The 144,179-nt window shown below is 36.6% G+C and overlaps 6 protein-coding genes across 11 annotated transcripts; 1 reads left to right on the top strand and 5 right to left on the bottom strand.

Annotated features, from left to right (window-relative positions):
• Positions 1 to 25,796: 25,796 nt before the first annotated feature.
• On the bottom strand, positions 25,797 to 33,911 carry LOC128203714 (tumor necrosis factor receptor superfamily member 14-like). Of its 4 annotated transcripts, none has more exons than XM_052905238.1 (6): positions 33,655 to 33,911; positions 31,189 to 31,285; positions 30,266 to 30,775; positions 28,513 to 28,716; positions 28,082 to 28,234; positions 25,797 to 27,900 (listed from the first exon to the last, which is right to left on the bottom strand). In XM_052905238.1, the coding sequence occupies exons 3-6, from the start codon at positions 30,702 to 30,704 to the stop codon at positions 27,518 to 27,520; spliced, it is 1,179 nt and encodes a 392-aa protein (XP_052761198.1). In that variant the 5' UTR covers positions 30,705 to 30,775; positions 31,189 to 31,285; positions 33,655 to 33,911; the 3' UTR covers positions 25,797 to 27,517. The 4 variants fall into 4 exon arrangements, with proteins under 4 accessions (XP_052761198.1, XP_052761200.1, XP_052761197.1 ...); XM_052905240.1 differs by having other exon boundaries at positions 33,767 to 33,848; XM_052905237.1 differs by lacking the exon at positions 31,189 to 31,285.
• Positions 33,912 to 43,181: 9,270 nt separating this feature from the next.
• LOC128202912 (tumor necrosis factor receptor superfamily member 14-like) lies at positions 43,182 to 47,592 on the top strand. Its single transcript, XM_052904084.1, has 5 exons — positions 43,182 to 43,339; positions 44,373 to 44,942; positions 45,305 to 45,478; positions 45,766 to 45,954; positions 46,310 to 47,592. The coding sequence occupies exons 2-5, from the start codon at positions 44,492 to 44,494 to the stop codon at positions 46,624 to 46,626; spliced, it is 1,131 nt and encodes a 376-aa protein (XP_052760044.1). The 5' UTR covers positions 43,182 to 43,339; positions 44,373 to 44,491; the 3' UTR covers positions 46,627 to 47,592.
• Positions 47,593 to 50,257: 2,665 nt separating this feature from the next.
• Positions 50,258 to 59,288, bottom strand: LOC128245699 (tumor necrosis factor receptor superfamily member 14-like). 3 transcript variants are annotated; one of them, XM_052963922.1, is made up of 5 exons: positions 58,822 to 59,288; positions 56,934 to 57,472; positions 56,522 to 56,695; positions 56,059 to 56,259; positions 50,258 to 54,842 (listed from the first exon to the last, which is right to left on the bottom strand). In XM_052963922.1, the coding sequence occupies exons 2-5, from the start codon at positions 57,388 to 57,390 to the stop codon at positions 54,556 to 54,558; spliced, it is 1,119 nt and encodes a 372-aa protein (XP_052819882.1). In that variant the 5' UTR covers positions 57,391 to 57,472; positions 58,822 to 59,288; the 3' UTR covers positions 50,258 to 54,555. The 3 variants fall into 3 exon arrangements, with proteins under 3 accessions (XP_052819882.1, XP_052819884.1, XP_052819883.1); XM_052963924.1 differs by having other exon boundaries at positions 59,142 to 59,288; XM_052963923.1 differs by lacking the exon at positions 58,822 to 59,288 and adding an exon at positions 58,319 to 58,404.
• A 2,843-nt stretch (positions 59,289 to 62,131) lies between these two features.
• LOC128202890 (5'-3' exoribonuclease 1-like) lies at positions 62,132 to 104,812 on the bottom strand. Its single transcript, XM_052904060.1, has 40 exons — positions 104,625 to 104,812; positions 97,698 to 97,829; positions 97,137 to 97,237; positions 96,856 to 96,953; positions 95,863 to 95,972; positions 95,515 to 95,625; positions 95,083 to 95,177; positions 93,863 to 94,122; positions 93,030 to 93,097; positions 92,493 to 92,615; positions 92,103 to 92,226; positions 91,388 to 91,496; positions 90,729 to 90,818; positions 89,403 to 89,559; positions 87,954 to 88,073; positions 87,435 to 87,604; positions 84,883 to 85,009; positions 84,409 to 84,605; positions 84,009 to 84,137; positions 81,331 to 81,405; positions 80,923 to 81,010; positions 80,101 to 80,172; positions 78,540 to 78,674; positions 77,960 to 78,102; positions 77,310 to 77,438; positions 76,931 to 77,017; positions 76,432 to 76,567; positions 74,349 to 74,411; positions 73,700 to 73,902; positions 72,771 to 72,920; positions 72,437 to 72,552; positions 71,992 to 72,113; positions 69,041 to 69,196; positions 68,328 to 68,744; positions 67,543 to 67,913; positions 67,150 to 67,225; positions 65,684 to 65,800; positions 64,923 to 65,049; positions 64,176 to 64,447; positions 62,132 to 63,897 (listed from the first exon to the last, which is right to left on the bottom strand). The coding sequence occupies exons 1-40, from the start codon at positions 104,697 to 104,699 to the stop codon at positions 63,565 to 63,567; spliced, it is 5,784 nt and encodes a 1,927-aa protein (XP_052760020.1). The 5' UTR covers positions 104,700 to 104,812; the 3' UTR covers positions 62,132 to 63,564.
• Positions 104,813 to 111,003: 6,191 nt separating this feature from the next.
• On the bottom strand, positions 111,004 to 121,881 carry LOC128203485 (coadhesin-like). The gene is made up of 11 exons (XM_052904913.1): positions 121,812 to 121,881; positions 120,896 to 120,961; positions 117,713 to 117,928; positions 116,251 to 116,406; positions 115,726 to 115,878; positions 114,708 to 114,878; positions 113,943 to 114,113; positions 113,643 to 113,813; positions 113,089 to 113,276; positions 112,681 to 112,794; positions 111,004 to 111,142 (listed from the first exon to the last, which is right to left on the bottom strand). Exons 2-11 carry the CDS (start codon positions 120,951 to 120,953, stop codon positions 111,053 to 111,055), a joined length of 1,488 nt encoding a protein of 495 aa, XP_052760873.1. The 5' UTR covers positions 120,954 to 120,961; positions 121,812 to 121,881; the 3' UTR covers positions 111,004 to 111,052.
• A 2,905-nt stretch (positions 121,882 to 124,786) lies between these two features.
• On the bottom strand, positions 124,787 to 139,056 carry LOC128202835 (medium-chain acyl-CoA ligase ACSF2, mitochondrial-like). Its single transcript, XM_052903989.1, has 5 exons — positions 138,909 to 139,056; positions 127,784 to 127,867; positions 127,074 to 127,584; positions 125,764 to 125,971; positions 124,787 to 125,548 (listed from the first exon to the last, which is right to left on the bottom strand). Exons 1-5 carry the CDS (start codon positions 139,054 to 139,056, stop codon positions 124,787 to 124,789), a joined length of 1,713 nt encoding a protein of 570 aa, XP_052759949.1.
• Positions 139,057 to 144,179: the final 5,123 nt, after the last annotated feature.

Raw genomic sequence — 144,179 nt, 5'->3', positions numbered from 1 at the left:
ACCAACTTTTATCTCATAAACGATCATTATAGATAGAAGAAATAGTATAGATAAAACTTAAAAGTAACTGCTTAGGGTAACGTAGTTTAAAAGTCCGTTACTCACTTATGCCCCTCTCCATCAAAGCGTAAACATATCTCATTTTGTGGCGTTTTGCTTAAGCTTTAAGAAAATCGTAACCTTCAAAATTCCTCCTTGGGGCGAGCAGTGTCAATCGGCAGCTTTAAGGGCTACTATGTTTGTATTTATATTCTATCATTTCGTAAAACAAAACAAACAAAAACCAAGCAGTATATTTCAGCTACAAACTGCTTATTAGTCACTTAAAGAAAAGAACGTGGTTTTTTTTTTCTAAAGAGACTTGTGCGTTTAATACGAAATATTTAAATAACAAATATTATTTGAAATATTTAAAAAACATTGCATCACAAGCTCACAATATAAAGTGTGTATATTTTAAATATTGTGCAAACGTAAAACGAAATGTCGGCATAATTGTATAGTAATATACAGAATAAAAAAGGTATATCTATTAAATAGATATGTGAAAGAATGACGATACTGATGTATCTATGCAGCTACTGGCTTTGTAACGAAAGCAATGAAGGCGATATTATGCTTTACCAGTACACGGTCAAAATCTCACAAAATAAAATTAATATAGAATTCATTTTAATAGATTATTTTCTGGTGTTTATGATATTTGAAAACAGTGTCCTGCCTTCGTATAAAAAAAAACCTTTGGCTCCAATTCCTCGTATGCTCAATTAGATCCAAATGATTGATTTCTTCAAACTGAAGGTGAACATTGAAGCTTGGCTAGAATTTTCATAGGTTCAAGATATCTCCGCTGGTCCCTGGATGTTCGAGCCAACGGGCTTCGACTGTATATATTTTTTAGTGAAATAAGTATTTCTTCATAATAATCATTTATTAAGACGTACCCCGAATGCCTTATAATTGCTAAAATTTGACACTACCATTTCAAGAAATTTACACTGGTGTTTCAGTCGGTGGACGGACGTGGCTTGATTGGAGATGCGGCGACTGACCGGATCTACATCTCTTGGCGTGGCCACGTACAGTGGGTTCCCGAGGCAACTTATTCGTAAGTCGCTTTGAACTAGAATTATTCCGGAATGTTAATTTAAAATGACACACTTTTATCACCTTAAGCACTAGAAATAGAATATTTAATATGGAAATGTGTATAGAACGACAACGGGACAACATTTCGGCATTTGACAATTATGTGAATAATGCCATATCAATAGTGTGCAATACTATGTATGTATGTGGGACTTTGGCATGCGAACTAAAATCACTGATCTTACATGGAATTGGTTTTCTATTTCAGAGTTGTATGTAAAGTGAACATCAGATTCTATCCCTTCGACGAGCAAATATGCACGTTAACGTTTTACGTTTCCGGCGAGTCGGTAGACACACTAGAGCTGGATCATTACAAGAACGTTGACATGAGCGAATACGTTGAAAACCCAGCCTGGATTATCGTCGGTGTCAGTCGCACCCGTTACATCCGCGACAACAACTACAACATCGACATCGAGTTCCGGATGCAGCGAAGAGCTGACTTCACCATGTTTACCGTAGTGGCACCTCTTATGATGTTAGAGCTCCTCAATATCTGTGTATTTCTTGTTCCGTCCAACTCCGGTGAGAAGGGTTCGTTTTCCATCACGGTTTTCTTGGCCTATTCCGTCTACATTTCGATGTTGAGCGACACATTACCACACAATTCCGTTGAGGTTTCCTTATTCATTATGTTTATCATCGTCCTGCTCTGTCTCAGTGTTGTGTCCGTCTTTTACACAATCATTCAATCAAAACTTGAAAACGCTTTAGGTGAAAAGGAGTGTCCTCTTAACTGGTTCCGGCGCGCAGGTGGTCAGAACAAAGTAGTTCCTGTGGACCCTGAAAACCCTGTGAACACAGTTATATATACTTGGAGAAACTTCTTTCAACAGCTGGACACATTTCTGTTCGGATCTTTCCTCGTGACCATCACCTTGGTAACCGGGATCTTCTTTTCGATTCTTCTTCGAAATGTGACCTTTGACGACCCTGACCTTAATATGGAACCGGAAGCCACGACCAGGTCAATGCCTGTGCTCACCACTGCTGCTGCCTAATATTATTGATACATGGACTCCACAATTCCACAATGTCAACCTCCATTTGTTTTTTATATCCAAAAGGTTCGTGGAAACCTTACATATTAACACCAATTATGCAAATATTGAAAATTAAAAATGTATTACTCATGGAGAGAAGCTTTAAATTACATAATCAAAATTTATTGATATGTTCAAACTGACAATTGAAACCAGTTTAGCGGTGCACACTAATGGCGTTGTACGCAAGTTTATAAGTTTATTTGTACACTAAGCACATATATTCGAGTACGTGTGATAGAAGTTTTAATAAAGTATACTTCTTATAATATATCTTAATAAACAGGCAGTGGTAATTTATAAGTGAAATAGCAGGAGCACACATATCAAAATGTGAATTAACGCTTCAACAAATCCTTACAAATTTTACGACCTGTCGTTGGGGTTGGGGGGGGGGGGTATTTATAGTGTTGCATTATAAGAGCTACAAGTTTGAATAGTTGACAAAGCGTTTGTAACTTTTTTGCTTAATTTTTGCTTGCATAAGGGATTCGTATCATAGACAATTACTATTACTTTAATGAAGTTCTGGAATAAGTGCTGTTCGTTTTTGTAAAAAGGTACACTTGAATAGGTTATGAAATTCCTCTCCGACCTCACCAGAGTTATAAACATTAAACATTCAATCATAACGTTTTACATTACGCCCATCTAAGCTATGAAATTTGAATATAATTTGTATTTCATTTTTAAATTCCACTAGTTTATTAGTACAGAGTAAAGTGGCAACATATAAAAATTTTGGCCATATTTGTGTTCTGTTTTTAAAAAAAAAGTTGTATCGGAGATACAAATGGTAAATGAACTCTCGATCCATTCAAATTCGGTAAGTTTATATTTTCTCCATGATCAAAAGTCATAAAATACATAGATATGAATTTCGACGCCCCACTTGACATTTACAAATGAGTTCGGTGTCATTTTATTGTGATAATCTATTTTACCTCCACAACATGAATCACTTTGAAAGTCATGGGATAACTGTTGAAGTAAACGTCTTAGATTCTGCCTTGCTACTCAAAGTGTTCACATATTAGACAGACCGAAAGTTGCTATGCATATTGGCGGTTTTGCGATTTCAGAAGTTGTAATACGACTGCAAAATCGAATTGATGTAAATTTGTCTCAACCGGGAAAACAATTTATGTACATTTAAGTTTACCTTGAATGAATTCTTAGAAAATACATCATTGTACTTTATTTTGCATGTATCCTCATGTTTTTCAAAACTGTTATAAGTATATAACTGTTTGTTAGGTGACACGATATAAACCAGGTCGGGAGAGAGCGAAGATTGTGACCGAATATGGTTGCATGCGCCCCGTATATCCCATATCGGGTCACCTACTAAAACGTGACGTATTCATAACGATGACAGCTTGTTTACATTGATCAAGGCGCCAACACTTGTTGGTAATGTTTCATTTATTCATCGGTATCGGGAAGCCATTTTGGTACGATATAAAGGTTAGTGGCCCAATACGGAAAGGTATGGGGTCATCGCGTAACCAGGGCTTGGCCAATGGTGTTGAACAATCATGGTGGAGACGTGATAAAGAATAATAATCCCCGATTTGTTACGTTATATTATACGCAAGAGACGACCATATAATACTTATAGGGTTTATAAATAGACTATTATTAAAATACGTAAATCAAAAAGATGTTAACATCTCACTTGCCGGGGGCTGTTTTCTGTGTTTTTGCTGTGCTGTGCTGTGATTTGTTTTAAATTGAATATGCTGTTAAATGTTCTTGTGTGATTTGTTTATCATATTATTATTAATGGAATCAATCAACTTAGCGGTCAACATTATATTTTGTCCAAAGAGAAGGCATTGTTCTTCAAATTCAATTAATAATACATTACTTCAATAAATCATCAGTCAGCTGTTGTTTGTTGTAAGCAGGTTAAGCGAAAGTTATAAAGAGTAAGTGGGAGAGATTACACACTATTATGAAGACAACTTAAATTCGATTTTAAGTATACAAACACAAGCTAAATAGTTATTCGATTGAGTCGCAGTCAAAAACATTGTAAGTACGTACTAGCAACATAAATATCAATACCTAGCGAACTTAACATTTTATTAACAAATATTTTACAGTACAATTTCTCCAAAAACTCAAATCTTTTGAAATAGTATTATGTTTATTACTTATTTTTGTGATACAAGATCCACATACCCAAAGGTTTTGGAATCCTGCTCTTCATAGCATTTTTTATAGAATGTGCCTTAGAAACTTAAGAATATTTTGCCATGACCTTATTTCGGATTGTTTTTATATATATACTTAGCCGATTGTTTAGATCTTTGTTAAAGTTAACAAGATTTGAGGTAACTGTGTATTTGTTAATATAGCACATTATCAAATAGTTTATGTTTAAAAGTCAACAACGATGACCTTAATCACGTTGTTAACTTTAAAAAAGTTCTTCACAATCGGCCCATTGTTGGTTTGATGTGATTATATGTGATTATATATTGGTTAACTTTGAAGTCATTTTTCTCATTCACATTTTTTGCATTAGGTCATCCTCCTAATTGGTGTTCTGTGTGCTGGTAAGAATTTCCTGATGTTTTAGCCTGCAACACCTGGTTTATGACTTCATTAAACTTAGTTTCATGTTGTACTTCATGTTTGTCTCATGTTTACATACTTACCCGTTGTATGATTCATCCACATGAGTGTTATTATGTATTAAAGATTTTTTTAAACCTTGTCATGACTATTATGCAAGTGTTGCATCTAAAATCGGAGTACAACGAATACATCCAAAGATTGTCTTAAATAAAAAAAATGATCAGTCTGACTGTGATATAAAAATGGCAGATATTTATACGCTCGGTATTTTAAATGTTAAAGAACAAATGGAAAAGAAACTGATCAAACACCCTCTCCAATAGTTGTCTGTATTTGTCTTACATAATGCCTATTATTACGAAAATGATATTACAGAGTGTGGATTTAATTTTAGGTAACAGTTGGAGATATGCCAATACTATATAGGTATTTTGAAAACGTTATAAGCGAATAACAAGAAAGACGTATTCGAACACAAACACTGCATTCTTTAGCATACTTCCTCCAAAGAATAAAATTAAATATTTATAGAGATGAATCCAGGAAAATTGTTATTCAGATCGTTTTAGCGAACTTTTCCCACATATAAGGCATTGGTCTGAATTAAAACAAATACTTTGAATACAAGACTATATATTAAGAAGAAATATAAAAATTCATTATCTAAATTGCTATCATTTTAATGGATTGTGTGATTATTTTAAGGTTTGCTGATTTTTCTTATTGATGTTTTGCAATTTTGATAGTTATTAAATATATGTGTTTGCCGTGCTCAGAACTCATTTTAAATGTAACCGACGCTGAGACAATATACACCTTTTTAGATATCACCTATAATCGACCACAAAACGCCGAGGCAAGATATTTGTTATTCTCTTGATATACAATAAATAAACCTGTATTATCTGAACATGTATTACTATTATTATTATTTTAATGTTAAAACAGTTAAACAAAATTGTATTTAAATGGTTCAATGTATTTATTTTTCATGAATGACGTGTATTTTTGTTTCAATAAAAAAACTCATTTTCTGGATTTAAATGCTTTGATGTCTGCTTTTACCCTGAACATTGAAACGGGTTTAAAAGGCTGTTGGGCTCATAACATTTCGCAAAGCCGTTTCAAGTATAACAATATTATATTATGTGGTTAAAGCAAAAGAAATCCATTCTGCCAAACAAAACGGCAAACGAATGATCAGGAAACTGATTATATTTTTATTTACTTGCTTTATTATGAAAAAATGTTTCTGATGATAACGAATACCAATTGGATATTGACTACACGAGTAGTGACAAGTGGTCTCCTCCATCAAACAATGCGTATATAACACCCACTCGAGCCCCTGGCCGTTGGTATGAGCTGTGCGGGCCTGTTGTTCCTGTTACCCTGGTAATCAAGCTGCTTGCCCTTGGAACGTTATAACGGTACTGGGTCATGCACTTAGTTACAGAAGATGAAATGTCTGTTTTCGCACTAACTCATGTATTTGGGCTATATCTGCACATTTGTTAAATTGAACTGTAACAAACATATCGCAGGTGTACAACCGCGCATGCTGACCAAATTTCTGTGAAATCTTTTATGAGAGTAGGTGCAATACATTTGGAGCTACACGCGGCAAACTATTTTCGTCACGTGGCTCGATAGTACATCATATGACGGGTCAAACACAACTATGATATGACCCCAAGTAGTGTTTGAAAATCGGACACCATTTGCTATCGATAATTGAATCGAATCGGATCAAGCGTTTCGATTTGCTATCTTTCAATAAACAAAAGTTCATAACATCATTTTGAAAGACATTATTTGTGTAAGTGTACAAAATCCTTGACTACATCTAAAGAATTGTTGATGGACCAAAACATATTTATTTCAGAATTTTCATAAACTTTGCTACTGTATTTATCATGATCATCATTTAACACAACTTGATATTAAAGATTAGAATCAATATGTAACACTTCATCGATTTGGCTAGTGACGTAAGTTCTAGAAGATAATAGCTCTTGCTGAAGTATTTTTTGCCTATTTGTTTCATTTCTTTACGTAGTGTACTGTAAGATTCAAGGTTTACCTACTATTTACTTTACTCATTTTTATTCGCTTCCTTCGAACTTAGAATTTCTTGTGCAAACAGCGAAGTTACTACATGCTGTTTTCTGACGTCAACGTCGTCCACATAGTAAAAACCTTTGTTCAGGCCTTCGGTTAAATTAAATTTGTTTTGTTGTCGATTCAAAATTAGTTGGTTGATTTCTTTTATGAACATATATATTAAACTATGTTCTGAGAAAAAGCGTCTTGAAAACTTCATAGGTACTCCACATAAGCAAATATTAGAGAGACAAATACTTTCTATTCATCAAATCAATAACTGGTTGAACCAATATAGCTGTTATCAGGGGTTTGGAAATTCCATGATGAAGTTTAGATACTACTGGTTTAAATCTTTATTGAAGGCCTAATCGAGTTGATTTCAATTTGTGTACATCAGGCCAGTATCTGTATGCATTTGTCTTAATGTATGAGTTTTCTTTGTATCAAATCGGAATAATATTGTGTTGTTACTTACATCTTACATATGCCAATCAGGATATTCCTTGACTTAATATTAAGTTTTTTTTCTACAGAAGTTCATATGTCAAATAGCTAGTAGCAAAATCTTTTTCTGAAAGCAATATATTTACGTAAGCGATTAATCACTAAATTAGTCTGTGTTCAATAACAGTTTACAAGACTTATACTTTGTTTACAATAGGTACACACATGCAATTGTTTCATACGGTTTGAAATATTTTACACAGAATTTGTATCTTTTATATTGTTTTATTATAGTTTCATTCTGGGTTTTTTCCTCCCAGTTTGTACAATGATCCTTTCTATTATTAAAATAAATGATAACATATTTTTACCTAGGTAAGGAAGTTGAATAGCTTTATCGTATCTCTTATGAGCAATTCCTGTTGTTCCGGCTTTATTTATTCCAATCGGAACAGCAGGGCCATTATCCAACACATTTGAGAAAATTCAAAAAGCAATTGGGAAACTGTTTCAGTAACATAGGGTTCGGGCTGCACCCTTATCATTTCTGGTGTGCCAAGTCCTGTGGAGATGGGGCTGGGACTGGTAGGGGATCAGCTAACCACTTAGTTTAATGGACAGAGTACCATACAAAGTGCGTTGGATTAAAAGCCGAGATAGCTTAGTTGGCAGACCTTTACTAGTTCTTGTTCACGGCAAATCATGTTTCAAATAGAGGTCACTTTTCCTCCTACATAAGTCCATAAGTTGATAAGCCCATACATTAAACGTTCGTACGCAAAAGGTTTGTCCTAATCAATTAATCTTAATCTTAATTTCTTTGAGTAAATTGGGTTTTTTTTATAAAAAAAAACACAAAACAGTAACTGATGGATACTCAGTTGAACATTTTTTGTACAAATAAGCTTAAAATATGAAATATCAAGTCAAGTCTCTAAAGCTTTTCGGCAATGTATGCCAACCCTGTCACATTGTTCATTAATTCTTAACAAAAGACCTAGTTGGAATAATATTCTTTTCATTGTTCCAAGCTTTTTTCTCACTTTTCCACACATAATGAAACTTTAATGACTCCATAAAATGCAAACAAGTATAAATCCAGTGACTTTCAGTTTTATTGAGACGAATATGTCATTCAATTTTGTTTTAAGAATAAGACATGATATAACTGGCACATCTGTAAACAATCAAATACATTCAATTGTAAAATTGGGTAAAATTTAGGTTCCGCTCGCATTTTTATAACTTTGCAAAGCCCTTTTATGTAAATTGAGTAGCATGGGAGACTTCATAATAGTTGTAATGTTTAAAAGGCCTGTACACTAGATTGGCACCAAAAAAGAGTTTTTCTGTAACGAATCTGAGGACAATTATTTAATAAAATGCTTTACTCTTTAATATCATAATTGTCAAAATATACCAAAATGTAAACAAAATCGAGACGGAGACCGGCTTCGAACCGGTGTCGCCAAAATTGCAGTCAAGTGCTACGAAGGCTTACCCAAAACAGTTGGAATATTTAAGCTATATACCTAACTTGGTAACAACTGATAACATCGACTAGCCAATCACGCATAATGAACTAATTCTACTAGGTAGACATACCTAGTAATCTTTTTTAATGGGAAAATACGACAAAACTGCGGAAAATAAATTAATTGTAAACTTTGTGGTACTTCAGTTAGTAAGTTTCAATGGATTGTACACATCGATACCAAGTATAACTTGTTTTTTTTATTTGGAAACTAATAATAAATTCGGAGGCTGCATGCTTGAACAAAAACGCAAAAACGCTCATGACTGTCAATAATGTTTCGGTTCAGGGCTCACAATAGAAAAGAAATATTTCAATGCTTAAACACAATCCATATAAGCTAAGATAGTCTTGAATGTATTTATGCACTATGCTGTTTGAGGAGTTTTGTGCTGTTCTTCCATGTTTCGTGTTTGTGATTTTATGTTCTATGTCTTTGGCGTTTACCCAGTGCCAGTAAACCGGGTTTATGTTTAAACTTTTTGCTACTGAGCTTGTTTCTGTAGCTTCTCTACCAAGAAATAATCTGTGATCAATACTCGTTGGTAAATAATATCAAAACATCCCTTTTGATCATAACTCTGTGGCCTGGAAAATCACTGCCTTTGTTAAAGACGTAATAATAGGATACAGCATGCATGCTTGATATGCCTAAAACCAGATTTCAATCTGTTAAGATAAATTATCTAAAAGCATCAGCATACGTTTGTTCAAAGTATCTCCTTTGAATAATGTTTGGTCTTACATTTAATCTCGATTTAAAAATAAAGTTCAACAGTATTCTTTCCTTAAACACTGCGGCATGTATAACTAAATGTCTTATACCCAGCGCAATTTCTATGGGATAATTTTGCGTTAATGTTTAAAATAGATAAACGTGCACTGTATGATGGTGATTTAACCCTAGAAGTTTTAAGTAGTTTTAATTTTTTAGGTACTGTATTTAATTACACTGGAAATTCCATACTCAGTCAAAGCACTTTCATTGGTAAAGGATTAGAGGCATTTAAAAATTGTTAGAAAATATTAAACCTTTGTTTAAGCTGAGTACTGTGTGTTCGTTATTTGATGCCTTTGATGTTTATTAATTAAATTACGAATGTGAGATATGGGGATTTAGTAAGAACAAGGAACTAGAACCTACCATTTGAAATTCTGTACAACAGTGTTATATATCAAAACGTCAACATCTACACCAGCCGTGTATGGCGAGCTTGGGAGATACCCTTTGTATATTAATAGATGTGTTAAATACTAGAATCTAATAATATAATTGTACAAAAACAATACGATATTATGTTAGTTCACATTGCTCGAGAAAAGAAAGCAATTGGGCATCTAATGTTAAGAATTTATTAGACAAGGCAGGTTTCTCAGATATCTGGAATAACCCAATTAATTTTAACTGGAAAAAGGTCAAGTTATATTCACACAAAAGCTGTTAGATCAGCAGTTCAAGCAAGTATGGCTTAATTCATGATCAGCCCTGTTTTTATATGTACAAAGGGAAATGCATTTGTGTTCTCATTATATATGTACAAAGGTCCGAAAACTTACCGAATTAAGGCTATCATCGCACCCTTAAAACATTGAACCTGGTTTATACGGCAATGATAGAATTGATTATAATCTGATACTGTCTTATTTGTGGTTCTGGAGATCTAGAAGATGAGTATCATTTTGCATGTGTTTGTAAAATCTGCGAAACTATTTGGACAAAATATCTATATATATCTAAGTTGTATAAAGTTGTCTAGTGATCAACCATAATATGAATCAAAATAATCATGTAACAAGAACCATTATATGACACAGTACGTCTTAGAGTTAAATAATATGGACAAACAATTATAAGTGCTTATATAGCTATGATATATTCTCAGATAATACCTGACAAACCCCCAACGTTCACTTGATGCTTTATTATACAAACATATACCATGGACACTTCAAATGGTAGCACTCACTTGACCACTGAATCACTATATGCTAATGAGGTAGATACCAAGGCTCTTTGTCAACAATACATGGCGGTTGCCTGTTTCGTCCTAAAGAGGTGCATTCGTTCACAAACAAATAGAAAATACTGAATTGTTTTTAAATTTATCTTACTGTGTAATGTCCATACTATTTACATCTTAGTTCAACTATGAAAATTATTAGACCCGCGTTTATAGGGATACATGTTTGCAATTGTCAATGGGGAAGTGTATAAGGATAAATTTTAGCTATGAAAGAAGAAGATTTGTTAATGATATCAACTCTTATTCAACATTTTTTTTTTAAATTTGTCGTCAATAATCGTTTTGATGCGTGTAAAACTTCCAAAACGTCATATAAAATAAGCCTAATGTTTAAAACAGGAATTTAAAAAAAGTTATTCTCACTGTTTTTGTATTGACTGGTCGCCGGTCATACGAGTTCGTTATTTTAGAAATTTACATTTTCAGGCCGAAATGATATTTCGGCCGAATCGACCCGACACCAATAATTTTATCGGTGATAATGCAAGGTACCAGTCTAAATAATTTATGCATGCCGGAGACGACCGAGTAACTACGATCTAGAAAGTTGATTAAACCGTCATAGTTCGGCTATGTCTGTGTTTATTCGGAATGTTAACAATTGTATATATTGTCACATGACTTTATTGAGCCAATTGGGTATCGATATTTTTCACGTGGGTCAATAACTAGGAGACTAGGTCCAATCTGGAACACACCAGAGGCATAATGTTTGGTCTAATATTCATGAAACTTAATCAGAATGTTTCATAAGCATCAATAGTATATAAGTTATATTATTTATAAGTGAGTTGCATATAACAAATGCTTCTTTTATATATTTACAAACATTCATAACTTCCTTTTTATCACATGATACCAATAACTGATGGAATTTGAATACAGATGGATTAACATAGTGGAATCGTTTATAAGTTTTACGTAACTAAAATGGATAGATACATATGAGGTGATATTCATCCTCCATGTCCCTACTATTAGAACATAAACAATATCGTTCGTTACGAAGTATATCATTACGTGCATAACGTCCTGTTTGTATTCTTAACGGTAGTGCAGAAATTCTCAATCTAACAAAGTACAAACGTAAATTCTTTGGAACTAAATCTAAATATATTTCATAATCAGAGGAAGTTTTAAAAATTCTACACATATCCAAACAAGAATTGTTACTCATATTACCATACCATTCTTGTTTAAATGTATCTATAATTCTACATTTAAATTCGTTTATTAATACATTGACATGTACAATATGTGGGTTTTTGAATACATATGCAAAACCATAGTCATTTAACAATATTTAACCTTAGAAACCCAGTTAATACAACCCTTATTATAGTCATCAATGGTCTGTTTATACACGGACTTTATTACAATCTTATTACTGTTGTAAATCTTAAACCAGTCTCTAATAATTCTTACATATCTATTAATGTATAGAGGATATCTACCTAGTTATCCATACACTGTAGCATTACAAGTGTTTATTTTAACATGCAACAAACCCTTACAAAACTTGCATACATTATATTTCTTTTGACTTACTTAAACCCCAAATTTCACCGGCATAATTCAATATTGAGCCAAGAAAGGAATCAAGTAATTGACAACATAGTTTAGGTTTTAGGTCGTATTGATTGCATTTATATAATGACGTTTTTATAGCCTTAAGGGCCTTTCCAACTAAATGCTCTTGATTCAATGTAAAACTTCCAGTGTAATTTATCACAGTACCTAAATAATTAAAATTATCAACCACATCGATAGTATGGCCAATGCTCATTACGACGTAATCCACCCCGTTTACGAATAACCATTATTTTTTTATTTGATGTATTTACATTTAATCCCCATGCGTTGCAATACGAGTAAAGAGTGTTTAAATGGTTTTGGACTTCCTCGGGCGATTTCCCTAAAATTGCCATATCATCAACAAATAGCAACATAATCAATACAATATCATCAATACTTAAACAGGAAGTGATGCTATCCTGTATATATAGTTCTAAGTCCTCTAGAAAAAGAAAAAAAACGAATCGGGGACATTACCTCCCCCTGGCGCAGGCCAACGGCATAACTAAAGTATTCGGAGAAGGATGTTCATGATTTCACACAATAATTAATATTTTCATAAATATCTTTCACTATTTTAAATAGTTTACCTTTTATACCAGATTTATACAATTTAAGCCACGAATCATTGCGATAAACACTATCAAAACACTTCAGGAGGTCGACTTTAATAACATATAATAGTTCATTATCATTAATATATTTTTGCACAATAGACATTATAACATAAATGGCGTGATCGTTTGGCAACCTTTTCGAAATCCGAATTGTGCATCCGAAATAGTGGCATTAGCTTAACAAAATGACTCGATGCGCTTATTTAATATTGTTGTAAATTATTTTGAAAAACAATTAACAAGTGTAACTCCTCTGTAATTATTGGCATCATTAACAGAACCTTTTTTATGGAGAAAAATAATGACACCTTCTGTCCACTTTTTTGGAATAAAACACCGACTCTAAAATGCTATTAAATATATCCCAAAAGTGGCTTGTTTATATGTCAACGCATTTAATAAAGTACTCATTTTATATACAGTCGCTACCAGCCGATTTATCACTTTTTAAATGCTTTAATGCTCTACGAACTTCAATAATAGAAATAGGTTGGTCTTACTCTGGAAATGTTTTCATCAAGATCATGACTTGAACATGACTTTATTTGTATAAGCACTCTGTTTAACATATTATTTCTATAAAAACGTTACTTTTTATGTAAGGTTTTAACAGTAACGTAATTGAAACCATTTTACAAACTTTGATCTCACAAACGATCATTATAGATGTTAAAAATAGTATAGATAAAACTGAAAAGTAACTACTTATGGTAACGTAGTTTAAAAGTTCGTTACTCATTTATGCCCCCCTCCCTCAAAGCGTAAAATATCTCATTTTGTAGCGTTTTGCTTAAGCTTAAAGAAAATCGTAACCTTCAAAATTCCCCCTGGCAGCTTAAGGCCTAGTATGTTTGTAATTGTATTCTATCATTTCTTAAAACAAAACAAAAAACAAGCAATATATTTCAGCTAGAAACTGATTTTTAGTCACTTAACTAAAAGAACATTATAATGTGGTTTGTTTTTTCTAAAGAGACGTATACGTTTAATACGAAATATTTAATAAACTTTGCATCACAATCTCTCAATAAAAGTGTGTATATTATAATAATTGTGCAAACGTAAAACGAAATGTCGGCATAATTGTATAGTAATGTACAGAAAAAAGATATATCTGTGAAATAGATATGTGAATGGCGATACTGATGTATCTATGCAGCTACTGGCTATGAAGGCAATGGTTGATTTACCAGTACACGGTCAAAATCTCACAAAATAAAAAGGTCCGGGAACGTTTCTCAAATCTCTTAAATGAAAATTAATTCATATTTTATTTATTGTAATAGTTCCTTTACTTGTGTTTATGATATTTGAAAACAGGGTCCTGCCGTCGTATATAAAAAACTTTGGCTCGAATTCCTCGTACGCTCAATTAGATGCAAAGGATTGATTTCTTTAAACTGAAGGTAAACATTGAAGCTTGGCACGAATTATCCTAGGCTCAAGGTATCCCCGCTGGTCCCTGGATGTTCGAGCCAACGGGCTTCGACTGTATATGTTTTTGGTGAAATTAGTATTTCTTCATAATTATCATTTATTACGACGTGCCCCGAATGCCTTACAATTGCTCAAATTTAACACTATTTCAAGAAATTTGCACTGATGTTTCAGTCGGTGGACGGACGTGGCTTGATTGGAGATGCGGCGACAGACCGGATCTACATCTCTTGGCGAGGCCACGTACAGTGGGTTCCCGAGGCAACTTATTCGTAAGTCGCTTTGAACTAGAATTATTCCGGAATGTTTATTTAAGATAACACACTTTTATCACTTTAAGCACTACAAATAGAAAATTTCATATGGAAATGTGTATAGAACGACAACGGGACAACATTTCGGCATTTGACAATTATGTAAATAATGCCATATCAATAGTGTGCAATACATTGTATGTATGTGGGACTTTGGTATGCGAATTCGAATCACTGATCTTACATGGAATTGGTTTTCTATTTCAGAGTTGTATGTAAAGTGAACGTCAGATTCTATCCCTTCGACGAGCAAATATGCACGTTAACGTTTTACGTTTCCGGCGAGTCGGTAGACACACTGGAGTTGGAGCATTGCAAGAACGTTGACATGAGCGAATACGTTGAAAACCCAGCCTGGATTATCGTCGGCGTCAGTCGTACCCGTTATATCCGCGACAACAACTACAATATCGACATCGAGTTCCGGATGCAGCGAAGAGCTGACTTCACCATGTTTACCGTAGTGGCACCTCTTATAATGTTAGAGCTCCTCAATATCTGTGTATTTCTTGTTCCGTCTAACTCCGGTGAGAAGGGCTCGTTTTCCATCACGGTTTTCTTGGCCTATTCCGTCTACATTTCAATGTTCAGCGACACATTACCACACAATTCCGTTGAGGTTTCCTTATTCGTTATGTTTATCATCATCCTGCTCTGTCTCAGTGTTGTGTCCGTCTTTTACACAATCATTCAATCAAAACTTGAAAACGCTTTAGGTGAAAAGGAGTGTCCTCTTAACTGGTTTCGGCGCGCAGGTGGTCAGAACAAAATTGCTCCTGTGGACCCTGAAAACCCTGTCAACACAGTCATATATACTTGGAGAAACTTCTTTCAACAGCTGGACACATTTCTGTTCGGATCTTTCCTCGTGACCATCACCTTGGTAACCGGGATCTTCTTTTCGATTCTTCTTCGAAATGTGACCTTTGACGACCCTGACCTTAATATGGAACCGGAAGCCACGACCAGGTCAATGCCTGTGCTCACCACTGCTGCTGCCTAATATTATTGATACATGGACTCAAAAAGTGAATTAACGCTTCAACAAATCTTTACAAATTTTACGACCTGTCGTTGGGGTTGGGGGGGGGGGTTATTTATAGTGTTGCATTATAAGAGCTACAAGTTTGAATAGTTGACAAAGTGTTTGTAACTTTTTTTGTTTAGTTTTTGCTTGCATTAGGGATTCGTAACATAGACAATTACTATTACTATAATGATGTTCTGGAATAAGTGCTGCTCGTATTTGTTAAAAGGTACACTTGAATAGGTAATGAAATTCCTCTCCGACCTCACCAGAATTATAAACATTACACATCATAACGTTTTACATTAAGCCCATCTAAGCTATGAAATTGGAATATAATTTTAATTTCATTTTTAAATTCCACTAGTTTATTAGTACAGAGTAACGTGGCAACATAAAAAAATGTATTATTAATTTGTGCAGAAAAAAATGGCCATATTTGTGTTCTTTTTTGTAAAACAAGTTGTATCGGAGTTATAAATGGTAAATGAACTCTCGATCCATTCAAACTCAGAAAGTTTATATTTTGTCCATGATCAAAAGTCATAAAATACATATGTAAGATATGAATTTCGACGCCCCACTTGACATTTACAAATGAGTTCGGTGTCATTTTATTGTGATAATCTATTTTACCTCCACAACATGAAACATTTTGAAAGTCATGGGATAACTCTTGAAGTAAACGTCATAGATTCTGCCGTGCTACTCAAAGTGTTCACATATTAGACAGACCGATAGTTGCTATGCATTATGGCGGTTTGGCGATTTCATAAAGTTGTAACACGACTGCAAAATCGAATTGATGTAAATCTGTCTAAACCGGCAAACAATTTATGTTTGAAATGACTGTACGTATAGGTTTACCTTGAATTAATTCTTAGAAAATACATCATTGTTTTGCATGTATCCTCATGTTTTTCAAAACTGTTATAAGTATATAACTGTTTGTTAGGTGACACGATATAAACCAGGTTGGGAGAGAGCGAAGATTGTGACCGAATATGGTTCATGCGCCCCGTATATCTCATATCGGGTCACCTACTAAATTCGAGACGTATTCATCACGATGACAGCCTGTTTACATTGATGAAGACGTCAACACTTGTTGGTAATGTTTCATTTATTCATCGGTATCGGGAGGCCATTATGGAACGAGATAAAGGTTAGTGACCCAATACGGAAAGATATGGGGTCATTGCGTCATTGCCCTGGGCCAATTGTGTTGAATCATTCATGTTGGATACTTAAAAAACACTTATAATCCTTGATTTGTTACGTGATATTATACGCAAGAAACGGCAATATGGGGTATATAAAAAGAAAATTATTATAATTATAATACGTATAACAAAAAGGTGTTAACATCTCGCTTGCCGGGGGCTGTGTTGTGTTTTTGCTGTGCTGTGCTGTGCTGTGTTTTATTTTAAATTGAATTCGCTGTTGAATTTTCTTGTTTGATTTGTTTATCATATTATTATTAATGGAATCAATCAACTTAGCGGTCAACATTATATTATGTACAGTTTTCTTCAAATTCAATTAACAATACATTATTTCAATAAATCATCAGTCAACAGGTAAAGCGGAAGTAATAAAGTGTAAGTGGGAAAGTGTACACACAGTTGTAGACAACTAAATTTGATTTTTAGTATACATACACTTTGGTTTTGGGATAAAATAAATAGTTATGCGACAAAAAATTGTAAGTACATACTAGCAACATAAATGTCAATACTAGAGCGAACTAAACTTTCTATAAACAACTTTTAACAGAAAAAAATCTCAAATCACTAAACCAAATAGAGAAAAGATGACGGATTCGCTTAGGTGTATAACTAGCAAGCTAATAACATATGCCATGTTTTTAAAGAATGTGCCTAAGAAACTAAAGAATATTTTGTCATGACCTAGGTTATATTTAGTAGCAATATTTCTTGTACAATTCTATATAACCAGTATTTCGAATGATTTTATATATATATTTAGTCGATTGTTTAGAACTTTGTTAAAGTTAACAATATTTGAGGTAACTGTTTATTTGTTAATATAGTACATCATCAAACAGTTCATGTTTAAAAGCCAACAACGATGCCCTATATGTTAACTTTAAAAAGGTTCTAAACAATCGGCCCATTGTTTGGTTTGATTTGTTTATATATTGAATAATTTGGTAAGTTTTAATTTAATGTCATTTTTCTCATTTACATAATTTGCATTAGGTCATCCTCCAAATTGGTGTTTTGTGCTAGTACTTCCTGGTGTTCAGACTATAACACCTGGTTGATGACTTCATTCATTGAAGCTTAAGTCATGTTGTTTTCCGTGTTTGTCTCATGTTTACATACACTGTATGATTCATCCATAAGAATGTGATTATGATTTTTAGATGTATAGGTTTCCAGACATTGTCTGGACAGTGATCATCCAGACGCGGAGTACAACGAATCCGTCCAAAGAATGTCTTAACTTAAACTGCCTGATATTCGGACTATGATATAAAAATGTTAGATAAATATACGCTCGGTATGGAGAAGATAGCTAGGTATTTCGAATGATTTTTTCAAGAAAAGTTGGATAAGAAACTGATCAAACACCGTCACCAATATCTGTCGTATCTGCATTATAGTTCCATCATAACGAAAATTAAAACGAATATTACCTATTAGTGGATTTATGTTTTTATAATAGGAAAAAATAGATCATGAATGCATTCTTAATTTGTGCAGAAAACTTTTATTTAAATGTCTTCAAATTTATCAATCGATTTATTTCAATATTTACAAATATATATTTTGCAGGTTCATTTATTTGAACATAAAAAAGACCGACATTCTGATTAAGAATATGTCTTTTTTTTCTTTTATGGAGATATGCCAAGAATAAGTACTTTGAAGATGTCATAAGCGACAAACAAAACATATTCGAACACAAATACTGCATTGTTTCTTAATACTTCCTCCTAAAAAATCAAGTAGCAAAAAACACTTAGAACAACTTTTGAAAAACAACTTAAAGTTCATAATTTAAATTGCTATGATTTTAATGGACTGTGTGTTGAAATTAAGGTATGCTGTGTTTTCTTATTGATGTTTTTCAATTTTGATAGTTATCACATTATGTTTGCTGTGCTCAGAACTCCTTTTAATTCAACCGATGGTGAGACAATTCACACCGTTTCAGATATCACAAACAATTAAAATCTAAACGTCCTCTGATTCTTACCATTTTTACGGTTTCTAGTCATACTTTATGTTAATAATGAATATTTACTCTCTTAGTATAATGACAATTAACCTGTATTTTGCTGAACATAATACTTACCTTATAATAAATAATAATAAATAATAAATTATACAAAATGGCAAACATAACGGTTCAATGTATTTTATTTGTAATGAATGATTTGTTTTAATAAAAGAAGGATTTTCTGATTTAATTAATTTGATGTCTGCTTTTACCCTAGTCGTTGAAACGTGGTCGAGATGACTCTTTTGCTCATTACATTTCGCCAATTCTTTTTATCAAAACAATAGAACTCCAGTCTGACCAACTCAACGGTAAATCGGATGGACAGGAAACTGAATATGTTTATTAATTTACTTGTACTATCATGGAAATAGGATTTAGATAATAACGAAAAACAAATGCATGTTGACTAATTTTATAAGTGTTGTGAGCGGTATCCTCCATTAAACCATGTGTTTATAACTGTTGCTTTCTACGGTTATTCCAGGTTTAAAATTAGAATAAGTCCTATGCGAGAGTGGGTCAAAAATATGCCCAGGTTACCATATATAGCAGTTTAATAATTCAAACAACAAAAACACTGTTCTTCACTATCTCTATATTCAATCCTCCAACATTTACCAAGGTTAACATAATATCGGAGCGTCCTGAAAATATTAATATAAACAATCATAAGATAATGAATAATAACATGTTTATAAGTTTAGCTGTCCTTAATCGTAAACCGTCTAATATCCTATATGATTTAATCGTGTGCAGTGGCAGATTAAATTAAATGGCTAAACATATAAATCACATATATAATACAAATGATTACAACAACAGCAACAACAACAACAACACAGTACATCCTAAAACAAAACATCGACCTGAAACTTATTGATTTGTGGAATCAAACACTCCTACCCCCTCGTACTCCCATGGTGACTTCTTTTATCCATGCATGTTACCAACTGTAACCAAACTCATATTATATATATGTATATAAAAAGAGGCAAAAAGAATGTCATGGAACTACCATTTCGATTTAAATACAGCATATGCTTAAATCGTTTGCATACATAACAAAGTGCAGCTGAATAAAATAATGATTATTCCAATACGTTGTTATACCAAGACAAACACTAAAGACAAAAAAATCAAATCAAAACTATCCATCAGTATATTAGAGTCCAAGTGTAATGATCAAGTTTCCTAAAACAAAGTTAAACCACGGGTCTGTATAATTCAACTGTGCAAGAAAATCAATCAAGCTTCAGGTTCCCGCTTCTTTTACAAAGGCAAGGGAGAGTAATCTGATAAGCCAAATGTATTCTCTGCATACAGACTGACCTCTCTTAGACTGTAATTTCACTTGGCTGCATTACGCTCACTCAAACCCCAGGCGGAGGGTGAGAGCAGTGCGAGCCTGTTGTTCCTGTTACCCTGGTAATCAGGTTGCTGGCCCCTGCAACATAATATATGTACTGGATCCTGAACATTTTTGCTATGGTTATTGGTGATGCTGATATCGATGTTATTGTTGAACATGTTTGTATGGTTGTTGCTGTTGTTCTTGTTCTTATTCAATTTTTAAAGAATTGTATTGAATCTTAAATCGGAAAAATGTGAATGCAAAGAAGAAGCTATTTTAAAGTCAACCTGTCTTAGTTAAATTTTATATTAATGCTGTGTTCATGAACATCAAACTCACAACAAAATTTCTGAAAAGCAAATTACCTTAAGCTTTATAGTTATGTCTTTTTAGACATATACATTAAATTAATATCTAAACTCGGCCATTTGTTACAAATGTGTGTTGAACAGTTAAACAATAAAACATCCTTTAAAACAGATTGTATACTTGATTAGAACGGACTGTTGCCATGAAACGTCTAACGTTCTCTAGTCAAGTGTCAACGTCGAGTTCTCTATAACTGCGAGTACAACTACTAAATCGACATCGAGTTCCGAATCCAGCGTCGGGGTGACTTTACCACATTTACGTTTGTAGCTCCGCACATGCTATTAGCGTTCCTGAACATAAAAATATATGTTTTGTTGTTATCGTCCAACTCCCATGAGAAAGGCTCTCGCTCCCTACCACGACTTTCGTGGCCTTCTTCGTCTACATTTCAATAATGAGCGAAACGTCGCCACATAATTTCGTTGTGTTTATCATCGGCCTGCTCTGCCTCAGTTGCCTATCGGTTTTCTACACGATCATTCAGTTGAAGCTGGCAAACGCTTTCGGTAACAATGAGTGTTCACTTACCTGCTTATAGCGCACATGTGATCGTATCAAAGTAGTTCCTGTAGGCCCTACCGGTAACCTTGTGAAAACGTGCATGTAAACTTCTTCGAGAAGCTGGACACCTTTCTGCTTGGATATTTTCTGTTGACCATCAACTTGATAACCGGGATTTTCTTCTCAATTTTTCTACGACACGTGGATTTAAATCTTGACCTTGAATCTGGAACCGGAAGCTTCGAAAAGGTCCATGCCTATTGTCACCACTGCTGCAGCCTTAAATGACCGCGAACTGAATTCCACAATCAATGAGAACCTATACTTGCTTACACATGGTATCACATCAGTAGGCAGATTGTTCAGAAATGTGTTTAACAACGTAGTTTATTTCATCGTTGTTAACCTTCAAATCTTTACTAAATTAGAACTTTCATAGACGATCTTATGATCTGTTTTCTTCTAACGATATTTCAGAAAACTATTTAGAAAGAATGATAGTTTGTTTCTTATGAAATGTTTCAGGACGAATGAGAGCTTAAACGCACGAACACCATTCTTTTTGCAATTAAACCGGGTTTATGTTTAAACTTTTTGCTACTGAGCTTGTTTCTGTAGCTTTTCGCATACATATTAAACGCACGAACACCGTTGAACTGATATCGATATTCCGACGGAAAATAAATATTTACTGATGCATAAAATCGAAATTGAATATGGAAATATATGTTTATGATGTTTATCTGTATTGTTTTGCCTTTCATTTTGGAGCCACAAAACAAGAACACAGTAAGTTGTTTGTTGCCAGACATTTGTATGGTCGTTTCTTTAGATCAATTAGTGTTGTTTTTTCATCTCTATATGTCGATGGGTCATGTGTTATGTATTTGTCATGGTTCATCTGTCTTTATATGTGTATCATCAGGCATATCTACTTTCACTTTCATTTCCTTTTTCATCTATTTCCATTTTACTAATCTGTTTCTTACTTCATCGAGCAACCGTGCACTTTATATTAGACTTTAAAGGAGACAGACGTTTTTGTCTGGAACTTATATTTTGAGTAGCTATTTCTTGAGGCTAAAGTGCATGTATTTCATAGATTTATCATGTTATGTTTGTGTAATGTATAATTTGTATTATTAAGCACACAACATTAAACTTTGAAAGAAGCAGATGGGTTTTTTGTTGCATTCAACTAAATTGTGCGTGGCTATTTCTCTCAGAGTCAGCATTTCTGGGTTTGAACCCTTGCACCCCGAACACCGCGACGTATAAATTACCGAGACATAAAAATATTAATGTTCTTCATACTTTGCATGACACTGTTAACTTCGCTCATTTTGAATCAAACGCTAACATTGTGGTGCAATATCATTTGTCTTCACAAACTCAAGAATCAAATCTCTATATTACAAAAGTCAAGAGTCATTTTGCAGTGATAGTTTGTGTTGAAAGACCACAAATTGCTGATCAATAAATAAAGTCACGTATGCGATCACTCCTAACTGTGGTAGCTATGAATAAGAATGTGTCAAAATGCCTGAATCTCTTGACAAAGCGTATGCCGTTGAACCTAATATAAAGTGTATTGCAATGTTACACGTAAAAAATAAAACGTGTATCAACACACAAAAATCGCATATTTGAATTCAAATGAACCAAATAGTCTGTACAAATCACATTCAGATATAATGTTGAATATAATATTGTTATTAAATGCGGATGTTTCTGTTTCTTCTTTCTTACCGTAATCCGCGTATGGACACATCAAGAAACTAAGCCATGCAGTTAGTTATGTAGTCCAAATAAGTGTGCGTTTACGGATTCTTTAACGATTTTTGATATGGCAACTCCTTCACGTACGTGGGTATTCGGATAGGGATTCCGGGTTAAAGCATACTGCGTCTATAAAATATCATAAAAACAAGAAAAAATACCAGATAATGTTATTTTATATTCGTTTCATACACACAAAAAATCAATATCCAACGAATAACTGTGAGTTTGATATGTGTGTGTTTTTTGCATTCCATACTGTCATCTTACTGCGCTGTGTACTACAAAGACAACGTTTATTAAATGTTTAAAACCGTACTAGAACGATTATCTCAAAAATGCACATAATCACATGCGTTCAATGAGGGCAGCTTGGTGGCACAAACAGGTCTTACGTTGATTACAAACGGTAAACATGCGAGTTAAGCTGCCTGCATAGGTAATTTGTGTCGCAATATTTACAAACTGGACCAAGACCTAGATCGAATGACTGAAGTTGATGCAAATGTTTTTCTGGAAATTAGTGAATGCCAGGAGATATGCTGGTAAAAACAAACTGTGTTCAGGTTCAAACTTTAACGGGAAAGTGGTACGTGACACAAAGGTGATAACGGACGGATGGGGTAACTACTTCCGAGATTTAAATACGCCGTCGGTGACCCTTGACACCGATATCTCCTGGGAGCAGATAGTGAGTTCTGAAGTTCAAGCTACTCTTAGCTAACTGCAGTCCGATCCCAGTGGTGTAGTAACACCGGATACAGTACATGACGCTAGACCCTCGCTCCCGAGCGGTAAAGCGGCACGCGCGGACAAAATCCAGTATGAGCATTTAAAGATTTTATATCAACTATTACTGCTAACGTGTTTACATTGATGCTTGGGACTGGATGTATTACTTACTCGGTAAGGATGGAGTTATTATAACGTTTCATAAAGGTGGCAGAAAGCTCAAAGATAACCCGGACAATTTCAAGCAATTACGCTTTCATCCGCTATTTTTACACTATTTAAGCATATTCTTTTAGGGCGTTCTAAGGAGTGTTTAATGAAACATATTAACAAGCAGCAAGGAGGATTCCAAAAAGGTCTTGGATGTGGCATGACTTCCTTCATGTTCCGGAAATGCGTTGATTTTGCACGCGAACAATGGTCTAAAATCTATGTAGCGTTTATGGACTGCAGAAAGGCTTTCGACACTGTTTGGCACTCAGGAATCCAAACTGAGAAATGAGTGTGATCTAGACCTAACTGTTATTCAGCGATGACAAGCTGCGTACGTTACCACGGAGACATCATATTGGTTCTCAGTACGACCGTGATCCAGCCAGGGGGAGAGGTCATCGCCGATTATATATCTCCTTTATATCAATGAGATTATAAACTTACTAGAAACTAGTGGACAAGGCTTGTATATGTATGACATGAAACTTGGAACACCCACTGTGGCAGATGCATGGTACTCATTTCCTTTTCCGTTCATGGACATAATAAAATGCTTGACATTTGCGCAGACTAATCAAGACACTGGAGATATACTTACAATGCTAACAAATGCTGGATTATTGTATTTAACAAAAACCCGAACGTGCGCAGTGCACGAACCTTCAAACTGAATAATAAAATCATCAATGAGACAAAAAATTATACCCGCTTCGGAATTAAATGTGACGCATATCTTAGTATTTCTGAAACCATCGATGACGCGTGTGTTAAAATGTGTGGTACGTTTATAAGCATTTGCAACAGTGGTGTTCACCCAGGTACATTAAATTCATTGACGTCAAATACAATATACACTTCTGTTGTTATCCCGAAGTGTTTGTATCGCTGCGAGGTGTGGTCAAATATTTCACCCTCGGAGCTACTAAAGTTGGAAAAAGCGCACAGGTATTGTGTGAAGTATATGCAGTCTCAACCTAGAAGCAGCAGTACAGACTGGTCACTTTGTACAATAGGGATTGTTCCCATTGCAAATTTCATTGATGTGAGGAAGCTGATTGCTTTTGGACATTATGGACATTTGTGTCGGTTACCTAACAAATATCTTACTAAACAAGTATTTAACAGTAGGCTATGCAGATATATTGGCTATCATAACCATTCCAGGGGAACTATTCCAAAAACATATAGGGTATTGTCAAAATATGGGCTGCTGGATCTTCTAACTATTTACAGACTGTGACATTTCCACAAACGCGTACGTGGAAGGCGATTTTGGATGGATACATTAAAGCCCCAACATTTTAATGTCAACTTCAGAAACTTAATTGAACCTATTGACCGCCCTTTGTCCAAAGTGTTCTGACGGAGAAAACTGGGTTAACCCTTAATTTACGAAAACTGTCAATTTCCTTATTTCCAGATACAAGGTTACAAAAATGGCTTGAATCCAAAAAAACACACACTAATTGAAGATAAGTACTGCGCATATGACAGTAATTCATGGTGTCTATTTTCTTTATACGATAGTACGGGCTAATTAATAAATTGCGGGTGCATTTATAAGATTAACTGACTGTTTTAATAACACAAGTTCTACATGTACATACTAGGCACTGAAAATTGTTCTAATGACCATATATTCACTACTTATACAAAATATGCATCATTACTATTGACAGTTTACGTAATGCATTCTCATTTTGGTTAGTCATGAGATCAATAAATGTAACATACATGGTCTCAGTAATATTTATCAATGTATATTTTTCTAAGATCATTAATTTGGCAACATTTAATAACAAAATGGTACTCATCATCTAATTTATCGCATACATTACATTTTCTATCATTGTATGCAATACTAGTTTGCCTATACAATCTTACCCTATCTATTGCAAGATGATGAGAAGATGTGCGTAATCTACGTTATGCTATTCTATGCTTTGGAATGATAACGACATTTAAATATGTTTTTAAATCAATACAGAAGCTTATTTCGCGATAACATAAAGCTCTTGTGGAAATAAAATTATCTTTTAATCTTTGCTTTACTAAGTTTAAAAAACACTTGTTCATTTCCAACACCTTGAAAAAAAACATCATAAAATCCTGATGATATCTCACGTAAAAGACTTGCCTAAGTGTTCTTATTTGGAAACAATTCTATGTCATTTCTTAGTATTTCATATACAATGTACACATACTTATGTTCCTTCGATTTGATTAATTTAAACCAATAGTTAATGATAAAAATCTACCAAGAATTAACGGAACTCTACCAAGTATTCCATATACAAAATTATTTTGTGTGGATCTTTTTGACACCTAAAATGATTTTACAATACTGAGTATGAACACGTTCAATATAAGTTGCCGTGTAAAAACCCGAGACCTCACATCCATAATTTAAAATTGGCAATTCAAGCTTATCAAATAATTCTAATCTGTGTTTAATACTTGTAAAATTGTACAAGTATTTATTAATTTTAAAAATTGCTTTCCTTGACTGATCCGCAAGTGTTGTCTGGGTCTGATTAAATGAGCCACCGTAAGCAATACCTCAGTTGCTAAAGGCATTAACAATTTCTACAATTTCACCATTATATTTAAAATTTAGATTCCTTGGTTATAATCCTGATTTTCTAAAACCCATAACCGTTGTTTATTTTTCTTACATTTACTTTCATTTCCATTTATTGCTATACTCTAGTAAACTATCAGAACCTTTCTGCAAGCCATCTGGTGTTATAATAGAACAATATAATCTGCATATAATAGAAAACATATTTTAAACATATACAGCGCAATTCCTTCATAATAGCTATTTAGTAAAAGCATTTCTTTAAGTCATTTAGATATGACGAGAAAAGCAAAGGAGATAAACATTTACCCTGCCGCACTCCTAACATACAAGAACAATCATTGCTCAGAGTGTTGCTTAATTTAACTTTAGATTTGATACAATCATACATGTGTTATTTACATACAAAATTTACCTCTGACACTAAGTCTTGTTAATTTCTGCCAAAGATTTGGGTCTTACCACATAATCAAAAGCTTTGCTTAAATCTATAAAACCGCAACATAACTGTTTATTATTGTTAATCATAAGGGAAATGAGTCCATGAAGTGCAAAAACATTGTCAACAGTGCCAATCTTTTTTCCTAAAGCCACCCAATTATGTGCATAGATTGTGTTTATGCTCAACCATATTTAAAACAAGGATTAAAATGTGGGATTATAGAATGATGATGATAAATAATTGTTGACTAAACAATAAAGAAATAGCGCAATGGAGTTAATGTATGCTATGTCATCCACGTATGTTTACACTGGACAAGTTAAGATAGACCCAAGACGTAAGTTTAAATTTAAAAGTTTAAACCATCAAAATTATAAATCAGAAGTATACAAAAAACAAAAACATCAACAGTTATTTCATCATCAGTGTGTAAAGTCAATTGTTGTGAAATCTATCGTACAAAGGTTCATCTCCAGGAACAATTACATCATTGTTTTCCACGCAAATAGCTTTAATCAAAGAGTTAAGCTTTTCCCACTCGATCGTAACAATGTTTCTCACATTTTCACTGGACATTATTTGGTAGAGCGACCGGAGTGTTGGGCTTTCCACCCTATTTCGCCACGAAATTAGTGCCTGAAACACCTGTGTGTTTACACAAAGATTGTTATCATGCTGAATTCTGAAAATAGCTGCTTTGTCGAGGCCTAATGCAGTAGCCAACAGTTCCCAGCCATTGCCAATCGTTGCCGTTATCTTTAACAACTGTTCATCAGAGAGGTTCGTTGCAGGCCAAGGAACTTCTAAAATCTGTATGCCTGAAGCATTAAATAATTAAGTCAGAATTCTGTTGTTGTTGTTGGTGGTGGTGGTGGTGGCGGTAGTGATGATGATGATGATGATGATGATGATGATGATGATGATGATGATGATGATGTATTGGTATCGTTCAAGCATAAAGTAGCAGAACGTTCAACTAAATATTATATTTAAACTTACCAATATCATGCGATTCCATCTCAGTTGACTGTCCTGAAAACTGAGGGAGGGTTCTATGGCAGCATTTTTTCCTCAGACAAAAGGCTATTCCAAGGGCAATCCCTACGAATACAGCAAGCCCAACCACAACGCCAACTATCAGCCAAATATTAACTGCAATGCATATGTATTGACAAAGGTTATATATATACATATTTGTTTAGAACATAGAAATTTCTGTTTTTCCAATATAATCTGAATAATAATAAGAACAATGCTTGTTAGCCCATTGGAAATTATGATTCGTCTTTTTTCACATTTTATGTCATTGGATTAAGAAGAACTATTTCTGCATTCAGAAAAGGTCATCTGCCTTAGGTATAAAAGTGTTTATGATATTGAATAAACACAAGGAAACACTAATACTTGTTCTTTCTATCCTTCAATCTTACCCGTTTTAGACGGCGACTGTACACCATTGTCAGTACTGGAAACCGGTTTGCAAATAGAGTTGCTCGTTTGAAGACATGGTTGGTACCTGGTTTCCTTCTTCTCACATACTGTGCAATTTTTGCAAGCTTCCTTTGCCGAGGAAAAGTCGGAAAATGTGCTGCCGTTGACACAAGGAACACAAACTGTGTCCGAAAACATTGAGGCTGTCAATATAAATTAATCAAAATACACGTAAACCATTAGGTAATCACTTGTAATAACAACATAAAAACTATACGGTTGTTGTTGTTGTTTTTTAAATCAAAAACAGTTATCTCCCCTACATTAATTAACGGTTCAAGCGATATGTAGCGGATACGAACTATAGTCATATGACTTTTGACCTCTATGTGTGACCATGACCTTTAACCGAGCTGGTTGTTACATGTGTTATGCATGCCGTCTCAATATGGTTAACTTTGTTTTAAGTAATTTTCGAAAATCTTCAAGTGGTTCACGAGATATGGAGCAGACAAGAACTATAGTACTATAGTCATAAGAAATTCGACCTCTACGTGTGACCTTGACCTTGAACCGAGCTGGTTGTAGTATGCGCTCAGCACATCTTCTCATTACGATGAACATTTGTGTGCAGTTATTTGAAAAGTCTTCAAGAAGATCAGATATAGAAAGGATACGAAATAAAGTCAAATGGCCTTTGACCTCTTAATGTGACCTAAAACTTGAACCGAGCTGGTCGTAACATGTGCTCTAAATTTTTCAGAATAACATTTACGGCATGTTATTGCAAAATATTTCAAGCGGTTTAATAGATATCGAGCGGACAAAACATACAGTCATATTGACTTTTTCCTCTAACTATCACCTTGACCTTGAACCGAGCTGATTGTAACATACGCTCTGCACGTCGTCTTTATATGGTGAACATTTGTCGGTAGTTATTTTAAAATCCTTCCAGCGGTTAAAGAGACATGGAGCGTAGTAACATGACCTTTGACCTATAAATGTGACATCGACCTTGAACCGAGCAAGCTGTTACATGCGTTCTACATATCGTCCCAATATAGAAACATTTGTGGGTGGTGACTTAAAAATCTTCAAGCGGTTGAAGAGATATGGATCGATTTGGGTCGGACAGACAGACGGAAGAACAGACGGATGGACAATATAAGACCAGAAAAGACTCAACCAAAAACAATTAATCTCCCTAATAATGGGGGAAATAAAATAATTGATATTGTATAAGCCTGATAATAATAACTATTGTTTGCCAGTGAATTTTTCGATTCATTGAATGCATTGATAGCAACTTTAAGCCGCCCAAATCCGGTTAGTGAATTAAATTTTAAGTGCAACACCTAAAGCCAGTCGATCGACTGTCCACATCAAATAAAAGGGATTGCAGCCATCAGCGAATTGGCATATAGTTTGACGTTATCACCATGGATTTACTATTAAAGAAACCGTCCATTAAATCGAAGTTTTATATTATGCTCACAAGGACGACACAGTTACAAACAAAAATCTTTGAATTGCCGAAAACTGACTGTTCGAAACCGCTTTCTGGCGTTAAATTATGCACTGTCTCTGTGCTGCTCATTTAGATTGTGAACTTGATTTCATTAAATGATAGACTAGAAAGCTTTACTATGTTAATTTTCTAACAGTAGTATATACATAAGGTTATATATCATTTTCCATGATAGTATATTGAGTTCATTTACAATGATTTCATGAAATAATTGTACGCACCTAATTTCGCCACACCCTCCCCGACCGAGCATGTAGAAATGGTCCGACATTCGCCGTGCGCTCCAGGTTCCTTCCAATACCCTTGGACACAGGAACACACTATGTCAGATGTTGATGTGCACTTTTCACTAATGAATTGCCTTTGTTCATCATCTGGCCGATGATTACCGGGACATTCAGGCCGGCATGGAGTACACTTTCTGTCTGCATTATTGCACGGAGTGAACGTGTTTGGTTGACAAGGCAGGCATGTGAGGTTTGTATAGTTGATAGAACATTCTTGAACTAAATAGTGTCCAGGTGGGCATTTTCTGCATGTGTTACCCTCTTGTGTAGTGTAGAACGGATAGTTTTGTTCATCTGAGCACGCTTCTGTTTTTCCACTCACAATGATAATGGATATGAGGACGATGAAAATGTTTAAATTTTTATTGAACATACTAATTATGTTCTTTTATTCTGAACAGCCTGTTTAGTCCTTCGGCCACAGCAGCGTCAATTCACCATGATCTGTAAACGGAAAAATAGGATAATTATTAGGAAAGTTTAATATTAAGTTCGCCAATACAATGAAGCGTTGACACACTCCGTGCTTTTCGATATACATATTACACTGTTTTGTTAATACATGAATACAAACTAATAATAGTGGGGTCTAAAGTAAGAAAGCAGATTTCGTCGATGTAGTCACTTCATTTATCAAGTTTTAGATTTTATTCGTATATATATTCGTATAAAAGAATAAAAGAAGAAAGAAATATAAAAGAATAAAAAGCTGATTCTATTGAAGATGAATATAATGTAATTTACAATAATACAAAATTTACTACAGTACAGTATTTATATTTAATACATTACAATATTTGAGCAATGCCAACATTTGTTAAATGGTTACAGCCGACAGTATCTTGCTTTAAACACACCCAATGATTTGCCATGCTTAATTTCGTCATAAAAAATGCATTTTACAAGGGACTGCTCGTGTTTTCGGACCCAAAATTAGTTGACTCAGTTATGGATCTGAAAAAAAATATTTTACATTTATTTACTTATAATATTGATATTTCAGAAAGATAAAAACACAATTAAATATAAAAGAAGTTTTGGTTATAGTGGGGTGCGAGTCCACGCCGGTTAAAACAAGAACAATAGAAATCAGGCACTATAACCACTAGGCCTCAATGATACAATTACAATCAACTAACCACACAACAAAACAAGAGCCGTCGTAAGACAGGGCGCTCGACTACGCCGCTTTGACTTAGAAGTGAATACAATTTCGATGTAATATTACCAAGTTTGGTCTCTATATGTCAAACCTTACTAAAATTATTCGATACATACATTTTATGCTGCCCTCCCGCCCGCCCGAACAATGACGCAAGTCATTCAAATATCTTGATCTTCCATTATGAAAGTGTGGTTAAGAGTATACATATATGCTTTTCAAAAGAAATTAAAAATAAAAAAAATAAAAAATTCAAGGGCCATATTTTGTATTTAGGATTTAAATGGTGTTATGTTTCTTGTTGTAAGATGGTCATAAATAATTTTGAATTTTATTAAGTGCATTGAATGAACGGTATAGAAGTTTTTTTATTAAAATCCCAACTTGCCCTTAACTTTTACTTGCCTAAAACTTTAACCTAATTCAATCAGGATCCATAACTTGTATTGAGGATATGGAGTTATGTAACCTCATTGGGTGATGGTCCTGAACAATTCTGTGAAGTATTAAGTCAATTAAATGAAGGGTATAGAAGTTATTAATAAATATCCCAACCTGCCCTAAAAATTCAACCTAAGTTCCATGGTCAATCAGGGGCCATAATTTGCATAAAAGATAATATGGAGTTATCTAACCTCATTATGTGATGGCTCTGAACAACTGTGTGAAGTATTAAGTCAATTGAATGTATGGTATTGGAATTTTAAGTGAAAATCTTGCCCTAAAACTTTAACCTGCCCTAAAACTTTAACCGAAGTCAATCAGGGACCATTACTTGTATTAAGGATAATATGGAGTTATGTAACCTCATTGTTTGATGGTCCTGAACAACTGTGTGAAGTATTAAGACAATTGAACAAAGGCTATAGAAGTTATTAATAAATATCCCAACCTGCCCTAAAACTTTAACCTAAGTTCCATTGTCAATCATGGGCCATAATCTGTGTAAAGAATAATATGGAGTTATCTTACCTCATCATACGATGGCCCTGAACAACTGTGTGAAGCATTAAGTCAATTGGGTGAAGGGTATTAGACTTATAAGTGATAATCCCAACTTGCCCTAAAACTTTAACCGGACGCCGACGCCGACGCCAGGGCGAGTAGTATAGCCCTCCTTTTTCTTCGAATAGTCGAGCTAAAAACGCTAAACCCGTGGGTAACGGTATTGAAAATTATTGTATTCGACGACGATATTTAAGTAAATATCAACAATTCCTGAAGGGTTTTAGCTGTCAATATCTTACTTTAACACTCCTAGTTTACCACACTTTTGTAACACAAAAATGCATTTTACAAACCATGAGCGAGTCCCTTTAAAGGCGCAAGGTAAGGACCCAAAATACACTGAACGTGCAAACAAAACAGCTTATTCAGGTTTCCGCACAAATCTGTATCATGCTTGCAAGATATATTGAGGTTTAATATTAAAGTGACACTCTTTTTCAAAATCAATACATGCAGATGTATATAAAAACCATCAATTTTGTCCGAAAAACCTTTAACTACTTACTAAATAATGCATTTGTGGAAATTATTAATTACTGATAACAGTATTGTAACCGTGTATTTAATTGCAGAAAGCGCAAACATGTTAAGTGATTGATATATTAAATATTTACTGTGGTCTACTATAGTCTCATAAGGTTGAAATACTGTGTTTTATGTGCATTTCTTTGATATTTAACTCGGTTTCATTTATAAAAACCATTGTTTTCGATATTTATTCATATTTTTTGGAATATTAAAACATAATCAATAAGAGTGCTAAATCTGATCTGGGAATAAGATTGTATCTTTAATTTACGATTCCTCTTGCTAAAAGCGTTGAGTTTCGAATTCAAAATAACAACCGTGACCAACACTTAATTAGATCAAAATAATTTTGGCTAACATAGACCGGATTGTTTTTAAAACAAAATTCAGTGAGATTCCAAAACTGTGTTTTGCATAGTAAACAAACTACAGTTAATAAAGTAAACAATGAAAACAAATGTTGATATAAGTCAAATAAATTCTCGAACCACTTTCCGGCAATGTTGAATTACCATCACTAGATTATGATATAGTTTTTGTTTTAAAACGGATATTTTTACAAAGAAATATACTCTAAAAATTGTTTAGTCAAAGATACATTTACAAGAATAACAGGTTTACTTACGAACATGAATGTATGCGTAAGATCGTCCTAAAGGTAAAGCTGATAAAAAAAATTAACTTCTCATAGAGCCACCGGTAAAACATTCTTTTTTAAGTAAAAGTAAGCTGAGTACCCTTTTGATTCCATTATATTTATATGAATTGAATTCCTCACATTCCGCGATTTAAATTCAATGTTATTTTAACCACCTGTATTGAAGTAAATTGACAACGCATGCGGTTTTATACGAAAACAAGTTAATCATGTTACCTGCTTTTGAAATATCAGTGTAGTATAATGTGTAGTATTACGTCTTTATTTAAATTGTAATCACTCAGACAAGTTTACAATTGATAACTTTCGGTCCTGTTGTTTAATTTAAATGCGTACCGATTTGAACTGTTCGCATTTTAGCTATTCCATTTAATAAGAAAAACTAACTTTTTCATTACTGTTATTTAATTATCATACCACAAGAAGTATGGTAAAGTGGTTCATGGCTAATGCTCTTAATAGCACATTGTTCGCAAGTTATACTGATTGACCGCATAAAAGAGAAATGCAATACGAATGTTTTAAAACATTTTCAATTATGCTTCGTCGACAAAAGTGAATTATCTTCGGTGTCATATAAAACGCACTCCCTTAGTGCGTATTTTTTAATTTATTTTTTAAACTCATGTTTTTGTTTATACTTATAGCTACTGATTACGTTGCTTTTTATTGTATGTTATTGTATGTTTTCCGATGGTTTATAGAGGTTCACAAGTGAATTCAAATTTAAAATTGATAAGTTCACTGTTTTATCGTCTAAGCCCGATTTTAGGTCCGAAACGTGAACGTGCAGAGGCTGGGACACAATATAAACGACGCCATTTCCGAAATTGGTGTTACGTTCGCATACACTTGTGCGCGCATTTGATAAATCTACAATTCACTGTCATTTATATTGTAGGCTTATAATAAAAAATATTCGTGAAATATCGCTTTGGTGCTCACTCGGTGTAATATATGACGATCTGCAACTAAAACAAAAAATAATTCCCTATCTATATATTTGCTAACAAATTTTCTTTTTTACGTATAATTATCCAGTCCTAGCATGAATAAATTACTCATTTGCGTTGTTCAATCCGACAAATACCCGATCTTCGTAACAAAATACATGTATATCGGATGATATAATTCCTTAAACGTAGATGGCTTTTGAAAGCCATATGTGCTTAAGTGCAAATATATTTATAGCATCGAGAGGCGAAATTCGTCCAATGCATTTCAGGCTAAAAAATATATATCACTATATGTACTTGAATGTAGGGTCGTGAAACTTGTTTAAACATTTGGACGGGTTTCAAGCGCCGGTTAAATTCTTAGACCTTTGTTATTCCGTGTGTTATACCATACTTTTGTTGAAAAGTATATTATTAATTGATTCCAGTTTTATAACTTCAGCGTGTCTTTATTTCCAAATGTTTGATATATTGGGTGTGTTTATATCTATTAATTGAAATATGCAACTGTGTTTAAAGATGTTGATAAAAGCCGAACAAATTAAGACGTTGATGAAAGCCAAACAAAATAAGATGTTGATGATAGCCGACCAAATAAGATGTTGATGATAGCCGAACAAATTAAGATGTTGATGATAGCCGACCAAATAAGATGTTGATGATAGCCGAAAACATTAAGATGTTGATAATAGCCGAACAAATTAAGATGTTGATAATAGCCGAACAAGAAAATATGTTGATGATAGCCAAACGAGATTAGATGTTGATGAAAGCCAAACAAGATAAGATGTTGATGATAGCCGAACAAGATAAGATGTTGATGATAGCCAAACAAGATAAGATGTTGATGAAAGCCAAACAAGATAAGATGTTGATGATAGCCGAACAAGATAAGATGTTGATGATAGCCGAACAAGATAAGATGTTGATGATAGCCAAACAAGATAAGATGTTGATGATAGCCGAACAAGATAAGATGTTGATGATAGCCGAACAAGATAAGATGTTGATGATAGCCAAACAAGATAAGATGTTGATGATAGCCAAACAAGATAAGATGTTGATGATAGCAAAACAAGATAAGATGTTGATGATAGCCAAACAAGATAAGATGTAGTTGATAGCCAAACAAGACACTACAAAACAATATTGTCTTAATCTTACTGTTTTTATTGTTTCTTTGTATCCATTTTAGCAACCTGTATTATGTTTGGATTATTGAGAATAATTTGAAATTATAAGTAATAGGTCTGGGCTGAGTTGTCAGCCATTTTGAAGTTTTCTATTGGTTAACATATAATGCAAAAGGGAGCTGATGTTTGAAAAATATTTTATGGACCCTTGAACTTTGTTTGAGCTCGGAAGTTGGTATACCAAAGTCCAGCAACCTTTAGCGTTACCACTGTTTTTACAATAAATGTACTTTGGATAGCATATATTGTGTTACTGCATCAGGTATTTGTTAAGGAAAGGACAACAAAATGCATTTGTAAACATAAATTGGTTTGGTCTCTAAAAGCTAGTTCCCCACAGGTGCCAAATAACAATTAAAATTAAAAAGTCACGGCACAATATCTTACCAAATCCAGTTATGTTAGGCCTCCGGTTCCAATTGTATGTACCAGTCAATTGTTACCACGGCCCCCAGGACCGGGGAATAGCGGGGTAAAATCCCCACCAAATGCCCCCGCACCCCAGGGACTTTAGGTAAGCCCATCCCCCGCTATTTTTGACGCGAAAACGAAACCATCGCATTCACCCGGCACTGCGGGGGGGGGGGGGGGCACTTGGAAGGTAACAAGAGCTGCAACAGAGACAGCGCGCTCGACTACTCAGCCGCTTTTCAGTGTATGGATTAAAAAGTTTTGGCGAAACATGCATGGATCACTGTTAGATTAGATTTCAATGCAATACATGATGTGCTGAGAAATAAACATAAATGTAGTTATGTAGATACATGCAAAACTTTAACCAGATTTTTTAAGTCTAATAATAAAGGGCCATTATTTGCAATATACAGTTCTAACTTGGTTATTCAATTAGGTTGGATGGTTGAGTACCATTGTATAAAGTCTCAATGCAATACATCAAGTAGTCACTGAGATATTATCTTATGTGTGCTAACATGCTAGACCTTAACCAGAATTTCTAAGTCGCATAATAAAGGGGCAAAAATTATATAATATGAAAGATAGAGTTATCTTACTTGATTAAAGAAGAAGGTTAAATGGTTGGGAGCCTGTGTGTAAAGTTTCAATGCAATATATGATGTATTCGCTGAGGTATTGACTTAAAAGTTGTTACATGCAAAACCTTAACCAGAATTTATATGTCGAATAAAAATGGTCCATTATTTAAATTTAATGCAAACTAGAGTTATCTCACTTAGTTATTTATGTAGATTGGATGGTTGAGTACAATTGTTTAAAGTCTCAATGCAATACATCAAGAAGTTGCTGAGATATTAAGCTATGTGTGCTTACATGCAAAACCTTAACTAGAATTTCTAAGTAAAAAAATAAAGGCCCATTATTTGCATTATATTCAAAAAATATTATCTTACTTCATTAATTTAGTAGGTTAGATACTTGGGAATACATATCTAAATTTTCAATGTAATACATGATATATTTGCTGAGATATTGACTTAAATATGGTTACATGCAAAACCTTAACCAGAATTTCTAAGTCGAATAATAAAGCGCAATTATTTTGTATTAAATGCAAACTAGAGTTATCTTACTTAATTAATTAAGTAGGATGGATTGTTGAGTACCATCGTTTATAGTCTCAATGCAATATCTCAAGTAGTTGCTGAGATATTAACCTATGTGTGCTTACACGCAAAACCTTAACCAGAATTTCTAAGTCGAATAATAAAGAGCAATTATTTGCAGTAAATGCAAACTAGAATTATAAAACAAGTTGGTTGGATGTTTGAGTACCATTGTATCAAGTCTAAATGCATAACTTCAAGTAGTTGCTGAGATATTTACCTATGTGTGCTTGCATGCAAAACGTTAACCAGAATTTATATCATCAGAATGTTTGCATTAAATGCAAACTAGAGTTATCTTACTTGATTAATTAAGTAGGTTGGATGGTTGAATACTATTGTATAAAGTTTCAAATCAATACCTCAAGTAGTTGCTGAGATATTAACCTTTGTGTGGTTGCACGTAAAACCTTAATCAAGGTGTGACGCCGACGCCGACGCCGACGCTTGGGTGAGTAGTATAGCTCTCCTTATTCTTCGAATAGTCGATCTAAAACACGGCCAATTCCCCGGTGTTGTTTCACATAGTGTATAACTGTTTTTTCCCATAATATATCATTTATTATTCAATGACATTTTAAGGAAATATGCATTGTTTTATTGCCACTGCCACTGTAGAAAGCTTCAAATATATGTTTTTCGCAGAAAGTTTATTTTACTGCACACCATAGATCAGTATTTAGACCAATATGTCAGTTAAATTATATACATGAATATAGTGTTCTCATTCGTAAGCTGATTTTCGTGCCGACAAGTTCCCTCCATGTTGAATGTTTGAGAATGTTAGTGGAAGTTCTTAATTTAATATGAATAATAACTCAGAACCTCGGAGGAGTTCAGTCCCAGTGGCGGATCCAGGACTTTCTAAATGGGGAGGGGAGGGGGCACAACTTATTATAAACATATAAAAAAAATGGAATGCATTATTTTAATCATATAGTGACATGGAATTAACATTTGTTGTCACTGTCAATGATGTTTGGCAGATCAAATGAATTAAAAAGATAGCATTAACTGATATAAGATAAACCTTTTACAAAAATCATGCCGAGAAGAAGAATCGAACCGTGGTCGATGGATTTGTAAGCTTGGTCGTTTACCACTCGGCCATCTGAGATGCACGTATGTGAAGTAGAACAAATACTATATAAACCTACATGCAGTAACTTAGGTATACATGTATATTGATTGCACTGTATAAAATGTGACGCCGATTTATCATTATCGAATGTTTGGGCCCCGATGTCATTTTCAAGAGACTTTCGTGTCTCATACTAAATCAATAAAGATGTGCCCAAAAACATAACTTGCTGGCTAGCTGGGAGGGAGGCTACCGTGCCCCCCCCCCCCCGGTAGATTCGCCACTGAGTCCCTTAGAATAGAACGTGCTTTTTACGATTTATATATTGATTATCGTTGTACATTGGCTGGCAAAATGTCTTCCTAATATTTTCCTTTAAGTACATTCTTAGCTATCTTGAAAATGGATACACGTTAGTCATGCATTAACTGTTACAGATGAGCCATATCATTTCAAAATAAGCTACAGTATTTAAAAAATAAATGTACATGAACAGTCTTTGTTACATATCTACGTACAAAATAGTTAAACTTGTCAAAATGAGATCCAGTTATACAAGTAACAAGAAGTAATGTTGAAATACATTGTTTTGACTGCTGTTTTATTCCCATGGCAAATCCTTATATTAAACTGTATACAACATGAAACTATAAAACGAAACTTCGTCAAGTTTAAGATCAAAAACCCAAACAGCAATTATCATCTAAACTACCCGTATGTAGATTGTGCAATGCAATTCAAAATATAACACTTTAAATCACGCAGGTAAACATGCAAGGGCAAACAAAACCAATTGATAATTCATGTAAGGTAGCATTGGTTCATGGCCATGTAATGCATTACTCACAATTGAAACAGACTACTTATATTAATGGACCCTAACCACTTGGCTTTATTGGTACATGTTTATGTATTTAGAACTTCATGTTTGAATTATGTTTTTGAACATTATTATTTGGTATATAAGTGCAAACTTTCTCTTATCTTGAAAGGGGAGTAAACAATAAGTTTCTGTAAAACTTCTGTAAAACTTTCTCTGATTTCGAAAGGGAAGTAAACATTTAATTTTTGTATAAGTTTCATCAATGTTAGAACATTAAGGATTGTAGTCGGCTGCAAGATAGCCATGCTATAGTTCCCAGGTTTTCTTATGTTGTGCTTATACCACTGATCGAAGTGTGGCCCTTCTGGTGACGTGTATGTGGAGGCTTAATTGTAATCATGTTGGTGTGTTTGGTTTGCATGTTTAACATGGTACTCACACCAGTCACATAATAAACATACATGTATTACAAATCTCATGCAAACATGGCATTTTATAATTATATACCACGCATCCAAAGATTTTTTTTCGAGATTTCTATATGTAGTTAAATACATAATAGTAACAGCACTGTTTTATAATAGTAACAGCACTGTTTGTAATAGTAACAGCACTGTTTGTAATAGTAACAGCGCTGTTTTGTAATAGTAACATCACTGTTGTAGTAACAGCACTGTTTTATAATAGTGACATCACTGTTTGTAGTAGTAACAACACTGTTTTGTAGTAGTAACAGCACTGTTTGTAATAGTAACAGCACTGTTTGTAATAGTAACAACACTGTTTGTAATAGTAACAACACTGTTCGTAATAGTCACAGCACTGTTTGTAATAGTAACAGCACTGTTCGTAATAGTCACAGCACTGTTTGTAATAGTAACAACACTGTTTGTAATAGTAACAGCACTGTTTGTAATAGTAACAGCACTGTTTGTAATAGTAACAACACTGTTTGTAATAGTAACAGCACTGTTTGTAATAGTAACAACACTGTTTGTAATAGTAACAACACTGTTCGTTATAGTCACAGCACTGTTTGTAATAGTAACAGCACTGTTTGTAATAGTAACAGCACTGTTTGTAATAGTAACAGCACTGTTTGTAATAGTAACAGTACTGTTTTGTAATAGTAACAGCACTGTTTGTAATAGTAACAGCACTGTTTGTAATAGTAACAGCACTGTTTGTAATAGTAACAGCACTCTTTGTAATAGTAACAACACTGTTTGTAATAGTAACAGCACTGTTTGTAATAGTAACAACACTGTTTGTAATAGTAACAACACTGTTTGTAATAGTAACAACACTGTTCGTAATAGTCACAGCACTGTTTGTAATAGTAACAGCACTGTTTTGTAATAGTAACAGCACTGTTTGTAATAGTAACAGCACTGTTTTGTAATAGTAACTACACCCACAACAAGTGTTATTGAAATTATACATGGCTGCTTTGTGTGAGTTTATAATTTGAATCGCGAGGGTAAATGATTTGTAGCATGATAATAAAATTGAAGACACGATGAAAGCTATCGTGTTACGGGTGTAGGAGTATTGTTTGTACGGAATTTTAAAGTAAAGTCCGGAATACACGGTGTCGCACACTGTATGAGTCGACTATGACGCAATGTTTTAATATCTATAATTTGTCCAACGCTCACTTCGAAAGTCTCCAAGTAAAACAGCATACAAGTTTTAATTTGTTTTATTTGATTGTAACGATAATCAATAACAGTGATAACAATTCCTTTCACTAGTTTAAAATGTTAATATATATTTTTGTAATTTTGATAGGAAATCCTAACAGAGGTGTATCCTCGATGCTTGTCAAAAACAGAATGTATCATCAATATCTTTTGGTCAGTATGTAACACGTGACTTCATAAGGCTACAAATTAGTTAATATTACATAACTTTTATTCATGCTGGACCGCCGCATTAAGATATAAGACGTTTTGACAACAAAAGGCTCTTAAGGCGATAAGCATTAAAGATAGATTCCATAAAAATGTACTTGTACCGTGGTGGATAAATTACGAACAAAAGAACATTGTTAAATTAATATGCAAGGGACATTTACATGTTGCAAAATATATGTGTATTGCAATACAACAAAATTCAATGATTAAAATACTACAAGTAAATTATTGCAAATAATTGGCGTTGTAGCATAATTGTAATTTATCCGCATACTAGTTAACTGCATGGTTATATCGTTAAACGTCATTGACTAATACCCCTAAAGAAAATCCAAGAGAAAATTGTACTTGAGTAAGAACAATCAAAATTGAAATTGGAATCAAGTATAAATTATGCCCTCTAAGTATTTTTGTTTAAAATATTGACCAAATATTTATATCAGCATAATATATAAATAAACGTACTTTTAAAGAGTCAATAATATACAAATGTTGATTCATACTCGGGAATTGGTGCGGACTAAATTTGTCAAGAATTTATTACTGTTATTTATTACAATAAGAATACTGTTCATCAGCGGATTTAGTGGGGAGGGGGATGGGGCGCATCCCCTCCCCTAAAATCGTCCAAGTTTTTTTATTTCAATATAGGAGAAGAAAAGTAATAAAATACGCCCAAAATGCACCATTTCGGACTTGAAACTGATAAGATTGTCGAGGGGGAGTACCCCCAAACCCCTCTACCAGAACTTTAGACCAAATAGTTTTCGTTTCTGAGCCCCTAAGTTACGCCCCCTCCAACGTCGAATGTTGGACCCGCCCCTGCTGTTTTCATGTTATTTTAATGACTCCATTTGAGTCCTGAAGTGATGATAAGAAATCCATTTTAAACTTATAAATTAGCTGAATGTTTTGCCCGCTCAGTATACGGTAATATAATGACGAAGGTGTCCTTATGAGCAAGTGTACAATTATTCAGCCAGGGTCAGTAGAATTACATTCGGAAAAGAACAACACTGTCAACGCCCTTTTAGCACCGACTTGACCGGTATTTATAAAAGAGTCATTGTGACATATACATTGAATAAAACCGAATGCCCAGGATGATGGCGATGTACTGGGCGACTTTAAAAACCGCCACAAAGTAATAGTGAAAGGAAAATTTGTTAACCCATATTATATTGATAGCACGTAAGCAATCGGTATACACTTTTAACCTATTTAATAAGTAATACTTTAATATATGGAAAGCGAACGTTGGGATTCCATTTGGGATTCCTACTTAAGAAAAACATTACGTGTCACTGAGTTCTATTAAAAATACATGTATAAATGGCAACTTTGACACACTATTTTTCTAGTACTTCATAGGACATAGCGTAACCAATCAATATTAAATAAAAAGAACTCATTAGTGTACCAGTATGACAGTATCAAATGCCTGGTTTAAGATTTTGTGAGTCATTGTTGGTGGTGATTACAATTTATCAGTTAAAGTGTGCTTCATTAGTATTTTCATTCTTCAGCCGACAGAAGGCTACAAATAACTAAAAGTGTTATAATCCTTCGTACCTTTAAACCCTTTACAAAACAACTTAAAACAATTATGTTTGGAATAGAATCTCTCCATTACATTTCAATTAGTGTCTTTAATAATTAATAATAAAGAATACAGTCATAAACAAGTAAAGTAAATGTTGTCAGAATATTTCCGAAAATATCTTGATATAAAACTAAAGTTTATCGGTGGACCATTATGAAAAAGACCTATCCCTAGTCTGGTTCCCTGCTTACTGATATTTCATACAGATAACGATAGTGTTAGGGGAAGGAACTCCAGACTAACCTATCCCTAGGTATAATATCATGCCGAATTAATTAGGTAGCGCGTGTGATAGCTGACAAAATCAATCTAAAAATAAGTTAGTGTACTCGTATATGTTTATATAAATTGAATAGCTCATGTGTTTACCTGTCATTTCTGTACATACTGCAGTACTGATATAACCGTTTAAGGTAGATCATTTTTCTAATGACATGACGACAAAGGGCTATTATTTCTGTGAACTTGGATTTACTCTTGGTGGATGCAGGAAATAGGTAAAGCTTCTTTTACCGTATGAGAAGAAATTATTTTATTCATGTAGTAAATATTTATGAGGGTAACCAATAAACAAAACAGGAATGCGTTTTAATAATGCAGAAAGTTGATTTTTTAATAAGGCCAAAAAAAAATTGTTTGTTTAGGGTAACCTTCCTAAAATTTCTAGGTAGGGTAGGTCGGGATTTTTTTGATTTTTTTTTTCAAAATCTGTCGTAAGTTTAGAGTGTTTTCTTACACATGGCAGTCTTTCCTACATTACTGTCATTGCCTGACTTTGTTTTATCATATAAACAATAATTCTGATTAAAATATGCATTTATCCGCCCTTCGTAACTCTCTATTCGCTAACGAATATTTTTTGCTCATAAACGGAAAAAAATAGTTAGGGTCGGCGCATTTTTATAGGTAGGGTCGGGTTATCCGAAACAGACATATTTATTTTTTAGGCCTAATAATTAAAAACAAATATTTTTTGTTTATCGACTGATCTGTAGTTTTCAAGTATCATGAAATGTAATCTATCGTGTCTTAATAATGATGATTTAATGGACGGCTGATTTTAGTTGATTAACGCTTCAACTCTCACCTATGTAGGGTTTTCAAGGGATTCCATGACTCGTACTATGTTTATTCGCACCTTGGTAAAAAACAACAACATTGATTTGACTTGAATTGATTTAAACATATTGAAATTTGTTAGCGTTATGAGACTTTTCATTATATTTTTATGTGACATTTTATTGAATGATCATTGTTAAAATAAATAGTTTGATTTGGTCATATTCTTAACTTTGCGCAAACATCGTAACAAACATATTCTAGGGCGCAGTATCTAATAAGGTTTGTATGGTGAAATGGTCTGATTGTAGCATATTTTCTCAAGGAATCAAATAATTGTCACTGAGGCTATATAAGTTTAGTAAGCGTCAACCTAGCATCGTTTACCGCTAATAATTTAATACTACAACTGTATTCTGAACGTTCGCTGATATTTGTATTACAGTTAAACACGACATACCTTTTTTTCAGGCCTGTCCTCTTCACTATGAAACAACTTCCTAAACAGAAAAAGTGTTTGCTAGGCTTTCCAGATTAGTGTACGTGTCTGCCTTAGTCAAAAATTATAAATTGACAGCTAAGCAACAGCAATGAAATTTCAACGCAACACGGAAGCCATACTGCTTTCAGTATTACTGTTATATTACATAGCAGTGGCTTCTGGTTTCGAATGTCCACCGGAAGCCAAACAATTGTACTACAAGGTCGGTGAAAACAAAGAGTGCATGAAATGTTCACCTGGATATTATTGGCTCCACCACTGCATTTTTAACTTGACTAACGCAGTCTGCACGCCATGTCCGAAAGGCTCATATTCTCCATGCAACAATATTGCCCTTGCATGTGAACGCTGCGACACCCATTGTCCAGGGTTTAGCAATCAAGATGCGTATAAAGACAGGGAATATATCAGTGAAGCATGCACTGCCATCTCCAACATAAAATGTTCTTGTAGACAATCATATTACAAAGAATCCGGGGAAGATGGGATGTGTACGGAAAAACAACCATGCCCTCCTGGGAGTGGAGTGCTTCGACAAGGTACAGTGGAGTTTTGTGACAAAGTAATGATTAAGTACTGATATTCATGTAAATCACACATAACACTTTGTATCTAACAAAATCAAAAATATACTTTGGGCTGTGTAAATAAATTTGTACGCATGGGTCGTTTGGTTAGCTTCTCAATGTTAAGTTTGTTGGAGTGTATCTGGTTAATAATGAGATTAAACCATCGCTAAGTTTGTGAATCGGTCTAACAGCTCAATATGACAGTGTTTCAAACCTAATATATCTAATTATTTTCGAAAATTAAGCGCCAGAACGTTTTGATCTACAAATATTGGAAAACAGGTATAAAGTTGGTTAAAAAGAAATAAGACCCCACCACGTTCCTCTTTCAGCAACAGACAAGTCTCAGACTCAATGCCACGTATGCTCGGTCGGCAAAACGTTCTCAAATATCACATCACTCAGTGAACCATGTCAGAACTGTACCGTCTGTGCCCCGGAAGAACACATGCTTCAGGACTGTACCTTGTCGAGAGATCGAGTTTGTGGACAGGCATCAACAACAGGTTTGTGAGGAAATATTTTAAAGTTACGCTTATAGTTTCAGTGATCATTCTGCGATAGATTTTCAACCGTTTTGAGTAAAATGTGGAGGGCATAAGAAGTCAAGACGTACACGCACATGCTTTAATATAATTGTTTAGCCTTTCAGGGACTGAGACCGGTAGTCATTTAATTACACTCTTATCATGCGTCCTTGTCGCTGCAATACTTTTAAACATCCCACATTGGGTGTAGCGAATGTGGCTAATATTCATCAAAAGTGATATATGTCAACTCATCTCTTTTTCAGTTTCAGTTGATGCAAATTCGCCAAAAGGCGACTCTACAGTAACGATCGTGGCCATATTAGCTACTTCTGCTATTGTCATAGTAGCCATTATCGTTGGTATCCTAAGAACAAAATGCGGAAGTGGCTCATGGAGAAGATGCTTCGGTCATAGTCAGGCATTGCTTCGAATGAGATACACAAATATTGGTTGTAAGTTGTATCGTTTAAATCGAAACTTTCTTTATCGAATAGCCTTCAGTAAGTACTAAATAACTTTCTCAACTCCTTTTACTATCTATTATAAGCCTTATATGATTCAATTTGTTTTGATGTTTTTGTTTCATTACAATCAAACATTGTTATCTTTGCTTATTGACCGTAGAAAGGTTATTAACTGGCACCATTTAAGATTTATAATACATTTAAAAGTAAATGGGGCCAGGATGCTTATATTTTAAATCGTAATTATATTATCTGTACATTAACATCATCTTCCTTATAGGAGCAACACTTTTTACGAGAAATTTCGTATACGTTTCTAACTAAGAACATTTCATTTTATTAGGTAGATGGCCATCCAGGCGACCGACCAACAAGGAGTTAGGAACGATTGCCGATTGTTTCACTGGAGACTATCAGATACTTGCTACACAGCTGGAGGTTTCGCCGGAAAGGGTTTACCGGATACAGCGAGATCATAACCAAGACATTCATTCACAAGTGTTTGCCGTACTTTTGGACTGGGCCAATGCCACGGCAGCTCCTACTTTGGCAGATTTAGAGACTGAAATGCGGAACGTGGAGTCGCTGAAATTCAATTGGGTAAATGCCAATAAAAAGTTGAACGTCGAACAATACGACATTAGTAACGCTCAGTTATAAACAAGCAACTTACCTAACATGTCACAAAAAGAGAAACATTTATAAAACAAATCTTCATTCATATTGAATAGAAAAAAAATATACAGGAGAAATAAATTATTGTATTGACAGTAAAATGCTGGAATTTGTCGAGGATGTGAGATTTTAAAAATGTTAATAAAATGAGGGCACTTAAGAATTTAAACTATATCGCTCACCCGAGCACCCTAATAAAGTATGTTTATTTCTTCGTTTGTTTCTTGGGGAACTTCTTAGAGGAAGCGTATCAAATAATTATGTATTGACGTACATGGACCGCTCTTAGCACGTTAGCACGCTGTGTATAACCTAAAATATTTATAATTTTGTATTATGTGTACATCCCGAGGTATATAACAGTGTGATGTCGTATGTATATTCACTTGCATTATAGTTCAGTGTTACTTTGTCGGGCATTTGATGAGCATTAATTGGAGATGAATCGTAAGACAATTGCTATACCTTATTGTGATAAATCTTGACATTGTTGTTGTGCAGATGTCTTTGTGGTGCCTTTGTGGTATTTCTTTGTTAAATTGAGTTACAGTTGATCTGTATTTGTGGTGCCTTGAATGTATTCCTGAGTTCAGTAAATGTGATCTAGCTCCGTTTATTCTTTATTAGCAATGGACACGGTCCGGAATTATGCAGACATGACATGTTAACACTATAACAAATACTGGCACAATGATTTGTAGGCATGCCATTTATACATGTAAAATTGCAATCCTATAATCGTGTGGATATTCATTTTTGCTTTCTTCTATGTATTACTTTGTAGTACCTTGTATATGTAGCGTGTGCGGAGTGTAGCGAGCGGCTGTACACAATTCTATCAAAATTGTGGCAGAACTCTTTTATAAATATCATAAGATCGATAACTATGATCGAATTTTTTTTAAATGAATTATAAACTTAAACTTAAAAAATATACTGCTATGAAATGATCTCTGTGATTTAATAGAAGGCTAGGCTTTCTTGTATGAAACGCAACTTAACTGTTTTTGTTCAGTTGTGACTCTTCAAATTAGAGCACTCTAACCATTAGGAAATGTTGTATTGCTTCTTGGAAGGTTCCAAACGATCACTTTTCGGAACGTTATTTGAATAGCGGAAACATTTAGCTATTCGTGATAACATTAGGTCACTTTGTGGCACTATATGCAACACAACACATAATGTGGCTTCTTAAAACGTGACTTTATGCAGCAGTGTAAATCACGCGGGTGTTTCAATTACTTTACGACCTATCTTTGAGAAGAAGAAAAACGGAACAAAAACTGAAATGTGTTTACCTCATATTACGATTTAAACGTGACTAATGTTTTGTATTTGTAATTGTTCGTCTTCGCAGATATACAACCAAACTTATCGATAGGTTAATAATTAGAACATAACTGTCTACGTACGTGCATTAGTCAGGTGGCGACAAAGGGATCAGTGAACCACTGCTAAATGTACCTGTGCTCAAAACGAAATACGACACTTCTTCATTAAAACAATATTCTTTAAATCTTAAAGCATATGACGTTATGACTAAGCAAGTGTTGAAATCTTAAACAAAAACTTAATTTAGGAAAAGTTTAAATGCGTAAACCAGAAACTCCAAATTCCGAATATTAACAATAACTCGATTCATATTTCGATCTGACCAAGGCGATGTTTAAAACAACTTCTACCTCTCTTAAAGCTGTACTGTCACAGATTGAACGTTTTGACAACTTCTGTATTTTATTGCCTTTGAAAGAGCAATAATTGTTTTTATGAATACCGAGTTTAATTTGAAAGAACTGAGCATAAAACACGGTTTTTCTACCTTATGAGACTATAGAAGACCACAGTAAATCTTTTAGCATTCACCAATCATTTAAAAAATTTGCACACTCTGCTACTAAATACATGGTTACAAACTTGTAATCAGTAATAAATATTTTCCATTAAAACAAAATTTAGTAAAAAGTTAATGGCTTATTAGTTAAAATTGATGTTTGTTATACTTGTGTATGTCTTGATTTTGAATAAGGGTGTCACTTTAATATGTAAAGTATATCATTTCGCGACATATCCAGCATACTATCAATGCGAGTGTCTGGAGTTGAATCTGTCAGTTTTTTCAATGTCACTTAAGCATATCGATAAGATTGTATTTTAGTCAACATAACGTGGGAGTAGGATTGGTTAGTTGTCCCAGACATAATATACTCGACAAAATTAACCTGATCCTCTTGAAGATATCTTCGGACCATTTTGTACTGTCATTTCGATAAAATATGTTTAAAAAGTTGGTCATTTATATACAGAGGAAAATGTATGTTCCACGGTGTAATATCGTTATATATATTTTACCGGGTGGGCACAAGAAGATTCATTTCACGAGTGGCATAACCACGAGCGAAATAATCCCTTTTGGTCTTCACAAGGTGAATTATATTGCTATCTTACAATGAAACAAACTTTCTTCTTTTTATTGTATGCCTAAAACGCGCCGCAAGTAACGTCATTCAGGAAATGACGTCGTTGAAATTGTGTCCAAACTCTGTATGCGCTGACGTTTGATTTGGAACAGAAAGAACATAAAAGTGTTAATTAAACAAATCTCCTTGTTGAATAAGTTTAAACATCTGCCTTAGCTTTCCGTTCAACAGAAAAAAAAACTTCTCCATAACACGCGCAGGGATTTCAATGCTCCCAAATTCACTTTCTGATGACTGTATTGAACGTCTAACATTTCCCAACTCTCCTCAAATGGTCACTAGCTTTACCCTTAAGTGCTCTCCTAGTCCTTTATAAAAACTGATCCTCTGATAAATATTTGTCAATGAGCCAGGTTGTCTATTTCATTAAATACTAAACAAGTAACATATCCTTTGCTTGCTTTACGAAAGAATGCGGGCAATTTTTAAAGATGGTAAGAGTGTTTAATATTGTCGGCAGCTACCGGCATTAAATGTTCAGCTTCCTCTACAAAGTCTACCACATATTTCCTTAAATTTAATTGAATCCCCTGGATTTTTAACATTCAGCTGAACCGGTAATGCATGAAATCCTCTCAACAACTTCTCGTCATCATTTGTTTTACGACTATCATTTAAAATTGTATTTTTCTCTCCCTTTTTCCCTTCCTTTTTTCCAACAACTTTTGTGACTTTGAAACAGTGTATTTTTTTAATACAACTCATGTCAAGACTAATTCCAAGATTTCAAATGATAAGTAAAACAGTACAATACAATATGAATTCAAATTTAATTCATTAATTCGAACAATTTACAAGGGGCATACCTTTTTGTTTTCAAACGAGCACCCCTTTTCCTGAATAGTATTCATTAACGTTTAAATTCCAAACCCTTACTAATTTTATCAATAAAATAAAAATTTCAATGACCATCATATTCAATCTCCTATTTCATGGAGTCAATTAGCAGTTTCTCGTACACAAACAGTACAAGTCTACCTATTATGTAATTCAATTCCAATCAGTCACGAAACTTATACTTTAATCATCATCAAACCTTCAAGTAACTAATTTGATTTAACGTACACCAATCAATATAATAATCAATCAAATCACTTCATTCTAAAGTCTTAACAATGTTGTTTTTTTTTCATCAATTTCAATGCGTTCAGGTACATACATACCTATATATAGCATATACAGACAAAATATAACAACAAACATAAACTTTTTCATCGAAGCAATAATTTAATATGCGATCATTTAAGTGAACATAATACAAAAATGAATCCATATGACATTATATATAATATTCATATAAAAAGCGTAACACTCATGAACCATTTATAACAGGGAATATATCTTAAAGATTTTGAATTTTTATTGAGTTAAACCTTTGTACACAAACTTCATGCTTGAATGACTCATCAAAACCCGCAATCAAATTATCACTGGCCAAAATCACAACCGTAAACAAATATAGTTCAATATAAGTGTCATACCAAAAACTTAAGTACCAAGTAAAATTGATATTACAAAGTATATCTCATCCTATTGCAGAACAAACAAGTTTTGGGCAATGACCAATATATAAAGGTATAAATAACTATGACTTTACATATACAAACGTATTTATGTATTAGATAATTGCCAGGTTGAATATAATCAAACAGTGTGCAAACACTATGAACTGAAATAAGGTCACTTTACAGTGGCGTAGCTGCCGTTACGCACAATACGCCCGTGCGTACAATTAATCGCACAAGTCAGAAAATATTTGGGGGCCAAAAATGCAATAAAAACTGAAGGGTAAGGGGGGGGGGGGGTGAAACGTTCGCGGGTCGCCTTTTTTGAATATTTGAGACAATAAAATCTAACAAAATCCTATTATTCAGTAAGAGCCTCGTTTACCTTTAAGTTGAAGGAACGTCTGTTTTATCCATGCAGTATACAGGACCAGTTATACAAGTTATATACGCCTGGTGAGGAGTTTCCCTTATTGTCCAGTCATGAATGAATCGTCGATAAATACTAAATATATATATCCGAACGATGTTTACAAAGCGGCAAGTTTCAAAATGTCAAACGTCAACCTTGAACCTCCTCATCTTGACATGTTCAAAGATGATCTTCAAACAGTTGATAATGCTGATAAACTAAACATCTTCATAGCAAAATTGGAACATTTCTATGAGTTTTCCTTCCCAAGGAGGTACATTTTGTTTAGGTTATTTGTGAAGCATAATGAAATGTGTAGTGCCCCTAGCAAATGATGTTGGTGTGGAACCTTCTAAACCCCGACAGTTTGGGCAGCAGCAGAATCGGCCCAACGTTTCTAGGGACACACCATCGCAGTTTTGGAAGACTAACATGTATCTGCCATTCCTGGAACACCTTTTGGCCGCCTTTGATGTACGTCTTTTGCAGGGAAATGCTAGGTGCAATGCCCAGTATCTCATTCCTACACAGGTACACTAGATATTTTGTTAACGACTCGGTTTTAATCAGCTTCTATGCGAAGATACAACATTCTATTTCTTTGATGAAGTAATATACTAGTATTATATATATATAACATTCAAAAATACAGTGTCGTTTTTCTTCCTGTTTATACCTTGAATCGAAGGTTGATTTTGTGCAGGAAGATGCGAAATAAAAAACAACGACGGCAATTTACGTTTAAGTATACACATTTAAGTTAATATTTGGTGCGGATAATTTACCTAAAGTCTATTATCAGGTAAAGAACTTAACCGACGAGGTTGCCGCCGACATTTTCCGTGAAAACCAAGGAGACCTAACTTGTGACGCAGCAGAATTTTCACGGGAATGCATACGGTGGCGGCTCAAGTGGCAGCTGGAGCCAGCTGCAGCATATGATTTATTGGATAAATGCATAGCTGTAGCATCCAAAGACACATACCCAAGCATAAGAATGTGCATTTTAGTACTGCTGGTTATGCCCGTGTCGACCGCTACTGCGGAGCGGCCATTCTCAACGATGAGGAGGTTAAAAACTTATCTCCGATCAACAATGACAACAGAACGTTTGTCTGGTCTTGGACTGCTTTACGTTTACCGTGAACGGGAAATCAAAACGCAATGGGTAATAGACATCTTCGCCCCGAAGAAGGATCGACGTCTTGCATTACTGTTCAGGGTGTAATTTTAATGTTTAAATGAAACGTTCATATGCATTTTCGTTATTTAATTTCTATTTTTGAATTAGAGAATTTAGACATAGCATTTTTTAATTGAATATTCGTTGATAAAATGCTGATAATCCTGTACTAAGAAATTTATTTTGCTATATAGTATAATTCTGACCCATGATAAAACCGAGACCCCCCATAATGGCCATCTACCTATTTCATTTACAATAGTGCTTATTCGTCGAAACGGCCTAGCTACGCCCCTGCCTTATATCATTACACAATTAAGTTTATGAGCATTGCACAATTAAGTTTATAAATACACAACTTTTCTATTGAATTAATAGTATAATAAACTACAGCTACTGATCACTGAAAAACATCTGTGTGTATGAAGTTATTAATAAGATCGATCTACAAACTACACCTCAAATACAACTAACGGTCCGGCCCTGGGTTTTGTTTCTAAAAAGATCAGTCTCGTTACACATTTTGACGTCCATAAACCAATGGAATGTCCATAAAATTGGGCAGAAATTATTCGTCTGAAAATATTCAAAATCACAATTCCCCAACTGTCATGTCTGAATAAAAATACAAGAAAAACACACACACTAAATTGAATGAAAAATAAATACAACTGTATTTTTTTTACTATTCAGAATCTAAATGAGAATAGCTAATAGACATAATTTCTAACAAATGTGTGAAAACTATATGCAGTGTAAAATTGGTCAATGGTGATTGCAGTATAATCTGAGATCAATTAAAAATTCTTCAGATATGGCAGTATTTTGCCATGAAATATGATGTTCTTCTTGATAAATTAATAAGATATAGATAGAATCAGATAAAAAGTCTGTAAGAGCTTATACAAAAACAGTTTAGAGAAATATGAAATAATTCATCCCTTAAACCATAAAGTTAAGTGTAATCATGCAAGTGATATATTGTCTCCTTTACTAAGAATATCACAGTATACAGTATGACAACACAAAAGAGCAGCAAATCGTGATTACAGTACATACTGAATGTTACGATATTAACTTGATCACATTTTCATTACCATAACTGCAGTCACATAAATCTACCCACTCATTGGTAAACTTGTTATGATATTGATACTGCAACATTGAATATTCTTTGTCACTAGCACGTAAAAAATGTCTTAGTCACAATGATAAAATAGTATTAAAATTGTAAAAAGCATGTTTCGTTGTAAAAAAATGTCAGTTATATTATTCACTATAGCACCTCCTGGTGTAAAAAGCAGTTTAACTGTCTAAACATTTCCGAGAATAATCATATCACAACATGTAAATTACGGCAAAACGTCTCCTGGGGTTAAAACGTAACTGCCGTCCCGAAACGTCCATTGGAAGGCCAGGGAGCTCCAAATGCCCCGTGGACTCTTTATGTACACACGCCCTTAGGTACGATACGGTATAACTGTCCCCTGACAGCATGCGTGATGTAGTCATTATCCAATATAGGAATGAATATACTTGTCCAAAACCCAGAACAATAATGCTATAGTAGTCCAAATGATTTTAAAATCCAATGGTCCAAGATCACCCTTGTAAATATCACAGTTGTCACTGTATTTAGTGTTTATCCTCATGTCCCTCGTTGGGTGCAAAATGTTACTGGGCGCTAGTCTATCATAAATAACACAGGATAAGTCTGTTATTCGAGTTATTTAAATTATACACAAGGGAAAACGTGTGACCGTAAGCCCAGTGTGAGATACCAGGCTCTAACTAACTCACAATCTCTCAATCACACTTGTGTTGGTTAGTCTATGCCCAAATTCCCATACCCATACACATTATCGTTAAAAGTAAAAGATAAATCTTCATTGTTTGACAATTTGAAAAGTTGTGACAGCCTTATCACAATGTAAAAGTAAAGAAAGTAGTCCACATTAGACGATATCATGAACCATGAAATCTTAGTTTTAAGGTATCATCAAAATGATATAATGAATTACCGTGTTACGTTACTTTTCCATCTTTGCTGAAACAAGCTAGTGAATTCATTTTTGTCACTATCACATTGTGCAAACCATACCTTATTAAAACGAAACTTACACAGCATGTCTCTTAGAAGTATTGCCCATTTGTTGTTTTTCCTGTTCAAATGTAAATGTAAGTTGAGATTGTGACAAAAAATTGTATTCATAAGGTTGTATTCATATCATTATCGTGTTGATACCTTAAAACTTAGATTGCATGGTTGAGGAAATCGTGAATTTGAATTACTGACATTTACAGACCACAACACATAATATGAATGTCTTAATGATATTATGTAACCTTCAGTCTTCTATTTGCCTCTTTCCAATCGAACTTCACAGATCGCAAGTTTCGCATTATGTTTTCTAACTCTGCTAAAGATGCACCTACATTTTCATTAGTCCAGAGTTTTAGAACGCATAAGGCTTGTGAACTGAAGCTATTGTTATCTTGTTTTATCTGGAACACGTGTGAGTCACGAAGTTCGAGTTGTGTAGCAAGGATGTCATAGTCTCCAGCAAAACAATCGGCAATAATTCCCAACTCCCTGTCATTTGGACGCCTTGGTGGCCACCTGCCTGGTATTAGAAATTAATTTATATCATAATCATGTATAATGCGTTCAAAGAAATGAAATTTGATTAATCATATATCAACTATAGTTATGTGAAAGAAAATTGCAATGCTGATACATAATAATAATAATAATAATAATAATAATAATAATAATAATAATAATAATAATAATAATAATAATAATAATAGTAATAGTTACAAAATAATAACAATCAGTGAGTTTAACAATCTAACGTTCGGTTTCATTCAAATAGAGTGCGGTTTATTTTCCTCACTGGACACATTTTTTTCATTTGATTGCCAGCGTGGCCGTTGAAAAATCATCGCCTCATGCTTATAATGTTCTTACAGAAATTTGGAATAAAAGAGAGATTTCTATATTGCTGTATACGTAGCAAATCGCTCTAAAATTGATTATTAATAAATAATACAGGTCGATTCTGACGAAAGCTTATACCTTAAAGAAATTTGATTTTGAGTTTATTTGATCGGTAGACACCAGTACTGGTATTCGTGCATGAGACAGTTGTGATTGTTTAAATCGAACTCTTAGCCTACTCAGTGACACCTTAACCGCAATACATATACAGTAGATCTCATAAACACGCTTTATCTCTTGGTTGTATCAGAGTGTCAGTAAAACACTGTTTTTCACATGTCTCAGTAACAAACGTTCTATCTACAACACTTAAATGCATTGAAAATGGAAACGTATGGGACGATTTTATCGACAGTGTGAACATGCTAGTAGAACATTATAAAAACGAGGCGAAAGAAATGTGTGCCATTCTTGTGTTTTGCGATATCTTTTGCCCTGTGGTTTCATTTAAACGTCTAAATTTTGTAGATTTAACGACATTCTTTTATACTCATAATTTAGACCAAACCCTTCGCACAAGAAATGAGCTTAAGGTAATTGTGCCCAAAAGAATATAAATATGTATATAGTGCCAGATATTAATTATATATATGTTATTATCAGGCACAATATAGCTCCCTTTTTAGAAAATGATATCGTCTAAATTGTGAGTAAATGTCATATTTTAATATTTACCACAGTTTATTTTTTTTTAAAGATTCTTTTCTTTTTTCAATCAATACATATAATTAGTTAAAACTTTGCAAGGTAATACACAACAAAAGAATCCAAGCCATCTTAACATGAAAAGATCAATCGGACAAAATTACGACAGTTGAAAGATTTAAAATGCTCCTTACATTTATTGTTGGTGTGGCTTAGAATTGGCTGAGCTTTCTTCTTGCAGTACAATCTCTTCCAGATGCGTTTACCGCGTTCTGTTGTCCGGATAACATAAATTCCAATAATGACGGCCACGATAACAAATGCTAGTGTTAATGACACTGCTAAAGGCACAATGAAATCTTCTTTGGATTCATCGATCGCAGCAGTTGTATCACCTAAAAGTAAATACCTAATGTCATACCGCAACAAATCATAGTTTAGCCCAATGTATCACGCTAAAATGATGTAATGCAACGTGGTTTTAAAAATTGGACAGGAAATACAATAAAATGCTTATATAACTAATTATTATATCAAACATTTCCGATCAGCTAAATGCATTTTCGAATACGAGGGACATTCAATGTTATCATAATGTGAGGTATGCTTGGTTTTGACAGATAAAATTAATAAAGTTAATTTATATATATTAAGTACCGTTAATCGATGCATTTTTGCCACATACTCGGTCGTATTTAGGGTTACAGTCGTGGATTACGTGTTCGTCCGCTGCACACTTGGTGCATTCCTTGCATGCTTCCGTGAAAGACGATGTGTTCGAGAAAGTTAAACCAATTACACACGGTTGACACTCAGTCTGGGAATCAGTAGCTGAATTTGATATGAAACAATTGATAAAGCAGCGTTTTGTCGGGTTCATTAAAGTATTCTTTGCAAAATAACTTTTGAGGGGAATTTCGTTTGCCAGTCCATAATTGGTCTGTTTGTTTGCTACTTTATTACGTATTTGATGTGAATTGATTAAATTATAAATGATCTGTTGTCTGCTTACATACTATAACACTGTTATTTGGCGATAACCCTTTAAGTATGAGACAATAAGATTTACCATGAAAGACAACTCCTTGGCCGGGGTTGCATGGTATTTTCTGTAGACAAAGCCCTTCTGGTCCGGATTCTCGGTAAAAATCCGGTTTACAAGTACATTTAATGTTGGAGGTGGCAGTGCATGGTTCACTTATATATTCTCTGTCATAAAACGCTTCTTGGTTACTATGCCCCGGGCAATGGATGTCACAGGGTTCACATGTAAGGGCAATATTGTAGCATGGCGAGTATGAGCCATTTTTACATGGTGCACAGTGGGCCGATTCACCATTATCGTCACAGTCCTGAATCCAATAGTGCCCCTGTGGGCACTTTTTACAAAATCTGTCATCAGTGGTCTGGTAGTAAGGATGATAAGCTTCCTCTAGACAGTTGTTTGTCAAAGCAGATACAACATAAACTGTGCACAATATGTGTTGGAAACATGCAATTAGCTTGCAGTATTTCCTGAAGCGCATTTCAGCTGTTTCAGATGATGCTTGAAAACGTTCCTACCAGGAGGTTTCTCAAGCAAGTCTCTTTCTTATCACGAGGCAAATTCTGAAAAACAACAAACAATGTATGACGACCTATATACAACTTGCATTGACCGTGATGGGAATTATTCTTACACTGATAAACAGATAATGATAAACTGATAAATGTTCGGAACAATTATAGATTTAACGATTGACCTTTTTAAACTAGTCCATATTATTTAGGCCACCAAACATTCAAATTCAAAGAGAATATAATAATGGTGTGTGTGCGTTGGTGTGCGTGTGTGTCTTTATTTTTTTCTTTAGTTACTCAGTTTGATCTAATCTGTGTGTCTTTGTTCACATCCTTATTAAAGCTGCACTCTTACAGATTGCCAGTTAAGGTCTTTTTATTTTTATGTCCTAAAAACAGCTGATTTTTGGCATCAATACCTTCAATATGGACATAATAAGAACATATCTCAATGGTATGGAAAAATGCTGAAAATTTCACTTTTCTTCAAGCTTTAATAACGCTTTCAACCATTAAACATCCATTTTTGAACGGAAAAATGATTACTGCAATCTACTCTTTGTCAGCAGTTCTCCGGTCATTTACGCAAAATTTAGCTACTTCCAATACAAAAAATGTCAAAATAATCAGTTTGCGAGAGTGCAGCTTTTAAACTACTTTTCCACTTTCGCTTCCTATAAATAAAACATTACATGTCATGGGATTCCAAAAAAAGAAGAAAACCAGTTGTTTGTTAGGTTAAAAATAAAACTATGAGATTTGCAAATATTAGCTAAACAGCTACGTCGACAAACAAAGTTTTAGTATAAAAGTGGATAAGTGTTATCCTTAACTTAATCCACTTTATAATATAAAAATATAGTATTACACTAAATAATAAAATATTTTGTTTACCAAATTTCATCATTTTATCTTTGTATTCGTTAGTCACCCGACAAAGGTATTCAACGCCCATCCCGTATTACCATTGACAATGTCAAATATAAACAGTGTTAATATGCATACGATGAAGGTGTTATAAATATTATTCAAATTTATTGCGTAATAACAGAAAAATGGGTTATTGTAATCATTTCCTGTCCAAAATGCTGCATTTTGGGCGTGTTTTATTACTCGTTTTCTCCATTATTGAAATAAAAGGTAAACTTGGATGGTGCGCTTGTGTAGTCTAGTATATTTTTGAGTACATGACAAATCTGATAATCAACCTGATTGCTCCAGTAAGTTATGGCCATTTCATGATCAGTCCTTTGGTTTAAACAATACTTATTCATATATGGTCATATTACAATAGGAAAAACGATCGTAGAGATAGCTGAGTTACAATCAAAACTTCTCTCCATTTTCGAACTGACTTTGTATTTTGAAACACGGCCCCACTTAATCGAAAGTCTTACCTTACTAACTTAATGTCTTCTTAAGTATGTGTAGTGCCACTTGATAATGTCCATTCAAACACAAAATGAGCCACGGAATGGTAATATTCCAGTGTATTAACGTAAATTTTCCATCAACAAGATAATTTTCTGACAGGTTATTTTGATCTTTGTTTCAAATTTCAACATTTAAACTCAGTTAATCCTTAATTATCATATTCGTTTGAATATAATTATAGTTATATTCTATGTATATATCATTTGTTATTTTCATGAAAGTTTATAAATCAGAACGTATTTCAGGTTTGTAAAGTTTAAATATGATATTGATTATGTTAAACCTGTTTCAATTGTCCTTATACACATTTTTCAACTCGATAAAATCCATAAGCTTTGATTTTGTTGCCGTTTTACAGATTGAATTGTGTTTTTTTAATGATATTTGGTTTATTAACTTGGCATTCATAACTTCATAGAGTAGAACTACTTCGAGCGTCCATAACATATTCATTCGGAACGCCTCGGTCATTTGACAACTACGTTGTTTTCGATAAAAATGAGGAGTTCTGGATGTGAAATATAATATACAAATGTAATTTAATTTGATAGAAACGCGTATATGATAAATATATGATATGTCACGGGTCGTCACATTATACACAATGAGTTCAGCAAATTTGTTATTAAAATAAAAAAAAACCTTTGGCGATCGACAGTAAGCCTTTTGCGAACTTGCTTAAATATAGAGTTATCTTCTTTATAGATTTAAAGTATGCTTGCGTTCCTAAGAAATTCAATCGCAGACAGGGCAAATGATGAATAACTGAAAAAAAACCGTTAAAGTGACTCGCTCATGTTTTTGGACCACACAAATGTCCCGGTAATGCATCTGAAATCACTTATTTTATCATTATTTAACTCTACCATATCGAAATTGCAGAAAACATTCAATTTTAGCATAACAAATCCACACCGGAAAAGTCAAGAAACAAGCCCACACGACCATCGGGACTTGAACAAAATTGGTGGATATGTTGACATGTTAAGCATACATTGATAACATCAAGTGATCATGTTAATTAACCAATCACGCAACACCACAGCCGTAATTAATTCGTGGTCTTCAAATACGCTATTTGAGCAGATATTAATATTTCCTGAAGGGTTCCTGCATTTGGTATTTTTACTTCAAAACTCCTTATGATTTGCAACACTTTATTTCGTGATAAAAACGTGCATTTTACAAACCATGAGCGAGCTACTTTAACATCACACATCATACGAAGATTTATGGCTTATGTATGTTTGTTATTGTCCGTCGCTGCAGATATTCCCATTAACTTCCTTGTTGAAAGGTTACAAATTAGAACCAAACTAGGTATGTGTTATAATCCGGGATGACTGAGATGACGATGAAGTGATCAATTTACGAGTGCTTAATATACCCGTGTTCAAAGCGAGAGGACAATTACTCATTAAACGGTAATATTTTTAAATGTTTGTTTTTCAATCTTAAAAAATATGACAGAAGGATTAATCAAGTGCTGAAATCTCAAACAATAACTTGTTATAGGAAACAGTCTCAAACAGACATCAAATACTCCAAAATTCTTATGTAAAGACACAATTATTTCACAATTGCATCAAAACAAGGCTATGTTTAAAACACCTTAAACCTAGCTTAATAAGTATAGTTTTTCGCGACATATCATGCAAAGAATCAATGAGAGTGTCTGGATTTGAGATTGTACAAACCCCTATTGTGTGTATCAAATCCCCTTATTTTGCAGCTTTTAACAATTCTCAGTTCTAAAGACCTTTCTACATCTGTTGTAGGCTCAACTTGACCTGATATTCCGGACCACTATTATCTAGAATACTTTGTAGGTGTAGTAGGTCTTGAATATATCTTTCTACCAGTTATTTCGATAAATCACTTGTTTAAAAAATTGTCAGTTGATGCAACACAGCACAGTTGGTAGCGGAGAAGTATCGAAATGGAAACAATCGTTGTACCATGCTTGTGGTAGCCCCTTAAACATATGTCACAAGAAGCAGTTTAATTTTGTCTTTTGTTTATACGAAGTTCTAATGGCACGACCTTTGGCTTATAATCACGCATTTAAACAAATGTGTATCTTTTTACGATCTAGCGGACATGTACAGTACATGTCCCTTTATTTCCAAAGTACTGTGAGTGTTTGGTCTTGATTCAACATCTGGACAAAATATACGTATTCCTTAAAGTTCAGCTTAAACTCAGCTACCGATAATAAACCATTATACTTTTAAATTGACGATCAGACGGAGGCAACCATCGCTAAATTTGTCACGGAAGTGACCGGTAATGCACGATCGCTCCCGGAAACTGATATATTTCCGTAACAAGAGCCGTTGTAAGACAGCGCGCTCGACTACGCCGCTTTGACTTAGAAGTGAATACAATAACGATGTAATATTGCCAAGTTTGGTCTCTTTATGTCAAACCTAACTAAAACTAGTCGATACATAAGGTGACTTTGATGCTGCCCTCCTACCATCCCGCCCAAACAATGACGCAAGTCATTCAATGACTTGATTTCCCATGATGAAAATGTTGTTAAGAATATACAAATATGCCTTTCAAAAGAAACTTAAAAAATCGAGGGCCATAATTTGTATTTTGGGTTAAAATGGTATTATGTTTCTTGTTGTAAGATGGTCGTAAATAATTTTGAATTTCATTAAGTGCATTGAACGAACGGTATAGAAGTTTTTTTTATTAAAATCCCAACTTGCCCTTAACTTTTACTTGCCTAAAACTTTAACCTAGGTCAATCAGGGGCCATAACTTGAATTTAAGGATATGGAGTTATGTAACCTCATAGGCTGATGGTACTGAACAATTGTGTGAAGTATGTGTAAGTCAATTGAATGAAGGGTATAGAAGTTATTAATAAATATCCCAACCAGCCCTAAAACTTTAACCGAAGGTCCATAGTCAATAAGGGGCCATAATTTGTATTAAAGATAATATGGGGTTATCTAAGCTCATTATGTGATGGCTCTTAACAAAAGTGTGAAGTATTAAGTCAATTGAATGAATGGTATTGGAGTTTTAAGTGAAAATCCCAACTTGCCCTAAAACTTTAACCAGACGCCGATGCCGACGCTGGGGCGAGTAGTATAGCCCACCTATTCTTCGAATAGTCGAGCTAAAAAACGTATAATCTTCATAAACATGCATTTCTGTCAAGCAAACGATCCAGTTTAAACCGTCAAGTGGCTAAGATATTTTGGGCATTAGCAAAGTTGTGCAAACGGAAAAAACAAGCTCACAAGGAGAAAAAAGTAAACTCAAATCAACAGTTTAATGATTTCGCAAAGGTTATAAAACAGTCAAATGGACATAAAACTATCCACAAAATTTACTCAAAAAGGCTAGCCAACTCAATGGCTGTGTCTTAAACAACCTATAAAAGCGAAACTTTGTACGCAGTCAAAACATTGTATTTAACCTAACTGCGTTGTACAATGGAAATTCTCCATTCAAAAATAAGATATTAATTTGTATGAAAATTCATTAGAAGTACCCAAACATGTATTACTCTAACCAATACTGCCAAGAATTCCTCATCAATAAACAAATAAACCGATTTACAAATACTAGATGAATACATGAAGCACAATTATTAGACGCACTATAAAACAATTATAAGACGCCTAGAAACACACTTACAATGTACTTGCACCTTAGCCATGCAACTGGCTAAACATGGCCATATAAGGATTGATCGCATTTTTACTTGCGTTCATGGTGTATGAACGCAGTAGGGCACCCGAGCAAATTTCAGAAAGGCCACTTGCACTTCTTGGTAATATGCTCGCTTGCTCTTCTGTGTTCTTACAGCATAAACACACGAAAAAATGCGACCACTTCTTTACAATTTTAATTATTATTCGCTATGATTTAAGATTAGCCGTATCTCCTGCAATGGAGTATTTGTTCTAAAAGAAATGATACCGAAAATATACATGTGTATAAAAGAGTATCTGATGTTTGTAGCGTCGAATATCAATGGTTAAATGATATCGCGCTTATCCAATCGGAGCGCAACATTAAAATAATGACGTCATGAACGTCAAATTTCATCTTTATAAAGGACAAGGCAAATGGAAAAATATTGTCATATTAGGCATGCTTATAAAGTCAGTTATGCTTTTAACATAGCTTTTAAGTTTTTTGTTCAAAACAAAGGTTAAAAACACTATATGATAATGGCACAAACAGACACAAATGCTTTGAGGATAACTTTTTTTTCTACAATTTAAAAAAAACAACAACATAAAACCTATCAAAATATTTGTGCAAAAAGGATTAAAAAAACACAACTTTATTTATGAACAAATCAATGTGATTAGAATTAGGGCTATTACTTTTAAGCGCACTTCCATCCTGAGGAAGGCACTTTCAGATAGGACGGTCACAAGTTTATTTAGTTAGTAGCAAGCAAAAAACGAACATGAACCTCCCCAATAAAATTACTTTATTCGCCTTCATGGGGTGGGGTTTATGTTAAACTGGAATAGGCGTAAACATAAAAGATGAATATGTGAACAGGCAGTGTGCTTTTCACTCCATGTTATGAGTTTTTTAAAAAAAACTGAGCTCCTTCTTAGTTGTATTCATAAAGTATTTTCTACTAGTGACAAAAATAGCACTTCTGGATCGGACTAAGTAAATGATAAGTCTTGATATATGTAATTTCCTGAATTGTGTGACAATCATTGCATATTGCCAAAGTTAGCAGCTAATCTCCTTTTAGGCTTTTTTGAAGAGCTTCCAGTTGTTCTAGGTGGAGTTGTCTTATCTTTGGGAGTTTTAGGTGAAGATTTCGGACCTCCTTTTGAAGAGTCAACTTTCCCATGAGCTGAACCACCTGCTAAACCTTGGCTTACATTTTCAGATGTTGAAACAGACACTTTTGAATCTTTATTTGAAGAGTTAAGTACATTTGGTTTATCTTCCTTTGCTATTTTTTCCTCCTCCAATTTGGAAGAGCTCTCATCTGATGCAGAACCCTTCCTGCTTTTCTGTGGTGTCTGTTTACGGGTGACCTGTAAAATCATAATACAGTTTGAATGAAAGTCTAAACCCTTGTACATTACTGAAAAATATCTTTCATAGTTATGCAAAGAGAAAAAAGACATGTTCAGACCAACAGCTGCTTGTAATTGATAAATAATTGACTGGACTGTTAACAGTTAAATGACATTTCCAAATTCACATTTAATCAAAGTGAATTTCTCAAAAAATCTAAGAAAAATCATGCTGTAGTTACACAGTGAGTTTCTTACTCAGTGTGAAAAAGAACATGCTATGTTAGTGTGAATACCTGCAAAGGAACAAACGGGGTAACTACACTGGTTGGTTTAGTTTTCCCTGGCTGATTCTGACTGGTTGATGCACCTGCCAATGGCTTGTCAGATCTCGAGAAATCCTCTGTTTGATTGGCTGAGCCAGAGTGAGACTGATTTTGTGAGAAAGGAGGCTGCTGATTGGTTGCAGGATATCCTTGCTGGTTCCCAGGTTTCCCCCTGTTTTGCTGCTGGTACCACTGACCAGGGTGGTGACCTGGATGCGGGGGTCCTTGACCTTGGAAAAACCCTGAAGGTCATCATACCAGTGTGTTAGATTTGCATTCTCAAAATGTTACTCACTTCAGTCACATGATAATCAAACTTGCATTACAAATCTCATGCATAAAGACATTTTATAATTATACAGTATATGTACTACACATCCAAAGTAATTTTTATAAGGATTTTTGTATGCAGTTTACTAATAATTTATTTGCACTAACTGCACTTCTCTGCCTACTTGTTAACTTTCTGATATTGGAGTTGATGTACTTCAAAAAAAACAACAAAATTAATACTCTTCAAAATGGTAAAGTAGTCATCATTAAAAATCTCAAAACCAAAAGCTACGCAATTTTTTTGTTTTGTTTTTGTACCTGTACCCCTTTAACACAGATGCTCAACAGTAAACCAAACGAAACTAGAGTCTTTCCCTTGATTAGAAACGCTTTAAAATCTAGCAAAGCTCCAACAAACATGGCTGTGTATGCCCCTAAACATACCTGGAGGGTTGCTGACAGGGCTGAAAGCTGAGTTGGGAGAGGGGAACTGGCGTCCTGGGGGTCGGGCACCAGGGGGAAGAAATCCTGACATCATCTGGTATGAGGCCATTTGCTGCATGCTGCCTCGCTGCAGGGGAAAATTACAAGGATGTCAGGCCATGAATGCTGTTGTTACCATGAGAGTCAATTCTTGTACACAATTCACCAAAGAGAAGACACCATTTAAAATCGGTTATACATAATAAAATCCTGTTTCTTCCTTAATAAATAAATACAAACATAGTTTTTTTATAATGGACAGATTTTTTTGATTTTTTCAAATCAATGATTTGTTTTTCTCTTATGTATTTCATAACTAGAGCTGTCTCAGCAGTAACCCCAGTAACCCTTTAACCCCTAGCACTGCCTGGACACAGGAGATGGAAATTATTTCTCTTACAAGGAGCTCTGTCAAAAATTGTTAATTAGTAACCATAGTTGTACCTGACCTGTATTTTATGCTGTTAAACATATGTAACAAAAAAAGAAAACCTGGCAACCATTCCATGAGTAATCATCAAGACAAAACCAACAGACTGATCAATGGACCTATAATATATATATTCCCATGAACTTTATAATTTGTTGGGGTTATAACTATGATTTAATAATTAAATTGTCTAATAACATCTCTTTGTTTTGAGCTGTATCACTCATTGTATTCAATATTATATTCAGTAATATATTTATAGACATGACATCATATCTATTTATAGCCGTACCAGCTGCAGTAAGGCCACACTGGCTGCAGACTCTGCGGCCTCCTCTTTGGTTTTACACAGGGCTCCCTGGAATCTCGCGCCATTGAAGAGGGTTACTACACAGAAGTAAACACCATTCTGAAAGATAACATGCAAATTATATAAATTTTACATTTAGTTTCTAAACATGATATTTTTAAGGCAAACTGTCACCAGACAAACTAGCATGTGACAATAAGTAGATGCCATTTATACCGCCAGATAGTGAAACAATCAGCATGCCAAGAAAATATGATAAGCAACTTAGTATGATATAATACCAAAATGAAAGTGCCGAGCAGTCACCACAAGAGGCATAAATCAACTATTGCCAAGGTCATTGTTGCGGGCCTCACTCTATATGTATTGTTTAGGTGGTGTATGAAGTTTATTTGAATATCTGGCAAAGGTTCTGAGATCTAGCCAAGGTCTGTAGTAGTAAGAATTTAAGTACATCACTCCTATAACCTTATTGACAAAAACTGTACAAGGGTTTTCCGGAAAGTTTTGAGACTGTGTTTATATTTCAGAATGTTTTTAATATAAATCAACAAACAATCAACAGCTGTGTACATGACTATTTATTTTCCTTATAAAAAATTATATTTATCTCATAATAAGGAAGGAAATGGTTGTCAAGACAAACCCATCCAGCGTTTCACGGAGCACTGTCAAATTTACGTTTTCTGAAAATTGTTCACAATTCCTTCTACTGCGTCTGAATAATAGACTCAAAAACCTCATGTCAAAACATATGACAACACTATGATGTCAGCTGCATCAATGCACATATTATTGACGCCATCTAACTGTAGAACTGTTTGCAACGTTCAACGGAAGTAGAGAGGTAGTTTGAAGATGTCGGAAAGAAATTCCAATGTTGACGTCACCCACGGAGCATCGCGCTATATTCAAACACTGTGATCACAGCGGGGGATGACTCATACAAATACTTATGCATTTTCTAACAAGGGATAAATCAAAGCTAACATGTTCAAGGGCTTTGGTATTCCGCTGGCATGGACGTTTCAGTGAGGGCATGGAAATGTGTGCGATTAAAAGGGGAGCGGCAGAACGTCAGTCGTGAATGAAAGTTGCGTAATTCAGTGCGAGACAGGTTACAAGAAGACTGGCGGAAGACAGTGAGGGAAATTGGCGCAATGAGACAACGAAGTGCTCCGTGGCTTGTAACCTGTCCTTTTTGTTATGTTTGTTGTATACGTTCACTTGTTAGTATATCATTGAAACTTGGATTTGTTTATATTAGATACAATTGTCAGTTGATAAATTTTAAATTCATGCTGTGAGTGGTATGTTTTTTATAAGTGCAGTCTCAAAACTTTCAGTACAAAACCGCGTAAAACCAGCTTATTACATACAGTATGGCAACATCTTTATTTTTCTACCCTATTAGAGACTAGTTATAGTTGCCTGTCCTCTCAACTGACCTTTGGTATGTAGTCGTACATGGGCAGTCCCATCTGCAGAGACTGGCAGAATGTCATCAGCTCCATTACTGGGTTCCTGAATAATAAGGTTATCATTTTCAACTAATTTAACAACTAATAACTTAATGGAGAATTATGGTCAATATCAGTAGCTAATATCCATATACATAATATATGTTTATATATGTGTACTAGAAACAACACTGCACTGACAAGTACATGTACTTTTATTTTGATAAATGAAAAAATGTGAAGCTTATTTTAGTTTAACTCACTAAATTCACAAGAAATTAAGTGGGTTGATTAGATTTTTTTTTTCAATTTGTTGCAGTTTCTAAGTGTTGCCTTTAACTGCAGGCATCATTTGTTTGTATTACCCACACTCTCTCTCACCTATTGCCACCCCTGGGCGGGGGATTGAGCAGAACCGGCCTGTTGTTTCTGTTTCCCTGGTAACCCTGCTGCTGGATCCCTGCATCCTGCTGTCTGGGCTGGGCCCTGCCCCTACCCTTCCTCTGCTGTTGTTGGTGTTGCTGCTGCTGATATTGGTTTTGTTGTTGCTGTTGGTATGATTGCTGTTGTTGATGTTCTGCTCCCGGTGCCTGATGTTTGGCCACATCAAACAGTTCCTGCACAGAGAGTTGTCTCCCATAGCTGCTCTTCCCAGCATTCCCTCCCTCCCCTCCAGGGGGCGTGGCCTCATCACTTTCTGTCTTGGGTGACTCAGCGATATGTAGCAACTTCTTGATGGCCATAGATCCATCCTATCAATGTAAGGAGTTAAATTGTTAAAATTACTATATCAAAATTCAAAAAATCAATTACCTTACATAACTGTTATAAATTCAATTAGGTATGTGTTTGTGTACATTGTTATAATCAGAAAATATCATATTAATTTAAAGCTACACCATTTGTGTCTTATTCACTTACGAGATAGATTTTGAGTTTTAACTTTATTAATTTTTAAAACAATTGTGAAGAAAGTTTATAATACATTTAGTTTATACTTTGTCACTCTCATTGGCACCATGTTATATGAGAGTGGTCTTTAGTTATGGGGAACATCAGAGAAGCTGGAGGGAACCCACTTGTCCTGCTTGTTGACCACCAACCAAACACACAACTAAATCAATTTTATTCTTTTTCAATGTAAAACTGTTACTATTTAATATTACCTCGTCTTTAGCTTCCACATCCTGCTTTTCCTCCGATACATGAACTTCTTCAAGTGACTTAAACATGGCAGAGAACTCATCATTTGACACCACCCTGCTAGCCGGAGGCCGAGGTTTTGTTGCTTTATCCTTAGGAGGCTCCTCTATATTCTCTAAGTCCCCAACACTGACAGGCCTATCGCTCCTGCTGGCCTGAGAGAAAAGGGACTGTACATCTATTTTTGTCCCCGGTTCTGGAGATTGACCTCCCATGTTTTGAGGGACAGGGGAAGGAACTGTGGGGAGGACGGCAGCAGCATGTGAGAGTGATGTCCCTTGTTTATCTGTTTCTGAGCCCTCTGGTGGCATAGAGGACTGAAGCTGTTTCCACATGCTCTCAAATTCTGTGTTGGCTGCAGAGTTGTTCTGGCTTTGTCTCTGAAAAAACACAACAACAACAACTCGTTACAACAATTGTGAAACAAAAGTGTCTTATTCCTTTTCACCAATATTATATTTTTGTAAAATGCAAGCATTATTAATTCAATAAATTGTTATGAACAAGTCAAACTGTTATGAAATGCATAAAAGAAATGAAGTCGTGTCATAGCTAGATTTGTTTTTTTCTTCGTTTGGCTATTTTTAAAATTATTCAACTAAATTTCATTACATACCATGTTTAAGTCTTCATTAAACAGGAGGAATTAACAAATATAAAATAAATCATTTCCTACCTGTGTATTGGCTGCCTGAGTCTGCCTGACCCCCTGTACACCTCCACCATGACCACCACCCTGTGCCCCACCCTGGGAGAGACGGGGAGTAACAAACTTGGGGGAGACATTACCACCGTTAAACACACCGCTCTGGTGGGCTTTGCTATCACGGGTCTGAAAATGATATATGGGGAGATGAAAATACAATCATTAAATGTCATGACAACAATGTCTCATAATTTTATAAAATGCTTCATCTATGCTTTTGTGTCCTTACTTTCAATGCATGTTACCAATAACAAACAAGAGATGTTTGTCAAACATTATGCCCCCCCCCCCCCTGAGCGCCATGTTGTCAGGATTATATGGACAATTGAAATATGCATGGACCAAAATGACAGCTGATTTGTTGCTGTTTTAAGATTATGACCATTAAAGTGTGAGGATAAAGTGTGTTATGACCGTCATGACCTTTGACTCTATGAACTCAAAATCCAGAGTCATCAGCTCGTCACCAGAAACCAAAATGTCAAGTTTGAGGGCCATGGGTGCAGGCATTGTCAAGTTATCACAAGACAAGTTTTTTTCGTTCAAGGTCACTGTGACCTTGACCTTTGACCCGATGACCCCTTAAATCATAAGGGGTCATCTACAAGTCAGATGCAACTCCAAGTCAAGTTTGAAGGCCATGGGTTCAGGCATTGTTGAGTTATCACTCGGACAACCTTTTAACATTCAAGATCACTGTGACCTTGACCTTTGGCTCTATGAATCCTAAAATCAATAAGGGTGATCTACTGGTCAGGCTTAACATCCATGTCAAGTTTAATGATCATAGGTTCAGGCATTGTTGAGATATCAGTGGGGGAAGATTTGTTAACTTTTTTGTGTTAAAGGTTACTGTGACATTGACCTTTGCCTGATGACCCCCAAAGTCGATAAGGGTCATCTACTGGGCAGGCCCAACCTTCATGTCAAGTTTGATGACCAAAGGTCCAAGAAAGGTCGAGTTTGCTTTCAAGGTCACTGTGACCTTGACCTTTGACCCCTAAAATCAATAGGGGTCATCTACTGGTCAGGCCCAACCTCCATGTCAAGTTTGATGACCATAGGTCCAAGAATTGTCGAGTTTGCTTTCAAGGTCACTGTGACCTTGACCTTTGACCCCTAAAATCAATAGGGGTCATCTACTGGTCAGGCCCAACCTCCATGTCAAGTTTGATGACCAAAGGTCCAAGAAAGGTCGAGTTTGCTTTCAAGGTCACTGTGACCTTGACCTTTGACCCCTAAAATCAATAGGGGTCATCTACTGGTCAGGCCCAACCTCCATGTCAAGTTTGATGACCATAGGTCCAAGAATTGTCGAGTTTGCTTTCAAGGTCACTGTGACCTTGACCTTTGACCCCTAAAATCAATAGGGGTCATCTACTGGTCAGGCCCAACCTCCATGTCAAGTTTGAGGGCCATGGGTGCAGGCATTGTTGAGTTCTCACTTGGACAACCTTTTATCATTCAAGGTCACTGTGACCTTGACCTTTGGCCCAATGACCCCTAAAATTAATAGGGACAATCTCCTGGCCAGGCTCAACCTCCATATCAAGTTTGAGGGCCGTGGGTGCAGCCATTGTCAAGTTATCACTCGGATAACCTTTTACCATTCCAGGTCACTGTGACCTTGACCTTTGGCCCAATGACCCCTTTAATCAATAGGGACCATCTTCTGGCCAGGCCCAACCTCCAAGTCAAGTTTGAGGGCCATGGGTGCAGGCATTGTCAACTTATCACTCGGACAACCTTTTATCATTCCAGGTCACTGTGACCTTGACCTTTGGCCAGATGATCCCCAAAAACCATAGGGGTCATCTCCCGGTCAGGCCAATTCTCCAAGTCAAGTTTGAGGGCCAAGGGTGCAGGCATTTTTGAGTTTTCAATCGGACAACCTTTTACCATTCAAGGTCACTGTGACCTTGACCTTTGGCCCAATGACCCCCCAAAACAATAGGGGTCATCTACTGGTCAGGCCCAACCTCCAAGTCAAGTTTGAGGGCCATGGGTGCAGGCATTGTTGAGTTATCACTCGAACAACCTTTTACCATTCAAGGTCACTGTGACCTTGACCTTTGACCCATTGAGCCCAAAAACAATAGGGGTAAGCTACTGGTCAGGCCCAACCTCCAAGTCAAGTTTGAGGGCCATGGGTGCAGGCATTTTCACGTTATCACTCGGACAACCTTTTACCATTCAAGGTCACTGTGACCTTGACCTTTGGCCTGATGACCCCCAAAAACAATAGGGGTCATCTACTGGTCAGGCCCAACCTCCATGTCAAGTTTGAGGGCCATGGGTGCAGGCATTGTTGAGTTATCACTCGGACAAGCTTTAAAATTATTTTACCATTAAAGGTCACTGTGACCTTGACCTTTGACCTGATGACCCCCAAAATCAATAGGGGTCATCTACTGGTCAGGCCCAACCTTCATGTGAAGTTTGATGACCATACGTCCAGGAATTGTTCAGTTATCACTCGGACAAGCTTTGGTCTACCGACGGACCGACCGACCGACCGACCGACATACCGACATGCCTGTGCAAAGCAATATACCCCTCTTCTTCGAAGGGGGGGCATAATAATTATTTAAACCAATGCATTCATGCCTCTGTAGGCTGTCAGTCAGTCCGGTTTGTTTTGTGTCTCGGATGAAACTTACCCAATTTAAATTTTATTTCTCTCAAACTGCAACCAAATGTATAGCAGCATGGGAAGGTGTTTTGCACATAGCATTTATGCTCTGACATTGAAAGTCAAGGTAACACTTCAATAAGAGATCAGTTAATACCTATACTGACATGGCTAATTCAGGGGGATTAAACATGGTCCTGAGACAACTATTGTTTAGGATGTTTTTACTTTTGCAGCTTAATCTTCCTTAAACTTTACGTTTAATTCTCTGCCCCTGTCATTCACTCACCTCAAGCAGTCGTCCATACTGCTGCCCTTGTTGCTGCCCCTGTTGCTGGTGGTAACCACCCCGGTTCTGACGGTCATATTCTGTGTTGCTGGTCTGGTGACCACGTTGACCGCTGTTGTTACCTGAAAACAATAGTGCAAACAATTGAGGAAAAGTTACTGTCAGAACTATGTCATGTTATTAACTGCCTTTCATTTGTTAAGTCAAAAATATTCTAGTTTTCAGGGTATTGACTTTAGATTGCTTTCAATACAATCACTCTGATGAAATCAGCCAATTGCATGCGATAAAGTTTAAACTATGACAGGCAAACAGAATTTCAGGACATTTTCTGTATGCATGCAACGCAAAGCAAATGGCAGGATATTACACATTTAAAGAAATATATTACAAATATAACTCCTGTTAACGTGTTTGTGTCTCTTTTCTGTGTTCAATGCCATACCTGCCCTGTTGTCATGGTAACCCTGGTTTCTCTGGTGACCTTGACCCTGATTGCACCTGTTGACCCCAGACTTCCCGCCCCAGGCATCAGTATATGTAAAATCACTACTAACATTCCTGAAATGATAAAAGAGTTGTAAATGTAAGTGATTATTTCAGGTCCCCAAAAAAAGAACATTTCATACACTTAATCTGCCAATTGTCCAAAATGAATTTGTACAATACAGTTTAATGTTCTGTTCTAGATGGGAAACCATTTCCTTTAAATCTACAGGAGCAAGTGTTGGAAAAGAGCCATTATTGAACTGAAACAACTGTGAAACAAAATAACCTACCTGGCCTGGTTCTGTCGGTGAGTCTGTCCCTGCATCTGTTCAGCTGGCATCTTTACCCCTGTGGACGGCCGCGCCCCATTTTTCCTCTCCCCGTGAGTCAGGTTGAGCAGTGCTGAGGGAGGCATACGGTAGCCTCTACTTGTTGAGTTCCTATGAGATGGTGAAATTATGCAACACTTTAGTCGAGGTTTCAACCAGGGTAGGGTGGCCTTTTTACAATAATTGTGTTGGCCTTATGGAAAAGACAAATACAACATGGCCATCGTTAAGAAAAATGTATGTTCTATGACAGGTTACTTACCCTTCAAGATGTTTCTTAAAACTGATGGCAAAAGAGTTGCTTGTAGACAAAAATAATAAAATTTCAATTCAAGGGAGAGTGGATTTGTGTCAAGAACTTTCAAAATATTTCAATAACTTGAGTAGTTATCAGACCTTTGACCTTCACCTTGAAGGTAGGGGGCTAGAATGTGTGCTCTGCAAGACAGTTGATATGTTGAACATTTGTGACAACTTTGCAATCATTTCATGAGATGAGTTATGAAACGGCAAAGAGGGGATGTTCCATCTCTGAAAGTCTACAAGCGTTCTGCCTGGCTAGTTCTCCATAATGAGAATTATTTGGACAAATCAATCTCATAATCAATTTGCTTGACATTAATATAAAGGATTGTGTGATTAATTTCTTGAGGTACGTACACATTATCATTTCGGCTATTACACATATAATACTAACAAAGAATCGTTTGTAAACATGTGAAACCACACCTTGCATGTCACTAGAAAAACTACTCATCACAGATGACCGCATATAAAACATTGTATCAAGTTTCAGGTTAATATTTTTTTATATTTTTATTGCCTAGATGAAATCTACGCATGAAGAAACTCCTTCAAAACCAGTACATGCACTAAAAGCAACGCCCTACCTGATACTGATTCCCCCAGCGAAGTCCTCATCAAAGATGACCTCATACACCGTGTTGACCTCCACCTCTGCTGGGTGGATGCCCACGATCGTGCCACGGAGACCAAACGGCACGGAGAAACCCTGCCGCGTGTTCACCACTCGGTCAAACAGCTGGTACTCCGTGCTAGAGTCAGGGATCAGGGAGCCGCTAGTTACTATTGGCTGAAAGCGTAATGAATGGACTTGAATAGTAAATTAAATGCAATGGGGAAGACATATAATTAAGGACTGTCAAATTTAGTACTTTGAAACTGCATAATTTAAGCTTAGGTATGGTATCATAAATGGCTTTTTAAACCATTGTGTTGCTTAAACCTGAATCTTGACTTACTTATCTGATGGATTAACCTGAATCTTGACTTACTTATCTGATGGATTAACCTGAATCTTGACATACTTATCTGATGGATTAACCTGAATCTTGACTTACTTATCTGATGGATTAACCTGAATCTTGACATACTTATCTGATGGATTAACCTGAATCTTGGCATACTTATCTGATGGATTAACCTAAATCTTGACATACTTATCTGATGGATAACAGTATTATCTTGTCATATCATTGCCAATCAATTTAAGGAGCCCAAGCCTTAGAGGCCACTCACCCTATACAGCAGATGGGGCTTAACCTGCATCTTCACTCTCTTTTGCCTCTTCTTATTCACCTCCTACAAACACAGATTAAAATTAGTTTAAGCCACAGTTTGTGCATAATATCATCAAACACACTCTTTCAATATTTGACACTTAATGCTTTAAAATGTTTTAGATTGACAAAAATCAAGCTACATCAAACAGTAAATATATATGAATATTTTGACTACTAGGTTAAACACCAAGCGTTGTCACTTTTATTATTAACGTAAACAAGAAGTGCTGAAGGACATCGGGCTTGACTATATGCTGCTATGTCTTAGAAATGAATACAATACTGATGCAAAAGCATGAACAAAATAATAATTGAAAATTAAACAAAATTGCCGCAATGCTACGAAACCAGATATTATTGATTAACTGAAGAACTAAAGCCTTCATTGTAAGAGTCAGAGTTACAATGGCTTTTCTATTATAGTAACAGTGGCCTTGACCTTGCCCATAGGGGCCCTAAAAGCCATTCCAATGAAGTCCTCCATAATCTCTTCCTACATGTACATACCAGTTATGATGGCAATATTTCAACTTTAACTAAAGTTATTCAATACCAATCTAGTTCTAGTAACAGTGACCTTGACCCTGGGAGCCCCAAATGTAATCCACAGAAAGGTCTCCTTGAACTCTTCCTATATACAAAGTTGGTAGCAATATGTCAACCTTAAGTTACTGTATTCAGAACCAACCATTTTTCTAATTTTACTAACAGTGACCTTGACCAAGACTCTCAGGGCCCCAAACATAATTCCATTAAAGGTCTCAATAAACTCTTCATATATACCAACTTTGGTTGCAATATGATAAACCTAACTAAAATTATTTTATACCAAAGGTGAAATTGACACCCCCTCCTGTAGGCCCACCTGAACAACAACATATGTCATTCGCATAACTGGGTTTAACTTTGAGGCTGCTGTGATAAGTACAAAGGCCATTGAATGAACAATATTTGAAATCTGAGTTAAAACTCCCCAAAAAATTTAACCAAATTTTTTTAGTTGATCAAGGGTCAAAATTTGTATTAGGGATAATATGGAGTTATGCCACATAATTGTGTGATGGCTGTTAACAACTGTATGAAGTATTAAGTCAATTGAATAAACTCTATAGAGAAATCCCAAATTGCCCTCAAACTTGAATCAGACACAATGTGCCCTAAAACTTTTACCTAAGTTCCTATTAAAGTCAAACAGGGGTCATAATTTATATTTAGGATAATATGGAGTTATCAAATCCGATTTTGTGACTGTTGTTTTTTCTCACAGTCAAACAAGGGCATAGCTCTACAATCATTAAAGCATGAGTGATTGGCCTTGCTACACATATGTGCATTGTCTCTTGTAACATGTGTACCAATTCTCATATGAATATTTTGGTTTAAGGTTTTTGCATGGCACTTAAAACAACAACAGCAATCCTTTAATAATATATAGACTTTTTTCTAAGATTCCTTTTCTCACAGATTAATTGTTTTGTTAACTTTTTATTTTTTGTCTTGGAATGCCAATTTTTCCTAAAAGTAAATATGCTGAAAAATAGATCAAATAGCAGTTTTTGATATTGGATATGAAAATGGATATATTTACAGTCATCGAAATTAGACTTATGGATTAACAAGCCTGTATTCTAATACTATTGGTTGGCATCAATTTTTTGAACAAGCCCTACTATATAAAATTCAGAATTTGAGCAAGCCCGAAAGACATTTTTCCAGTGTAGGGCTTGCAGGCTTGTGTAAATTTCGACCACTGTATTTATGGCTAAAAGCTTAACAAATACTTTAGGAACAATTAGTTTTTCTGCAGTTTTCCAAACAATTGAACCTGTTCTTTTGTAAATCATTAATTATATGACTGAGTTGAAGGTATGGAAACCGAAATCAGCTGATTCTGAGACAAAAACTATAAAGAAATTGTCAAAATTGTCAATCTGTGAGAAGGCAGCTTGAAGCCTACCCACATTTTGCAGTAGTGACTAATTAACAGAATATTAACAAATCAGCCAGTAACTTCAGTCACTGAATTTATCAACACCTACCACAGTCTTGTCCGTCTCCTCAAGTAAAGCTTTTATAACTCCCTCAGCCATGATGTCAGCTCCTGCCTTCTGGGTTTTCACATTTGTACACTCCAGACCCTTGACATATTCCTGGACATTCTTAAGCTTGTATCCACTGTAACATGATATATGAACATTATTCACTGTCAAACTCTGTTGGCTTCAACTAGTGAAAATACCATGAGGCTCAGCCAATTCAAGCCAAGTGGATGCTTACATTCAGTGGAAAGAAATCAGTCCTTTACATTCAGTTTGAGCCAACTAGGAAATCCAGTCAATACTGTAATATTATATATCAACATTATCCAGTGTTACATGTACATAAGAAACTAACATAATGAATTAACATGCTTGATGTCAGCTCCGGGCTTCCGTGGCTTGTTCACTCCAGTCCCTTGACAAATTCTTGGATATTTTTAGCATTATCTATGCTGTAATGCATTAACAATGTAAATATATGTCATAACTAGTGACATACCTGCTCTCTGGAATCACTTCATTCTCGTAGAACATATCGTTGTGTTTCCGATCAGATTTAGAGATGATGTCAAACATGTCAGGAAACCTGAAAAAAACAGGAATCTGAATGTGATTTATGCTCAACTGTTTCAACTGAATTTTAATGTCAATAATCTGCTAGGTTGTATATTTATATGTCTAAAAATGACTCTCCATAAATGGAGGTAATAAAGATAAATATAATACATCATATACTGTTGCCTAACTTCACCCTTTCTTTCTGCAGACCCTTTGTATAAAACTTTGATAAGTTGTCCACAGGTTTTAAACGTGGCTCCTGGTGTCCAATAATTAAACCCATCACCAAGTTCTTTGCAGTTTGTCTTAAACCAACTTACTTTTTCATATAATCCCTGAGGGTGTCTACACACTTGAAGGAGTAAGCCCATTGTCCGTCCTGCAGCCTCGTGTACCCTGGCACCTCCTCTTGCCTCTTCGTAAACTTCAGGTTCAAACCAACATTCACCCTGCATGTAGAAAAATCAGATTGGGATACTGAACAGTCTTTCCTAGCCTTATTACTGTGTCATATATTGACTGCCAGGCTTGTGATCTTAGATTGTCCAGTTAATGCAGTGGTTAGTGCATTTCTAACCGAGGTGCCCAACGTTTGACTTTCAGTTTAACTCTCAGCCAGGGCGTATATGAGTTTTGTTTGTCGCTTGACAAGTGGGTTTTCAAAGGGTACTCCTGTTTCCCCAACAAAAACAAGACCACACTATCATGCCACACATAGATGGAAAGAAAATAATTTAATGCAAATTAATGTAATTCTTTAACAATGGTAAAAAAATGAACAGTTTTAAAAATATGATGGTAGATTGATATTTAATCTAATATAATAGTAGAAAACATGGTCTTACATAAAGAAAAGAACAGTGAAATAATACTGGTATATTTCACTCTGAGGAATGGACCTTTAGCCAGTACAAATAAGTGTAATATAAACAGTTTTACTGTATAGTAGTAACAAATAGTCATTATATACCTGTGAGGGTTCATTTGTTCCTTGGCAACCTCCTCGCAGCCCGCGGTAACAAAGATGGTCCCTGTAAGTCGGGACAACAGGTGACTGCTGATTCCCAGTTTCTGAGCCCCCACAAACGCAGGGACATACTGGATGTCAAAGTCCTTTATAGGGAGAAAAATATAGATAACAATCAGGAACAAACGTAACAATAACATCGATGAATTATGTAGATGGTCATATAACTTGGAGGCTTGGAGGTGCAAGCAGCTACTGATTCTCAGCCTTGTGGCCACCACCAAACCAGGGATATATTAGACATTACTGTCCTTTAAAGCGAAAATTCAGTAGCAAAAAATTTCCATTAATACAAATTGAGGCACTCTCTCTGTGTTTTCGTGGCATAAAATTGAATTCTGTGTTGCATAAAGAGAAATCAGACAAACCCAGGCATGTTTACAAACTGGTGTTCCTACATATTGTTGAAGATATCAGCTACGCTTGGCTCCTCTAAATAAAGGGATTGATTCTTACATCTGTTCCCTTTATCTGTGAGTCCACTTCACATGAATACAAGATACAACATTGTGAATGACCGTACCTTCATGTTGTTAACAATATGTGCCAGGCTGGGCTCCTCCAGGATCGAGAGGTTGATTCTCACACGCCCGCTCTGCATGTCAGTGTCCAACACCTCCCCCTGACAGCCGTAGTGGGGCCAGCCCAACATGAACACCTGCACGTAAAATCAAGGATCCAATTTCAAAAATAATATAAATAACTTTTGCATAAATTCATACAAATTATGCTTGAATAACGCAAGACATGTCATGCAAGACAATTTACAAGAGTAACTACTGGTTTCTATGCCACAAGTTAAAATCTCTTGGCTCTGATTGGAAATATGAGGTCATTTGACCACAACATTTTACTCTGCTCAATTATTGGAAGTATCAAACTTATGGCTGAGCAGTGAAATATAGCATTGGGTCCCTTAATAAACTACAGTTTTCAACCAAATAAAATGACTATGATTTCTTTTTCAGCTTAGCCATGTCCAAGATATTTTCCAGGGTGGTAAAGTAACAAATGTATGATTCATTCAAATGATAATGCTTACAAGTTATGTACGGTTAACGACGTCTTATAATGCTTACAAGTTATGGATATTTAATGAGGTCTTATAATGCTATCATGTTATGGATGTTAAACAACGTCTATTAATGCTATCATGTTATGGATGTTCTACAACGTCTTATAATGTTTAACAACGTCTTATAATGCTGTCATGTTATGGATGTTCAACAACATCTTATAATGTTTAACAACATCTTATAATGCTATCATGTTATGGCTGTTTAACAACGTCTTATATCGCTATCATGTTATGGCTGTTTAACAACGTCTTATAACGCAATCATGTTATGGCTGTTTAACAACGCCTTATAACGCTATCATGTTATGGCTGTTTAACAACGCCTTATAACGCTATCATGTTATGGCTGTTTAACAACGCCTTATAACGCTATCATGTTATGGCTGTTTAACAACGCCTTATAACGCTATCATGTTATGGCTGTTTAACAACGCCTTATAACGCTATCATGTTATGGCTGTTTAACAACGCCTTATAACGCTATCATGTTATGGCTGTTTAACAACGCCTTATAACGCTATCATGTTATGGCTGTTTAACAACGCCTTATATCGCTATCATGGGCTGTTTAACAACGCCTTATATCGCTATCATGTTATGGCTGTTTAACAACGCCTTATATCGCTATCATGTTATGGCTGTTTAACAACGCCTTATATCGCTATCATGTTATGGCTGTTTAACAACGCCTTATATCGCTATCATGTTATGGCTGTTTAACAACGCCTTATAATGCTATCATGTTATGGCTGTTTAACAACGTCTTATATTGTTATCATGTTATGGCTGTTTAACAACGTCTTATATTGCTATCATGTTATTGGCTGTTTAACAACGTCTTATAATGCTTTCATGTTATGGCTGTTTAACAACGTCTTATATTGCTATCATGTTATGGCTGTTTAACAACGTCTTATATTGCTATCATGTTATGGCTGTTTAACAACGTCTTATAATGCTTTCATGTTATAACTCTTACAATATGCCACATCTAACTATTCCATACCTCAGCCTTCTCTGGCATGTACTCTGACAGAGTGGTAAACTGGCAGAAGCCGGGCTCATGTACTGCTATGTCCTGCAAACAAACAGCAAAACCATATCAATGGGAAAAACATGTTATGAAATACTACACATTTCCGATGTTCATATAATATGCCATTTTCAGGCATGTACTCAGAGAGAGATTTGAGTACCAGCAGAAACCAGGCCAACGTACAGCTTGTCCCAAACTGAGGCATAAAATCACTTAAAATTGTTAAGTAACTGTTCAGTTAGTCTAGACAACTGAAGCATTTCCCACAGCCCATTAGCACTGTGTCATTAACAGGATCTTCATTACTACATAGAACAACACATGACTCTGCAAGCTAGCTCGTGGGAACAATTTCATTACAGGTTTGGATCACAGGTTAGAATGTCATGGTTTTCTAATTGATTTACGCCATAGCATTCAAGTAAATTGAACTTTAACAAAAATTGAAAACAATTACAGATATGCCATTACAACAGACTTAAGATTTATGGAAGAGGCCCAGGAGTGTATCAACACTTGAAAATACCAAGTCACAAATGACTTCCTGCGTGTACAGATGTCTGTAACCAAAACTGTTTAGGTGCACACAAAGCATTACCACAAAGACTTATATTATCATTAAGGGTATCAATCAAGAGCAGAGCATCCATGGTGCACTTGTTCAGAATTCCCTACCTTAACAGTTGCCTGTACCCTGGTTGGGCCCACACACAACAAGAAAGGCTTATCTAATCAATAAGGGTATCTACCGAGAGCAGAGTATCCAAGGTGCACATGTTTAGAATTCCCTACCTTAACAGTTGCCTGGAGAGCAAAGGCGACAGGATTGACCCCAAACTGTTTCTCCATGGTGATTCGTCCATGGGAACCAAGAATGTACCTGGAACATTTAGTACAACTTAATACACTCCATGTATAACAGTATATGTTGTGAACATACATGTATAAATACTTATGTGAATAACTACAGAAACAAGCCCAGTAGCCAAAAGTTAAAACATAAACCCCTTTAATGGCACTTGGTAAACGCCAAAGACATAGAACACAAAACAAAAAATCAACATCATCATACTACAAGAAAACCTCGGCATAATTTGCTCATCTCACAGCATAATGACAATAATAATGACTCAGTGTCTGCAGCCAACTTCCATATGAAATATTTAACACCTTGGCACAAGCCGTAAATGAAAGACTTACTTTCTGCCTGTCATAGGCAGGGCCCGTAGCAATATGTGAGTCTGTCCGACAACCACACCCAGTCGATCACGGTACCTGCAAAAAGATCAACATACACATATCATACCATGTACCATACAGATCTCGGTCTTTTCATGTTCACATTCAACTGCTGTCAACATACACAACATACACATATCATACCATACCAGTCCCTGACATTCATGTTAAACTATTGTCCAAATGCAACTATAAAACAAGAGCTATCACTGGATGTTTTCAATTCTACCAAAACAAAACCTTCATGTAATAAGAAGAATCACTGGGAGTGATGTATGCTCCTTCAATGCCTTATTTTGGTGAGAAACAGCAATTAATTGCATGGTCTTTCTATTAACAGAGTCAATATGGGTATAAAGTTTGAATTCAATATGGACAAGTTGAAAAATGTGTGGATGGACTGGATAATGTGATTACTTCACAACCCACACCACTACATTGTTTTGGTGAGGGTATAATAATAACATCAAGATCTCTTTTGTTTCTAATGTTCTACCTTAGACCACATGCTCTCCATTTCTTGCCTCATTTAATGCCAACTAGAGCTGTCACAGGAGTGACGAATACCCCCAAATGCCGCCTGGACACAGGAATGGCAAACCATTCCTATGAAGAGGCCATAACTCCAAGGTTACTGCACATTGCATCTTCTTTTATCATGCATGTATTGTTTGTCCGGAAACCGTTTTTCTATTTTCGTAACAGTGCACAAAAACCTTTACTCCACTGGCCCCATTTTCAATCACAAGCATTGTCTTCACAGAGGCTGCCTATACAGCAAGTTTCATCACAATATCTCATGCCCAATTAAAGTTATGAAGCAGAAACCATTTTTCTATTTTAAGTAACAGTGACCTTGACCTTGGCCCCACCAGCCCCAATATCGAACTTGACCTGTATCTTCTGATGTTACACCTGTGTACCAAAAAATGTTCAAATCTGTCAAGCCTTTCATGAGTTATTGTCCGGAAACCATTTTTCTATTTTTAGTAACAGTGACCTTGACCCCACCAGCCCCAATATCGAACTTGATCTGTATCTTCTGATGTTACACCTGTGTACCAAAAATTGTTCAAATCCGTTTAGTCTTTCATGAGTTATCGTCCGGAAACCGTTTTTCTATTTTTGGTAACAGTGACCTTGACCTTGGCCCCACCAGCCCCAATATCGAACTTGACCTGTATCTTCTGATGTTACACCTGTGTACCAAAAATTTTTCAAATCTGTCAAGCCTTTCATGAGTTATCGTCCGGAAACCATTTTTCTATTTTTAGTAACAGTGACCTTGACCCCACCAGCCCCAATATTGAACTTGATCTGTATCTTCTGATGTTACACCTGTGTACCAAAATTTTTTCAAATCTGTCAAGCCTTTCATGAGTTATCGTCCGGAAACCATTTTTCTATTTTTACTAACAGTGACCTTGACCCCACCAGCCCCAATATCGAACTTGATCTGTATCTTCTGATGTTACACCTGTGTACCAAAAATTGTTCAAATCCGTTTAGCCTTTCATGAGTTATCGTCCAGAAACCGTTTTTCTTTTTTTAGTAACATTGACCTTGACCTTGGCCCCACCAGCCCCAATATCGAACTTGACCTGTATCTTCTGATGTTACACCTGTGTACCAAAAAAATTTCAAATCTGTCAAGCCTTTCATGTGTTATCGTCCGGAAACCGTTTTTCTATTCTTAGTAACAGTGACCTTGACCTTGGCCCCACCGGCCCCAATATCGAACTTGACCTGTATCTTCTGATGTTACACCTGTGTACCAAATTTTTTTCAAATCTGTCAAGCCTTTCATGAGTTATCGTCCGGAAACCATTTTTCTATTTTTAGTAACAATGACCTTGACCTTGGCCCCACCAGCCCCAATATCGAACTTGACCTGTATCTTCTGATGTAACACCTGTGTACCAAAAAATTTTCAAATCTGTCAAGCCTTTCATGAGTTATCGTCCGGAAACCATTTTTCTATTTTAAGTAACAGTGACCTTGACCCCACCAGCCCCAATATCGAACTTGACCTGTATCTTCTGATGTTACACCTGTGTACCAAAAAATTTTCAAATCTGTCAAGCCTTTCATGAGTTATTGTCCGGTAACCATTTTTCTATTTTTAGTAACAGTGACCTTGACCTTGGCCCCACCAGCCTCAATATCGAACTTAACCTGTATCTTCTGATGTTACACCTGTGTACCAAAATTTTTTCAAATCTGTCAAGCCTTACATGAGTTATCGTCCGGAAACCGTTTTTCTATTTTTAGTAACAGTGACCTTGACCTTGGCCCCACCAGCCCCAATATCGAACTTGACCTGTATCTTCTGATGTTACACCTGTGTACCAAAAATTTTTCAAATCTGTCAAGCCTTTCATGAGTTATCGTCCGGAAACCATGAAAACCGACAGACCGACCGACCGACAGACAGACCGACCGACCGACCGACAAGCTCACTCCTATATACCCCCTCAAACTTCGTTTGTGGGAATATAATTAAGAACACCGCAAGCTGCAAATAAAGCTCATCCAATTTTAAGTCAGCCAAAAGACATTATAATGGCCGCTTGTGTGTGTAACTACAGATAATGACTGAGTTTCCATATCCTATCTCCCCTGTTAAAAACTCCACCCACCTGTCAGCTATGGTGTCTCTCTCCTTATACCAGATGTTAGTCATGTTCTCATCGGAGGTGTGTTGGCGTATTGTAGGTTTTCTCTGAAGGTCTTTACTTCCCTTTGTGCCATCATCTACTTGGCTGAAGCTAGAAAAGTGTTCAGAAAGATTACAAAGTCCTGATTGCTCTCCAGACACATTTCTTTGACCGGGGTCATCCACTGGCCGGTAAATCTCTTCAATGGTTTAACAGTTATAAGTAAATATATCAATGGTTTGGAGTCGTGGCAATTCTTACTAAATATACAAATATTCTCCCTTACTTTAATGATATCTAATATTAAATGGTCAATTGAAAGAAATATAATACATTTCAGACATGTCTACTATGGACCACAGTATTTTGGTCAACACTGTACCTGTATTTGTCGTCACAGACGGCCACAACTTTAGCCTCATACAGGTGCGGCCAGCTGACATAGACCTCACAACCCAGATATTCCTGGGCAATCTGGTCAATCGACGGCATTGATTCTGAGGCCTCGATATGTAACATCGTGTTGAATCCTCGGCTGTTGGCTTGGAACACTTTCACACCTTCTTTGCTCAACTTGGCCTGCAAGAAACATTTGTCATAAGAATATGACATATAAACAACCATTTAAACAAGAGGGTCAAGATGGCCCTATATCACTTACCTGATCTGACAAAGGGTTCTAAAGATATTGATAAGACAACATACTGGATGACTTCAGCTGCAGGTAAATCTATATAAAGCCCTGTTTTTTGAACAACTAATAAAAACGTGAACAATTTGTAATTGTCTAAAATGATACCTGAAGAGCCATAGCTGTCAATTCTCTTACAGTGACGTATTTTGAAGACATACTTACCCTATGAGGTATATGTCTAAGTGTTGGGAATCCTGGGAAGAACACGTCCAGTCTGGCCCCGGGCAGTATGCCCATCCTGAGCCGGGCAGGGTGAATATGGTGGTCAGCTTGCTGCACCTTGGTCAACCTGGAAACATTGCAGAAAAGATACTGCATATCAGCTATGTAAAACACATGTACAAGATAGTGCAAGGTGGCTATGTTGCAATATACAAGACAATGCTACCTGGCTATGTAACAATGTATAAGACAATGCTAACTGGCTATGTTACAATGTATAAGACAATGCTTATTGGCTATGTAACAATGTATAAGGCAATGCTAACTGGTTATGTTACGATGTACAAGACAATGTTAACTGGCTATGTTACAATGTACAAGACAATGCTTACTGGCTTTGTTACACTGTACAAGAAAATGCTTACTGGCTTTGTTACAATGAACAAGACAATGCTTACTGGCTTTGTTACAATGTACAAGACAATGCTTACTGGCTTTGTTACAATGAACAAGACAATGCTTACTGGCTTTGTTACAATGAACAAGACAATGCTTACTGGCTATATTACAATGTACAAGACAATGCTAACTATTACAACGTACAAGGTCGGCTACAGTTCACCAAAGCCTGATTAATGCATGGCTACAGACACTCAGGACTGACTAATGAATGGCAACAGAACACCGAGGACTGATTAATAAATGGCAACAGAACACTAAAACTGACTTATGAATGGCAACAGAACACTGAGGACTGACTTATGAATGGCAACAGAACACCCAGGACTGACTAATGAATGGCAACAGAACACCCAGGACTGACTTATGAATGGCAACAGAACACTGAAGACTGACTAATGAATGGCAACAGAAGACCCAGGACCGACTAATGAATGGCAACAGAACACCCAGGATTTACAATGAATAGCAACAGAACACCAAGGATTTACAATGAATGGCAACAGAACACCCAGGATTTACAATGAATGGCAACAGAAAACTGAGGACTGACTAATGAATGGCAACAGAACACCCAGGACTGACAATGAATGGCAACAGAACACCCAGGACTGACAATGAATGGCAACAGAACACCGAGGACTGACTTAAAAATGGCTACAGAACACCCAGGACTGACTAATGAATGACTACAGAACACCCAAGACTGACTAATAAATGGCTACAGAACACCCAGGACTGACTAATGAATGGCTACAGAAGACCCAGGACTGACTAATAAATGGCTACAGAACACCCAGGACTGACTAATAAATGGCTACAGAACACCCAGGACTGACTAATGAATGGCTACAGAAGACCCAGGACTGACTAATAAATGGCTACAGAACACCCAGGACTAACTAATAAATGGCTACAGAACACCCAGGACTGACTAATAAATGGCTACAGAACACCCAGGACTGACTAATGAATGGCAACAGAAGACCCAGGACTGACTAATGAATGGCTACAGAACACCCAGGACTGACTAATGAATGGCTACAGAACACCCAGGACTGACAATGAATGGCTACAGAACACCCAGGACTGACAATGAATGGCTATAGAACACCCAGGACTGACAATGAATGGCAACAGAACACCCAGGACTGACAATGAATGGCAACAGAACACCCAGGACTGACTAATGAATGGCTACAGAACACCCAGGACTGACTAATGAATGGCTACAGAACACCCAGGACTGACAATGAATGGCTACAGAACACCCAGGACTGACAATGAATGGCTATAGAACACCCAGGATTGACAATGAATGGCAACAGAACACCCAGGACTGACTAATGAATGGCTACAGAACACCCAGGACTGACAATGAATGGCAACAGAACACCCAGGACTGACAATGAATGGCAACAGAAGACCCAGGACTGACTAATGAATGGCAACAGAACACCCAGGACTGACTAATGAATGGCTACAGAACACCCAGGACTGAAAATGAATGGCAACAGAACACCCAGGACTGACAATGAATGGCTATAGAACACCCAGGACTGAATAATGAATGGCTACAGAACACCAAGGACTGACAATGAATGGCAACAGAACACCCAGGATTGACAATGAATCGCTACAGAACACCCAGGACTGACTAATGAATGGCAACAGAACACCCAGGACTGACAATGAATGGCAACAGAACACCCAGGACTGACAATGAATGGCAAAAGAACACCTAGGACTGACAATGAATGGCTATAGAACACCCAGGACTGACAATGAATGGCAACAGAACACCCAGGATTGACAATGAATGGCAACAGAACTCCGAGGACTGACTAATGAATGGCTACAGAACACCCAGGACTGACAATGAATGGCAACAGAACACCCAGGATTGACAATGAATGGCAACAGAACACCCAGGACTGACTAATAAATGGCTACAGAACACCCAGAAATGACTTATGAATGGCTAAAGAACACCCAGAACTAATTAATGAATGGCTACAGAACACCCAGAAATATCTACACCCCAACTAATAATGAATCCATGAAAAATACACAATACAAATGGATGTAGTTACCTGGCGTGGTTGACAGCTATATCAGGAAATGCTTCTGGCAGTATGGAGGGATAGGGATCTCCGGGCTCCTCTACATATTCATACAGCAGATGTGGCCCATGACTGTTACGGGCCTTTTCATCTGGGGTCAGCAGGTGACACACGGACCGTATTGCTTCCAACAGTCGGCTCTGTGAAAAAAAATCTCAATTTAATGAAAACTACAAACCAGACATTAATCCACCTTAAATGTAGTTGTTAAGTGTTCAGTGCCTAGAAAAAGCCCCGAGGCCAGCCTCATTTAAGTTTCTCAGTTGTAGTTTAAAAAAAGGAAGAAAAGAACATAACAGATGTCAACAAATAAAAAACCTTTCTTCCTACACTTGGTTTTCAACTTTAATACTGGATATTTAGAAAAATAAAATATGATACTTAGGACATTTCATTACTAATAAAGAATAAAACTAATAAAAACAGGCCCCAGCATGTGATCTATATCATTTCCTAGGAACAAAGGAACAATGTTTAAATGCCACAAACCTCATCGATGAAGGGTATAAGCACAACAGCCTCCCAGTCCTGTTGTTTACCATTCAGATCTGTCTCAAAGTCCAGCGGATAGAACTCAATCACTGGTGATGTGGCGTTAGTCATCAAGTTCTGAAATGGCATACAAACAATACATTCTCTTGTTAAAGTTGTAAACCTGAATGTTAAAAATCAAATATAAGCAATGGCAATCCTTTTTCTAAGATAATCGTTGGGTCTTAGTCTACAAGTATCTAAAATGCTTCTGAATACAATCAGATTGAGTTTCATGCAGGACTTGATACACATATTATATTGAACATGTCTACCAAACTTCATTATTATACTTGATATTATTATTTCATTAGCAATTTATCTTTTTAATGATAATGAAAACAAAGATACAAAAGTAATAACTTCATTTTCATGTATTTATGAAATTGCTAAAAGTATTAAAACGGCTGTAGCGCTACAAGCATGATTTTACTATTTTTTACAATTCTGTTCACAGGCCCAAAACTGAAGCTATAAATAACTGTCATTACCTAAGAATAGAATTTCTCCCACCTTAGATAAGTAGGTCCAATAATTTAACCATGCTAGAAAATCTTATCTTGCCCACGGGTGAAGATAAAATTCCCCTATGGAACTCCTTTTAAATGGTCACCACATTTTAATTACCTCCCTTGTTGAAGACTGTCGTCTGTAGCATCATGGATACCTTGTCTTGCGGCAATATATAGAATGCTAATTAATTATTTCTCGCTTCCAATGCCACCATAAAAGTTTTCATGCACCTTTCAAGAAATAATGTTTCACTCTCCTTAGAACTATATAAAAACCGATTTGACTATTATCTGAATCATTTCGCGCATATCCATGACAAACACGAATTATCGCATATCCATACAAAATTATTTTCACTAAGCACAAAAGAGTTCCAGCAAAAAATATGTTTTTACTTAATTTTGCTAAACTGATGTGGGAGAAAAAGCATCTACCATAGCCGCTCGTGTATGTTTTGCGGAAACTCGGTTAACCTCGTTTCCGCAAAACACCCTACGCTCGGGTTGGAATGAACCTATCTTACACTCTCAGCCATGGAAGATACTTATAATGTAAATTGATGAATTCTAAATACAATTATCTAGTTTCATAACAGTAAATAATAAACTTTTATGACTAGAAACTATGATTGTTTTCATCTCTCATGCATATTGCTAGTGTAAAGTTCATTAAATGGAACCCATTATTTGCTGAGAACATTTTGACTATTCGTTGTAAGTAAGTCAACACATTTCCATTATTTGCGTATTTATGTCAAAAAGTATATCTGACAATACCTGATTTTAATTTGCAGTACTAAAGCCAGTAGTCCTGCTGCCTACAGCCTTATAAAATAGACAGGAAAAAATAAAATCAATTTCAATTTCATGAAAGTAAACTTCATTAAACACAGACCTGGTAAGGTACAGGCAACAGTTCCTTGCTAGCTGCAGGTAACACGGCCATCAGCTGCTCAAAAGGCATGAAGGGTGTTCCAATGTCAAAGGTCAAATCCATGTTCACAAAGTCCTTCACATCGCTCATGTAGGGCGCGTAGTGGTGCGGGTAAAACCTACATTGAAACAGATATTCAGAACCATTTTCTCATAAAATAACATAATAAAATCATATAAGCGCCATGATGGTCGTTCCAAGGTGAAACGTTAAATCCATGTGTGCACAAATATTTAACATCACTCACATAGGACATAAAGTGGTAGGTGTAAAACCTAGATGTCAACACATATCAAACAGCTTTTATTGTAGCTCCCACGGATCTGACTTTCACACCCAAAGTCAGACCAATTTCCAAAGCCAAATATAAGATGTTTGTCTTAGTTGGACTAAAAAATCCCAATCCAAACCATGTTTCTAAAATTTTCCAATAAAACCAAGCCCCCCCACCCCCCCACTCCCCCGAAAAAACAACAAAACAGCAAGAATATCACTGGAAATTCCAGAAACTTGGTGCAAGCGATAACATTTCTTCCAAAAGAAGTAAATTTAAAACTCAAATGTTCACAATTTGTCTGGGGTCTTTTTCCCAAAAAGGCCAGAAAAAGCACTGTCCAATATGTATTATTATAAAATCATGCAATCAAAAGATATCAGCAGCATCATTCACACTGCTTGCGTACATCATGAAGTGTGAGGGGGGAAACCTAGGACCTTGAAACATCTTCCAAGTTGTGAGACTACAAAGCCATTTATATTCCTATTAAAAGTCATTGTAACTGGATATGAAATTCAAAGAAGCATTCAGTGGTTTTTTGGGCCTTTTTGAGGATAAAATTCCGACCATTCCACTCCTGAAGAAGTATATATATTTCCCCTGCCCAGGTAAAAGAATACTCCTTAAAAAAGTGTGTTTTTCTAGGAGCATTGACCTCTTTACATTTAGCATTGTAGCAATATAGTGCCATTCATGAATATTACCATAGGTTTGTAGAATAAAAGTTGAGCATTATATGGATCATGTTAGTATAATTATTTCCCTTTTTGTCAAAACGACACCATTTTTCTATAATCAAAGGGCCATTCCCTTCGAAGTCAAAAAAACAGTGGCACTATGATGCATTAGATTATAGGACATCAACTAAAAGCACTGATCCCTACAGTACAATTCGCGATAAATTACTTTTAGATTACCGGTACTCAAGTCTTACTCGAACATGTGCATGCAATGAGAGTCTTATTTCAAAGAAAATACTACAAAAAAAAACAAGATACAAAGTTGCTTACCAGCTCCAAGATTGGACCCCTTGATAGTAGTAGAGCAGGATCCACTGTATTCCCCTCACATAGCCTTCAGCCTGGTCACGCAGTACCTCACTGGAAAATACACAACAATATAATACAATACAACATCAGCAAGGCATATTTATGGGAATAGGATCCATGATATACCATGTGTACTTCATTGGAAAATACACAACAACATAGTTGTTCAGCATGGAAACAAGTAAGAAAGGAAATATCTGTAAGCCTTAAACTTATAGATAGAGATTGATATGTATGAATACTAGCCACTGTATTTCCCTCACATAACCTTCAGACTGGACATGCATTACTCCACTGGAAAATACACACACATTTACCAGTTCAAAAAGGTAATATAGCAAGTGATGTCAATAAAATGTTAAGGTGTTAATACATAATGAAAACAAAGGTTTGAGAGCAGGACCCACTTTATTCCCTCTCCGTAAGGTCCTCCTCCATTGCGTATGCCTTTTAAACATTAATATCATATGTTACCCAAATCAAGCTTTCTCATCTCCCCTTATACCTACAGCATGACTCTCTCATACCCAAGTTTCATCTAGTAATAGTGGCGTTTGGGGTGCCGGGATATAAAACCATCTCCCTTCCACCCCCCCCCCCCCACATCTCCTTATACTTACGGCGTGACCGTCTCATACTCCAGTTTGGTCATGTAATAGTGGCGTTTGTGGTGCCGGAATTCATCATCCAAGGTGTCCTCCTCTGAGTAATCTTCAGTGTCTTGGTCTTCTGGAAAACCATGTACATGTACAAGGATTGTTCAGGGACTTTTTTTAGGAAGTCTGGATGTATAGTTGCCATGACAACAAAAGTATTATTGACTTTGATGAAATCTGTCGAATGAATTTTTTTACATGCATTTGCAATGCATCTAAACACAAGCAACAAGAACTGATACAATCAAATAGATCAACGGACTTGCTTAGTATTATTTATATTTCAAGCCTTAAAAGTATTTTAAAAATAGAAATAACAATAATTTTCTTTCAAAGGCATTTTAAATTGATGGGTACCATCCTATTTGTTTACTGTAATAATTTAGTGCAGAAAGATCTACACATGCACACCAGGCTACAGTGATGTGGAATGTAACAACAAAAAATTATATCCAATATCCGTATTTTCAGTTTAAATTATGCAATATTTAAATGAAAATTTAATGGGTATCATATGTGTGTGTTGTCACTGGCAACATGTCTACCAAATAGAATTCAAATACCTTCAATGATGTTTTGAGTTTTTGCCAAGATGATATTTTTGCTCAAAGAAACAATAACGCAGTATCATAATTTTCTTTTTCAAAAAAGGGCCAAGTTTAGTTCCTAACAAACATACCTGAATAATCATCGAGCCTTGGTATGAGTTCGGTTCCCAGCTCCTCATCCTCCACTTCCTCCCCATTCAAAGTGTCCAGTAGGGCAAACTGGTTCCCTGCATGAAGACGTTCAACAGACTTTTGCTGCAATATGAAAATTTCAATGGAAACCCATTTTAGCTAAATTGTAACAAGAAAAGTTCCTTATACTCACCAATTTAACTGAGGACCTGGCACTCTTTCCCCTCAGGCACGATTAATTGCAATATTTTCTAATAAATAAAAGTTATTGGCATATCTATTTTCAACCTGAGCTGGAGGTCATCTAACACAACACATCTTAAATTTTCATTGTCACTAAGAAGCTTGAACCCTTTCAAGCTCCTGTTATGTTCATGATTATTGTGTACCTGGTTTTTGCCAAGTTTCCTGGCCGCTGATAAAACCTCGGACTGCTCGGCACTGGCCCCTGCTTTCTTCCCTTGAAACCACTTCAAATCTCCAGCTTGTTCGGAAAATGTTTCAAAGTCAAACTGAAATAAACCAATTTGAAGGAGAAGTCAAATCTCAAGTATATAAAAAAATTAAGATATAAAGCCCTTGGTCAGTGTATAACCAAAAGTCAATAAATAGAACTGATCTGATGGTCATTCATCAGCAGATAGAGCTCTCTCATGTCAAAAAGAACAACTTAATAATCATTATTAATAACAATATTACATGTTATCATTGCATTTTTCGTTTTACTGAAATATCCATTTTATATTAATAATTTAAATAGAAGGACTTTGTTTCTTTATTCTGTAATAAAATACCAGTATTGTTTAAACACCAAGGTCAAGTCAAGAAACTTTTGATTGCCCTGTAACATTATATAACAAGAAACCACAGGTGTTGAAACTTACCTCCCTCAAAGCTATCAGGCACTACAGGGGTATAAAACTCACCTTTGACAACTCTTTCAGGTATTTTTCAAACCTCTCAAGGTTCAAGTTGCCTCCGTTGTTTATATAACCTGAAAAAGTTAAATCATGTGCTACCAACATAATGTAAGTATGTACTAGCCATAAGTATCCTACATGTTATAACACTTACACCATGTCAGAAAGCATTTCATTTGTCTTCCTATACTCATTTATTCCAAGTCATATCAGAACGTTAGACAGTAGGCAGAGCTCTTACCATGCAATAAGAAGCATGCAAATACATTACGATGTTATTCAATTATATGCATGGTAATTATTGAACACTGTCCATGAAAATATTGCACAAAAAAAGTTACTACATCTACTCTGCTCACAAGTTATACCACTTGCGCGTCACACTCATGTACAGTAAGTATTTGCAGTAACTACTCATTCAAATGTATGAAAAACAATTGGTTAACATTTCAAAAAGGTTCTAAAGATTCTTGAAGTTTATGCATTGCATTTTACTCTTACACTCAAAAAAGCAATGAAAAATTATCGTCAATTGTTTCCAGCATTCCTTTACAAAGTCATATATAGGATATACATGCCTAAAAGTACAAAAATAGTTTAAAAGCTTTATTAACGTTCTGGGGCCTATTTCTATTAAGATTTTTGTACGTCTAAGTCTAATTTTAAAATCTTATTTCCATTTATTTGATACAATTTTTGGTGAAAAAACACTAGCCAAAATAAAAAATAAACACAAAGTTAATGAAATAAACAAAAACTTCTGACCAATTATTGTTCATTGCAGTTACTAAAAGCATCAATGAAACAGACCCCTGGATGATACTCTGACACCATCTTACCGCCACATTCCGGTAAAACTGCGATGTATGTCCTCCATAGGAGGGGTAGGGCATCGTGGTTAATGTGGAGGTTGGGAAGATGGGGTATGAAATCGTTCCCGACCAGGAAGCCCATCAGAACCCAATCGTCTATCACATTCTCAAGGTTGTACTCAAAGTCTTTCAACCGGCCTTTGAGGTCGGAGAATTCAAAGTCGAGATACTCGCGAAACAGGGATAGATGCAGGAGGTGAAAGGTAGTCTCCTCTGGTGTCTGAGGTCTGAAACAGGAAGAATAGAAATTGTCAATATGATTGAGAAACAAGAGAAAGTTTCAGCCCGGACACCAGTTATTGAAGGAAAGAAGGATGGACGGACGGTGCGGTTTTAATATGCCCACCTTCAGAGGCATAAAAAGGTATTAGACGTAAGCTGGTATGAACTGAATCCAGCTCGAGGGGTGAAAGCGAAAAGGTTCTATCTACTTCTTTATTTAATGTCACTTAGAACCTTTTCGCATTCACCCCTCGAGCTATAAGTCTGTTTAATTGGAGCATAGACATGAGGACTTGTGTCCTTTTTGTAAGGCAGAGGGAATATTTTCAGTGGACCTCTTTAGTGAGATGTAGAACTGGGAAATTGATACTACTAGACAACTTATTCCCTCTATGGCGAAGATTTATGGATGGTTATTCTACAGACTTCACACTTTACATAAACATGTTTGATCCAAATGTCAAATATCATCCGGGGTAGAGAAATAAACTCACTGGCTTAAACTGTATCTGTCTTTCCATTATTTTTAAGATGCACTATTACTCCCAAATAAGATTTAACACATTCAATACAATTGTTTAAATATACCAAAAAGGATGAGCAAATGTTGAAAATAGTGGTGCTTATAAAGGATACCAAGTTTAATTTGAAAGAAATATGCAGGAAACACGGTATTGCTACCTTATGAGACAATAATAGATCGCAGTAAATCTTTTAGCATTCACCAATCATTTAATATTTTTGCATTTTCAGCTATTAAATACATGGTTATAATATTGTTATTAGTAATTAATATTTTCCATAAATTCATTATTTAGTAAGTTGTTGAAGGTTTATCTCTCAAAGTTTATGTTTTTTTAAACATGTATATGTATTTATTTTTAATGAGTGTCATTTAATAGTACTTTTAGTTGTATTTGATACCTGTGTGCAGGGTGGGTAAGTAAGCAGTTGTAACACTTTACCTTTTGGAAGATCTTTGCTTGCTCTTGCCTCCAAACCGGACCTCCTCTCTCAGCAGGGAAAAATGGGGCTCATGTGTCGCCAGGCCTAACATCATCTGAAAAAACAATACAGTGTAATATACACCCAGGTAGTGCGACTGGTTCATTGCCAGGCCTGACATCATCTGAAAAAACAAAACAGTGTAATATACACCCAGGTAGTGCGACTGGTTCATTGCCAGGCCTGACATCATCTGAAAAAACAATACAGTGTAATATACACCCAGGTAGTGCGACTGGTTCATTGCCAGGCCTGACATCATCTAATAAACAATACAGTGTAATATTCACTAGATAAAGGAACTATTGTGTTGCCAGGCCTATTGTCATCTGAAAAAAAAATAGTGTGTGGGCTCGTGTGGCGCCAAAGTTAACAAAGACTATGGTACTCACGAGATCAGCATCAAGCCCGTACAGGCAGTGTCGGGTGTTGGGGTCGTAGTTGGGATCAGCTCTCTCCGCCCGGATAAAGTCCATGATCTTGTGTTCACCCTCACCAGGCGTCTGAAAGTGAATTCCATTATAACTATATGACTGATTTATATGTTAACTCAAATCTAAGGTGGTAAAAGATTAAGTATCTAACTGTAAACGAGGGTATTATTTCATCAAGGGTCACACAATATTACCCATATACATCATTTTAACATAATTTGGCAATTCAACGCTCTGCCTTCTCAAGTATTTACTTATAATATACAATTCTTGCCTGAAATAAACTACCAGAAAGCTCCAGCCTACCTCATGCCCAGACAGATAGACCCGCACACCCTTCCACAGCGGATCTTGGCTCACTTTCTTCACAACAAAGTATTTCAGCTGCTCCTGAAGTCGAACCATGAACGGTGTACCTGCAGATAAGAGGGAAATTATTAGTTCCATCATCATAACAAGGAAAGAAACATTGTTATACATGTCTTTTATGACAAAAGCACCAAATAGGTAAACAAAGAATTGTCTGCCTGTAGTCTCAATTTTTAATTTCCAAATTACATGATACATACTTCAAAACATAATACAACAGGATTGAACTATGATTATTGAGCTATACATGTATATGTTTGAAATGAAAATATCACTATGCTTCTGAAAGAAGGACACAGTAGCCGGTGTCCCTATTCACTAACGTCTTGGGTCAGAGTTTGAGACTCAGAAAAACAAGTTCTAAAATGTAATAAATCATCTTGTAGTTACTGTTCAAACAAAATGAAGATTTGATGTTTTGAGTCTTAAATCTCAAACTCAGCCACAAGATGTTAGTGCATACGGAACACGGTCAGTCCTCGCAGAATGGCTTAAATTTTATTATATCTATTATTGTGTTAAATAGCATTGAAGTTGGAAACATGCCTGACTAATGTGTCTAAAATTTAAATTCATGGACAAGCTCAGAAAACATATTAGTATTCATGTTTATGGGCCCCATACATTTATACAAGATGTGATACAGCTTGAGTCGATGCTAGAAAGTACCTAACACCACAATGGACAATGTTATGTTTGTTTTCATGCAATAAGTATCATGAGGAAAATTTCAATAATATTTCAAATTATCATACACACACTTTGAATTGCTTGATAAGATGGACAATATGGTACAAAACAGTGTCTCACATTTGTGCTCATGGTAAATAATTAGAACACCTTGGGTAGTTGGTCCAGTATCTATTACATAACCGTCTATATTGTACTTGGTACGTTATGGGATTGACTCCACAAACTATCATGGCCTACCTGGGGTGATGCAGTTAGAATCAAAGCGTTTCTCTGTTGGCAAGACCTCTCCCTTTTCCCGTGCACGTCTCTCAAGTTCCTCAGCTTCCCGCGCAGACCTGATATAATACATGGACAGCTTGGGGTTATTTCAACATTAAACATGTAGCTTATATTAGCATGACCTTGAAATCATCTATGAGCTGTTGTAATACGCTTTATTAAAATTTCAGTTTTAAACATTGATACTTCATATATGCTTAATTATTAATATGTATGATTATGGATATATCCCGTCTTACCTAAATCTGCGTCCCCGTTGCTGGTTCATCTTGGCCCTCGGAGCAACACCGTCCACCGCCATGAAAAACACCTTCTGTGGCTTAATCATCCGGAACAGGAACTAGAAGACACCAGTATAAGTGTGAACCAGTCAAATTTAAAAGAAATGGACACTTAGTCAAAAATAAAAATGCTGTCAGTACAATTGCCCACATTGCTGTAATGTTTGACAATGTAGATAGATACTAGTGGCTAAAATCTCCAAACAATCACATTCAGATAACGTCCCTGCTCTAAATGCAATGACTTAAATACCTCTTTTCTTCTTTTTTTCGTTCTTAAAAGGGGCAATACCAAACGGAGTTATGGGTCTTGCTCTATATGTGCATTTTGTCTTGGCACCATGTACACATGTACAATAGGTTAAATCTGAATATTTTTAATGGTTTTTTTAGTAATATTGAAGGTAAAAATTGGCTCACCCATGACCCTGACAACTAAACCAACAGCAAATTTATCAAAACAACTCAACCTTTATCCTTTGAAAAACACTAGTTAGCTAATAAAAATCAAACACTTACCTCAAGGTAGTACATGATGTCAGAGAAGATTTTCTCCTCAGTGATGCGGAAGTGAGGGTTGTCATCCTCAGGGTGGGAGCAAACGTGAACGATGCCATTCATATCCAGATACAGATTGTCAAACTCAGGAATCTGAAGTGAAGTTCATAGACATTTTTGTACAAAACATGTATGAAAGGCATAACATGGCAACACCATGAGTTGGGATAAGGTAACACTTTAGTTAAATTTTCATTTTTAAATGACTGCACACATTGTTCAGAAATGCATAATAAATGGCAATTAAACGATGATTCCTTTTATTCACTCCAGAAACTCCCAAAAAAGGTACTGCTTTCTTGTAAAGTCATCTTGCATTCAAAGCAAAACAAAAGCCTGTTATCACGTATTTGAAAGTTTTTCACTCAAATATATTGAAGTTAAAACTATTTGAAAAAAGCATTCTCCCTTCAACAGAATACTTATGGAGTATGGACTGGGTACCAACGTGTTGTGTAATTTACTTAAAAGTGGAATATTCCAATAATTGGTACCCGGCTAATTTGCCAAACAAAATAGGAAATACATGGGTCCATCATTCTGGTGACGCAGTTTTATGTTGCGCAAAAATGAGCTGTAGAAGTCATTTCTGAGCTATTTCTTTTGTAAAAACATTTATTCGCATATTGATGGATCAGAGGAAGGAAAGTTTATAATTGTTGTGTTGTTGTGAAGATAAATGAATTCTGGATTAGTAGATAACTGTTTTTATTTGTCAAAATTCAGTGTTCTTTTTTTAACATTTGGACATTCATTATGATCCCCTTTACGCTACAGGAACACTGATTCATACCAATGTAAAATATACTATTTGACTGTAACTCCAAAATAACACTTAATTGTTTAATAAGCAAACAAAAGTTACACATAAATAAGTAACCAATACCTTTTACTTAAATTACATAAGTTTTCCAGCGTTTTTTGATGCACTGATACCGAATTTTGTTTGAATTTCGCATACAATGTATATAACATTCCAGTATTGATGACCTGGCATCAGATTCAAGGTTTATTGCCAAATCAGCAAATGCATTTGATCTGTACAAAGACAAAGGTTGTGAGTGGCCTAAATTTCGGTACAGGCAATATTCTATACTCCTTAATTAACAAAATGTTACTTTTTCAAGCAATTTTTATATTAAATCTAAATACACATTTTAATAATAAAACTTATCAGAATAGAAATTTTAGAGTCTAATATAAAAATATTTAGATGTTGTTATACAAGTTTGGTGTATGGTTTAAAAATAAAATCATTCCTATAACTACAGACATACAGATATGTGTGTATGATGTATAAACCACTCCATTGTATTAAGAATGGAATAAACAGGATCTCACTCTGGTGTGCATGTCACATCATGAAATGAACATTTATTCAGAGTGTATTATTATTTTGTGATTTTCTTAGATATTTCCGATATAACTTAGCATTGGTGTTAAGTCAAAGTCAAGTGAAATATTCCAATTAGTATGTTATTAGTGACAGAATAAGTACCATATCATTTCCTGCATATAAAGTACGAGCTTTCATGTTTCATAATACAACTTCAAGGGGCTGGTGCTTTTCATTATCCCAAACTCTACATCTAACAGTACACTTCAGTTTATACATGTATTAAAGCAAAACATTGGAGATAATCATATATTGTTGAACATGTTTTGAATAATTGATTCATTACTTCCATTTGCTTTTTGTATCAAATTTTGCTCTTCAGAGATAAAAACGGGGGAAAAGAAATTAATTTTAGTTTTCTCAAAATAGTGTAAGATTCATATAAAGCATAGCCTGTCTAAAGAACAAACTGATACAGAATTAAAGGTATCTAAACCTAAGGCAGAAGAGTCTGCTTGCCCTAATTATCGGATTAATTTTTGTTGTCGCACCAGCAGATGCACTTGATTTATAACATTGAAAAATTGATTATCATGCAGGCCGCATGGGCACTGCTTACATCATTTTAAGAAAATATTTTAGAAAAAAAAATCGTTGTCGCCATAAATTCGCCAAATTTGAAAAGTTGTTGCCACATTTGCAATTTTATCGTAAATGGCGACAATGGTGATTGCCAGCGGGAACCCTGAAAGATGTTTAAAGCAATCAGGACTTGTAATTTGCTGAGTAACATTTAAATTTTATGTAAGTTCTTATATATGTGCTATAAAAGTTCATTAAATAAAATAAGTCATTCATATTTGTAATTTATGTAGCAGTACACTTTGTCATTTCATTTTAATGAATGACCCAAGGGTGTGCCATACACTTTAATAGATTGCATATGGTTGCAAAATACACTTCAAATAAAAAAGTTATCTGTAGCTCTGTAATTAGCTACAATATTGAAAATGCATTGTGTGGTTTATGCAATTTCATACATGTAATCATTGCATTAGTTGTTTAGTTTGAAGGTTGTTATAAAACAATTATTGATTACTATTTCTCTGATCCAATGGTATTTTCTAACCAGCCGAGACACATGGTAAACACGGTAGTTGGTTAACCAGCCTAGAGTAAAATGAGATCATATGGTATTTGACTGAACGTTTACATGCAATACAGTCTGCAGTCGACATATATGATACATTTCAATACATGTGTTAATAAGATAAACTTATGTTTGTGTTTTTTTGGATTGCAGTTGATGGGACTAACATTAGACGAAATAAATAACCATTTATAATTGCGGATAAATTAATGTAACGGTTAATGAAATGCGTATTGAAACCTGCCATATATATATATATTTAGCCTGTTTATATGCAAAGCCCATTCATAACAAGAGCTGTCACAGTATGTGACGAATGCCCCCGAATGTGACATTGACCTACAAACAAGGTCAGTACATGAAAAGTGGATCTTGCCTTAACGTGTCAAATACATATGGCAAGTTATTTTAAATTGCCTCTGAACATAAAAAAATACCACCCATACTTGACAACCTACACTGTTATGTCCTTATATTCAGAATTCCCTTGTGAATAAACACTTAGTGTATCTTTCACCTTAGAGGTAGGGACATGGGTCTTGCACACAACACGTCGTCTTCGTATACATGTAGCAAGTGATTTAAAAATCAGTCCATACAAGGGAAAGTTACAGCCCTGACACGACAACCTATACTCTATGTCCTTATATGCAGCACACCATTGTGAATAAACACTAAGTGTGACCTTGACCTTTGAGGCAGGGACACGGGTCTTGCACGAAACACGTCGTCTTGGTATGTGGAACACATGTGGCAAGTTATTTTAAAATATGTCCATACAAGGGAAAGTTACAGCCCGGACACGACAACCTATACTCTACGTCCTTATATGCAGCACTCCATTGTGAATAAACACTATGTGTGACCTTGATCTTTGAGGAAGGGACACGAATCTTGCACGCGACACGTCGTCTTGGTATGTGGAACACATGTGGCAAGTTATTTTAAAATCTGTCCATACAAGAGAAAATTACAGCCCGGACACGACAACCTATACTCTATGTCCTTATATGCAGCACTCCATGGTGAATAAACACTAAGTGTGACCTTGACCTTTGAGGTAGGGACACAGGTTTTGCACGCGACACGTCATCTTGGTATGTGGAACACATTTGGTAAGTTATTTTAAAATATGTCCGTACAAGGGAAAGTTACAGCCCTGACACGACAACCTATACTCTATGTCATTATATGCAGCACACCATTGTGAATAAACACTAAGTGTGACCTTGACCTTTGAGGCAGGGACACGGGTCTTGCACGAAACACGTCGTCTTGGTATGTGAAACACATGTGGCAAGTTATTTTAAAATCTGTCCATACAAGAGAAAGTTACAGCCCGGACACGACAACCTATACTCTATGTCCTTATATGCAGCACTCCATTGTGAATAAACACTAAGTGTGACCTTGACCTTTAAGGTAGGGACACGGGTCTTGCACGCGACACGTCGTCTTGGTATGTGGAACATATGTGGCAAGTTATTTTAAAATCTGTCCATACAAGGGAAAGTTACAGCCCGGACACGACAACCTATACTCTATGTCCTTATATGCAGCACTCCATTGTGAATAACCACTAAGTGTGACCTTGACCTTTGAGGTAGGGACACGAGTCTTGCACGCCACACGTCGTCTTGGTATGTGGAAAACATGTGGCAAGTTATTTTAAAATATGTCCATACAAGGGAAAGTTACAGAGCCGGATGGACGGTGCGATTTTAATATGCCCACCTTCGGGGGCATAATAAAAAAGTATAATATGCGATGCTTAACAAGGCCAACAGATCCCTTTAGAGAAAAGCATGCTCAACCGTGAAGGGGTCGACAACTAGTCTTTATATATACATATTCTCCATCCACACGGAAATCAGGTTATTTATTTATTTATTATGCCAATTTGCATATAACCAAGTACACCAACATACTACGAACACACTTCAGCCTACAGCGAAACGTTACACTACTTTCCCTTCCGAGAACACTTGTCCTGAGTCTTGGCCTGGGAAACTCGTGGGTAAGGCGACTCCGGTCTGGCAGTTGTCTTCATCCCATCACTGCCACCATTTGTAACGTGCGATGCCGAACAAGGCCAACAAATCCCTTCAGAGAAATGCATGCTCAACCCTGAAGGGGTCGACTGGTCTTTATATACACATATTCTCTATCAACATGGAGATCTGGTTATGCCAATTTGCATATAACCAAGTACACCAACATACTACGAACGCACTTCCGCTGTAGTCCGCCTATGGCGGAATGTTATCACAGTAAGATTCATTTAGGAAATGGAAAAAATAACACAGCAAACAATATCCAAAATATTTGTAATTGTATAACCAGTACATAGAAGTTTTCATCATAACTGGGTTGCCCGAAGCCCGGTACAAGTAAATACTGTTTTGGGCAAGTCAAAATTGCTGGAGATGGTTGCCTGAACGGGCAAGTGCATTTTTACGAAATGTAGATCCCTCTGTTTCCATAATTTCTTCAGCAACAATTCACAAATCCTGATTGAACGTTATTATTATATTAAAATATTGGCTTTCCTATATTTACGCATGAATTGGTTATTTTGGGCAAGTAAAACTGTTTTTGGGGCAAGTGGTTTTCTTATATTACTTGCCCAAAAGGACAAGTGCTGAAAAAAAATTAAGGCAAAGACTGCATAGTCAGCAAAATGTGTCTCCCATGGTCTATTACATGTTTGGACCGATTACAAGCATCTGCCATTAGAACATCTCTGCCAATCAGAAGATATTGATTGTTGGGAGCAGGACTAAGTGAACCGCTTCCCAAGTGTACCATTTCAGGACTAAGTGAACCACTTCCAGGGTTTTTTCTGCCCATTTTGGGAAAAAGACTCTAGACATTTTGGGAAATTTTGCGTCATGAAAAAGCTGTCTAGTCTCCTGCGAATTCGGAAATGATTTAATATTAGTTTATTTTCCCTTTAAAAGACACAAAAAATATCAATCCTTGGGGTGTAAATATCTATTGCAATAAATCATGACAGATAATATTTCATACTGATCTCTGAATGTAATGAAAATCAATGATTTCCGAGTTCAATTATCAAAAAAACTTTACATCACAGGAGGATGTTGAAAATGATTTTTTTTTTATTGGGATTTTTTTTCTGAAAATTGGGGAAAATATCTTATATTTTGCTTTGGGAATGGGTCCGATAGTCGGACCTGTGGGTAATATAGAAAAAGCCCTGACTTCCCAAGTGTACCATTTCAGGACCAAGTGAACCACATAATGTTCATCGTAGCAAAACAAAGCAGATGGTCGCTTTAATATGATGGTTGAGATCCTGTCACTTTTATTGGGAGTGTCTGGGTGATGTTTGAATGACAAACCAGGTTCGTGTATTACAATTTACTGACTTAGCTGTTTAGGATCAAAAACAGTAAAAAAAATGGGTTGAGTATAAAAGACTGGACCAACCAAACCAATTCCGGACCAACAGCAATTTCCGGACCGGTCTGGAAATCATTTGGAAGTCTTCAGAATTTCGACTGGGTATAAAAGACTGGCAGGACCGCACTGTTTCCGTACCAAATCATAATAATAACAACAAAAAGCAATTAACAAATATAACAGCTTATAACATATTAGTATTAAATATATAATGCACAAGTTAAAAATAATACTTGATAATGTTCGGATAGACACCGTGTGAATAATATACTCATTAAAAAAACATAAAACAGAGAAAGGTTCATCAAACATACCTCAAATTAATCGGGAACCAATAAAAACAAACCTTCTGCTAGAATAAATGTACAAGTCAAACAATAAGCAATAACACTTTTGATGCAAATTACTTTGCCATAATTCGCTGGAACCACTCAGTTAAAATTGGTTATTCTCGTTTGAATTTGTGTCTTTTATACATCATCAAATGTTTATCTGAAACCCATTTTTGATCATTTGTAAATAGTTAACATTAAATGGACAACTGCAGTGATTTAACTGTTGCAAAACGTTAAAACATTTCGTTTACAAATTGTATTGAAATTATAAATGCATTTCACAATAAATTTTCATATTTTAATTTACCTTCCATATCAGACAGTCTTTTATACCCAACTTCTTTTCCGATTCTATACAGACACTTCTATTGATTTCCGTTGGTCAGGCATTGGTCTGGTCCGGCCAGTCTTTTATACCCAACCAAAAAAATTAACAATTTTCAGACTGATTTTTAACCATTTTCTATTCCTGAAATCAGTCCGGCCTGGTCAAAATCATTATATTTCGGCAATTTGTTGGTTAATCGAAGCCATGGTCACAACGCATTTTGTGTCAATATTGCAGTATTGAATAATGACGCCATAAGCCCATAGAAAAGGTAAAAGATGACCAAAACAAGTAAAATATGACCAAACCTCACCTGAAATTCTTTTACAACTTCTGACAGACACGGAAATCTCTCCGATATCCATCGGTAAAATTTTGGAACTCCCATTTTCCTTTTAGATCATTAACTTGGGTCTGTACAATTCACGTACGAAGGAAAAAATACGATGCAAGTTTCTATTTTCGTTGTGCAAGATTGAAAACTATATCAGTGAAAAACACTACACCGAACCTTTACATAGGCTACACACAACTGATACTAGTGCGATGCTAAAGCCCGGAATCCGGTATCGTCCGGTATACAGTATCATTTTCAGATACCGGATCATATTGACACCAAAATTGGGTGATAACGGGTAATCATCAGATGCTAATTAAGGATCAAAATTCGACTTTTTGCATTATATTGGGGTATGGTATGCAATGGGGCTGTTAAAATTTGTGGAGTCCGAAGGCATAATTTTGATCAGCGCCATTGCATACCATACCCCCAATAAAATGCAAAATGTCGAATTTTAATACTTATATTTACATTTATTTTCATGTACATTTCTGCTTAAATATATAGATTATTCAAGAGCATTTTCTCTATTTTTTTTTCTTTCTCTCGTTGTTCTCAGCCGTGGGTAAATTAATTAGAACAGCTACAGTAACCTTACTCTAAAAAAAATGAATGCGCCGAAAAAATAGTTCCTTATTCATGGGTTTAATTTCTTTATTTTCAAGGAAAAGTATATTTTAGCAACGTATTATAACTTTATAACAGCTAGAAAAACAACAACAACTGGAGTTATGAAAACTAAAAGAAGAAAACAACAAACATATCGCCACCTACAAAGTTCTCAGAACCTGACCAGGCTGGAACCATTTTTGCCATTTAGGGGACGCTATACCCTACAAGATGCACTCGTCGGGGTGTCTGGGATGTTATTTGGTAACCGGTTTCTAACGCGTCAAAGTATGCCCATATTCGCGACATTTCGTACTTTAAACGCGCTCCCATATAGCTCGTAAGGGGGATGGGAGTAATCTCGAAGATATCTCCGGAACCAAAAATGATAGGAGGTTGGTACTGGTATTGAAATTTAGGTCTCTTAATTCCCTGCGTCATTGCGTCACCGTTTTCATTCGCATACAATGCTATTTTATACGCTAAAATGCCGCAAAAATGCCTTAATATGGGGTAGGCAATCTCGAAGATATCTCAGCATCCCTGCACCTGACTAGGCTGGGACCAATTTTGCCATTTAGGGGGCGCTATACCCTACAAGATGCACTCATCGGGGTGTTCGGGATGTTATTTGGTCACCAGTTTCTAGCGCGTCAAAGTACAAGTTGTGTCAGTACCACTTGGCAGATATCATTTCGTGATGAAATATTGAGTTATCTTTACTATTTGTTTAAAAAAAACCCAACTCACTTTGGTTTTCCTTCCCCCAACCATACAATTTCAAGGCACATAAATATAAACACTATTTTGTGCCAGTTTATTGAAACATATATGGTATATCATTGACCGGCTAGGCACGAATGTGTAAGAGGACCGCGTCGTTAACAAATTTCATGCAGCTAGTTGGTCGTTGGAACCAATATAGAACAGAACATCACTGACGAGAAATAATACGTGCTCATATAATATGTAAGGCGATCGACGAAACAATTTAGGAACGAAAGAAATTTAGTATTTAAGAACACAATATGTTATATTGTAACGAATACATTAATTTGATTTTAAGGAAAATGAATGTTAATTAAACCTTGAGATGTCAATACTTGATTATACTTGCTTTTTTATTATTTCATTAGCTGTATATACAAATACAGAGAGGTTTTTAACTATGTTAACATTCTTTGACATGAAAAGCTTAATGGTTTTAAATATGCGTGGATTTCTACAATAATTTCTGGGCAGGTATCTTTGTCCAGTTTCGAAATACAAATTACATTCAAAAAGGAAGTGAAACTCATCTTCTAAAATGTTGAATGATGCACAAGTCCTATCCACAAGTCAATAACTGTATTATTCCATCTCCCAGTTTCCATGATTCTAAGCCTATGCGAGGATAATCTGAATTTGCTGATAGCATTCGTTTACCTTTCAATATATATATATATATATATATATATATATATATATATATATATATATATATATATGATAACACATTTTAACATCCTCGGCACCCCAACGTATCATATCTTATATCATCTGGGGTGCCGAGGATGCATTTTAAATACAATTGGGAATTATTTTGGAAAATATTCTGATACAATAAGGCCCTAAAACTCATTAAGTCTACCATGAACAATTTTGACAAAGTTATCTGTCTTTGTTTAAAATGTATAAAAAATTAAGGGACTTAGTGATAACCAAACATGATAGAATCCCAATGAACGTAGAACAAAGTTTACTTGTTTAGCCCAGTTATGTTTTACAGGACTAATTTCAATATATTCTAACATACGTTTATATGCATGTATTGTGTTCCGGCGAACAAATTTCTTTAAACCGTACTTAATCATATCTAATGTACTTAACGTCGTAAGATCTACTCTTCCCGTCTCTGATAGGATAAAGTCGTTTTGTGTACAAGTTTTTACTGAAAGCATATTTTTGATAAATTGGGTATGTATTCGTTCTATATATATTCTTTTCATGGAGCCCCATACTTTAAACCCATACACCAAAACTGGCTTAATATCTTTTAAACAGTTCAATTTTATGATCAGGAGTAATACTGGATTTTTTTTTGAATATTGTATTGTTCACTTTGAGCTTGACCAGCTAGTGGTTTGTGGCCTGCATAAAAGATCCTCACTCAAAACCTGTATGTAAAACTTGAAATCAGTGCAAACTTGCATATACACACATCATAGTCACTGCAACCTGGCATATATACACACACAACATAGTCAGTACAATAGTGCATAAATACACAGCAAATTCAGTACAGACTTGCATATACACACATCATAGGCAGTGCAAGCTGGCATATAAACACATCATAGGCTGTGCAAGCTGGCATATATACACACACAACATAGTCAGTGCAATAGTGCATAAATACACAGCAAATTCCGTGCAGACTTGCATATACACACATCATAGGCTGTGCAATCTGGCATATACACACATCATAGGCTGTGCAAGCTGGCATATACACACATCATAGGCAGTGCAAGCTGGCATATACACACAACATAGTCAGTGTAAGCCTGCATATACACACACCATAGTCAGTGTAAGCCTGCATATACACACAAGATAGTCATCGCAAGCTTGCATAAATACACAGCATAGTCAGTGCAAGCTTGCACATACATCATAAGCAGTGCAAGCTGGCATATTCACACAACATAATCTGTGCAAGCCTGCATATATACACACAAAATAGTAAGTCCAAGCTTGCATATACACAAAGCATAGTCAGTGCAAGCCTGCATAAACACACAACATAGTCTATCAGTGCAAACTTTCATATACACGCAGCATAGTCGTCAGTGCAGGCTGGCATACACACACAGCATAGTCACAACAAGCGGAAATACTCGTTGTCCAGGTCATCAGCGCATAGCCTATCCTCTTTCAATCCTCGCGACTTTAATGGGAGTTATTTGCTACGCCACTCGTGAACATATGTTTTCTGTGACCACTCGTGAAATAAAATACGACCTTACATTGAATTCAACAAATATTCTCTATGTCATTTAGTATTCGTTTTGTTTGCTGATGTCTCACTCACTTACAATGGAACATCTTGACATGTTTACCGTTAACACCCCCCTCCCCCACTTTTTTATGTAATCAATTATATCTCGTTCTCTCACGCTGGAGTCGGCATGTGTGAAAGGCTATTGCGCATATACGTATGACGGTATTTTTTAGATGAGCGAATAGTTTTGTTTGTTTTTTGTGTTTGTTTTTTTCAGTTGAATGGCTAAACCTGAGTGATTGTAGTTCGTTGTGGTTGCCTCGGTGGTAAGTTGGTCACCGCTTCCTCCGGGTATGGCTCAGCTGAACCACTACGCGTGTGTGATATTTGTTGTGTGGAGCGATTGTCAATGTTTCTTTCCCTTTCTTTGACAGAAGGAATTTGCTTATGCTATCAATTTTTGAATTTTCATCTTTTCCATGTTGTATTAATATGTCACAACCCGTGTCTTAGAATTCAACGAATACAACGCATTGACAACAATGTAAGCAGACAGACGTTTTTACAGCAGCTTTAAAGGGGCTAGACACCAGATGTTCCCAAAATCGGCAATACATTATTTCCACAAAACAAGCCTATAATTGATATTATTGTGAGCTAATATGAGGCCGATAATACATAATTTTACACGATTTAAAGAATATTTTGACGCTGTCTCAGCTGAGTTTACCCGTTTAAAAATAGCGCATAATGGTTTCCCAGTGTATGGTGTGTAATGTGTGTATAAAGCATGTGAAAATTACGTGAATAGAACATATACATATACCTACGCGTTTTTAAATGAACTGGGATTTACATGGTTGACAACACCAGTAAATTTAAAACCGAAAAAAAATCATATACGCGAAAGAAGCACGCGGGTAAGCGACGTGTAAGATTCAATGCATTCTACTCAACGATATCAATTTTATGTACGTTTTTGAAAGTTTTCTTTTTTCTTGCACTCATATTATTTGGTGTCTAGTCTCTTTAATGGCCCACCAACGCGACACAATGGCAGTGGCCACATACTGGGATGATAATTGGCCAGTTGCAGGTTCATTATACTGGCGCAGTACTAACAAAGCTTTGAATATTAATGGTCTAGTACTGACCCTTGCTGGATATGCCCTTAATGTGCGAATCAGTGTCTCATTCTGCAGTGTCTCATAAACTGTCCAGTACTGGCCCCGTGCAATGATGACCGCTGTCACATGTATCTTTAATTTTCGTTATGAACCAAATTTCGTATCACAATCTGGTAATAAGAAATGTCACTGGGAGTGATGCCTGCTCCCTGAATACAGAAGAGAATGAGAAGGTAACACTTAAGTTAATGATCGTAATTTTATCTTTTGTACAGTTGAAGTCAATACCTAAAAATATTTTTTTGAGATTTATGGAGAAAAGGAAACAAATATGTATAAAAAAATCAAAGGACTGTTACTATAAAAATAAACTGCAAAAATAATGTTTCTTTTGCACATCACTTGTTTGTGTATGTGTATAACGTTTGAAGTCAATACCCCAAAATTATATTTGAGCAATTGAAAAAATTGAGAGTTCTCCTATGCTCCAGGACGGACGTACGTATATAAGGAATGAAGGAATAGGTACTCAATACAGTACCCATTCGTGTGTGCGGACCTGCGGATGGACGGACAGAGGTAAGGACGAAACAAGGTGTTTCCTATATAGCACCTACCATCACGTGGTAGGGGTATAACAAACTCTGTTTTTCTCTAATACTAATATGTTAACTTATTATAAACTAATCAATGAGAAAACGACTTCAACGCCTTTCAACGTTTACAATATATCACACAAAAGTCTTAATGAGCATAGAGATTGCACTTTCAACTGCATTTAAAATCAATTTTCATTCCAGCTCAAAATGTATCATGTCATAGGCGTAACATAAAATTACAGTGCAACTTCAATACTACCCTGCGGCACACCATACAGGACTTGTTTAAAATCAGATGAAACATTGCAAACAAAAACAGTTCGTTTCTTCCAAGGAAATACTACTTTAACCAATCGATATTCTGGACATCACGTAATTCCACTATACCAAAACAGAAATCATGTTCCACAGGATCAAAAGCTTTCTGGAAATCTAACATTACCATGCCTGTAAATAATCCTTAGCACTATTACTTATAATGTGATCCATCAAGTGTACACTGCAGGCAACTGTGAAATTACTACAATGTATTTCACAACATGATTGTAATTCATAAAATATAATTTATTATGTAGTGTGTAAGCATATGTTTATAAACATTTAGATACAAAATTAGCTTTATTATTTCCAACTTCAAGGTTACTGTTAATATACAAGGGTTTACACGTGCAATTTCCATGTCTTCAGTTAAATTGTACAATATATCTGGTAGAAGCATCCTTCAAATGTTAAGTGGGAATGTCACCTAGACCAGTTCCTTTAGCTTAATCCGTGACACGTTCTAAAACAAATGTCGTACGTACATATTTTTTATAAATTATTTTCAAACTTGTAAGCAATCGTTTGAAACGTGGTGGCGATCGTTTTATAGCATTGGAAAATTGTTTTGAAACATGCGAACGATTGTTTTAAAATATCTGATCGATTTTCAAACAGGTATGCCTTTGTCCGGCTAATTGATGTTATACGATTATGGCAGAAGCTTCATGGTCAAACAGCTTGATGCTATAGCTGACAACAGCGTTTCAAATATTTATTCAAACTCGTCAACACAACATATACGAGTAACAGATCAATCATTCATCACCAGGTCAGCAAATGATACTCTTGTGGGGTATGTTCTAGATCAACAGTTGCTTTCTGTATTGCGCCCTGACAATCCATTGTCGCTATCTGTAAGGGTAAAATAGTTTTATGCATAAAATAGCAGAATATGGAAGTTTTCTTAAATGATTAAGCTATTTCAGTTAATGGGTTTCAAAAAGCAATACATAAACATTCAAGAATGGATGCATTTGATTTATTGCTTGATTGGGAAATCGATAATTAGAAAGATAAAACATTGAATTAAAAAGTCAAACATATGCATTTCAAAATACCACACAAATCATCGGTCGTACGTGTTTTAAACACTCATCGCTTACACCTGAAACAATTTCAAGCAACATTCTTTGCAAATTGCATGGTTTTGTAGAATAGTTTTATTACAATGAACAATACAGAGACATCCCCCGTAGCCATAACTTAAACGGTAACCGTGTTTATTGGCACTTGGTTTATTATTACAGTGAACCGAATACAGAGACATCGCCAGTTGCCCTAACTTAATGGTAGCCGTCTAGAGGAATGTGGTTTCTTATTACAATGATCAATACATATAATTCATAATGATAACCGTTCAAGAGACTGTAGGTTCAAGTCCTGAACGAGACTCAGCGAGAGACACCAAACGTCACAAGGTAACACATATAGGATCTGACACGAGTTGTCATTTAACACAAGATTTTATTAAACGAGTTCATGAAATTTGTTAGTAAGCAAGCCTCTGGCGAGCTTACTAACAACTTTCATGGACGAGTTTAATAAAACTATTGTATAAAATGACAAAGTGTCAGATCTTTTTATATCACATACTTAAAACGGTGTTTTTATTACCAATTTAGTTTCACTTTCTGTACCCATTGTTTGACAGCCAAAGTAGTCAGAGTGGAATGTCAACGATGCGCCATATAAATAGTTCCATATCAAAATGACAAAAATAGCTAGCAGTTACCAGGTTTTAATTCTGATAAAGCGCTTAACAAGTCACAAATATTAAAATGTGTAGTAAAATATCCAACAACATGAATAACGAACAATTTAAACCAAACAAAACCCAACAAGTACACAATTTGATGACGTCACACTGAGAGTACATGCATTTACGCGGTTTATGTGACCTACGTCGGTCTGTCAAGTTTTACTGTGTGCATGGATTTAAAAGTTATTCGCTGTCGCTTTCTTCAATGGTTTTGCAGCGTTTATCACTAATGTGGCTGTATTTGTTGACTGACTGCATATTTCTGTGACTAGTGATCTGAATTATCTGGTTGGCGGAACATTGTTATCAGAAAGTTTTTAAACAAGATGAACTATGATTCGTTAGCCATTTGTCTCCCGGAAGTCATACAGCTTCATTAAGGTAGGTATTTGTTGGCGTTTAAACCATTTTGTTTATAAACAATGCGCAGGGATATCTAGGTCGCGTGTGATTAGTCTAGCCAATAGAAATGTCTGATACGTTATCTTACACATGTGTAAGATAAAAATATTCGTTATGGGTATATTACACGGAAAACAAGGATGTGATAAACTGCAATAACATATGAATTATTAAAATATTTTTAGTTAAACCTAATTGGATTTCCACCTTGCATTATGAATTATCTCACCGTTAGGATTTCTTGAAAACAGTCCAGGAGTATAGCGTATTTATGTTTCCGTGATCCGGTCTCTAAACTTGCCAAGGGAGAGTAGATTGGTAGTTGGGAGCAAATAGAAGAGACCTATAAATGTAAAAAAAAACAAATCACGTGATCCCGAAGTAGCAATATTGAAAGCAAAAGGACCCAAATATCGTGTAAGATTTAAACAGAGTGTCAAGTATCCCCTAAGCAATGCGATAACTTGAAGACTTTAGGAGATTATATTTCGTGAATATTTAAATGGACCTGGCTACATGGCGAAATGGTTGCTTTAAACATCTCTAAAGTAAATAACGGACATGGTATAGCGAGACTTCAACGAGTACCGTGTTAAAATCGTACGTTGAAAGCAAATAATAACCAAACATTGATAACCTGAACGCCTATTATCCAGGAATCTGTGCCGGGCGCCAGACACATCTCGGAAATCATGCCTTTAGGGTCAATACCGGAACTACCCGAACCGGAAGTATCCGTACCGGAAGTGTTATAGCAATTGAAGTCGGCGGACTGGGCGCCGCGCATTGCATCTTTAAGCAATGTTCCATCACAAACTTTTATGTCTAAAAGGGGGTGATTTTGAAATTATGCATGCATCTGTTAGTAAAACGGCATTGTTTTTCAATTTCTTTTATTCGATCGTGCTAAAAAAAAAAGCTAGAGTATGTTATACATAAATGTCACAAAGCAATTCACTAATTGTAACGTACTGTCTATGAAAATGAGCACAATATTTTCTGTTAAGGTAATAATTTATGAGGTTGAATAAACAAAGTCGACGAGCATGGATTGGCAGATACAGCTCTTTGGTAAAATACAGGGACATAAGAAAATGTCAATGCCAAATTTGCCTTCCCGATATTATCAACATACCATAACACATCAAACTGCTAGGGGAACATGAACCTGGCCGACAGAAATGAACCTACCTGATGGACATGGCCCGTTGTCACACTCGCGGGAGAGCATGGAATCGCCTGTACACTGTCTACCGCCATTGGCGGGGGCGGGAGCCGTGCACGTTCGGAGGGTCCGCTGCATCCCCATTCCGCAGATGGAGTTACAGGAAGTTAGATTAGACCAACCTGTCCATCCTCCGTCTAGGTGAGAACGTTTTAAACTGTTAAGCTTTCGTGAATTTATAGTGTAGCAACACAATTCGATGATACACGAATTTCTGATTTGTAAATATTCACTCCTTGACAAAATGACGCGGAAAGGGTAACTACCTCTTAAACATCCGGGCATTTCACATTTCTCAAACGAGGCAGGGGAACCCTCACACTCTTTGCCACCAAATTGTGGCGGGGGATTTTCGCACTTCCGGGTTGAGTAGGCCACTCCCACACCGCACGTGACACTGCATGAGCCAGCCGAGGTAAAATTACCCCACCCACCGTCTGGAAGGGCAGAGTACTCCACATCGGATGCTTTTACTCAAAGTTACATTCTGAATTTTTAATTAAAACACTTTTTCTCTCAGCAAAATAGTAAGATGGTAATAGTAGATATCATACCATTGGCAAGCAGTACATCAATTGCTGAAATACTGCAGAAACTGTGGGAACCAAGTGTCTGTCTTTGGACTTTCCTACACATCGATAATTTCACCCAGTAGCCGGTTTTCATGCATATTGCGAGAACGTCCTTTCGGTAGAGTGAAGTCTTAGATTATTTTTATTCCGTTTTTGGAAGTGTTAAATGTATGGTTCTGATGGTCAGTCATCGCTCTTTCAGCGTGGAAATAGCATCATGTCAGCTTTTTATTTTTAACAATAATGGGGGCTATGGAAACGTGCAATTTACGGCAAATGACCATTACTTGCATGCCGCATCCACCACATAATCACTCATCGCTGTGACTATCGATCTCACTACATATCTTTACCCATGCAGAACCGCCCGCCATTGAGCGGCCTTGAAAATTACATGTTTGTGCCTGCTTATCACCTCCGAATCTTGCAAATTGAAACTAAAAGAACGCAATTACTTACCTATTGGGCATGCAACATCATAACATACATCGATATCACTGTCAACTCCCGCACAGGGCCGTCCACCATGGAGAGGCGCTGGGGAATCACATGCTCGGTTTCGATAGCGGCCTCCGTACCCGCACGTGACACTGCAGCCGCTCCAATCGCTCCACGTGCTCCACCCGCCATCTAGGGATACGAAGAGTCAGATATCGCAACTCGGTTGTTAAGTTAGTTTAGCTGTTATCTGAGTGCGATTGAATTTATTTTGATAATAAAGTTGTAACTTAGAACTAGTAAACGTTGCAGAATAAGTTTAAAATAGCCTTTCATGATAGAACTATTCATCAAAAAGGAAACAAGTTTCTATCAGACTTATTACCAAATAGTAAAAAGAGTCACAAAGGCGTGTAATTGACGCGTTCCATGCTTTGTCCACTTCGGTCATATACACTGGAAAGTGATGCACCTTTCGAATTAAATGATTTGGTCCTGACACTACATCGTCGACAAAAAGGTGAACAAAACACAAGCATTGCATTGGATATGAGTTAATAATATAAATTATATTTCTAATATAATTTCATAGTAAGCACTCGGTCAAAAAATCATGACTACCATATCACATCAGACAGTGCTGCTTTGGTGAGGAAAAGACAACGCGCATTTATTTTACGTGTCTTTACCTGCAGAACAGGGCAAGAAGAGACCACATTTATTGTATGTGCCCTTACCTAAAGAACGGGCAGGAAAAGACCACACGCATGAATTATACGTGCCCTTACCTAAAGAACGGGGCAGGAAAAGACCACACGCATGAATTATACGTGCCCTTACCTAAAGAACGGGCAGGAAAAGACCACACGCATGAATTATACGTGCCCTTACCTAAAGAACGGGGCAGGAAAAGACCACACGCATGAATTATACGTGCCCTTACCTAAAGAACGGGGGCAGGAAAAGACCACACGCATGAATTATACGTGCCCTTACCTAAAGAACGGGGCGTTCAATAAAACACGCATTAAGTCCTTACCTACAGAACAGGGCAATAGTGCGCAGGAAGCCTTGTCTACAGTTGCGCCGTCACATCGGCTTCCGTTTACACAATGGCGCATGCGCAATTTTTCCCCGGTGCCGCAAGTGACGGTACACTGGCTCCAGGCGGTCCAGTCACTCCAAACGTTTACTAGAAATAATGTATGTACCTATTAAGTATAGTTCTGGTAAGAACTTTTAAGGACAGGATTTATGTATATACATATATACATATGATAACACAATTGTTCATACAGTGTTTAAAAATTGTATTGGATCGTGATCATCATATCTGAATATGCATACATATATTTTTACGCTATTTTCTCAAATGATTTACGCCAGGCTTATTGCTAGTATTTAAAAATGTCAAAAAGGAAATTATATTTAGATAGTTTGAATAATAATTTTCCGGATAATCATCACTGCAAAATTTGGATAAATATGTATCCTGAAACTCTAATAGTTACAGTGAATGTTTGACTCGTTTACGAAGTATGTATATACAACATGTATGATCTACCGGTGCAGGGGTTATGTTGCTGGCTAATCCCCGTGCAGTCCTTGCCGAAATGTGCGGGCGCCGGGTTGTTACAGCTGCGGTGTCGCTCCGTGCTACCTGTTCCCGTGGTGACCGAGCACGTGCTCCATGATGTCCAGCCGCCCCAACCCCCGTTTACTGGTGGACCAAATATACATATGATAACACAATTGTTCATACAGTGCTTAAAATGGACTCTACGCACTGGGTTTACTAACTTGTACAATACGGCTCCTAGTTGTGAACTAACTATACTAGTGATAATTTCTGTTATTCATCAAGTTATGATTTTGTAGATAACGAAGATCCTTTAATGAAACACACGTGACCTACTCGACCTATTCTAATCAGAGATCTCAGTCATAAAGTGAAACTATCCTAGGGTCATATGTGCGCTTTACGAATACGACACACTATTAAGCGAACATATACTGAATTTTGTTGCCAACTAAGACGCTCCTACAGATCCGTTTATGAATCGATCATGTGACCTAATTAAACGGACCCTCTCGCGTTCCTTACGTCAGAAATATTCAATCAAAACCAGTGTAGTTACAATGCAACATTGTACATACAGGGGGTGGGACGTTAAATAGTTTCGGTAATTTAAATTATTGAGGTGCTTAAAGCCTAAGTGTCACGTAGGATTAAATAATTAGAGAACAAAAAGTGAGTATATAACTATGATAGAGTCTCATATAATGTCAAATATATTCACGAGGTCCAAACGATGCTTTAGTAAAAGAAATGTTTGAGAAATACCAACGAAATTCCAAACTGGATCACTGACTCACTATATGCTAATGAGGTAGATAAGTGGGCGGAGCATAGCGCTTTACAAACAGTACCTGAGCATTTGTCGGAAAAGAATGAAATTTCACATAAGAAATAAGCTCTTTTTAAAAAAATATGATGCATGTATTTATGGATGAAAACTTATCCATGTTGGGTAGGGAAAAATCGCAGATTGGTACTCGCACATGTTTTTGTTAAACGCATTTTTCACGTATGGCGAATTAAAATGTGGCAAATCATTAGGAATGTTAAAAATGAATGTGTAGAATTGCAACTGTTGTTGTCAGACCATGGCATCCACATGTAAGCTGAAGGTTGTTATTGTAAATATTAAGGCGTTTGGAGCGTTCATTAAATTGCATCGCTTAATTGAAAACAAGCCAAATAATCTCAAATAAATGTTGATGTTACGCAAACAATTAAAATGTTTTTCTCTAAAAGTAATACAAAAATACTATAACATACGACATTGCTGCCGGGGCATGATCATGCTACTGTATTGTGATTGCGTCATCTTGACCAGTTATCGCGCTGTTTTTACTGCTTTTATACCGATTAATACCGATTCAATACTGATTGCACTGATTGATGGGTGAAAAAGACTACGATTGTTCCAAACCGATTAAATTTGAAGCTTGGAGTTACCTACTTGGACAGGTAACACTGCAGTTTGTGTTCTGGTGACGATGGGTCGAGATGCCGCAGTGGATGTATACAACTGAATGTGTGGTGGTGTGGTTTGCCGTTGTGATATGGGCGATGCATTCTTTAGTGCGGGTTTTCGTGCCGGTGTTGCTGTCTGGACAGTTACTGATACAAGATCCCCAGTCACCCCAGGAACCCCATGTGTAGGTTGTGACGGCACCTTACAAACGAAGGGTATCAATAAAACTGGAAAAATTACAAAAAATAAAGAAACACGAAGACAAGAAAGTAACCACACATTGGAATACAATGTAGGGTTATAAAAACCTTAAAACGTAGATGTACTATCTTTTGACAATGATCTCATAAATTCTGGAAACATGCTGAATTGAAAATTTTGTTTTTGTGTAAATATTCCTTTTAAACAAACAACTTAATCGAATAAATGATTTAAATATAAAATTAATAATTGTATGACCCTATTGTGTTTATCGAATGACTGGAAAAGCGGATAAAGCCGGATGTGGCCCTTCTAGGTCCACTTGAGGTTGCTAGGGGAAAAATATTGGAGAAACGGAGATGCGCAGGTTAAGCTACACAGTCAGTATTTATTAATCGGGCAGAGGATCCAATAGTGGTTGCCTAACCGTATACGTTACTCGGAAGAGGTCGATACGCTACTTGCTAAACAGTACATTGGTCGGGGAAGGGGTTCGCTAGTGGTTGTTAAACAGTAAACTTTTGTCGGGGAGAAGAGGATCCAAATGTGGTTCCTACATAGTGAACATTGGCCGGGCAGAGATGGTTTTGAAACTTTTTGCTTAACTGTATACAATGATCGGGGAGAGAAGGATCTATTTGCGAATGCAACACTGTACTGTATACATTGGTTAGTGAAAAGCGGTCCGCTAGTGGCGCTACACAGTATTTATTTAAAGAGGGGGTCCACTTATGGCTGCCCAAATAAACTTTATATATTGGTTTTGGAATGGGGGACCGCTAGTTGTTGCTACAGATTATATCTTGGTAAATAAGAGGGGGGTTCGCTAGTGTCTATAACACTCGTCCATTGGTTGGGAAACGGATTACTCGCAAGTGGTTGCTACAAAGTATACATTGGAAAAGTACTGGGGGATCCAATAGTGGTTGCTTAACTGTATACGCTAGTCTGCGACAGGAGGGATACACTTAGAATTGCTACCTAGTAAACATTGGTTGGCAATACGGGGTTTGAAAGTTGTTATCACATAAAATACTCTTCGGAGAAAAGTGGATCCGATAGTGGATGGAACACTGTATTCATTGGTCGAGGATAGCGGTTCCCCGAGTTTTTTTTACTGCATCTTAATCCGGCAGAGGTGGTTCGATAGTGGTTGCTACGCAATATACATTAGTCAGAGAGAGGAAATTAAGATAGTGGTTGCTACACTGTAAACATTGGTTGGGGATAAGGGAATACGAAAGTGGTTGCGACATTGTAGTCATTGGTCGAGGAGAGAATCCGCTAGTTTCTACTACACTGTAAAGATTGGTCGGGGCAAGGGGGACTCGATTGGTTGCTACGCTTTACACATTTGCCGCGGAGAGGTAAATTAGCTAGTAGTTGCTACGCTGTAAATATTGGTTGGGTGGAGAGGGATCCACTAGTGATTGCTGCTATGTATACAATGGCTGGAAGAGAACTTGAAAATGCGAGTGGTTGGTACGCTGTAAAATTTGGTTGGGTGGAGAGGGATCAACTAGTGATTGCTGCTATGTATACAATGGCTGGAAAAGAAGTAGGACATGCTTGTAGTTACTACACAGTTAACAATGGTTGGCTGGAGAGGGATCCGCTAGTGATTGCTACTATGTATACAATTGCTTGAGAGAAGTAGGAGATGTTAGTAGTTGCTACACTGTAAACATTTGTTGTGTGGAGGGGGATCCGCTAGTGATTGCTACTATGTATACAATGGCTGGAGAGAAGTATGATAAGCGAGTTTATACGCTGTTTTCAGTTCATGATGCGTGGATGCTCTGCAAGTGGTTGCTACACTGTTTTGTTTTCGTTTCAGAACGTGGGAGGGTCCGATTATGGTTGCTTCATAGTATATACTAGTTGAGAAGACGTTGTTTCGGCAGTGATTGCTACACTGTATAGATTGGTTTGGAAGAGGGTTATCCAGTTGTGGTTCGTACACAGCATATATTGGTTGAACAAATTGGGGGTCCTCAAGTGAGTTTTTACACGGTAAACAATGGTCGAGGAGAGGAGGATCCTCAAGTGGTTGCTACACTCTATACGGTGTTAAACAGTATACATTTGTCAGGCATAGGGGGATTCGATAGTTGTTGCTTAACTTAATACCATGGATGGTCTTGAGGGGGGTCGGATAGTGGTTGTCACACCATATTCATTGGACAAGGGGGAATCGATAATAGTTACTACACTGTAAACATTGTTCGGGGGAGAGAAATAAGCTAGTGGTTGGTTAACAGTATACAACGGTCGGAAATAGAGGGATTCAATAGGGGTTGCTTTATTAAATACCATGATCGGGGAGACGGGGATCTGATTGGTCTGATAGTGGTTGCTACATAGTATACTGTAGCTTGAGAGAGGGTCCGCTAAAGTATAAAGGGGGGAGGGGCTCGAAAGTGACTGCTTTACTGAATACCATGGTTGGTTTAAGGGGCATCCGATAGTGGTTGCTTCACGGAATAAATTGGTCGGGCAGAGTTGGATTCGATGGTGGTTGCGTAACTGAATAGCATGGTCGGCGAAACGGGGATCCGATACTGTAAGCACTGACCAGGGAGAGGGCAATAAGGTAATGATCTATTTAAAGTATTTAGTGGTCGGGGAAAGGTGGTTGCTACACGGTAAACATTGGTAGTGGAATTGAATTCCGCTAGTTGTTTCTTAGCCTATATTTAGCTTAGTTTTAGTTAATTCACATTCATGGCTGCTGTAACTTTCATCTAATACATGTTTATATTTTATCGATTTAGTCGAAGTAGCGGGGATTATGAAAGCTTAAAAAGGAATGGACGTCATTTTAAGGACTCGTTGGTACATATATCGGCTATATAGTTAAGCCGTTTAACAAGTAGGTGATTTCCCTCTTCGAGACATGCCAGGTCACCAGCGCTTTGTTATAGATGGTATGATGAACATTGCAGGAAATAAATAATCGAGACTCACCTGCCACGTGTAGTATGGCAAAAATAAAGAGAACCCGTGCTGTTCCTTCAAACGCCATTAGCGAACCTGTGGAAAGGTTGAACGTCGCAACAAACAGATCGAGTGTTTACATAACATCTATATATCTTGTTTCAAAAAAAGAGAAAAGATACTATATTTTTATATATGTCAGGTACACAGCTTGAGTTCCTCTGGGACATCTTTATTTTTCGTTAACATATTAAAAAGAAGGAAGATTGCTGGAGTTTCTATCGTATTTGTGTATTCAGGGTTATATCAGCCTAGCTAATGTTAAAGTCCTTTATAGTCCTAAAAACCAGTCCTTCGGGGCGAGTGCCGTTTTTTTACACCCATGTGTGTAATCTTTAATGTTGGATGTATACGGGGTGTATAACAACATACTAATTTATATCGAGTTTTACCTTTTCGGCACTGGGCTTATGATATTTTGCATTGACCAAATACACATTGGTATACCTTATTTCTGGGGTTTTGAAAATGTTTTTGACAAGCAAAGACAATGCTGCTTAAACAAAATAAACTTCCAACCTACAAGCCGGTATAAGCTGTGGATATGACTATGGATCATTTCCAGCTTACGTTACACGGATGATATGTATCATACATATTGAAATAAATCAAAAGTTTATCATAAACAATACAACTTTTTCCTGTGTTCGTGAATATATCTATCTTTTGACAAATGAAGTCATTGCTGCTTAAACAAAATATCCCCCCCCCCCCCCCCCCCTCTGCAGCCAGTATTAACAGTGACTTGGCCATGTTTCCGGCTTACATAACAGAAATTGTATTGTCGTTCATTGTAAAAACTATCAAAGTGTTATCATAATTAACAAATTAAACATTAGGCTATTTATTACTTGCACTCTATTGGAAAAAGGTAAACAAAACTTACGTTCGTTAGCCTTAAAATGCACTTAAATAATTACAGGCATTATGAAAACCGGTATTAAGTCCAAACACTCGTTCTAAAACTGTTCTATATACGGCAGAATTCGTGATGCCTTTATCAAGGTTTATATAGGGGCTGAACGAGGTCACTATGTACAGGTATGACGTCACCATTGCGTCATATGTACTTCCGTTGTGTGGAAAATTCTCAATAAAAAAATAATGTTTTCATGACTGATAGACATGTTTTCACATGCACAATACACTGTAAATAAAAAATATCCTTATTCCTGAAACTTTTATACCTTAAGTATCTATTATTGCTTGATTTATTATTTAGAATAGAGATTTAAGCATAAACTGCTGCTCTATAGTTGAAAGGTAATTTTGGAAGAACTGTCATGGCGGACTGTGCCATTTTGAGAGTTTGTTTTTCAAGTGGACAGATTTTTCTTAGGAATAACTTGACCCCCCTTTTTTATTGGCTTAAAAGGTAATTTAAAGCTTGTACTTTAAGAATATATATGTTTATCATAGTCTGCATTCGCTCGAAATGCCTTTAAATGTTGTCTAAAAATAATCATTTCACATTGAATTATAGAGGAAATGACAATGGTGGTGTGTAACCTACAAGGGGCTTATCTAGAACAATGGTGAAGTTAGCCTCTAAATTATGTGCTAGTGTTCGTCTGCCTTCTTGTCCAGATTATTGCATGTATATACGTGTATACGTCACCAGATAAGGTATACGATGTACACTAATAGGAATCGTTGATGTCAGGAATCCACATATTATTGTGGTATATCTCACCTCCTACATGAATGACGCTATCCGATTGGCCAAGAGCGGTCATGCACGACGTGTATAATCCATACCCCCCCCCCCCCCCCCCCCCCCCCCCCCCCCCCCCGTAATTTCCAGTATGTTTCATACAACCCCTGTAACGTTCATACTCCGCAAAAGACATAACAAAATGGCGGCCGAATAAATCGTAACTTCTCTCTCGGCTTATCTTTTCACTAAAGGGGAGCTAATTCATGCACGTTATTGAATATCCATTTTATTCAAGCAATCTGCTGTGTGTAACCGACTGTTTACATAAGCAATGGTTACAAAATGGCGAGTTAAAACGGTTTGCAAGCACAACAAGTGACGAATCTCTCAAAAAAGGTTAAAATTAAGTTCAGAAGAGACGCTTCGATGCAACAGGAAATCTGCAAATGTGCTGAGGAGGTACCTTCAAGAAATTGTTAAAACATAAGTGTTAAAAACAGTTAACTGTTGTTGTTTTTCTTATAATTACATTATTGACTGTGATACATCTTTCTTGTACAGTTATGATTTAATGTAACCTTACTGAGAAAATATATATGCTGTCAAACAATGTTTTTGCTATATTTACATTGTCATTGCATTTATTCCAAATAAACTTGATTACATAAACTTTTGTATTTCTTAAAATATAATTTTGAGACTGGTCAAAATTTGAGCGTCACTGAATATTTTTATAACAAATACATTATATATTTATCTAATCTTAGTATTAAAGGTACTCGGTGAGATATATTCGTTACACTGTAAGTAGCTGTGGTGTATGTGATATTCACCCCCAGTGGTTTCATACCATGCGAGAGCACATACCCCCCAGCTAATAACAGTTAACTAATAATACTTTGCAAGGTAAAGAATATGTTATTTAACGATATAAATGATACAACAATATACTGGAATTTGAAGGCCTTATAATAGCCTTGTAATATTTTAAATCGGTCATTGCACTTACGATGACTGTTGAACTAATAAGCAAGATACTGCACTTATTGTATGTGCAACGTTTATGTTCTGTCACATTCTATACATGGCAAAGGCAACCCCTACTCTTACAAGCGCGTAGTTGACTGTACGTAACAGGGTATAATATTCATCCGTTCATGTTCATTTATCATTGCCTGCTTGCGTATAGATTGCGCGTACATTATTATGGAGTATGTGTGAGAGTGGACAGTGTGTGCGTATTATAGTTGTCAAACAACTTTCAATTGGTTAATATAAGAATACATTTATGCACGTAATCACCCGTAACATTCCGGCCGTTCTATCTCTCGGGCATTGCTGTTCTGACAGTCGTTGGAGTCACATCTGGGAAACTCTTACTCATATCTACTAATCTTTTGCACTGTTGTAAAACAATACTTTTACACCGCTGGTATGTTTCATTTATTTACTGTGATGTATTTCATTTGTATTTACCAGGTACAATGTATAATATATTAAAGTATTCATTTGTGTATTTAAATATGATGTCTGGAATATATCTTTAGACCTTGTATTATAGGAAAGAGCGTGAAGGGGTCAATACGTTGTCCGTCAACGATCTTCGTAATCCCAAATTGGCCCTAGCTACGCGCATGTCTAACAAGAAATATCCATAATTATATTTGGCCGCAGTCTGTTTGTACGTCGGATCCCTAAAATGTACAAATGTCACATTATAGCTTTGATTGATTTTTTACCTGATTCACTTGGTCTCAACATACAACAATTCAAAAGATGGCAAGGCGGTGCAAATAATCAGTTCTGATTAGCGCGATATTGAAGCTAGATTGAGGTCCTACAATGACTTCTATTTACACGATTCAGATAAGAGAAATTATTCCAGTAATTGTGCTTGTTTAGCTCATGTTGCTCAGGCAAGAAATACAAACATGAAGTTAATACATTTACTTTACTGAAGGTTACAATGAAAAGAGTAAAACAAGCACCGCTCTTCTTCAAAAACATGGAATTACATTCAAATAATCAGAAGTAAATTTGAACATTGTTTGACGTCGCCCATTTTTAAAAAAAAAAATCAAGTCCATTACTTTTCAAGAATAAAATGAAATAGCAAATTGTTTTGTTTTACTTAAAACTTTTCCTTCACTAAACCCTTCCTTTCTCTAAAACATCCCTGTGATACAATGGCACGCGTAGCTCGTCTATTTTAACGCGGGCATAACGCGTTCCTGGGCTAACTTATTAAGATCTTTCCGTGAAAGCTTCCCGGACAACAAGAGAGGAAACTCGTCCAGAAACATGTAAAACGTCGGTAAAACAGTGAACACACCAGGTCTGTCATTGTGGTAGTCCTCACAAAACCTTCTAAGGGTCTCCTCTGTTAAGTCACTTCCATCTTGTTTAATGACGCATGCGCACACAACCTGGTAGAAAACCGGGTCGGGGACGGGAACCAGCGCGGCTGCCCCGACCCCCGGGCAGTTCCTCAGAACGCGCTCCAAGATCTCCGGGGCAACGTTCATCCCACCGCTGATAATCATGTTGGACTTCCGGCCTTCAACAAAGATGTTGCCGTCTGACGTCATCCGCCCTAAGTCGTCTGTTTTGTACCAGCCGTTATCTGTGAACACTTCCTTCGTTTTCTCAGGATCGTTGTAATACTCCTTAAATATTACCCGACTGCGGATGAATATTTCTCCCCTCTCGTTCATTGGAACTACTTTTCCGCCCTTATCGACGATTTTAAATTCAAACCCAGGTCCAGTGATGACCTTACCACAAGAGAACTCCACGAAGTTTTCTATATCTGTGACCACCCCAAGGCCGCAAATTATGAACTCCGTCCCACCGTATGCGCAGACGACACTGTCACACAGCGGGCCGATACACTGCACTGCACCTCGTGTGATCGGTTGACCACCAGTGAGAATGTACCTCAGGGGCCAGTCGGAGGGAATTTTGTCCTGCAATATTCATTGGTAAAAAGCAACTTTTAAAACTTATAGGTGTGTGGAAGGTAAGAGCCAAATTTCAGTACCCTAACTAAATAATATACAGAGACTGATAATTTTAACTAATAAAGGCATTTAAAGATATTTATATCAGTTATTAAGCTATGTATATTAACATAATCGCCAGCGCTTCGCATTTGAAAGAAATAATTGAAAATCATACTAACCTTCCGGCGAATCATCTCGTGCAGGAACGGCGGGAGCACGTACATGAGGGTGCACCGCTCACGCTGGATGATCTGGACGGTGGCGTCCATTAGGTCCGCGCCTGAAGAGGCGAAACCGGAAGTGGTGACGCGGGTTTGTCCGGTGAGTACCTGGAAGGGGAAACCCCCGACCCAGGTGAACGGCCGGTCACAGTAGACTCTCAGCGACCTGCAAAAGGCATACACTTCTTGGATTTAAAACTAATACTCATAGATTAAGAATGCTCAGATTGCATAATATTCTCTACTAGGCTTGAAATTCAAAAGCATGCAGTAAAAGAAGAAAAAAAAGTTCTGTTATTTGAGATCGTCATTTCTCACCATTTTGTTCAATATTTGTCCTAATTGTTATTGGCTTAGGGCCTCAGGTATAAGCTTCGTCAACTAAAACCTGGTTTGATGGTCGGGTGCGGTAAGTGTATCCCAAAACATTTAAGAAATACAGAACCCCATTGCTTCGAGCTCGCTTGGTTCGAATTCCTCGTTTGCTCGAACTTGGTGTTAAGACCGATTTATTTATACTGAAGGTAAACATTCCCGCATGGCTTGAATATTGCGAGGCTCGAGGTTTTATCGCCGGACCCTGGGAGTTCGAGCCAACGGGGTTCGACTGTTATCTAATTTGAATATTAAATTGATTCAAATCTGGCAGATTTCATCTCCCTTCAGAGATGTTGGGATCATATAAAGTCCGGTACCCGTGACAGTGCATCCATAGTGCAGACCAACTAGTGAAGGCGTTAATTTTAAAAGCAATTTGTAAATTTTGCACTTCTTCCTCAAGTATTACAAACCAGTGAAGGTAAAATGACATTATAAGTACTGGTCACTCAGCCCGCAAATGTGTATATGCCGTGGTCCACTCATTATCGACACATGGTAAGTGGCCCATAAGTAGCGTGTTATATATCTTATGCTATACATTTCATATTACTATATTGTAAAGCTATTGGTGCGTTTTATTGCACAAAGCAAATAATGCACAAACGTTTCAACATTTAAAAACATTGTTTAATTTCGCATATTATTTTAATTGTTGTGATAAGCGCAAAGCAAAGTTATTTATGGTTTTATGCGAGCAAAGTCAGCGCAAATAAGTCTAAACTGTATTATAAAAATAGTCATGTTTTAATCATTTTAAAAGACAACGATCCTTTTTTAATGTATCAGACAAGCCCTTGCCCTTGGCAGCTGGCTTGGCATACTCACGTAACTGAACATGTACTACACATTTGAATAAACATATATCTACTCTCATTTAAGCCACCCACCTGTCGAACATTATTGTTTCTGGATGGAGGTAACGCGGTGTGAGAATTGAACGGTGTGTGTGAGCCGCCAGTTTTGGGACGCCTGTACTTCCAGATGTCTGCAGTAACAGCGCTATGTCGTCCTCGCTTATTTCCGGTAACGTCATGTCGCTCGAATCGGTGTAAAGTAAATCAGTTAACTTCTTGACGTTACTTAAGATGTTTGTACTGACCTCGTGGCCGAGTAAATATCTGAGATAGGGCATACGTGAACTTTTAGCTGATGCATCGTTGCTATGACTGTCCAACAGCGGTTCTAAGACGCCCCATTTCTCTCCGTTCTCCCCCGGATCCATCACAAGCAGTGCGCATGTCTGGAGACGTTCCATGGTTGCTACGACGTCACTTCCGTCTGTGTATGTGAATGAAAGACAAGCAGGGCGTAGCCCGGCCACCATACATCCGAAAGTGAGGTACACCCACTCCGGGCAGCTACGGAGATTGATCGCTACGCACTCGCCCTTTCTAAGGCCTGAAAATTTGTGTTAAAAGAAAGGATTATAACACTTAAGAATGTGTCAACTGCGTAAAAAGGTTTTATGACATTTATAATCCAAAAAAGCTGTAGAGAAACAAACAATCTAAGAACATATTATATACATTTAACGTTTATATATATGCAAACTGAATTAATCAGAAAGAAACACATGTTTTACTTTGGATGTTCTTACCGAGTTTTAGAAGCGCTCTGGCGACGTTGAACGAGTTCTCGTGCAGTTGCCTCCACGTGACCACATTACGCTCGTATTGCGCACCTGTCGTGTACGTAGAGGATGGTCAATTAGACAGTAACGTCTGGTGGAACATAAAGTATACGTGCGCGAAATGAAACAAAGAACTGTCCATTTCTTACTTAGTTAAGGGAAAACGACTTTAACAGGTTATGACTTTATCAGGTAATTTCCTTGCAAATGCTTTACCTACTTGATACCTTTATTAATGACACACATAACTATGTTCAAAATCATTTTATACGTGTGTTTTGTGCTAAATATTAGATAGGTTACCAGAATAGAACAGAACAGAAAAATTATTTTTGACTTAAGCATATACAGCTCATCGTCACATTACACAAATATAAACATAAATATAGAATACACACACACATAAACAATCAAAATATATATAGTTTCATGTATAACACGTTTTAAATGATTTTTGTATCATTGACAGATTTTCCAGAAATTTCTCAAAAATGGAAAGAACAAAAGAAAAAAAAGGAAAACATCAACCAAGTTACACACAAATCAGCGTGCATGATGGTTGATATGAAAGTGAGAATGTTAAATATATTATTTAACACATAAACCTTGAAAATTGCAGAAAGTATAATAAGACATGAAAATAGAAGCAGTATTGCCGTTTATAAAGGAACCTAATACCAATAGATTGGAGATACATCATGTGTGATAAAACAACAACAGGAAACAAAACAAACAAACATGTAAAAAGGAAATACAAAGACATATACAGCTCGTCTTGTTTTTGGTGACAATTCATGAATAAAACAATTAGGCATTATTCTTTCTTATTTCAAAGACTTTTAGACAAAAAATTGCTAATTACCAAACATAACTTGTAACTTGTAAGTGTTGCCATGCACCCCTTAATGTTTCAATAGAGTTTACATTTAGTGTTCGATATACGTGTGATAATCAACTTCGCTGACACTCGTGATTTTATAAACTAATGGCCATTCCCGTTGCGTCCATGTATACTGTTTGTTATATCAATATTTCCGATAAACGAGTCTCTTTCAATAACAAAAAGACAACAAACAATGTACACGTACAAACATGCACACGTACACACTACATTACCAGTATGGTGTACAACTCACAGTCAAGACGTACATGAACACACTATGCACACGTACACACTTCGCTACCTGTATGGTGTACAACTCGTAGTCAAGACGTACACGTACATACTACACACAAGTAAACACTTCGCTACCTGTTAGTGTACAACTCAGAGTCAAGACATACACGTACACACCATGCACACGTACACACTTCGATATCTGTATGATGTACAACTCACAGTCAAGACGTACAAATACAAACGATGCACACGTACACACTTCGATATCTGTATGATGTACAACTCACAGTCAAGACGTACACGTACAAACTATGCACACGTACACACTTCGATATTTGTATGATGTAGAACTCACAGTGAAGACGTACAAATTCAAACGATGCACACGTACACACTTCGATATCTGTATGGTGTACAACTCACAGTCAAGACGTACACGTACAAACTATGCACACGTACACACTACGCTACCTGTATGGTGTACAACTCACAGTCAACACTTACGCGTACAAACTATGCACACGTACACACTTCGATATCTGTATGGTGTACAACTCACAGTCAAAACGTACACGTACAAACGATGCACACGTACACACTTCGATATCTGTATGGTGTACAACTCACAGTCAAGACGTACACGTACAAACGATGCATACGTACACACTACGCTACCTGTATGGTGTATAACTCACAGTCAACACTTACGCGTACAAACTATGCACACGTACACACTTCGATATCTGTATGGTGTACAACTCACAGTCAAGACGTACACGTACAAACGATGCACACGTACACACTTCGATATCTGTATGGTGTACAACTCACAGTCAAGACGTACACGTACAAACTATGCACACGTACACACTTCGATATCTGTATGGTGTACAACTCACAGTCAAGACGTACAAGTAAACACTTCGCTACCTGTATGGTGTACAACTCACAGTCAAGACGTACACGTACAAACTATGCACACGTACACACTTCGCTACCTGTATGGTGTACAACTCACAGTCAAGACGTACACGTACACACCATGCACACGTACACACTACGCTACCTGTATGGTGTACAACTCACAGTCAAGACGTACACGTACATACTACAAACAAGTAAACACTTCGCTACCTGTTAGTGTACAACTCACAGTCAAGCCATACACGTACACACCATGCACACGTACACACTACGTTACCTATATGGTATATAACTCACAGTCAAGACGTACACGTACAAACTATGCACATGTACACACTTCACTACATGTGAGTTGTATAACTCACAGTCAATACGTAAACGTACATACTATGCACACGTACACACTTCGATATTTGTATGGTGTACAACTCACAGTCAAGACGTACACGTACAAACTATGCACACGTACACACTTCGCTACCGGTGTGGTTTTCAACTCACAGTCAAGACGTATACGTACATACTATGCACACGTACACACTTCGCTACTTGTATGGTGTACAACTCACAGTCAAGACGTACACGTACAAACTATGCACACGTACACACTTCGATATCTGTATGGTGTACAACTCACAGTCAAGACGTACACGTACAAACTATGCACACGTACACACTTCGCTACCTGTATGGTGTACAATTCACAGTCAAGACGTACACGTACAAACGATGCACACGTACACACTTCGATATCTGTATGGTGTACAACTCACAGTCAAGACGTACACGTACAAACTATGCACACGTACACACTTCGCTACCTGTATGGTGTACAACTCACAGTCAAGACGTACACGTACAAACTATGCACACGTACACACTACGCTACCTGTATGGTGTACAACTCACAGTCAAGACGTACACGTACAAACTATGCACACGTACACACTTCGCTACCTGTATGATGTACAACTCACAGTCAAGACGTACACGTACAAACTATGCACACGTACACACTACGCTACCTGTATGGTGTACAACTCACAGTCAAGACGTACACGTACATACTACAAACAAGTAAACACTTCGCTACCTGTTAGTGAACAACTCACAGTCAAGCCATACACGTACACACCATGCACACTTACACACTACGTTACCTATATGGTATATAGCTCACAGTCAAGACGTACACGTACAAACTATGCACACGTACATACTTCGATATCTGTATGATGTACAACTCACAGTCAAGACGTACAAATACAAACGATGCACACGTACACACTTCGATATCTGTATGGCGTACAACTCACAGTCAAGACGTACACGTACAAACGATGCACACGTACACACTTCGATATCTGTATGGTGTACAACTCACAGCCAAGACGTACAAATACAAACGATGCACACGTACACACTTCGATATCTGTATGGTGTACAACTCACAGTCAAGACGTACACGTACATATTACAAACAAGTAAACACTTCGCTACCTGTGTGGTGTACAATTCACAGTCAAGACGTACACGTACAAACTATGCACACGTACACACTACGCTACCGGTGTGGTTTTCAACTCACAGTCAAGACGTACACGTACAAACTATGCACACGTACAACCTCCGCTAACTGTATGATGTACAACTCACAGTCAAGACGTACACGTACAAACGATGCACACGTACACACTTCGATATTTGTATGGCGTACAACTCACAGTCAAGACGTACAAGTACAAACGATGCACACGTACACACTACGCTACCTGTATGGCGTACAACTCACAGTCAAGACGTACAAGTACAAACGATGCACACGTACACACTACGCTACCTGTATGGTGTACAACTCACAGTCAAGACGTACAAGTACAAACGATGCACACGTACACACTTCGCTACCTGTATGGTGTACAACTCAGTCAAGACGTACACGTACAAACTATGCACACGTAGACACTACGCTACCGGTGTGGTTTTCAACTCACAGTCAAGACGTATACGTACACTCTATGCACACGTACACACTTCACTACATGTGAGTTGTATAACTCACAGTCAATACGTAAACGTACATACTATGCACAGGTACACATTTCGCTACCTGTGTGGTGTACAATTCACAGTCAAGACGTACACATACACACTTCGCTACCTGTATGATGTATACCTCACAGTCAAGACGTACAGTCGAAACTCGATAACTCAATATTCTAGGGACCGGCCAAAGTACTTCGAGCCTCGAGAATATTGAGCCAAGCGGGATTGCTTACAGAATGTTATTTTTCATTTGTTACATAAAGTCTTATTTACCTCGTTTGTTATTGGCTACGCTTTCTCCGCAAGAGAAGGAAGAGTATTTATTGGGCATATTTAGGCACCCTTAATTTCGTAATATGACTTATTCGATTATTAAAAAACATCATTTTATTTTTTTTATTTATAATAAAAATACATTTATGCAATTGTAAACAGTGGGTAACACAAAATAGCTTAAAAGTTATTTCAAAATGCATAGTCATTTAGGGATGGATAACAATAAGAGACAGAACTTAAAGTGATGGCATGTTTATTCAAACTGTTTAACCATTTAAATTCGATAATAATTATAATATCAGTCAAGCAATTTTAATCGATTAGCGCCTTGTGCTTAATGAAGCCAATCAAACAAATCAAGGTGTGTGTGAGATTCTTAAATGAACCCGCGAAAATGACATCGACCCAAGCAAACAAATCAAAGTGTGAAATTCTTGTTTGGAACCGCGAAAACGACTTCGAGCGTGGAGAAATATCGACCCTCAAGATATCAAGCTATCCGATCGAAAATTATATAAAAAAAGAGTAAATAAAATTGGTCCTTTTAATTTGGTTCGAGCCAACGAGGATATCGAGCCATGATATATAGAGCCAACGAGTTTCGACTGTACATATACACACTATGCACACGGACACTGTTCGCTTCCTGTATGGTGAACAACTCACAGTTAAGACGTACACGTACAAACCATGCACACGTACACACTTCGCTACCTGTGTGGTGTACAATTCACAGTCAATACGCACACATACACACTTCGCTTCCTGTATGGTGAACAACTCACAGTCAAGACGTACACGTACAAACTATGCACACATACAAACTACGCTACCTGTATAATGTAAAACTCAGAGTCAAAACGTATACGTACACACCAACCACACATACACACTACGCTACCTGTATGGTGTACAACTCAGAGTCAAGACGTACACGTGCACACCATGCACACGTACACACTACGCTACCTGTATGGTGTACAACTCAGAGTCAAGACGTACACGTGACCACCATGCACACGTACACACTACGCTACCTGTATGGTGTACAACTCACAGTCAAGACGTACACGTACACACCATGCACAAGTACACACTACGCTACCTGTGTATGGTGTACAACTCACGGTTAAGAGGAAAACGTACACACAATGAACACGTACACACTACGCTACCTGTATGGTGTACAACTCACAGTCAAGACGTACATGAACACACTATGCACACGTACACACTACGCTACCTGTATGGTGCACAACTCACAGTCAATACCTACGCGTACACACTTCGCTACCTGTGTGGTGTACAACACACATTCAAGACGTACGCGTACACTACATGCACCCATACACACTTCGCTACCTGTATGGTGTACAACTCACAGTCAAGACTTACGCGTACACACTTCGCTACCTGTATGATGTATAACTCACAGTCAAGACGTACACGTACATACTATGCACACGTAAACACTATGGACACGTACACACTACGATACCTGTATGGTGTACAACTCACAGTCAAGACGTACACATACACACCATGCACACGTACACATTACGCTACCTGAATGGTGCACAACTCACAGTCAAAACGTACAAGAACAAACGATGAACACGTACACACCTCGCTACCTGAATGGTGCACAACTCACAGTCAAGACGTACAAGAACAAACTATGCACACGTACACACCTCGCTACCTGTATGGTGTACAACTCACAATCAAGACGTACATGAACACACTATGCACACATACACACTTCGCTTCCAATATGGTGTAAAACTCATAGTCAAGACTTACGCGTACACACTACGCTAACTGTATGATGTATAACTCACAGTCAATGCGTACACGTACACACTATGGACACGTACACACTTCGCTACCTATATGGTACACAACTCACAGTCAAGACATACACGTACATACTATGCACACGTAAACACTTCGCTACCTGTGTGATGTATAACTCAAAGTCAATACGTACACGTACACACTATTGACACGTACACACTACGCTACCTGTGTCGTGTACAACTCACAGTCAAGACGTACACGTACACACCATGCACATATACACACTTCGCTTCCAGTATGGTGTACAACTCACAGTCAAGACGTACATGTACACACCATGCACACGTACACACTTCGCTACCTGTATGTTATACAACTCACAGTCAAGACGTACACGTACACACTACGCTACCTGTTAGTGTACAACTCACAGTCAAGACGTACACGTACACACTACGTTACCTGTATGGTGTACAATTCACAGTCAAGACGTACACGTACACACCATGCACATATACACACTTTGCTACCTGTATGGTGTACAACTCACAATCAAAGAATACATGTACACACTACGCTACCTGTTTGGTACACAACTCACAGTCAAGACGTGCACGTAAAGACCATGCATACGTACACACTTCGCTACCTGTATGGTGTACAACTCACAGTCATGACGTACACGAACACACTATGCACACATACACACTTTGCTACCTGTATGGTGTACAACTCACAGTCAAGACGTACACGTACACTTCGCTACCTGTATGGTACACAACTCACAGTCAAGACGTGCACGTACAGACCATGCATACTTACACACTTCGCTACCTGTATGGTGTACAACTCACGGTCAAGACGTACTTGAACACACTATGCACACGTACACACTACGCTACCTGTATGGTGGGCACCTCACAGTCAAGACGTACACGTACACACTATGCACACGTACACACTACGCTACCTGTATGGTGCACAACTCACATTGAAGACGTACACGTACAGACCATGCCCACGTACGCAATACGCTACCTGCATGGTGTACAACTCACAGTCAAGACGTACACGTACACACTAGGCACACGTACACACTACGCTACCTGTATGGTGCACAACTCACATTGAAGACGTACACGTACAGACCATGCCCACGTACGCAATACGCTACCTGTATGGTGTACAACTCAAAGTCAGGACGTACATAAACACACTATTCACACGTAAATTCTTCAATACCTGTATGGTGTACAACTCACAGTCAAGACGTACACGTACACACTATGTACACGTACACACTACGCTACTTGTATGGTGTACAACTCACAGTCAAGACGTACACGTACACACTACGCTATCTGTGTGGTGTACAACTCACAGTCAATACGTACACGTACACACTATTTACACATACACACTACGCGTATGGTGTACCAGTATGGTGAACAACTCACAGTCAAGACGTACACGTACACACTACGCTATCTGTATTGTGTACAACTCACAGATAAGACGTACACGTACACACTACGCTACCTGCTTTGTGTATAACTCACAGTCAACACCTACACGTACAAACTATTCACACGTATACACTATGCTACCTGCATGGTGTATAACTCACAGATAAGACGTACACGTACACACTACGCTACCTGTATGGTGTATAACTCACAGTCAACACCTACACGTACAATCTATGCACACGTACACACTACGCTACCTGCATGGTGTATAACTCACAGTCAACACCTACACGTACAATCTATGCACACGTACACAGTACGCTACCTGCATGGTGTATAACTCACAGTCAACACCTACACGTACAAACTATTCACACGTATACACTATGCTACCTGTATGGTGTACAACTCACAGATAAGACGTACACGTACACACTACGCTACCTGCATGGTGTATAACTCACAGTCAACACCTACACGTTCAATCTATGCACACGTACACACTACGCTACCTGCATGGTGTATAACTCACAGTCAACACCTACACGTACAATCTATGCACACGTACACACTACGCTACCTGCATGGTGTATAACTTACAGTCAACACCTACACGTACAAACTATTCACACGTACACACTACGCTACCTGCATGGTGTATAACTCACAGTCAACACCTACACGTACAAACTATTCACACGTACACACTACGCTACCTGCATGGTGTATTACTCACAGTCAACACCTACACGTACAATCTATGCACACGTATACACTACGCTACCTGCATGGTGTATAACTCACAGATAAGACGTACACGTACACACTACGCTACCTGCATGGTGTATAACTCACAGTCAACACTTACACGTACAATCTATGCACACGTACACACTACGCTACCTGCATGGTGTATAACTCACAGTCAACACCTACACGTACAAACTATGTTCACGTACACACTACGCTACCTGCATGGTGTATAACTCACAGTCAACACCTACACGTACAAACTATGTACACGTACACACTACGCTACCTGCATGGTGTATAACTCACAGTCAACACCTACACGTACAAACTATGTACACGTACACACTACGCTACCTGCATGGTGTATAACTCACACTCAACACCTACACGTACAAACTATGTACACGTATACACTACGCTACCTGCATGGTGTATAATTCACAGTCAACACCTACACATACAAACTATGCACATGTACACACTACGCTACCTGTATGATGAACAACTCACAGTCAAGACGTACACGTACACACTACGCTACCTGTATGGTGTACAACTCACAGTCAAGACTTACACGTACACACTACGCTGCCTGTATGGTGAACAACTCACAGTCAAGACGTACACGTACACACTACGCTACCTGTATGGTGAACAACTCACAGTCAAGACGTACACGTACACACTACGCTACCTGTATGGTGTACAACTCACAGATAAGACGCACATGTACACATTGCGCTACCTGTATGGTGTATAACTCACAGTCAACACTTACACGTACAAACTATGCACACGTACACACTACGCTACCTGTATGGTGTACAACTCACAGTCAACACCTACACGTACAAACTATGTACACGTACACACTACGCTACCTGTATGGTGTACAACTCACAGTCAACACCTACACGTACAAACTATGTACACGTACACACTACGCTACCTGTATGGTGTACAACTCACAGTCAACACCTACACGTACAAACTATGCACACGTACACACTACGCTACCTGTATGGTGAACAACTCACAGTCAACACCTACACATACAAACTATGTACACGTACACACTACGCTACCTGTATGGTGTACAACTCACAGTCAACACCTACACGTACAAACTATGTACACGTACACACTACGCTACCTGTATGGTGAACAACTCACAGTCAACACCTACACGTACAAACTATGTACACGTACACACTACGCTACCTGTATGGTGTACAACTCACAGTCAACACCTACACATACAAACTATGCACACGTACACACTACGCTACCTGTATGGTGAACAACTCACAGTCAAGACGTACACGTACACACTACGCTACCTGTATGGTGTACAACTCACAGATAAGACGCACACGTACACATTGCGCTACCTGTATGGTGTATAACTCACAGTCAACACTTACACGTACAAACTATGCACACGTACACACTACGCTACCTGTATGGTGTAAAACTCACAGTCAACACCTACACGTACAAACTATGTACACGTACACACTACGCTACCTGCATGGTGTATAACTCACAGCCAACACCTACACGTACAATCTATGCACACGTACACACTACGCTACCTGCATGGTGTATAACTCACAGTCAACACCTACACATACAAACTATGCACACGTACACATTACGCTACCTGTATGGTGAACAACTCACAGTCAAGACGTACACGTACACACTACGCTACCTGTATGGTGTACAACTCACAGATCAGACGCACACGTACACATTGCGCTACCTGTATGGTGTATAACTCACAGTCAACACTTACACGTACAAACTATGCACACGTACACACTACGCTACCTGTATGGTGTATAACTCACAGTCAACACCTACACGTACAAACTATGTACACGTACACACTACGCTACCTGCATGGTGTATAACTCACAGTCAACACCTACACGTACAATCTATGCACACGTACACACTACGCTACCTGCATGGTGTATAACTCACAGTCAACACCTACACGTACAATCTATGCACACGTACACACTACGCTACCTGCATGGTGTATAACTCACAGTCAACACCTACACGTACATACTATGCACACGTACACACTACGCTACCTGCATGGTGTATAACTCACAGTCAACACCTACACGTACAATCTATGCACACGTACACACTACGCTACCTGCATGGTGTATAACTCACAGTCAACACCTACACGTACAAACTATGCACACGTACACACTACGCTACCTGCATGGTGTACAACTCACAGTCAAGAAGTACACGTACACATTGCGCTACCTGTATGCTGTATAACTCACAGTCAACACCTACACGTACAATCTATGCACACGTACACACTACGCTACCTGCATGGTGTATAATTCACAGTCAACACCTACACATACAAACTATGCACACGTACACACTACGCTACCTGTATGGTGAACAACTCACAGTCAAGAAGTACACGTACACACTACGCTACCTGTATGGTGTACAACTCACAGATAAGACGCACACGTACACATTGCGCTACCTGTATGGTGTATAACTCACAGTCAACACTTACACGTACAAACTATGCACACGTACACACTACGCTACCTGTATGGTGTATAACTCACAGGACACACGTATATGCAAACGTAAATACAGCGTTATGAAACCTTCCTTTAATAATTGTAATTGCTTCTTATAGACTTTCATATACCTGGTGTAACAAAAACAAGCGCCTCCCCTTCCCCGAGTTCCGCCGCGTTTTTCGCCAGACACGCCCCTACAGTCTTAATTCCGTCGTCGCGTATAGTACGCTCCAAATGGATGTAGCTTTCCCCACACGGCGCCGTATATTCCGCCATTTCACTTGATGGTATAAAGGAGTGATAAAATAACTACATTTGCATACACATGTACATCTGCTGTTCCTTTTTGTCAGTTACTCCACTGTTAAAAGTTCTTTGAAATGCGAGAGTAATCTTATCTTCGCTTCTAAAATATGCTATTCACCCGAGTAAAAATACACCTCTACATGTATGCAAGCCTTTCTGTGCCTATGCATAGTGATACAGCAGCTGCGGGGATTGCTCTCTGCTGATAAAAACTTGAATGACCTTGTTCACCTTGTGATATCTCCCCAGGTCTATCAAATATTACTATCTTAAACCGGATCATCTCTTGGTGTACTTCAGACATAAGATAGCACAGCCGGTCTTTAGGTTTGCTATACGCTGAAAAGTACGGGAATTTGAGGTAAACATAGGTTTACTTGTTGTTGTTTCGCTCTGAATTAAAAAGAAGTAGAGCATTGGACTCGCACAGAATCAACTCCAGACACATTGTTGATGAATATTAGACACTTACCATTGTATATTTGTTTTTAAACAAATTAGCATGGCTTATGAATGAAACGTTTGTTTACAATGCTGTTTTACTCTTTTTGACTCTCTTTCGTTTATAAGTTATTTAACGAAGTTTCAAATATGTTGTTTACTCTTGCAGACATATTATGCTTGAAGATTTACAGACAAAGCTTTTTCAAAGTATGGTTATTTTTAATGAAAACGAAATGTTGACTTTAACCGACCGGAGTGTATGCCAAAGTATATCATAAGGTGGCATATAACTGCCGTAAGATAGCCTGTTAAAGCTGCACTCTCACAGATTGAACGTTTTGGCAACTTATTAATTTTTGTCATGGAACGAGCCAATTTTTGCGAAGATCCATGGAAACCAGTGATATAAGACTGCAGACAAAAATAAGATCGCTGATCGTTTTATATTTAAGTTAAAAATTAATGTTTTATGTATTTTTCTTAAACCGTTAGTGACGGTTTAAGCCATAAAACATTAATTTTCGAACGGAAATATGCAAATCTGCGATCTGATCTTTTGTCAGTCGTTTGCGAATTTGTTATGTGTTAACCACTTAATTTTCGCGGTAATTATCTAGCTATCTTGTTAATTGTCGCGATGTCGGTAAGATAAATATGATAAGACTAACAACAGGCTTGAAAGTGCCCAGAATTGTCACCTATTACCTTTTAGCTGTACAACATTAACATATTAAGTAGTCATGGTTTGCAAATTCCACTTAATAAGTAATATAACGACTGGTTTACTAGATAAGATTCCTGTTACCACTAAGGCCTAAACAAATTGTTTGGCTAGGGTTACATCCTTTATAAAAATAGGTAGGGTAGGTAGCCTTTTTATTATAAGCCTTTATATGAGAATGTTATTTTCATCATTGGAAAACAGTGTTCAAGTTAGCTTCCGTGTATAAGGCGATCAATGCATTAAACTACATATTAAAACACACGTTTTAAGCCTTACCTATAAATGTTTTTTTTTTGGCTTTTTTGCAGTGACTGGATATCTAGTTATGATTTGCGAATTCCACTTAGTAAATAACTTACTAACTGATTAACTAGAAAATACCAGTTACCTATAAATGTATTCCAGATTCAGGCGCTAACAGGTTTCTAGATATGGTTTGCGAATTCCACTAAGTTAAAACCAAAGATAAGATTCGTGTTACCACTTACTAAGTGAAATTCGCAAAACAGAAGAAAATAATCAGTCGTATGAATATATGTACATGTATGATACCTGGTAACACGAATCTTATCTAGTTAACATGTTACAACATGTATTATGTTTTTTATTAAGTGGAATTACCATACCTAGTTAACCTGTTAATGTTGTTTAGCTAAAAAGGGAAATAGGTGGCAGTTCTGGGCACTTTTTAGCCTATTTATAGTATTATGATATTTATCTTACCAAAAAAGTATCGCGAATATTAACTAGATAACTAATTAAATATCACGAAAATTAAGTGTTTAACTCGAAACGATTTGCCAACGCTATCAGGTTATCTTACGGCAGTAATTAATCGTAACAACTCGGCCTTCTCCGGCAAGCTTCGAGAAAGACCACGTAAATAGAAGTAAGGATCATCATAGGTTATGATACGATGGGGTGCCGAGGATGAGTAAGGATATACGAAAGTGCGATGCGGCTGCCATTAAATTTTGACCCCGTTGAAAAGTGACCCCATTGATCATTTTTCAACGTTGAGAATTAACCCTGCCAACAATTCAACATTAAGTTTTGATCCAAAAATCGTTTATAAGTGATCAGTCGTTAAATTTTTATCACAAATGTGGTCATTTTTTAACAGGTGGAAAAAGGCATATGTACGCATAGAGACGTTCTTACATTTCAAGCAATTCAATAAAAGCTATGACAACAACATTATACAACGTTAAGCATTCGCGGATCCGGGCTACAATGCCAGGGGTCAAACTCATCCTGAAATATTGACAACCAAAAGTGTTTCTTTCTTAATTATTTATGAACCAGAGAACATGTTTTACCGCGGATGTATGGTCTCTTATGCGTCTTATAAGGGAACCTTCATATCGAAAGGGGTCCGATTTAAATTTGAGAGGGGGGAGGCTGGCATGAATATGTTTAAAGAAGGGCTTGTCAAATTTCAGTGGGCACGACCCCTCGCCGTCCCATCCTTTCCGGCACATGCATGGTGACGTTTCTGTACGTTTCCGTGCATAAGAGAGGAGTAATACAATGTTCCTCACTTAAAGCTGCACTCTCACAGATTTACCGTTTTTACAACTTTTTTTTTGTCTTAGAAAGAGCAAATTTTGCGTAAATATCTGCAAACTATTGACAACAGATTGCTGACAAAAGATCAGATCGCAGATTTGCATATTTCCGTTCGAAATTTTATGTTTAATGGCTTAAACCGTTAGTAACGGTTTAAGAACACTGCATAAAACATTAATTTTTGAACTGCAATATAAAAATCTGAGATATATTTTTGTCAGCAGTATTATATCACTTGTTTCCATGTATTTTTGCAAGAAATGACTCGTTCCAAGACAAAAAATAAAAAAAAAATTCAAAACGTTCAATCTGTGAGAGTGCAGCTTTAAGAGGGGCATATAAATTTGCCCTCCGGACCATGCGTCAGTGCATCCCACCTTTATTATCAAATCTGTGGCCTTCAAAACTACAAAAGTATAAGATCTAAAGCCATGAAACTTTCATTTATCAGCATCAACTCCTCATTAACGACATAAATGGGATTCGTTCACAGATTGCCAAAATGCACTTTTGAATATTTGTGTTGCATATTCCAAAATAAACTGACGCATCGCATTAGATATGTCAAATTTTGAAAAGTGCTAATTGGACGTCTTCAAACTATGTGGATATATCTTTATGGTCAAAAAGTGTCTTTGAAGCAACATGATTTTAAAGCGTTAGTAAAGCCATGCAAGCCTCTCTTTATATCGAATGTAGTACATTCAATTTCAAACCTCCATGGCCGAGTGGTAAACGCGTTGGACAATATTTTTGGACTTATAGTCGTAAGGTGGGTAGATGGTGAGTTCGAAACCTCGCCCTGCCAACATTATCATCAAGTTTTTTGCTTTTTGCATTTTTTATTTCCATAATTTCTATGTCAAACAGCATCAGGATAAAACATTGACCATAAAGAATAATTTTCTAGGAAAGGGGTGTGTCGTTTGGAAACAAAACTATAATTTATCAAATTTAATGTTACGGCACATTGAAGAGCGAATTTGCTATTCTGGTTTTGCAGCCATATATAGTCTACAAACTTTCAAAATGCATGTGTCGTCATAGGCGTTGTGCGCAACTTGGTAGCATTGAAAAAATTAGTTCGTCTGTTCAAATCGAAAGGAAAGCTTGTTTACACATTTGATGTGCATGCTAAAAGGCTAAGTCACATGGTCGAATTAAACAATAAGCTTTTTATCACCCAAGGCCATGCTATGAAAAGGAGAGGATTCGATTTCGCACAAAATTGGCTTAATACAGAAAGTCTCGAAAATGAGTCAAAACCTGTTTCTTTTGTTGAAACAAATGTTTTATCAAACTGCACACACTATTCATTCTTCAATATACTTATTATTATAAAAAGAAACTAAGACACAGTTGCCGTCTGCCGGAAGAGTTATATATAATGTTTCAACTTATTTTATCAAATGTTTTCTGAATCAGAATTTCTGAAGTCGATTAGGGCCAAATTCGAGCAAGAGTAACTTTATTATTTTGAAAAGGCTGATCACTGCGATGGCCGATGAGACGTTTCTATCCAGTCCATCGGTTGGATATAACGAGATGACCTTGATAATGACTGAACGAAACCCCAACCATGGTTCATTATAATTATACATTTTAAAACAAAACTCGTATGAAAACTGAAAGGTTTCAAATAAAGGTACATTATTTTGAAGACCCAGGATGTCCTCTATGAAATATTTCATCAGGAAATTTATACGATTTGACCAGTTTAACGATATATTAAAGATATGTTTATAACGACCAAATTGCGCCTATATATTGAGTTATAATGATAAATTTATGACTAAAATTAACAATTTGTTACCAGTGGTACGATCGTTATACGAGGTACGTTGTATTTACGAGTTGTTGCTATTGAAGTATGAGTCATTATGGTCAATCTAGCCTTTACGAGTATTGTACGTTACAATGTGTTGGCGAGCTGCTATGACACGGCTGCGAAACAGTGGCTCCAGCTCTTTTAGGAACTGTGTATAAAAAGAGCCAATGACTCTTCCGAGCTAGAGCAAAAGAATGGATATCATCATAAAACGTAAGTATAACTCGTTAATTTATCTTATATCACTATTATGACGGCTTATTTGAGAAATCGGGGAATGCAGTGCCATATAAATATGTTTAATCTTCACACGTGTTTCGGTTATTTTGTAAACATATTGTTTATGGAGTTATAAAACCGATTCTCCCATCAAACACATGCATGTTTACAAACGAAAGTAGAACATTTTCATCAATATTTAGCTGATTTTCACTCAAGAAGCATACATTTAAGATAAAACCAGTATTATCGAGTGCTTTTATATTGTCAGGAATAAAATTGACCGCCTGTTTACCGGAATAAGCATGT

Source organism: Mya arenaria, chromosome 9, assembly GCF_026914265.1.
Source record: "Mya arenaria isolate MELC-2E11 chromosome 9, ASM2691426v1".
NCBI classification, from domain to species: domain Eukaryota; kingdom Metazoa; phylum Mollusca; class Bivalvia; order Myida; family Myidae; genus Mya; species Mya arenaria.
Note: the sequence above shows the minus strand (reverse complement) of the source record. Positions and strands in the feature narration are given on the sequence as shown.

What these genes read in the sequence shown, in the direction of transcription:
- LOC128203714 (XM_052905238.1), bottom strand. Translation starts at nt 30,704, where the DNA reads ATGTTCAATAAAAATTTAAACATTTTCATCGTCCTCATATCCATTATC. An exon ending in GGAGGGTGTGGCGAAATTAG is followed by an intron (nt 28,717 to 30,265) that starts GTGCGTACAATT and finishes TTATATTGACAG; the next exon opens with CCTCAATGTTTTCGGACACA. An exon ending in GATGGAATCGCATGATATTG is followed by an intron (nt 27,901 to 28,081) that starts GTAAGTTTAAAT and finishes TTAATGCTTCAG; the next exon opens with GCATACAGATTTTAGAAGTT.
- LOC128202912 (XM_052904084.1), top strand. Translation starts at nt 44,492, where the DNA reads ATGAAATTTCAACGCAACACGGAAGCCATACTGCTTTCAGTATTACTG. An exon ending in GAGTGGAGTGCTTCGACAAG is followed by an intron (nt 44,943 to 45,304) that starts GTACAGTGGAGT and finishes TTCCTCTTTCAG; the next exon opens with CAACAGACAAGTCTCAGACT. An exon ending in TGGACAGGCATCAACAACAG is followed by an intron (nt 45,479 to 45,765) that starts GTTTGTGAGGAA and finishes TCTCTTTTTCAG; the next exon opens with TTTCAGTTGATGCAAATTCG.
- LOC128245699 (XM_052963922.1), bottom strand. Translation starts at nt 57,390, where the DNA reads ATGCGCTTCAGGAAATACTGCAAGCTAATTGCATGTTTCCAACACATA. An exon ending in CCAAGGAGTTGTCTTTCATG is followed by an intron (nt 56,696 to 56,933) that starts GTAAATCTTATT and finishes TATCAAATTCAG; the next exon opens with CTACTGATTCCCAGACTGAG. An exon ending in CAAAAATGCATCGATTAACG is followed by an intron (nt 56,260 to 56,521) that starts GTACTTAATATA and finishes ATTTACTTTTAG; the next exon opens with GTGATACAACTGCTGCGATC.
- LOC128202890 (XM_052904060.1), bottom strand. Translation starts at nt 104,699, where the DNA reads ATGGGAGTTCCAAAATTTTACCGATGGATATCGGAGAGATTTCCGTGT. An exon ending in AGGAGACGGACAAGACTGTG is followed by an intron (nt 74,412 to 76,431) that starts GTAGGTGTTGAT and finishes CTGTGTTTGTAG; the next exon opens with GAGGTGAATAAGAAGAGGCA. An exon ending in AGCCCCATCTGCTGTATAGG is followed by an intron (nt 73,903 to 74,348) that starts GTGAGTGGCCTC and finishes TTACGCTTTCAG; the next exon opens with CCAATAGTAACTAGCGGCTC.
- LOC128203485 (XM_052904913.1), bottom strand. Translation starts at nt 120,953, where the DNA reads ATGGCGTTTGAAGGAACAGCACGGGTTCTCTTTATTTTTGCCATACTA. An exon ending in CTGCAGTGTTACCTGTCCAA is followed by an intron (nt 116,407 to 117,712) that starts GTAGGTAACTCC and finishes TTGGTCCACCAG; the next exon opens with TAAACGGGGGTTGGGGCGGC. An exon ending in TGATGTTGCATGCCCAATAG is followed by an intron (nt 114,114 to 114,707) that starts GTAAGTAATTGC and finishes CTGCCCTTCCAG; the next exon opens with ACGGTGGGTGGGGTAATTTT.
- LOC128202835 (XM_052903989.1), bottom strand. Translation starts at nt 139,056, where the DNA reads ATGGCGGAATATACGGCGCCGTGTGGGGAAAGCTACATCCATTTGGAG. An exon ending in GCTTGTTTTTGTTACACCAG is followed by an intron (nt 127,868 to 138,908) that starts GTATATGAAAGT and finishes CGTACACGACAG; the next exon opens with GTGCGCAATACGAGCGTAAT. An exon ending in CAGAGCGCTTCTAAAACTCG is followed by an intron (nt 127,585 to 127,783) that starts GTAAGAACATCC and finishes ACAAATTTTCAG; the next exon opens with GCCTTAGAAAGGGCGAGTGC.